We start from the raw sequence: 144179 nt of genomic DNA on the forward strand, positions 1-144179 counted from the left end.
CTGGACTGGTTTGATGATTCCTTGCTCTGCAGCCTTCAGATTTCTGCCATTACTTTTACCTTTAAAGCAAATGGCTCTGGGCAGGCCTTGCAGAACCGTGCAATTGCTGCCTGGTCAACATACGAGGAGACCTTGGCTCATTTGATAGTGTCTAGGTCGTTCTGAAAAACTTCTAGGTATTTAATTAGGACTTCACTCAGGCAGCCATTTTCTAATACAAAAATATTGAGCCAATCAAGGTGAATCTTTCCCAACCAATTTCACCCTATCAAGCTTGGGCCCGAGCTTTTTACAACCAACAGTAACTGAACCAGCTGCTTCTCATAAGAGACTGGAACCAAAGTTATACCCTTAATCTGTAAAGGTTCCCCTGTGAAGGTTCTCAGTCCAGCTGAGGTGTTGCACAAACTTGAGGTTGGAGTTAGAGTGAAGACTGGCTCTGCGATCAGTGAAACAGCTGCACTGGTATCGACCTCCATTAGAACTGGGTGACCATTTAAGCAGATGTTTATTTTGATTGGGTAAAAACAAGGACTGCAGATGCTGGAAACCATAGTCTAGATTAGAGTGGTGCTGGACAAGCACAACAGGTCAGGCAGCATCCGAGGAGCAGGAAAATTGACATTTCTGGCAAAAGCCCTTCATCAGGAATAGAGGCAGGGTGCCTGCAGGGTGGAGAGATAAAGGAGGTGGGGGTGGGGAGAAGGTAGCATAGAGTACAATAGGTGAATGGGGGTGGGGATGGAGGTGATATGATAGGTCAGAGAGGAGGGTGGGGAAGGTAGCAAAGAGTACAATGGGTGAATGGGGGTGGGGATGAAGCTGATGGGTCAGAGAGGAGGGTGGAGTGGATAGGTGGAAAGGCAATAGGCAGGTAGGGACAAGTCATGGGGACAGTGCTGAGCTGGAAAGTTGGAGCTGGGGTGAGGTGGGGGAAGGGGGAATGAGGAAACTGGTGAAGTCCACATTGATGCCCTGGGGTTGAAGTGTTCCAAGGTGGAAAATGAGGCATTCTTCCTCCAGGCGTCGGGTGGCGAGGGAGTGGCAGTGGAGGAGGCCCAGGACCTGCATGTCCTCGGCAGAGTGGGAGGGGGAGTTGAAATGTTGGGCCACAGGGTGGTGGGTTGGATTGGTGCGGGTGTCCCGGAAATGTTCCCTAAAGCGCTCTGCAAGGAGGCGTCCAGTCTCCCCAGTGTAGAGGAGACTGCATCGGGATTGGTTCTGATTTGGATGTTGCTAAGCAATGTAACTGTTGCAGACCAGATGTAGATGGACTTTACAGGGTTTGCACTCTCCTGGATACTGGCCTAGGAGTTCTCTGACTCCATCTAGATCTAATGTGACTCCTTTGCTCTCTCAAATCTGCACATCAGCAGCAACTACAATGGCTTACCAGCCCAGACCCTGAAGGAAATTTTAACTGTTTGGCCGGGGCTTGGCTTTGTTTTGGGATTTGATGTGGGCTGACCTAGAGTCCCTCTGTTCAGGATAGGTCCTAAGTGAGGCTGCACAATTGTCTTTATTCAAGTGGTATTCCCAGACTCACTCGGACTGGGGAGGGTTTCCACTTCCATTGGAATACCCTGCAATTCATCTGCTCCACTTGCCATATTTTCTAATCACAGTGAGTTTTAGTGACTGTTTGAAGTCCAGTTAGGCCTCAGCTGATAAGCGCTTTTGCATGGTTATTTCATTAATCCCACATATAGTCTTCAAAGTTTGTGAGAAGATTTGTAGCTCGGGTGCTTGTTGCTGTGGTTCTGTTCGCCGAGCTGGAAGTTTTTGTTGCAAACGTTTCGTCCCCTGTCTAGGTGACATCCTTAGTGCTTGGGAGCCTCCTGTGAAGCGCTTCTGTGGTGTTTCCTCCGGCATTTATAGTGGCCTATCCCTGCCGCTTCTGTGGTGTTTCCACATATAGTCTCTCAGCATCTCACTAAATCTGTCAACTCTTGAAAGGTTTTAATGTCTGGTGCCTCAGAGAAAGTTAGGTTCCTAATAACGGAAAAAGCTGTGGGTCCACAAACTGTCGGGAGAATTACTTGTTGTTTTTCATTTGCCCCAATGTTATTTGCCTGGAAATAAATACTGCATTGTTTCCACATACAGGGCCCAGACTTTGACAGCAGGACCAAATGAGACAAGCTTCCAAAATAACTGCATGATGCCAGAAATGTTTACCCCAACTAAAAATCACTGTTGTGTGCAATTTCTTCAGAAGCATATTTTTCTGTTGTCACCACCAAAGTAATTCCACAAATGTCAATATACTGTCATCAAGTCCCTGTTTATTTACACATGGAGAGTCCTCAACACTGATCTAGCTCCCTCAGAGACTCTGGCACTCCTGTATTTTTTTTACTGTGTTTTTAGCCAGCCTACTCAGAGCCAGTCCCTCGAGTCAGGAGACTGTCTGAGATTCATGTTTTTTTTTATCCTGCCTACACTACCATAACACCGAAAGGAGGCACAGCAATTGTGCTCATATTTTCCCCACATCACCCGTGGCTGTGTGTGCATGTGCAGGGACTCAGTAAAAAGACACCCTTGTGTAAAAACTTTATTCCATATTTTCCACCACCAGGAAAAGTACCCATGTGACCAGTGAAACATTAACAAGCAAAGCCTGAGAAGGGCAATGCTAACATGAAGAAAATGAAGGGGGAATTGCTCCTGTTTATTTATTTTTACTCCTTTCTTTCTCCTCCTACATTAATACTTCACAGCAGGAGTGCTTACATTTTCCCCACATGTGTTTGTGTGCATGTGCATTGATTCATTAAAGACACCATGTGTACAGAAAAAACTTTATTCAATATTTTCACCACCAGAAACACTTCTGTTTATTCTTTTTTCCACACACTATCGCCTAACAGCAGGAGTAACACTCCTTTTTTTTAAATCTCCTAGTTATTTTTTTTCTCTCTTTTTGCCCAGCCAGCACAAAGTCAGTTCCCTAAACTAAGGAGATTCTAAATCTCCTGATTATATTTTTCTATCTTCCCCCACACTACTGTCTAACTGCGGTGGTGCTAATTTTTCCCCAGCACCCATATTGTGTGTGTGCAGGTGTGAGACACAGTGAGAGACACAAGGTGCACAAACCTTTATTCAATTTCCACTACCAGGAAGAAAGGAAACACCCAAGTGGCCAGTGACAAGTAGTGCCCTTCTCAGAGGGCAATGCTGCTTGATCAAACAGTGAAGGGGAGGGCAGGGACTAAATCAAAATAGAGTTGGAGGGAGAAATGATGCACTCCACTCCCTGCGGCGCCCACCTCTCCCTGAACAACTCCAGGGTGTTGGTGGACACCGCGTGCTCCTTCTCCAAGGACACCCAGGCCCTAACGTAACCGCGGAAGAGGGGCAGGCAGTCGGCCCTAACGACCCCCTCCACGGCCCGCTGCCTCGACCTGTTTATGGCCTGTTTGGCCAAGCCCATGAGCAGACCCACGAGGAGGCCTTCAGACCTGCCCTCCCTCCTCCGTACCGGGTGCCCAAAGATCAGGAGCGTGGGACTGAAGTGCAACCAGAAACAGAGAAGAAGGTTTTTAAGGAAATCAAAAAGGGCCCTCCTGTTTATATCTGTTAGTCAGACTCTCTGAGTGAACCAACTTAACAGCCCAATCAGGAACCTCGTTACATTCACAGCAAATCACAACAATGTCTAATTTTCAATGTGCCTGTGGAGACCTGTTGGAAAGCTGCTGCTACAATTTCAGAGAGTTTGCATATCCACCTGGATTACTGCTGGAGGAAATCTGCAAAGGATTGGAGCAAGAAGGAGGTAAGATTAAGGAACCTTGGATGACGAGAACAGAGGAGCTTCTCGTCAAAAGGAAGAAGGCAGCTTACATAAGGTGGAGGAAGCAAGGATCTAGCACACCTTTAGAGGATTACAGGCTTGCTAGAAAGGAGCTCAGATTTGGACTGAGGAGAGCCAGGAGGGGGCACGAAAAAGGCTTGGCAAAAAGAATTAGGGAGAACCCAAAGGCGTTTTACTCATACGTGAGGAATAAGAGAATGATCAGGGAGAAGGTAGGGCCGATCAGGCATAGTGGAGGGAACATGTGTGTTCAGTCTGAGCAAATAGGGGAATCCCTAAATGAGTTTTTTGCTTCGGTTTTCACCAAGGAAAGGGAACTTGTTGTAAATGAAAACTTAGAGGAGCTGGGATACAGTCTTGACCAGATCAAGATTGATGAAGATAATATGCTAGAAATTTTGGAAAACATTAAGATTGATAAGTCCCTAGGGCCAGACCAGATTTATCCTAGGCTGCTCTGGGAAGCGAGAAAGGATGTTGCTTAAGCCGCTGGCAAGGATATTTTCCTTCTCATTCTCCATGGGAGTCGAATCGGAAGATTGGAAGGAGGCGAATGTTTTTCCTCTTTTCAAGAAGGGCAATAGGGAAATCCCTGGCAATTACAGACCAGTCAGTCTTACGTCTGTGGTCAGCAAAGGTTTGGAAAGAATTCGGAGGGATTGGATTTATTACTATTTGGCAAAGCATAGTGTGATTAAAGGCAGTCAGCATGGCTTTGTGAGGGGTAGGTTAAGCCTCACAAATCTTATTGAGTTCTTTGAAGAGGTGTCAAGACAGGTCGGTGATGGTAGAGCAGTGGATGTGGTGTATATGGACATTTGATAGGGTTTCCCATGGTAGGCTCATTCATAAAGTCAGGAAGTATGGGATACAGGGAAATTTGGCTATCTGGATTCAGAATTGGCTGGCTGACAGAAGGCAGAGAGTGGTTGTAAATGGAAAGTATTCTGCCTGGAGGTCAGTGTTGAGTGGGGTCCCACAATGCTCTGTTCTTGGGCCTCTGCTCTTTGTAGTTTTTATAAAAGACTTCGATGAGGAGGTTGAGGGGTGGGTTAGTAAATTTGCGGATGACACAAAGATTGGAGGTGTCATCGATAGTATAGAGGGCTACTGCAGGCTTCAGCGTGACATAGACAGGGTGCAGAGCTGGGCTGAGAAATGGCAGATGGAGTTTAACCTGGATAAATGTGAAGTGATGCATTTTGGAAGTGCAAACACGAATGCTGAATATAGGATTAAAGACAGAATTCTTGGCAGTGTGGAGGAACAGAGGGATCTGGGTGTGCAAGTACATGGATCCCTCAAAGTTGTCACCCAAGTGTATAGGGTTGTTAAGAAAGCATATAGTATTTTGGCTTTCATTAACAGGGGGATCGAGTTTAAGAGCCGCGAGGTTTTGCTGCAGCTCTACAAGTCCCTGGTGAGACCACACTTGGAATATTGTGTCTAGTTCTGGTCGCCCTACCATAGGAAAGATACAGAGGCTTTGGAGAGGGTGCAAAGAAGGTTTACCAGGATGCTGCCTGGACTGGAGGGCTTGCCTTATGAAGAAAGGTTGAAAAAGCTCTGACATTTCTCTCTGGAGAGAAGGAGGAAGAGAGGAGACCTGATCGAGGTGTACAAAATAATGAGAGGAATAGATAGAGTCAATAGCCAGAGACTTTTCCCCAGGGCAGGATTGACTGCTATGAGGAGTCATAGTTTGAAGTTATTAGGAGGAAGGTATAAAGGAGACATCAGAGGTAGGTTCTTTACGCAGAGAGTTGTGAATGCATGGAATGCATTGCCAGTTGAGGTGGTGGAAGCGAAGTCATTGGGGACATTTAAGTGACTGCTGGACATGCACATGGATAGCAGTGAGTTGAGGGGTGGGTAGGTTAAGTTATTATATTTTACATTAGGATTAAACCTCGGCACAACATTGTGGGCCAAAGGGCCTGTTCTGTGCTGTACTTTTCTATGTTCTATGTTCTAAAACAGCCTCATCAAAAACTCCCATCTTCACTCATCCTCGATGATTTAATACAGAAGCATACGTATAGGTGCATGCACGTACACACACACAAAATAAACACACAGATAGATACAAAGACAGACACAGTTACACACATAGAAACACGCACACACACAGAGACATGCACAAATACATGCAAATATGGACTTGAATCAAGTCCCACATGGTAAACTTCTTCAGAAAGTAGAAACAGACACGAATGTAGCCATTTGCAATGATGGATAACATATTAAAAAATAGAAGGCAAGAGATGAGCAGATGTCTTTCTGATCAGAGGGCAAGATGTGGATGCGTTAGCAGCAGGATCAATGCTTTGTTTGCTGATTTTACAATATCTCCATCCTGTAGTGAGCTCCCAGTGTAATGAGATCATCAAATTGGTATTTCCACATCTCACTCTCTTACAGTTAAGAACAAGAAAGCAACATCAGCACAGTCTGGATGATGATCTGCACTGTTAACTACAGTCTGAAAGAAGGTTTTTGTATTATCTCATGAGCTGTGATTGAATCTAGTAACTGAGTTGTAATAAACTTGGATTTAATATACTTTGTCACCAAATTTCCTGTTCATTCAGGAACAAATAAGTATCAGTCTACACCTTATTCAGAATACATAAACTGAAAAAAAACTAAATTATATTTACTTTCCAGATTACTTTACTTGAGCAGAAGGGCTGAACTTTTTAATGATAATTGTGTTTTATCCAAGCTTCAATAAAATTGTTGTCAGAATAATGAAAACAAAAAGTTACAGAAACAAATTATTAGACTGACTGGTTTTACACAAAATATAATAGTGAATTTTCAGTAAACCTGAGATGCATGTTTCAAAGATGACAGTGCTTGGAGAGAGAAGTGGGGATATGAAGGTGAGAAGGGAATGTGCTTGAGAGAAGGGGCTGAAGTATGGAGGGAGACGGAGCAGATTGCACAGAATCTATTATCTAGATCACAGAATCTATTATCTAGATCACAGAACCTATTATCCTTCAGTCATGGAGTAAATGGTGGAGGGGAGTTTGAAGACCCACTTTACTCAGTTTCTAGTTCGCTTCTTATATCCAAGATCGTCTCACACCAAGGCAGGGTTTTAGGCTCTTGGGTTAAAGGGCTTCTTATTTCAGGCTTGTCTAATGTAGTCAGACTGAGGGATATGGCCCTGGAGACAAGGTCTGACAGCCAGCCAACTCACTTCACCTTGTCTGGGAGAAACTGGTAATATTGATGATAAAAATGATAACTTTATTCACCAGTACTTCACAATTCAAGGAGAATTGATGGCTTGCTCAGTGTCCAGGAATACAACAATGGATTCAGCACACTATTAGCTTTGGGTTTTTTTTATTTGATTTGAGTTGATTTATTATTGTCACTTGTACGAGATACAGTGAAAAGAACTGTTTTGCGTGCTAACCAGAAAAATCAGATGTGACATAAGGACACCAGGGTAATAGAACATAATGCAGAATATAATGTTACAGCTACAGGGAAGGTTCAGAGAAAGATCATCTCTAATATATGAGAGGTTTGTTCACAAGTCTGATAACAGCGGGGAAGAAGCTGCTCTTGATTCTATTGGAACGTATTTTCAAACTTTTGTATCTTCCGCCTGATGGAAGAGTGACAGTGATTCTCTTCCATTCTCCTGTCAACCTGCTTATTTTAATAACCAGCCCAGCCTGATCTTAGCCAGAACTACAAAACCATTTAATGTTCAGTCAGGGCACAGCTGCCTGAACGATGTTATATCAGATCCACTCAGACAGTCCCTTTCCACATTGAAACAGAGCTGAGTTAACAGAATTGCTACCAAGTACATGCATGCATATGGCAGCTATAACAAAGCTATGGTTTTATGGTAAAATGTGTTTGATACTTTTGGAAAACTGCTTAGCTTGAAACAGTACATTACACTTTACCAATTCAACAGAATCTATTAGTCGATTGTAATTTATCAGAAGAGCAAAATATTACCATGGAAAGGTCAGAAAGTAAAGTATAATGTTACACAGCATTCAAGACTTGTGATATAGACAAACCACGCGAGTGAACCACAAGGTCTGTGCTACAGAACAGAGAACATAGAACAGTAAAGCACAGTACAGGCCCTTTGGCCTACAATGTTGTGCCGAGCATTTATCTGAATCTAAGATCAACCTAACCTACACACTCCTCAATTTACTGCTGTCCACATGCTTGTCCTGCAGTCGCTTAAATGTCTCTGACTCTACTACCACTACTGACAGTGTATTTCACGTACCCACCACTCTGTCTGTAAAGAACCTACCTCTGACATCTCCCCTATACCTTCCTCCAATTACCTTAAAATTATGCCCCCTTGTGACAGCCATTTCTGCCCTGGGGAAATGCCTCTGACTATCTACTCTATGTATGCCTGTCATTACCTTGTACACCTCTATCAAGTCACCTCTCTTCCTTCTCTCCAGTGTGAAAAGCCCAAGCTCACTCAACCCTCATAAGACAAACACTCCAATTCAGGCAGCATCCTGGTAAACCTCCTCTGCACACTCTCTAAAGCATCTACATCCTTCCTGTAATGAGCTGACCAGAACTGGTCACAATATTCCGAGTGTGATCTAACCAGGGATTTATAGAGCTGCAGCAAAACCTAGCAGCTCTTAAACTCAATCCCCCTGTTAATGAAAGCCAAAACACCACACACCTTCTTAACAAATCTATCAACTTGGGTGGCAACTTTGAGGGATCTACATACGTGGACCCCAAGATCCTGCTGTTCCTCTACACTGCCAAGAATCCTGTCTTTAACCTTGCATTCAGCATTCAAATTCGAACTTCCAAATTGAATCACTTTGCATTTGTCCAGGTTGAACTCCGTCTGCCACTTCTCAGCCCAGCTCTGTACCCTGTCAAGCCTATTAACCTGGTCCACGGTGTTCTCACTATCAACAAGGTACCTCTCTCTAGTGAATACTGAAGCAAAAAACTCAGTTAGGGCCTCACCTGCATTTTCAGACTCCAGGCACAAGTTCCCTCCACTATCCCTCATCAGCCCAACCCTCTCTCTGATCATTCTCTTATCCCTCACGTATGCATAGAACGCCTTTAGGTTTTCCATGATCCTTCCCATCAAGGCTTTTGCGTGCCCCCTTCTGGCTCTCCTCTGTCCATTTTTGAGTTCTTTCCTAGCTACCCTGTAATCCTCTAAAGCTGTGCCAGATCCTTCCTTCCTCAACCTTAAGTAAGCTTCAGTCTTCCTCTTGACGAGAAGCTCCTCTGCTCTTGTCATCCAAGGCTCCTTCACCTTCCCATTTCTTGCCTGTCTCAGTGGGACAAAGGTATCCAACACTCGCAATAAGTGCTCCTTAAACAGCCTCCACGTTCAGGTTGCACATTTCCTACAGAATACTTGTTCCCAATTTATACTCCACAGTTCCTCTGTTATAGCAGTATAATTTCCCCTCCCCCAATTAAATACCTTCCCATACTGTCTGTTCCTATCTCTCTCCATGGCAATGGTAAAGGTGAGGCAGTTGTGGTCACTGTCACCAATCTGTCTCCTGGCCTGGCTAGTTTCTGAGCACCAAATCCAATATGGCCTCCTCCCCCTAGTCGGCCTATCTACATATTGAGCCAGGAATCCTTCCTGGACACACCTGAAAAAACTGGCTCCATCCAGACCATCTGCACTAAGGAGGTTCCAATCAATATTGGGGAAGTTGAAGTCACCCTTAACAACAACTCTGTTGCATCTGCACCTTTCCAAGACCTGCTGTCCAATCTGTTCTTCCATCTCTCTGCTGCTATCGAGAGGTCTATAGAAAACACCCAGTAAAGTGACTGCACCTTTCCTGTTACTGACTTCCGCCCATACTGACTCAGTAGACAAACCCTCCTCAACAACCTTCTTTCCTGCAGCTGTGATGCATTCTTTAATTAACAATGCTACTCCCCCTCCTCTTTTACTCCCCTCACTGTTCTTTGTAAAATATCTAAACCCTGGAACGTCCAGCAATCGTTCCTGCCCCTGTGAAATCCATGTCTCCGTTATGGCCACAATATTGTAGTTCCAAGCTCTGATCCATGCTCTAAGTTCATCACTCTTATTCCTAACACTCCTTGCATTGAAACTGACACACTTTAACCCATCCCCTTGCCCTTTCAACTATGTATCCCTTCAGACAGACTCTCTGCATTCCATTTCTGCCCGTTTAACAACTACCCTCTCCTCTGATCTGTAGCTCTGGTTCCCATCCCTCTGCCAAACTAGTTTCAACCCTCCTGAAGTGCTCTAGCAAATCTCCTGCCCCGGACATTGGTGCCCGTCCAGTTTAAGTGCAACCTGTCCTTCATGTATAGGTCCCCCCTTCCCCAGAAGGTACCCCAATGATCTACGTATCTGAAGCCCTCCCTCCTACACCAGCCCTGGAGCCATGTGTTCATCTGCACTCGCTCTCTATTCCTAGCCTCACTAGCACGTGGCACTCGAATAATCCTGAGATTACTACGCTGCTCATCCTGCTTTTTAATTTCTGACCTAACTCCCTGAAGAAGCACTAGATTATAGGAAAGGTTATTGTTTAAAATTTCAAATTTTGTGATGGATTTCTTTCAGTTAATAACTGAATCTAAATTTCTTTTTCATAACAACTGGTCTACATTGAGATCATAATAACTTATGCAAAGCAGAAACGATTGTACTTATGGAACCATATCTTACAGACAATGTTCCAGACACCATTACCATCACTGGATGTCCTGTCCCAACGACAGGACAAGTCCAGCAGAGATGATGGCACAATGAGGTCCTGGGAGTCCTCAACATTGACTCCAGACCCCATAATATTTCATGTCATAAGGTCAAACACAGACAACGAAGCTTCCTACTGATTACCGTGTACCATCCTGCATTAATTTATGAATCCTTAACCCTTCATGTTCAATAACACTTGGAGGAGATACGGAGGTAGACAAAGGTGAAGAATATATGTTGGGTGTACCAACAGGAACCCCTGACCCAAGCAGAGTAAACCCACCCTGTCCTAAGCACAGTGACCCCATCCAATGCCACCAGTCTGACCCCTGACCTGAGCTAAATGACCCCATCCTGACCCCTGATCTAAGCACTGTGAATTCCTGGAAGTTTGGGCCCTAACCTCCCTTCACCCACAGATGCAGGCTGTTCAGTATATTTCTCCTTGAGATTATCTTGGTAAGATTTAATAGATGTTGATGCTATAACCAGCTCAGCAAATCTCCCAGTGATTTTCCTTTCTGCTATCTCCAGCAATTTTAGGTGATTATTGGTTGTTGCGAATGGTGTGTGATAAACCCTAGGTTGAGCTTGTTGCAAGTTGTTCCCCCACAGTTATATCTAGTTTGAATCCCATGTTCATCTTCCGATTGCTCAGACATGTGTAATCTGAGGTGTCCTTCATTACCCATTTGTGACTTTCTTGACAGATCACTTGCTCAGAAATTACTAAGTCAATAAACCATTATTCTACACACCGCTCAAGCAGCTTAAACTCACAGACAATGTCTGCTCCCTTGCATTGAAACAAGGTGGAGTTTGTGTCAAAGTTCCCAGAACTCCGAATTCGGAGCAATCATTCTGTACTTTGGTGTTGAAGATGCTGCAGATCTGACTATCTGTCATCCCACGCCACGTCCCTTTGCCACTGTCACCCTCTCTCTGTGCATTTTGTCAGGGCTTGCCTGAAAACTGGCTTCTTGACAAACACATCACAACGGCCCAAAAACAACGTCATGCCTGCAACAACTTTGTCAAGCCTTCCTGAGGCTGTCTTTTATTTGACCTTGCCTAGTATTTTCCAAGACAACAGATTGCCACCTTCACTCCTACCTGACAGACCCATTATTCATTATTGCTACTCAAGTAGTGCCTGGTGCAGTCTCTATTGAATGTAAGCTTGCTGTTGTGGGTCCCAGAAGAACTGGAAACAGTCCAAGGTCTGAGTGTTTTCAGAGAACTCAGCACAATGTGTTGATGCTTAAAGGGTCAATGGAGCTCCCAGTGTGCAGAATGATTGCTGATGATTTGTCTATATTAAGGCAAATCCCACAGGATTTCCAAACCTCACTGGCTGCCATGGTTTTATAGTTGATGTGCTTAAAGTTGGAAAAGCTTCAGAATCACAAGCTGCCACCATGTTGTGTTTCCTTTACTTACAGCACTCAAGTGGGAATGAAAAACTTAAATCTGAGTTATTTATTATTGAAGATTAAGTAAATCCTACAATTTTGGGGACTATTTGACAACAGATTTTGGTTGGATGACTCCACTTAGCCAACAATCTATTACCTTACATCATTCTGATCTGAGATTTATAAATCAGAGGTGTGTCTATGTCAAGATGTAAAACTAGTCAGACACCCCATGCAGCCACCTTAGACAGGAAGGTGAGCAGGAACATGAGGCTCAAAGAGTTAAAAAAAACTTTGGGCTTTGCATTACCTAGTAACAAAGGATTTCTTAGGGGTATTTGTCTTTCTCAGACCTTTGAGGCCCTTCAAAACAACTTCGCAAATTTAACTGCTAAGAATGAACAAATAAAAGGAAAGCATTTAATCATGGAATTGACAGCTTTCCTTTGATGGAATCATCTTCCATTTTAGTCACGAATGGTGCAACCTTCAGGCTACAGGGATGTGGAAGGCTGGATAAGTGCATTAATTATAACCAGAGTGACATACAGGCTTCTCTCACTCTGCAGGCTCCTGGAAATTGGAGTGAAACATCTACACAGTTTGTGAACTTTGATGCTCAGCAAATGGATCAAATAGGTCTTTTTTTGCCCTGTCTATCACTCTGTGCGTGAATGTGATGGTTCAGTTTGTGATTTTGTACAATTGTAAACCATCAAGTTATAAGTGACAGTGATTTTCCAAGTTTGACAGCAATCTGCCAGGTAAAAGGAAAATGTGACTGTCACCTTTGCAAGATTAAAGTCACCTTAATTCCAAAGGACCACAGGGCTGCTCTCCCATTAGAGGAGAGAGAGAGAGAGAGAGAGGGTTGTGGTGAGTTTAACCTGAGGGTCACTATGCCTCAGGCGAGGGGCAAGATTGAGAAGCAGATCCTTCATGGTGACCTCAGCCAGTGCCTGAGACATGGTGACTCTCAGGTTAAACTACCACCAATCATCTCTCTCTCTCTCTTTCAAACAAGGGAGCTGCCTCTGGAACTATAGTGACTTTATCCTTCACCTCCACAGGAACTGCACACTCTTTAAGTGTCTAGAGTTCAGTTCATGGCTTCCTTTAGTTTTTATTTCATTTGTTATTCTCTTAATATCATTTCAGAGAGTGACCTTGATTCTGGATGTGATAGAATCAGTGTGTCCAGGTAGAACATCTCAGGTAGAATCCTCTCTAATTCAACTTTCCCAAAATCTGGTCAGTAATCTTAGCATCACAGAAATTTGGGCCAGAGAGACATGGGCTTTGGTGAAATTTGTAGCAGAATCAGGTGAGAAGATCATTGAGGCCAATCTTGGCAGTGGAAGTATCTCACTCCATCTTTCTGGGGTTTCTGGGTAGGCAGCAGTGAAACACCAATTAAGGGCCCAACTCACCTCATTAATGTTCAGTTCCCATTTATCAATCATACCAAACAAGAAATCTCATCATGAAGTTAAAACGAGTACTTGGTGACTTTAGCTCAACACCAGATCCAAATGACCTCCATGTTGGACAACAGGCTTCTTGGGCAAACTCTGTGGGCACTGGTTGCACATCCCATATCCTTTGGGAAGGTCCTCATGGTACATCTCCAATCAAATCACAGTATCTTGGGCTGCACTTTGTCCCCTCAGTCAGAGATACCAGGCTCATAGGGCAGTGCAGACACAAAGCAGGAAGCAATCGCCAATTCAGTTGAGGGTAATGGCCTTTGCTCAAGGGGTCCTGGCACAGTACCTCAAGGGCAGTCTCTGATACGAGACCTGAGTTTTGATTAATAAGAGGATGAAGGGTTCCTGCTATAGATGGGGAAATGACCCAAGTGACTGAGTGGGTGGACAGTGCAGGGGGAAGCAGGTGTGAAAGGACTGAGACTGCACTGACCTATGGTGGCAACCTTGAATCAGGATGGCATGGGCTGGTGTTATGTCCTCCACTGTTGGTCCTGGTGGAGGGGGATATCCCCAGTTGGCACCACTCTGTCTAGTAGGAGCCAGGTCTTTTTCTGAAAAGCAGGAGTACCTTATCACCCCCACCCCCCCACACCGCCCGCCCTGTCTGTCATGTCTGGGGAAAATGTCAGGACAGTATAGGACAACTCCAGACTGACATTCAGCTGTACATCAAGCTTTTAACAATGATGCAGGCAATGCCATAAAACTATAACATAGAGGAATAGAATTTTGCTATTTGGTGGCCCATCAAGTCTGTTCCAAAATTCAGTCATGGTTGATATGTTTCTAACCCCATTCTCCTACCTTCTCTCTGCAATCCTTGATCCCCTTACTAATCAATAATGTACCTATCTCTGTCTTAAATACACTTAATGGCTTGGTCTTCACAACCCTCTGCAGCAATGAGTTCCTCAGTTCAGTCCTAAATGGTCATACCTTCACTCTGAGGTTGTGCCCTCGGGTCCTAATCTCTCCTACTAATGGAAACATCTTCTCCATGTCCACTCGATCCATGTTGCTCAGTATTCTGTAAGTTTCAGTCAGATCCCCCCATCATCCTTCTAAACTCCATTGAGTACAGACCCAGAGTCTTCAGCTGCTCCACATATGAGAATCTTTTCATTCCTGGGATCATTCTTGTAAACCTCCTCTGGACCCCCTCCAACACCAGCACATCCTTCCTTAGGTACTGCTCACAATGTTCCAAATGCAGTCTAACCAGAGCCTTATACAGCCTGAGCAGTACATCCCAGTTTGTGTATTCTAGCCCTCTCGAAACAAATACAGCCATTACATTTGCTTTCCTAACTGTTAGTGAATTCTAGAATCTCCAGTCAGTGAGTATTTCCCTAAACAGAGGGAGACAGTACTGGAATTAGACATGGAATAGCTGTTATAAAGATGTTGCTTTTATAAAACAACACTTCCTCGAAGTCAGAATGACATTTTTAATTGTAAATTTTAAAAGCTTTCAAATACACAGCTTTATTCTTCTTAAACCTTTTAAGAGACCATAAGACTGTAAGAATACAAATTGGGCCGTTCAGCCCATCAAGTCTGCTCCGTCATTCAATCATGGCTGAGAAGTTTCTCAACTCCATTCTTCCGCTTTCTCCCTGTAACTCCTGATCCCCTTGATACTCAAGAATACATCTATCTTAGCCTTAAATACACTCAATGACTTGGCCTCCACAGCCATCTGTGGCAGTGAATTCCATAGATTCACCTCTCTCTGGCTAAAGAACTTTCTCCCTATCTCCGTTATAAACGGTCTTCCCTTTACTTTAAGGCTGTGCTCTCAGGTCCCAGTCTCTCCAGCCAATGGAAACATCTTCCCAACATTTACTCTGTCCAGGCCATTCAGTATTCTGTATGTTTCAATTAGATCCACCCTCATCGTTCTAAACTGGAAAAAACAATTCTGTCCAGAAGCAGGAGAATGCAGCTGCTGAACATCTAAATGAATCTTATCTCTTTGCCATTATTACACCTGATTCCTTGTAATGTTTTTTATTCTTGAGAACAGAACCACAATCATTTGCCCATAAATTCAGGATGCAATCTATTAAGTTTGTGTTGCTTTCATTCATCAATCTCATTTCAAGACTTGATTTTCAAACAGTTAAACTATCATAACAAATTCTAACATTACCACAAATTATTATCTCAAACTTTTGCCACTTCCTTGAGAGACTTGGGCAACGATGCAAAAGATGGAAAAACCTGGTTGAAATGGAAAAATCAGATTCTTCAGTCAAGAAAAGTGTTTTAGTTTTCCTCTTTTCTGTGCAACACCAAATTTTCCCCTCCCTCTCCAAAATGTAGAAATGTAAATCAGAGCAGGAACCCCGTGCCATAGCTCACTGCCTGCTAGACACAACCAGCATTGACTCTGTCTTCACCACAATGTCCCTGCACACTCTGTAGATAGAATCCTCCTCAGCCCGTCATCCATACAGACCAAAATCAGCATCATGGCTGCTGTCAGACCAACTTACACACCTCTCCAACCTTTTAGGACCTGACTCTGGAGCTCAGAGACTTGATTGATTGATTGATTTATTGTCACGTGTACCTAAGTACAGTGAAAAGCTTTGTTTATGAGCAGTACAGGCAGATCATAGTAAAAAAGACATACAGGTCATAGGGTGAAAAAGAAACTTGGACAGAGGTATACAGGTTACATCACACAGGATGTTAGGCAAGATCAAAATTAACAAGGTCAGTATTATTTGAAGTTAGAGGCTCCAGTCATCAGTCTAATAACAGTTGAACAGAAGCTGTTCTTGAACCTGTTGGTACGTGTGTTCAGGCCTCTGTACCTTCTGCCTGATGGAAGAGGTTGTAGGAGAGCATTACTGGGGTACGATGGGTCTTTGATGATGTTGCCAGCCTTTCCATGGCAGCGGGCCTTATAAATGGAGTCCATAGTTGGAAGGTTGGCTTCCATGGTGGTCTGGACTGTGTATATCACCTTCTGTAGTTTCTTACATCTGTAACTTGTCTGTTTCTTCAGGTCAGAGAAAGTGAGGACTGCAGATGCTAGAGATCAGAGTCAAAGAGTGTGGCGCTGGAAAAGCACAACCGGTCAGGCAGCATCCGAGGAGCAGGAAAGATGTAGATTCTTCTGCTCCTCGGATGCTGCCTGACCAGCTGTGCTTTTCCAGCACTATACTCTTTGACTCTTTCTTCAGATCACTTGGTGTTCAGAGACACATAAGCACTTACACAGGATGCAGCTTATGGCTCTTAGCTTCCTTTCATACCACTCACTCACATTGTGTTCACACAGTCAGTGTCTGTGGATTGAAGAGAGAGGCAAGCAGCTTGTTGTGGTTGGAGCACTGAGCAGTCAAGAGGAATGGACGTATCTCTGCACTGCATTGTGTCATGTCAGAGTCACACTGACTGCAGTTTACGCCATAACACACTGCATGGGCTTCAAGCAAAAGGCCAAGTGTGAAATTCAAAGTGGAGCAATACTTATTGTGGTCAAAGGGGGAAGTACTTTCAGCCACAGTTAATGAAGGAGCTCATCTGGTTACATGAGAGGGGGCTTAGCCATGGTCATTTATCCTGCAATACAGGGGATAGATGTATGTGAAGGACCAGTTGATGGTGATGCAGGAGCAGGAGGAGGTGGTAGAGGTTCCTCCTGAGAGTGGGGAGGAAGCTTAGAGAGCAGGAACAGGCAGTGGATTGGGAGGATGAGGTGGGTGAATGGACATAATGTTGTAACAGTGTGAGTTATAGTAAGTGAGCCCTGGGGAGAGGCAAGTGGAATGGCAGAGTTCCATGAAGGGATTTACCTGTGAATATGAGGTAGCAGAGAGAAGATGGTCGCACTTACCCATGTGGAGCTCAGAGGATGATTGATCTTCTCCCAAGACACTGCCTTAACCATGGATGATCGTGCAGCTGAGGTTTCCTGGTGCTAGGAGGAATAAGGACACAGCAAATTCCAAGTAATGGTGAGCAGTTATCGCTCTCGCTGTATTATTGTATAAAGCTGGGACTGGGGAGGCTGGCTGCATAATCCATGAGTAGGAGATTGGGTGACATTTGTGTACACCCTGATGCACAAGACACCAAGAATCTCACTCAAAAAATACCCTGCCAAAAAAGAGGACCATTCGGCCCAATCTTTATCTTTGCATGTTAAACATTGAGCACAGCCCTGTGATATGAGCATATACATAAACTACACTTTTTTTCAAATTTAAATCAGAACCTAAGTTGTGTATGGGCTAGATTATAGGATACAGTATAATTTGGTATCTGATTGCTATTAGGAGGAATTGCTAAATTTCACATCCTGTATGAATGCACTCTCTGTAATAACCTAATTTCAAATGTGCGAGCAAAGAGAGATGTGAGCCTTGCATACTGAATTAGAAATACACGTTGTAAACTTCAGCCAAGAAACCAGCCAGGCCTCAGGCATGGCAGATAGTTAAATTATCCTGAACAGAACTCATGCTGTGGCCTGTGCCCCTGTAACAGCAATTACTTAGACATCATGTCTGACAACTAGGAACAACAGAAATGTGAAAGAGCTAAATATTCTGATTCTTATTGCACTGTCACCAGATCACAGTTCAGAACACACCTGCATTGAAAGAGGGAGAGTCTGCACATCTGTCAGAGCCACATGAATAGGAACCATGGTTTAATCCTTACAGAGTATCACAAAATATTTAGTCAATAATATTAAACCTTAACTTTTAAAATCTCTTACACATCTCTAAACATGTTTTGAAATACATCCGTGTAACATTAGGAAGTTTCTTAACGACAACTTTCTGCAGGGACGGGTTAAACACACACCTTTATCCATCAGTTAGAAACCAAAAGATCTGAGGATGCTGTAAACCAGAGACAAAAACAGAAATTGCTGGACAAGCTCAGCAGGTCGAGCAGCATCTGTGAAGGGAAATGAGAGTTAATGCTTTGGTTCAAGTGACTGTTCCTCAGACCTGCTGAGCTTTTCCAGCAATTTCTATTTTTGTCTCTTTGTTGGTCAGTTGCACATGCATTGCTGACATTAAGCATCTCCTTCCAAGTGAATTTTCATCAATAATGGGCTTGTATTTGTCTAATATGTCACATGGAAACTTTCCCACTCAGGCAACAACTGACCATCACCAACAAGAGAGAAGAGCTCCTCGGACAGCACCTTCCAAACCCATGACAACTTCCATCTAGAAGGACAATGGCAGCAGATACATGGGATCACCACCAACTTCAAGTTCTCCTCCAAGCCACACACCATCCTGATTTGGAAATGTACTTTCATTCCAACACTGTGGTTGGGTCAAAATCCTGGAATTCTCTCCCTAAGGGCAGGGACTGCAGCAGTTCATGAAGGCAGCTCACCACCACCTTCGTTCAAAACAGCATTATGTATTAACAAAGGCTTCTGGATTCCCAAACTAGTTCAACACGAATTGCCTCAGTAATAGTTGTAATTTTATGTGGAGGTAAGTCATGTCAGCTTCTCCCTTCCCCACACTCACAATGGTGGCCCTGCCTTAGCCCAGTGGTTCCACACATCACCCTGAAATTTCTACCTCTCCACTTCCCTCTGCTTCTTTAAAACTCTTCTTGCAATCCACTTTTTGACCCCAAATAGAAAAGATGTTCAAGGTTAATGCTGCAGGTGTGAAGGTAAAACTATCAGACAGTGAGAGGTTACTTTTCTGTTTGGTGCAGAAGATTCAACTTTAAAACATTTAGTGAGATTTTAAGGTGAATGTTTCCACCTGTGGAATAAAGCAAAACTAGGAAGAAGATAATCATCAAGGAATCAAATTGGGAATTGGGAAGAAATACTTTTATCCAGAGGGAGGTGAGGATGTGGAACCTGTTTCAGCAGGGAGTGGGTGAAGTGAATCATGTCGATATATTTAAGGGGAAGGTATACACATTTGTGAAGGACCTGGGAAGAGAGGGTTATGCAAATAGCTTTATCTGAGGCAGGGTGAGAGGAAGCTGGTTTGGGACATAGACATCTGCAAAGGAAAAAAAGGAGAAAGTGAGGACTGCAGATGCTGGGGATCAGACTCAAGAGTGTGGTGCTGGAAAAGCACAGCAGGCCAGGCAGCATCCGAGAAGCAGGAGAATCAACGTTTCAGGCACAAGCTCTTCATCAGGAATGAAGCTTGTGGGCCAGGAGGCTGAGAGATAAATGGGAGGGGGTGGAGCTGGGGAAAGGTAGCTGGGAATGTGATAGGTAGATGAAAGTGGGGGGGAAGGTGATAGGTCGGAGAGGAGGGTGGAGCGAATTGATGGGAACTGTGATGAGGGTGGTACCGAATTGGAGGCTTGGGACTGGGATAAGCTGGGGGGAGGGGAAATGATGAAACTGGTGAAACCCTTATTAATCCTGTGTGGTTGCAAGGTCGCAAGGTGGAAGATGAGGCGTCCAGGCGTCGGGTGGTTAGGGTGTGGCAATGGAGGAGGCCCAGGGCCTGCATGTCCTTGGTGGAGTGGGTTTAGGGGGGGTTAAAGTGTTCAGACACTGGGTGGTGGGGTTGGTTGGTGCGGGTGTCCCAGAGATATTCTCTGAAATGATCCACAAGATGGTGTCCTATCTCCCCGATGGAGAGGAGACCACATTGGGTGCAACAGATACAGTAGATGAGGTTTGTGGAGGTACAGGTAAATGTCTGTTGGATGTGGAAGGATCCTTTGGGCCTTGGACGGAGGTGAGTGGGGAGGAGTGGGGTGTGGGCTGGTGGTTGGGGGGTGTGGAACTGACAAGGGTGTCGCAAAAAGCTGATAGGGGTGGGGAGGGAAATATATCTCTTGTGGTGGGGTCTGTTTGTAGGTGGTGGAAGTGGTGGAGGATGGTGCGATATATCCAGAGATTGATGGGGTGGAAGGTGAAGACCAGGGGGTTCTGTCCTTGTTGTATTGGGAGTGGTGGGGTTCAAGGGCGGATGTGCAGGGAGTGGAGGAGATGCACTGAGCATGCCGGTCCTGGGCCTCCTCCATTGCCAAACCCTAACACCCGACTCTTGGAGGAAGAACGCCTCATCTTCCACCTTGGGATGCTGCAAACACACGGGATTAATGTGATTTCACCAGTTCCCTCATTTTCCCTCCCCCTATATTATCCCAGATCCAACCCTCCAACTCAGCACTGCCCTCTTGACCTGTCCATCATCTTTCCCATCTATCCGCTCCACTCTCCTTTCTGACCTATCACCTTCTCCCACCCCCCCCCCCCCCATCTATTTATTGCATTCTCAGCTACCTTCTTCCACAGCCCCACCCCACTCCCATTTATCTCTCAGCCCCTGGCCCATAAGCCTCATTCGGGATGAAGAGCTTTTGCCCAAAACATCGATTCTCCTGTTCTTCAGATGCTACCTGACCTGCTGTGCTTTTCCAGCACCACACTCTCGACACATACATCTGCAAAAGCTATTTGTCCTTAAATGGCCTCTTTCTGTGCATCTTTGAGAGAAAGTGAGGGCTGCAGATGCTGGAGATCAGAGCTGAAAATGTGTTGCTGGAAACTTGTGTTCCTGCTGCACTTTTCCAGCAACACATTTTCAGCTCTTTCTGTGCATGATGACTTATGTATTTCCTTTTAATTCAACATGATATCTCCACATTTGATTGGTGCCTGCTTTTAGCTTATTTCACTGAGGTTGATATAAACATAAGTTGTTGTTCGACAATCGTGGCTGATAATAACCTTTGTTTAAACCAGAAGGTCATCAAGGAAGAAATACAACAAAGTGCAAGTTTGAGAAGAAACCTGACTGCAGGGAGGGTATTGCTGTCCTGTACAATGTTGTGATGGCACTGCCTCACCAATGATGGATGAGGAGCAGGCACTTGCCTTTGCCGGACCTGAAGAACAGACCACTATCCACACCCATACCAGATAGAGAGTAAGGGTGAGATGTCACTGAGCAGCTCTCCCAATGAGCACTGTATTCTGGCAACATAACAATTGTAATAAAAACCAAAATACAAAGGTCCCTGAAATAAAAACAGAAAGTGCTGAAGAAACTCAACAGGTTTGGCAGCAGTGGAGAGAGAAACAGAGTTAACATTTTGAGCCCAGCATGACGCATTTTGAAAATATTAAGTCTGTTTCTCTTCGCTTATACTGCCAGACCAGCCAGGTTTCTCCAACATTCTGTTTGTTTCATAATATTCTTGATATTGTTATTTATTACGATCGTCATTGTTTATTACTGTTACAGATATTTCCGAATCAATCTGTTCAGAGTTGCTATTACTCACCGTGGGTCTATATGGGACTTGAACACAAGCTTCCAGGCTCAGACATGCATAATGCTCTATTATAATTGCTGAACTGCCATTTCATTTCACTTTTGGATTTAATGTAATGGTAGACTGGAGGAATATGCACATTTAATTCATTTAGTCCCATAGTTCTAAAATCTCTACATGTTTGTGTGCAGCTATCTCTTTTGACCATTATTTTTCAGGAATGTCTCTGTACAGAATATGCACATGCAGCAATGAAGGGAGAGTGCTAGCACTAATTTGTTAACTCTCCCAGTACCCAGCATCATCTACTCATGGAAACGGCTGGGCTAATCTTTCCTGTGCTAGCTGTGAGATCGTTACGCTCTCTGGGAAATGGCACTTATTGAAGAATACATGATGGCATGTACTATTGACATTTGTATCAAGCAATCCTGCACTATGTATGACACTGCTGGAGGGTACTGTGTATGGACCTGGGTAAATTCCATTCTACATTACACTTCACTTCCCATCATAACCTTTACTTCTACATTATTAACAATGTCTTACTCACATCTCTCAGTCTAGCACCTTCTGTTTATAAGGTTTACTATGGGACACATCTATAAGTTAATATTCCAATCATGTTTTTCTTTAAGGAATGAATATTAATATCATGGAATTTAAGGAATGAACCTTATTCCAGATTTCCAAATAGATCCCAGTGAGTAATTGACAGACTGTGAGTGATGTGTAGCTCAATTCATTGCCTTCTTCTTAGATTCTCCATTACTCATCAACCAAAAAAACTTTCTTCAATTGTCATTGAATCACCATCATATTAATGTACTAAATCCACACCTGAATTAATAGATGTTAGATTGTTGAGTGGCTCAAGAATAAATGTGGAAAGATTAAAAATTCATTGCTGTAAATAAATGATATTTTAAATACTGCCCTTAGAATTTCATTGTTAAGAAGCAAATGTCTCAAGTTCTCACATTTCTGTTAGCAAGTTCTGAACTTGTAGTGAAAATATCAATTTTGCCCCTAAAAATCTAACTCCACATTGCTACATCAGTCATGCAAGATTGAGTAACATTCATTAACTGTTTGAGGACTTGCATAAAAAAAAATTACAAATCAGTTACAGATTATTGAGTTACTAAATTCATCAGTAAAAGAATAGTCCAGTTACAAGAGAGAAAAATATTTTAAAATTCACTTCTTAAGGCTTCTTCTTTCCAGCTATTGATACTGTTAAATGTTGAGACGACAGCTGCAGAGAGAATCAGACTGTCATGTCACCTTACACAGCAGTGTGATTCAATATGTGCACGATTGATGGTGTTTGTTTTGAAATAATTGTTTTTGATCTAATTTAATCCACTTTTATTTTTCCACTTCTCCCTAGTTTCCAGGTAATATGAAGCAAGAAAAAGACTTATTATTTCTTTTGATTTGAAGATTTCAGAGTTTAGAATTTGCAGGGGCCAATTTTGTCTACAGCTGCAACATGTCTCTGTGGTATGTCATTCTAATCTTTCATGTTCACTATTGTCAACCCATTTGTCACGTGGCTGGGTAAGACACACTGAGAATGACACTTGACAGAACTCTACTGTTGTCTGTAGGCAATGTATAATAGCCTTCAATAATCTTCAGAAAGATTGATCTGATTACACTTGTTCGAAGGTGAATTGGTGGCTTTCTTATAACGTCAACATTGAATCCTTACTTCCCTGCCTTAAGGTAAGTGCTTTAGATAAAAGCATTTGTGGCAGCAAAGGAATGAATAAATTGTTCTTAAACCAATGACTGCGCTGTAACTGCAAACCCGTTTGTATGAGGTATTGCTTTTCACACTGCATTAATTACACTCTTCAGAGATGCAACCAATAGAGGTGACTATACATCATCAAATTTTAATGTATTAATTTACCTACTTTAATGACAGTTCAGCTCAGTTCCCTTAAGAGCAATGCAGTTAAAGCACTTTCTTCTAATGATGCCAGCTTAGCAGCAAGCAGCAGGTGGAAGAATCCAGAGTCGAACATGTGTTGAAGGATAGAGACTGGATACAGAGCCTCAGTCAAGGTGCCGGCATTCATTGTGTGTTTTCATGTTTAGACTGAGCCAACTAACAAGGAAAATCCATGGAGCATAATCACATTTTCAACACCGACAGTCCCCTACCCTCCCATGATGGGGAGCACGCTTGTGGTTTGGAATATGTACGTGTTGCCTACTACAGTCTTCTGCTGTGCTTAGGTTTACCAGGTGAGTGCACATTTTTATATAAGAGGAAAAGCTCAGTAAAAGACTTGCAATGTTAACACTGGCTTCACGTTTATTCAAATGATAGTTTGATGAAACTGTAAAGAAATGATAAACCCATTATCTTGGAATAAGAAACAGATCCGTGTTTCTCTAAAGATCTTAGTATATCTTAAAGAATTGTCTAGATCACATCTTTCAATTTCAATCAAATATTATATTGTGCATTTAAATTAAAAACCTTTAATTTGGAACATAATTAGCAAAATATTAGGACAAAAGAAATCTCCCTTTTTTACTTAATGCTAATCCAATTTTAAAAAACATAACTAACAAAAATTAAGTCGGAAATGAAACACTGTGAGGTCATTATGTTTCCTTTGTGAGCTCAAAATGAAAGGACCTTCTCCTCATTCAGAACCTCAAAATATCACATTCAATTTGTAAAGTTAAAAACAGAGCTGTAGCTGACAGCAGGACAAATAATTATCCTCTTTAATGTGCATATAATAAACTGCAGATATCATGATTTACATTTCTGTTGAGTGATGCACTTATTTTCTGCTATCAGAATGAATGTTTAACACTGAAATTAGAACATTGGCACAAAATGTTTTAAAATGTTAAACAAAGGAGAAATAGTGTTTATTTATATATGTAATATAGTTACAGATTAAAATAATAATTGCGAATGGAACCTATATGCATCAACGTTTCAGTTGTTTATTGAGAGGACAATCCCCATCTTCAGGCAGGAATAATAACAGATAGGAAGGTAATTTATGGCTTAGGTGACAACCAGAGAAAAACGCTTCATAATTCCAGTGTGCCTCAGCCTGGGAGCTGTGATACAGATTGCTGATCATAGCAATTCGAGTGGGATACAATCAATTCATCAAACCTTTTCACTGGTAAGTATACTAAAGTTATATTAGTATTATTCAAATATTTTATAGTCATTTTTCTCATAAATGTACTTATTTCATCACACAGAAAATCACAGAAAAACTGAATTGTCTTTAGTGTGAGGCTCAATAACAAAATGAAATAAATTAAATCAATGTCATGATGAATTGATTTTTCAGAAGATGTTGTTCACAAAATACTTTATTGCTAGATTGGAGATGGGGGAAGCAGTCTGAGGGAAACAATTCTAACTTCCAGGCAATCTCTGATGAAATATAAAAGACTGGGGAAGCTGGGCTTGTCCTGCTTTGAGTTGAGACAGCTGTGAGGAAATTGGACCAAAGTGTTTCAAATTGTGATGGGTTTAGAGTAAATTACAAGACTCTGTTTCCATGGTGAAATGAAGAGTCACCGTAGGGCACTGGTATAAGGTAATTGGGCAAGGAATCAGAACACAACCTGAGGCCAAACTTTTTCGCCCGATGATGGCTAGGATTTGGAATGTACTGCTGGATATGGTGATCGTTACAGATTCAACAGGCACTAGCAAAAAGGAATTCGATCAACTCTTGGGGAAAAATTTGCAGGGGCTGTGGGAAAGGGCTAGCAATGGGAGGAATGGAATGGCTTTATGAAAGTGCTAGTGCACACTTGATGGACTGTACAATCCTCAGCATTTTGCTTCGCTGTAATGTTATAATCCTGTAATTGTAGCCAGGTATATGGTCCAGATGGCTCTCAATCATGTTTTGATGTAAAATGTCTTTATTAAATAACATTAGATGATGGTAAGAGGAGTGAGACATTGTCCAGATTAGTAATGGTCAGATCAGATCAAAACCTTGGAATTCCCTCCTTAATGGCATTGTGAGTCAATCCACAGCATGTAGACTCCAGCAGTTCAAGAAGACAGCTCACCACCACATTCTCAAGGGGCAACTAGGGCAGGCAATAAATGCTGGGCCCAACCAGTGACACCCACGTCTTACAAAATGAATAAAAAGACATTATTCTTGTGGAGTCAGGAAAGACTCCTCTTGGATCTGAATGGACATCTCTCTTCATCTTGCTCACTTGGTTTTACTGAGTGTGGAGGGGTTATATTGAGCTCCTCACTGTGGGGGTGGGAGTGGGAATTTAAAGCTGCAACCAGCTCCTGTGTATGTCAGAGGACCCTGATTTGCTTGGATTACTGAGGCTTCCATCTCATTGTACATGAAAATGCAACAAGGAAGATGGAGCAGGTAGAGATTCAGAGCTGGGTAGAAATTACTGGGAGAGGAGCCTAGCAGGAAGGACAGTGGAACAGCAATGGCAGGAGTTTCTGGGAGTAATTCAGGAGACACAGCAGAGAGTCATCCTGAGGAAAAAGCAGCATGGTACAGGGAAGATGAGGCAACTATGGCTGACTAGGAAAGTCAGAGATAGCATAAACGCAAAAGAGAAAGCATATCGTGGCAAACAGCAGTGGGAAACCAGAGGATTGGAAAGACTACAAAGACTACAGAGGACAACAGCAAAAAAACAAGGAGGGAAAAGATGTGATGACCATGCCCTGTCATTTTGGTGCCACTCCAATTCAGACAGGAAATGGGATTACTAGGCAGTAGTCAGATCATTATTGACTGACACAGACACGATACACTGATTTGCCTCCTTCTGAGCTGTAAATATCCATGAGTCAATGAATTAAAATTGTCCATGAAGTTTTTAATACGAGTTCCTTGGAACAAATGAAAAACAAATTAGAATGAATTCCAAAATCAAACAGAAAATGCTGGGAATCCTCAGCAGCCCCAGCAGCGCCCCAGCTAGCAGCTCCAGCAATGATGTCTCCTTCCACAGTTGTTGCCAGAAGTCTGCGTTCCTGCAGCATTCTTGATTTTTAATTCAGATTTCCAGCATCTGCAGTATTTGTTGCGAGCATGAGTTCTATCAGTTTTAAAACAACAATCAACTCTAAAAAATAATAAATTATACACCCAAATTAACAGAAGCATTTCAAATGAAGCTCCTTCACATTTCTAATGATTTGTTGTTAAAGAATCATTTTTTATACAAATCCATCTGCAGGTGACAGGATGCTGAAAGACAGAAAGCAATTGGAACAAGAACTAACTTTGAATTTCATAAGAGCTAGAACTAGAAATTATTCTGATTTGTTAAAACGCTATCACAAGCAGTTTTACAGTTAATTTTGAACCATTGCACACAGCTACTTGAATTTAATTGGATTCGGTAACTGCATCTCCCTGAATGTTAACAGTTTGGTGTTTCTGCCAGATTATATAACTGATCTCATTTATAATTAACAGCTGATTACAATGAAAGGGCTTAATTTTTATCACACCAACACTTTCAGCAATATCAGCAATACGTATCTAATATGGAAATATATACATTTAAAAATAAGAATTGAAAATAAAATTTTGGCTATTCTGTACAGTTTTGGTTCTAGCTTTAAAGGAGGCTGTGCTTATGTTGGAGTTGGTACAATGGAGGTACTGGAATAGTCACTGGTTTGAAAGGTTTAAACTTTGATGAGATGATGAGGAAATTGGGTTTTTATTCCCTGGAGCTTTGAAGAATGAGAGGTGATCTCACACAACATTGAACAGTACAGCATGGGAAAGGGCCCTTTGGCCCACGATGTTATGCCAAACATAGAGCCAAATGAAACTAATCCCTTCCGCCTGCCCTTGATCCATACCCCTGCATTCCTTGCATATCTATGTGCTTACCTAAGTCTCTTTAACACCCCTATTGTATCTGTCTCCCCCACCACCCCTGGCAGCACGTTCCACACTCCTACCACTCAGTGTGTAAAAAAACCTGCCCCGTCACATCTCCTTTGAACTATCCTCCTCTCTCCTTAAATGCATGACCCCTAGTTTTAGACTTTGCAATGCTGGGAAAAAGATTCTATCAACCCGTAATTTTATAGACTTTGATCAAGTCTCCCCTTAGCCTCCGTCACTCCAGAGAAAACAACCTGAGTTTTTCTTGCCTGTCCTTATACCCCATACCCTGTAATCCAGGCGGCGTACTGGTAAACCTCTTCCATACCCTCTGCAAAGCCTCTACATCCTTTCTGTAATATGATGACCAGAATTGAACATAATACTCTAAGTGTGCCCTAACCAAAGTCTCATAAAGCTGCAACATGATATCCTGACTCTTATACTTTAGAGCTTAAAAATGTGTTGCTGGAAAAGCACAGCAGGTCAGGCAGCATCAAAACGTCAGGGAGAATCGACGTTTCGGGCATAAGCCCTTCTTCAGAAATGAGGAGGGTGTGCCAAGCAGGCTAAAATAAAAGGTAGGGGTGTTGGGAATGCGATAGGTGGAAGGAGGTTACGGTGAGGGTGATGGGCCGGAGCGGGGGTGGGGGCGGAGAGGTCGGGAAGAAGATTGCAGGTCAAGAAGGCGGTGCTGAGTCCGAGGGTTGGGACTGAGAAAAGGTGGAGGGAGGGGAAATGAGAAAGCTGGAGAAATCTGCATTCATCCCTTGTGGTTGGAGGGTTCCTAGGCGGAAGATGAGGCGCTCTTCCTCCGGGCGTCGTGTTGCCATGGTCTGGCGATGGAGGAGGCTAAGGACCTGCATGTCCTTGGAGGGGGAATTAAAGTGTTCAGCCACGGGGCGGTTGGGTTGGTTGGTGCGGGTGTCCCAGAGGTGTTCTCTGAAACATTCCGCAAGTAGGCGGCCTGTCTCCCCAACGTATAGGAGGCCGCATCGTGTGCAGTGGATGCAGTAAATGATGTGTGTGGAGGTGCAGGTGAATTTGTGACAGATGTGGAAGGATCCCTTGGGGCCTTGGAGGGAAGTGAGGGGGGAGATGTGGGCGCAAGTTTTGCATTTCTTGCGGTTGCAGGGGAAGGTGCCGGGAGTGGAGGTTGGGTTGGTGGGGGGTGTGGATCTGACGAGGGAGTCGCGGAGGGAGTGGTCTTTCCGGAACGCTGATAGGGGTAGGGAGGAAAATATATCCTTGGTGGTGGGTCTGTTTGGAGGTTCCTTCGTCATTTCCGCCACCTCCATTCCCCTACATTTACCCCTTCACCTAACACTACGGCCAATTTAGCATGGCCAATTCACCTAACCTGCACATCTTTGGACTGTGGGAGGAAACTGGAGCACCTGGAGGAAACCCACGCAGATATGGGGAGAATGTGCAAACTCCACACAGTTGCCTGAGGCGGGAAATGAACCCGGGTCTCTGGCCTGTGAGGCAGCAGTGCTAACCATTGTGCCACCGTGCCGCCCAAACTTACTAACCCACCCAGCTACATTTTCATCCAAGTCATTTATATATATGTATATAACAACAGAGGCCCCAGTATAGATCCCTGTGGAACATCACTAGTAACCTCCAGCCTGAGAAATACCCTTCCACCACAATCATCTACCCTCTGTGGGCAACCCAATTCTGAATCCATGCGGTCAAGTCACCATGGATCCCATGTATCTTAATGTTCTGGATGAGCCTACCATTAGGACCTTGTTGAAAGCCAAACTAAAGTCCATGTAGACAACATCTACTGCTCTACCTTTATCAATTACCTTCATCACATCCTCGAAAAATTCAGTCAAGTTAGTAAGACATGACCTGCTCTGCACAACACCAAGCTGACTGTCACTAATTAGGCCATGCTTTTTCAAATATGAGTAAATCCTATCCCTTAGAATTCTCACCAATAGCTTCCCAAACAGCGATGTGAGACTCACCGGTCTATAATTTCCTGGATTGACCCTATTTCCCTTCTCCATCAAAGGAACAACATTACCTACTCATTAAAATGCTCAGGAATTTGCAGAAGCCTGAGAGTGTCTACACTGAGAGGTTGTTCTCCCTGGTTGGGGAATCAAAAACAACAGGAAACAGTCTCAGGATAAGGGGGCAATCACTTAGGACTGCATTAGGAGAAATTTCTTCACCCAAATGTTGTGAATCTTGGAGTTGTGGAAACACCATCATCAAATCAGTTCAGGGTTGAGCTTGATGGAGTTTTGGAGTTTCAGTGAATTGATGGATGTGGGGGAAAGAGTCCGAAGGGGAATAGAAGTCAAGATCAGCTATTATATATAGGAACCAGCTCGATGGGCTGAATGGTCTACTCCATCTCTCTATTTTGAATTCTTATGAAATTATTGTTCATACAAAATTCGGTTCAAAAAGATTTAGATAAGTGCAGATGAATCAACACATTGATGTCACAATGGTCCAAGCCAGCATTTGGAAAATTCAAAAAGGTGTCATTTTCCAAATAGAATCTGTTTCTTTTCAGACAAATTTAGAACAAATAAGAGTGTGTAGCAGCAATAAGAGATGAGGTTCAGCTCAATGTCCTCCTCAAAATACAAAAAACCTGATCTTTAAAATGTTTCCAAGACCAAAGAGTGAAAACTGTTTATTTTAATGTCACACTGCTTTATTTTAAAATACAATAAAAGGGGTCAACATTCTGACAGAATTCAGATTGGTCATCCCGTGCTGAATAATACAATCATCAGTTTTTGAAAACAGGAACAATCATTTACATTTTTGTGATTTGACTGGATCATGAGGAAAAAACTGATTTGGCCATTAATGTCTCAGATCAATGACCTTTCATCAGAACTGGAGGATGTTATAAATGAACAGCTTTCCTGCAAGCGCACAGCTAGGAAAAAGAGAATATGAAAAATAGAAAATGGACAGGGCGGTGAGTTGGAGTGATTCAAGTACAAAAGTGATCATGGCAGGGCGCAGGAGATCACTTAGCAAGTGCAGGAACATAAGATGCCATGGGAGACTGATTAGCAAGGTGAGATCTCATGGAATACTGGGAGAACTCACCATTTGGATACAGAACTGGCTCAAAGGTAGAAGACAGAGGGTGGTGGTGGAGGGTTATTTTTCAGACTGGAGGCCTGTGGCCAGTGGAGTGCCACAAGGATCAGTGCTGGGCCCTCTACTTTTTGTCATTTAATGATTTGGATGTGAGCATAAGAGGTACAGTTAGCAAGTTTGCAGATGACACCAAAATTGGAGGTGTAGTGGACAGCGAAGAGGGTTACCTCAGATTACAACAGGATCTGGACCAGATGGGCCAATGGGCTGAGAAGTGGCAGATGGAGTTTAATTCAGATAAATGTGAGGTGCTGCATTTTGGGAAAGCAAATCTTAGCAGGACTTATGCACTTAATGGTAAGGTCCTAGGGAGTGTTGCCGAACAAAGAGACCTTGGAGTGCAGGTTCATAGCTCCTTGAAAGTGGAGTCGCAGGTAGATAGGATAGTGAAGAAGGCGTTTGGTATGCTTTCCTTTATTGGTCAGAGTATTGAGTACAGGAGTTGGGAGGTCATGTTGAGGCTGTACAGGACATTGGTTAGGCCACTGTTGGAATATTGCATGCAATTCTGGTCTCCTTCCTATTGGAAAGATGTTGTGAAACTTGAAAGGGTTCAGAAAAGATTTACAAGGATGTTGCCAGGGTTGGAGGGTTTGAGCTATAGGGAGAGGCTGAACAGGCTGGGGCTGTTTCCCCTGGAGCGTCGGAGGCTGAGAGGTGACCTTAGAGAGGCTTACAAAATTATGAGGGCTAAGATAAATACTCAAAGTCTTTTCCCTGGGGTTGGGGAGTCCAGAACTAGAAGGCATAGGTTTAGGGTGAGAGGGGAAAAATATAAAAGAGACCTAAGGGGCAGCTTTTTCACGCAGATGGAATGAGCTGCCAGAGGATGTGATGGAAGTTGGTACAATAGCAACATTTAAGAGGCACTTGGATGGGTATATGAATAGGAAGGGTTTGGAAGGCTATGGGCCAGGTGCTGGCAGGTGGGACTAGATTGGGTTGGGATATCTGGTCGGCATGGACAGGTTGGACCGAAGGGTCTGTTTCCATGCTGTACATCTCTATGACTCTATGACTTTATAAGATGGGTTCGGAGGAGGTGGAAATGATAACCCAGAAGAACAGAAGTTTGGAAAATATGGCAAATAGGAAAACATTCCCAGTTGAGGAATAGTAAGCAGACTACAAGGTACAACTCTCAAGCTGTTCAGTGTACCCAGTACAATTACCAGCTCACCTCTCCTCCACTTCCAATGGTGCTGATGCAACCATTCACCACTGAGTTAAGTTGGAAACCTACTCTATCATAGACCTTTCATAACATGACATGGGGAATTAGTAGTAGAGGATAAAGAGTTGACAGACAAATTAAACAAATATTTTTCCTTGGTCTTTACTGAAGAGGACATAAGTAACAGTTGGGAGGCAGCTGTAAATCAGGAAATAAAAGTGAAGGAAAAACATAAGAACATTACAATTACCAGTGAAATGATACTGAATATATAATTGGAACTGCCAGATCCTGATGGATGTCATCCTTGTATTACAAAAGAAGGAGCTAGTGACAAAATTGATGCATTAGTTTTAACTTACAAAAACTCAGAAAATATTCCTTCAGATTGGAGAATGGTTAATGTACCTCCTTTATTCAAAAAGAGAGAGAGGCAGAAAGCAAGAAACTACAGGCCAGTTAGTTTAACATGTGTCATTTTGTAAAATGTTAGAAGCTATTATTAAAGAAATTATAACAAAGTACTTGGAGAAGATGAAGATAATCAGACAGAGACAACGTGGTTTTGTCAAAGGGTAATTATGTCTAACTTATTTATTGGAACTCTTTAAAGAAGTAACTCATGCTGTTGATTAAAGGGAATCAGTGGATGTACTGTATTTAGACTTCCAGGAGGCATTTAATAAGATGCCATATCAAAAGTTATTATGGAAAATAAAACAATGTTGTAGAGGGTAATGTTTTGGCATGGATAGAAGGTTGGTTGGCTAACTGGGAGCTGAGGACAGAAATAAACATGCCTCTTTCAGGCTGGCAGGATGTCATGAGTGGGGTGTCACAGGGGACAGTGCTGGTGCCTCAACTCTTTACAATTTGCAGAAATGATCTGAATTAAGTGATCAAAGGTATGGAGCTTAATTTGCCAAAGACGTTAAAACAGACTGGAAAATGAGTTGTGAAGATGACATAAGGAGCCTACAAAGGAATATAGTGAGTCATCAAAGATCTGGCAAATGGAGAAAGTGTGAAATGGCTCATTTTGGCAGAAAAAAATCAAAAAGAAGCCTGATATCTGAATGTTTAGAGAGTATAGAGCTCTGAGATGCAGAGATGGATCTGGGTTTCCGAGTGCATGAATCTCAGAAGGTTGGTATCTAGGTACAGCAGGTAACCAGGAAGGCTCAGACGACAATATGGTTTATTGCAAGAGGAATTGAATGAAGGATTAGGGAGTTTATGTTTCAGTTACACATGGCATTGGTGAGACTGCATCTGGAGTACTGTGTACAGTACTAGTCACTGCATTTTATGTGAGGATGTTAATGTATTGGAAGTCATTCAGTGAAGATTTAGAACAAAGAACAATACAGCACAGGAACAGCCCCTTCGGCCCTCCAAGCCTGTGCCAACACACTTTGCCCTTCCTTGCTAAAACTGTCTTCCCTTACAGGGTCCCTATCCCTCTATTTCCTTCCTAATCACAAATTTGTCCAGGTGTTTCTTGAATGCTTCTCTTGTGTCTGCTTCCACTACCTCCTCTGGCAGCACGTTTCAGGCACTCACCACGCTTCGTGTGAAAGACTTGCCTCGCACATCTCTTTTAAACATCCCCCCCTCACATTTTGAGCTTGTGTCCTCGAGTAATTCACCCCTCAACATTGGGGAAAAGCCTCTTACTTTTTACTCTATCCATGCCATTCACAATGTTATGAACTTCTATCAGGTCGCCCCTGAACCTCCTGCATTCTAGTGAAAACAGACCCAGTCTATCCAACCTTTCTTCATAGCTAAAATCCCCCATACTAGGCAACATCCTGGTAAATCTTTTCTGAACCATCTCCAAAGCATCCACATCCTTCTGGTAGTGTGGTGACCAGAACTGTATACAATATTCCAAGTGTGGCCTAACTAAAGTTCTATAAGCTGCAACACAACTTGTTTATTCTTATACTCAATGCCCCTTCCAATGAAGGCAAGCATGCCATAGGCCTTTTTCACTACCTTATCTACCTGCGCTGTCACCTTTAGTGATCTGTGGACCTGCACCCAGATCCCTCTGCACATCAATACTCCTAAAGGGTTCTGCCATTCACTGTATAATTTCCACCTGTATTTGACCTTCCAAAATGAATCACCTCACATTTGTCTGGATTAAACTCCACTTGCCATTTCTCTGCCCATGCATCCAACTGATCTATACCCTGCTATACCCTCTGACAATCTTTCTCACTATCCACAATTCTGTGTATCGTCCACAAACTTACTAATTAGACCAGCTACATTTTGTTCCGAATTATTGATATAGACCATGTACAGCAGAGGTCCCAGCACTGATTCCTGTGAAACACCACTAGTAACAACCCTCCATTCTGAAAAGCATTCTTCCACAGCTGCACTGTCTCCTATGACTAAGCCAGTTCTGTATCCATCTTGCCAGTTCACCTGTGATACCATGTGATAACTTTTGTACCAGTCTGCCATGAGGGACCTTGTCAAAGGCTTTATTGAAGTTAATGTAGGCAAAATCAACTTCTTTTCCCTCATCAATCACCTTTGTCACCTCCTCAAAAAACTCGATCAAGTTAGTGAGGCACGATCTCTCCCGCACAAACCCTGCTGTCTATCGATAATAAGGCCATTTGCTTCTAAATGTGTATAGATCTTGTCCCTAAGAATCGTTTCTAATAATTTTCCTACCACTGACATGAGGTATACAGGCCTATAATTTCCTGGATTATCTATGCTACACTTCTTAAACAATGGAACTTTGGCAGTCTCCAGTCCCCTGGGACCTCACCTGTGGCCAAAGAGGATACAGCGGTGTCTGTCAATGTTCCAGCAATTTGTTCTCTCCCCTCTCAATACTCTGGGATAGATCCCATCAGGACCCTGGGACTTATTCACCTTAACACCGTAATGGTTTACTGGACTAATCCCTGAAATGAGTGGATTGCCTCATGAGGAAAAACTGGACAGGCTGGGCCTGTAACCTCTGGAGTTTAGAAGAGTCAGAAGTAATTTCATTGGAACATCTAAGATACTGAGGGGACTTGACAGGGTGGATGTTTTAAAGATGTTTCCGCTTGTGGGAGGATCTAGAACTTGGCATCACAGTTTAAAAATAAGGGGTGTTCTATTAAAACCAAATTGAGATAAAATTAAAATTTTGAAATTGTGCCAAATATGTACTTAGCTAGTGGAAGGTGATGAAACTGTGATATGAACCTTGATATCAAATACAAAGTGTACAAAAATTTTATTGTCAAGGTGAGAAATTGCACCTTCCCTGAAGATTGTCTCCAACTGTAAAGCAATTCATTGCTGGGCAGTATTTTCTACCATTGGTTAGATGTTTAACACAATCAATTTCTTCTTGTGTAAATAGAATACAAATTTATTTTCACTCAGCATATTTTATTCCTCATTTTCTGCAATATTTGCAGCTTGAACTCAGTCTAAAGGTCAGATAAGTGATTCTCAGTCCTTCTGTAACATCTGTGAATGTCATTTGGTTCCCAGCCAATAATGAGCACTCAACTGTGATCACACAATGATGCTGTTTTAATGGCTACATACCTTGCCCTCTGCTCAGAACTCCGTCAAATCACTCACCAGAAACTGATGATTCATCACTTAAACCTGCAGTTTTGTTCCAAAACATAAACATTACTCTCTCTTTGTTTCACATCAGTCTTTAATTAAAATAAAACTCATTTCACAATGATCAAACATTTATGGTCTATGGCAGTGGGATAGTTGTTGAAGTATTTTAAGGAAAGGTTCACAATGATTTTCATATCTTGCAGATAAATCTCTTCCTGAAAGTTTCTACTTTTGATTTAAACAGGGCAAAGTCAGCACAACTTTGTCAAGAGAAGGTCATACCTCAGAAATCTGTTAGAATTCTTTAAGGCGGTAACAAGAAATTTAGACAAAGGAGAACCAGTAGAAGTGATTTATTTGGATTTCCAGAAGGCCTTTGACAAGGTGCCACACAGAAGACTGCTAAACAAGACAAGAGCACTAGAGGGCATAGACTCAAGGTGAGAGGAGAAAGATTTAAAAGGGACCTGAGGGACAACCTTTTCATAAGAGGATGGTTTGTATTTGGAATGAACTGCCAGAGGAAGTGATAGTTGCAGGTACAGTTGCAACATTTAAAAGACATTTGGACAGGAACATGGATAGGGAAAGGTTTATAGAGAAATGGACCAAACTCAGGCAAATTTGACTAGTTTAGTTTGGGAAATTTGGTTGGCATGGAAGAGTTGGACCTAAGGGTATATTTCCAAGTTGTCTGACTCAATGATCCTATGTTGTAAAGAGGAAAGGTACTGGCATGCTTAGAGGATTGGCTGACTGGCAGAAGGCAGAGAGTGGGGATAAAGGGGTCTACTTCAGGATGGTGGCTGATGACTAGTGGAGATCCACAATGATCATTGTTGGGACCACAGCTATTCACTTTATACATTAACAATCTGGACTAAGAAACCGAGGGTATTCTGGCTAAGTTTGCAAATGACACAAAGATAGGTAGAGGGACAGATTGTGTTGAGGAAGCAGAGGCAGAAAGACTTGCTAGACTGGAAGAGTGGACAAAGAAGTGGCAGATGGAATACAATGTGGGAAAGTGTTAGGTTATGCATTTTGGCAGGAAGAACAGCTGCATGGACTATTTGTAACTGGGGAAAGGCTTTGGAAATCTGAAGCACAAAGGGATTTAGGAGTCTTAGTTCAGGATTCTCTTCAGGTTAACATATACGTTCAGATTGCAATTGAGAAGGCAAATGCAATGTTAGCATTCATTTCAACAGGGCCAGAATACAAGAGCAGGGATGTACTGCTGAGGCTGTACAAGGCTCTGGTCAGACTTATTTGGAATATTGTGAGCAGTTTTGAGCCCCATATCTAAGGAAGGATGTGTTAGCCTTGGAGGGGGTTTACAAGAATGATCCCAGGGAAGAAAGGCTTGTCATATGAGGAACGATTGAGGACTTTTGGTCTATAATCAATGGAGTTTAGAAGGATGAGGGAAAGATCTGATTGAAACTTACAGAACACTGCAAGTCAAAAGTGTTTTGCTGGGAATACTGAGAGACTTGGATAAAGTGGATGTAGAGAAGGTGTTTCCACTAGTCGGAGAGACCTAAGGGCACAGACTCATAGTGAAAGGATAACTCTTTAGAATTGAGATGAGGAAGAATTTCTTTAGCCACATTATGTTTAATTTGGAGAACTCATTGCCACAGAAGGCTACGGAGACCAAGTCATTGAGTGTATTTAAAACGTTCAGATTGTTTCTTGATTGGTAAGGGAATTAAGGGTTACAGGGTGAATGGGGTTAAGAAACATATCATCCATGAATGAATGGCAGAGCAAACTTAATGGGCTGAATGGCCTAATTCTGCTCCTATATCCTATGGTCTTGTGGTCTTGCATTAAGGTAAGGGTTGCACCTGAACCAGAAGGGCACCAATATCCTGGGGGGTAGGTTTGCTAGCACTCTTCGGGGGGGTTTAAACTAATTTGGCAGGGGGATGGGATCCGGACTTGTAGTACAGCAAGTAGGCTAGCTGTTTGTCAGGATGTCCAAGAATGTAGGGAGGCTGTGGAGAAGGTAGCACTGACAGGGAGTACTTGCGGACACAGAGGTGGGCTCAAGTGTGTATACTTCAATGCAAGGAGTATCAGAAATAAGGTGGGTGAACTTAAGGCGTGGATCGGTACCTGGGACTACGATGTTGTGGCCATCACGGAAACGTGGATAGAAGAGGGACAGGAATAGTTGTTGGAGGTTCCTGGTTACAGGTGTTTCAGTAAGATTAGGGAGGGTGGTAAAAAAGGAGGGGGGGCGGGGTGGCGTTGCTAATTAGAAATGGTATAACGGCTGCAGAAAGGCAGTTCAAGGGGGATCTGCCTTTAGAGGTAGTATGGGCTGAAGTCAGAAATAGGAAAGGTGCAGTCACCTTGTTGGGTGTTTACTATAGGCCCCCCAATAGCAGCAGAGATGTGGAGAAACAGATTGGGAAACAGATTTTGGAAAGATGCAGAAGCCACAGGGTTGTAGTCATGGGTGATTTCAACTTCCCAAACATTGATTGGAAGCTCTTTAGATCAAGTAGATTGGATGGGGCGGTGTTTGTGCAATGTGTACTGGAAGCTTTTCTAACGCAGTATGTAGATTGCCCGGCCAGAGGGGAGGCCATTTTGAATTTGGTACTTGGTAACGAACTGGGACAAGTGATGGGCTTGTTAGTGGGTGAACATTTTGGTGATGGTGACCACAATTCTGTGACTTTCACCTTGGTTATGGAGAGAGATAGGTGCGTGCAACAGGGTAGGTTTTACAATTGGGGGAAGGGTAAATGTGATACTGTAAAACAGGATCTGAGGAGCATAAGTTGGGAGCATAGGCTGTCAGGGAAGGATGTCGTGGAAATGTGGAACTTTTTCAAGGAACAGATACGACGTGTCCTTGGATATGTATGTACCTGTCAGGCAGGAAAGAGATGGTCGTGTGAGGAACCTTGGTTGACGAGGGAGGTTGAATGTCTTGTAAAGAGGAAGAAGGGGGCTTATATAAGGTTGAGGAAACAAGGTTCAGACAGAGCATTGGAGGGATACAGGATTGCCAGAAGGGAGCTGAAGAAAGGGATTAGGAGAGCTAAGAGAGGGCATGAAAAATCTTTGGCGGATAGGATCAAGGATAACCCCAAGACCTTTTATGCGTACGTGAGAAACATGAGAATGACGAGAACGAGGGTAGGTCCGATCAAGGACAGAAGTGGGAGACTGTGTATTGAGTCGGAAGAGATAAGTGAGGTCTTGAATGAGTACTTTTCTTAAGTATTTACAAACGAGAGGGACCGTATTGTTGAAGAGGAGAGTGTGAAATGGACTGGTAAGCTAGAGGAGATACTTGTTAGGAAGGAAAATGTGTTGGACATTTTGAACAACTTGAGGATAGACAGGTCCCCCGGGCCTGACGGGATATATCCTAAGATTATGTGGGAAGCAAGAGAGGAAATTGCAGAGGCATTGGCAATTATCTTTTCGTCTTCACTGTCAACGGGGGTGGTACCAGGGGACTGGAGAGTGGCGAATGTTGTGCCCCTGTTCAAAAAAGGGAATAGGGATAACCCCGGGAATTACAGGCCAGTTAGTCTTACTTCGGTGGTAGGCAAAGTAATGGAAAGGGTACTGAGGGATAGGATTTATGAGTATCTGGAAAGACACTGCTTGATTAGGGACAGCCAGCACGGATTTGTGAAGGGTAGGTCTTGCCTTACAAGTCTTATTGAATTCTTTGAGGAGGTGACCAAGCATGTGCATGAGGATAGAGCAGTGGATGTAGTATACATGGATTTTAGTAAGGCATTTGATAAGGTTCCCCATGGTAGGTTTATGCGGAAAGTCAGGAGGCATGGGATAGAGGGAAATTTGGCCAAGTGGATAGAAAACTGGCTAACCGGTCGAAGTCAGAGAGTGGTAAATGGTAAATATTCAGCCTGGAGCCCAGTTACAAGTGGAGTTCTGCAGGAATCAGTTCTGGGTCCTCTTTTGTTTGTAATTTTTATTAATGACTTGGAAGAGGGAGTCGAAGGGTGGGTCAGTAAATGTGCAGATGATACGAAGATTGGTGGAGTTGTGGATAGTGAGGAGGGCTGTTGTTGGCTGCAAAGGGACTTAGATATGATGCAGAGCTGGGCTAAGGAGTGGCAGATGGAGTTCAACCCTGCCAAGTGTGAGGTTGTCCATTTTGGAAAGACAAATAAGAATGCAGAATACAGGGTTAACGGTAGGGTTCTTAGTAAGGTGGAGGAGCAGAGGGATCTTGGGGTCTATGTTCATAGATCTTTGAAAGTTGCCACTCAGGTGGATAGAGCTTGTAAGAAGGCCTATGGTGTATTAGCGTTCATTAGCAGAGGGATTGAATTCAAGAGTCGTGAAGTCATGTTACAGCTGTATAGGACCTTGGTTAGGACACATTTGGAGCACTGTGTGCAGTTCTGGTCGCCTCACTTTAGGAAAGATGTGGAAGCTTTGGAGAGGGTGCAGAGAAGATTTACCAGGATGTTGCCTGGAATGGAGAATAGGTCGTACGAGGATAGGTTGAGCGTGCTAGGCCTTTTCTCATTGGAATGGAGAAGGATGAGGGGTGACTTGATAGAGGTTTATAAGATGATCAGGGGAATAGATAGAGTAGACAGTCAGAAACTTTTTCCCCGGGTACAACAGAGCGTTACAAGGGGACATAAATTTAAGGTGAAGGGTGGAAGGTATAGGGGAGATGTCAGGGGTGGGTTCTTTACCCAGAGAGTGGTGGGGGCATGGAATGCGCTGCCTGTGGGAGTGGTAGAGTCAGAATCATTGGCGAACTTTAAGTGGCAATTGGATAGGTACATGGATGGGTGCTTAAGCTAGGACAAATGTTCGGCACAACATCGTGGGTCGAAGGGCCTGTTCTGTGCTGTATTGTTCTATAATTGAATTTAACTAAAGGAATTGCATTCAAAAATCTTGGCTCTTTAAATGACCAGGAGAAAGTGAGGACTGCAGATGCTGGAGATCAGAGCTGAAAATGTGTTGCTGGAAAAGCGGAGCAGGTCAGGCAGCATCCAGGGAACAGGAGAATCGACGTTTCGGGCATGAGAGCCCTTCTTCAGGAATGAGGAAAGTGTGTCCAGCAGGCTAAGATAAAAGGTAGGGAGGAGGGACTTGGGGGAGGGGCGTTGGAAATGCAATAGGTGGAAGGAGGTCAAGGTGAGGATGATAGGCCGAAGTGGGGTGGGGGGCGGAGAGGTCAGGAAGAAGATTGCAGGTTAGGATGGCGGTGCTGAGTTTGAGGGATTTGACTGAGACAAGGTGGGGGGAGGGGAAATTAGGAAACTGGAGAAATCTGAGTTCATCCCTTGTGGTTGGAGGCTTCCTAGACGGAAGATGAGACGTTCTTCCTCCAACCGTCGTGTTGCTATGGTCTGGTGATGGAGGAGTCCAAGGACCTGCATGTCCTTGGTGGAGTGGGAGGGGGAGTTGAAGTGTTGAGCCACGGGGTGGTTGGGTTGGTTGGTCCGGGTGTCCCAGAGGTGTTCTCTGAAACGTTCCGCAAGTAGGCGGCCTGTCTCCCCAATATACAGGAGGCCACATCGGGTGCAGCGGATGCAATAGATGATGTGTGTGGAGGTGCAGGTGAATTTGTGGCGGATATGGAAGTATCCCTTGGGGCCTTGGAGGGAAGTAAGGCGGGAGGTGTGGGCGGAAGTTTTGCATTTCTTGCGGTTGCTGACCATATCATCATAGAATAGGCAGAAATAATGGAGTAAAGCGTAATAAATTGAATGAATCTGGACAGGGTATATTTTTATTCCTGTATTCAATATTTAGCCTTGTTTTTATAAATATATCATTTGCATTACACCAGATGTCTGATGGCCGAATATCAGTCTGCTGTCAGACAGTTAGTGGAAAATAAGGTCAAATGTACATTTACTGCACATGATGAACAGTCTCCAATCAAATGCAAATTCTAATCATGTAAATTAATCAATTTAGCAATTGAAATTACTTGATTCTTTCAAATGATTTATTGAAAGGGGAACTGTAAGGAAAATACCTCCTGCAAGAGATTGTGGTACAGGCCGAGAGATCTTGAGCTGTCAGTAACAATTATTTGGACAAAAATATTGATGATATGTCCATCCTCAAGAAGAAACAGGTGACTGTAACCAGTTCACAATGACCCAGGGTATGCCACAAGAAGGGAGATCTAATAAAGACTTGTACACAGAGAGCACATCTGGCAAAACATAAATGCTACCACCAGCAAGTGGAAATTGTGCAGCTATTCCATTATAAAAAGGAAAGAAATGATGAGAATCTGACCAAGGCAATTTTAAAAAATATCTGTCTGTACAACACCACAAAATGAATCCTATAATAACATAAATATCACATTGATGGAGGAGTATAGTATCTCCATTAACTTTTGTGAAATTATTTAGTTATTTTACCTAATTCTGCTGGTAAGCAAACCTGATTATATTTAATTGACTGAACCTCATAGTGAATACATCGCAGTCATTATGCTACACTCAAACTCAAGGGGCGGTATGGTGGTTCAATGTTAGCACTGCTACCTCACAGCACCAGGGACTTGGGTTTGATTCCAGCCTGGGGCGACTATCTGTGTGGAGTTTGCATGTTCTCCCCGTGTCTGCTTGGATTTCCTCTGGATTCTTCGGTTTCCTCCCAACATCCAGTGAGGTGCAGATCAGGTGAATTGGCCATGCTAAATTGTCCCATAGTGGTCAGAGATGGAAAATGAACGGTTACGGAGATGGGGTGGGATGTTCTCTGGAGGGTCAGTGTGGACTTGATGGGCCGAATGACTTGCTTCCGCACTGTAGGGATTCTATGATACAAAATGAAACATTTTAAGAGACACCCAGCAAGCTAGTATCTTAGAGTTAAACTAGAGGGAGATATTGTCGAGGGTGCACCATTGGAAAAGCACAGCAGATCAGGCAGAATCCGAGAAGCAGCAGAAACAACGTTTCAGGCAAAAGCCCTTCATCAGGAATGAGGTTGGGAGCTTCGGGGGTGGGGATATAAATGGGAGAGGGGTGGGGCTGGGGGAAGGTAGCTAAGAGTGCTATAAGTAGATGGAGGTGGGAGTAAAGGTGATAGGTCAGACAGGAGGGTGGAGCGGATAGATGGAAAGGAAGATGGACAGGTGGGACAGGTCACGAGGTCGGTGCCGAATTGGAAGGTTGAATCTGGGATAAGGTGGGGGAGGGGAAATGAAGAAACTGGTGAAATCCACGTTGATGCCTTGTGGTTAGAGGGTGCCCCAACCTTATCTGAGTTCCAATTTTACAACTCATCACCGCCCTCATGAACTGTCTTTCCTGTCCATCTTCCTTCCCACTTATCTGCTCCACCCTCCTCTCCGACCTATCACCTTCTCCCCCACCTTCATCTACCAATCAAATTCTCAGCAACCTTCCCTCAGCCCCACCCCTCCTCCCATTTATCTCTCAGATCCCCTGCCCACAAGCCTCATTCCTGTTGAAGGGCTTATGCCTGAAACATAGATTCTTCTGCTCCTCGGATGCTGCCTGACCAGCTGTGCTTTTCCAGTGCCACACTGTGACTCTGATCTCCAGCATCTGCAGTCCTCGCTTTCTCCTCGAGGCAGATATTGAAGATACTGTGATCTCCAATCTGCTTTCTGAGTGAACATCAAGACAAATGAGCACAGGCAATCTTCTAGATGATTCCAGAGCATTACCCATTTCAGAAGGAGAAGCTGGTAGCACCACATGAGAGATATATCAGGCCCCACCCCTACCCCACCTCAACTGTTTACATCACCCCACCTGACAAAGGAGCAGCGCTCTAAAAGCTCGTACATTCAAATAAACCTGTTGGACTATAACCTGGTATTGTGTGATTTCTGACCTTGAGAACCCAGCCCAACACCAGTACCTCCACATCATGGCTACATTACTCAGAGACAGCTGTTCAACATATTGCCATCATTCTGGATGTTCAAAATATGTTTCAATTTATAACGGCAAGAATGACCCTTTTCTGAACATTAAACAAGCTGCTGTGCAGACAAACTGGAAAACAGATCATTCCAACATTGTTGACAGAGACCTGCCAGCCATTGTTTAAACCTTGAGGATGTCAGTGTGAGATTTGAACAAGTTTGTTGAGGTGAGTTCACTGGAGGTCTCTGGAAATTCAAATGCAGATAGAATCATAGAATCATAGAGTCATAGAGTCCAACAGAACGGAGATGGGCCCCTTTGGTCCAAACTGCTCCATGCTGACCAAAATGTCCATCCTCACTACCTCCATTTCCCTGCACTTTGCCCATATTTTTCTAAACTTTTCCTTTCCAGGTAATTGTCAAAATGTCTTTTAAATTTTGTTGATGTACCAGCCTCAACCACTTCTGCTGGCAGCTCATTCAATATGCATACCACCTTCTGGGTAAGGAAGTTGCCCTTCAGGTGCCTTTTGTTCTTTCCCCTCTAATCTTTAACTGATGCCTCTAGTTCTTGATTCCCCAAATCTGAGAAAAAGACTGAGTGCATTCACCCTATCCATGCCTCTCATGATCTTATACACCTCTATAAGGTCTCCTCTCAGTCCCCTACGCTCTGAAGAGAAAGAACTAGTTTAGAACATAAGAATATATGAACTAGGAGCAGAAGTAGGCCGTCCGCTCCTTCGAGCCTGCTCTGCCATTCAATAAGATCATAGCTGATCTTTTCATGGACTCAGCTCCACTTACCCACATTTTCATTATATCCCTTAATTCCTTTATTTTTCAAAACAAAATCTACCTTAGCTTTAAAAGCGATTACTGAAGTAGCGTCAACTATTTGCCCAGGCAAAGAATTCCACAGATTAACAACCCTCTGGGTGAAGAACTTCCTTCTCAATTCAGTGTTAAACCTCCTTCCTCTAATCTTGAGGCTATTCCCTCTTGTCCTCGTCTCATCCACCAGTGGAAACATTCTCTCTATTTCTATTTTATCGATTCCCTTCATAATTTTATATGTTCCTGTAAGACCCTCCCTCATTCTTCTGAATTCCAATGAATATAATCCCAATCTACTCAGCCTCTTCTCATGAGCCAATCCTCTCAACTCCGGAATCAACCCAGTGAACCTCCTCTGCACCCCCTCCAGTGCCAGTACATCCTTTCTCAAATAAGGGGAACAAAACTGCACGCAGTACTCCAGGTGTGGCCTCACCAGCACCCTATACAGCTGCAACATGACCTCCCTGCTTTTACACTCAATGCCTTTTGCAATGAAGGATAAAATTCCATTTGCCTTCCTCATTACCTGTTGTACCTGCAGACCAACCCTCTGTGATTCATGCACAAGGATACCCAGGTCCCTCTGCAAATCAGCATGCTGTAACTTTTTACCATTCAAGTAATAATCTATTTTGCTGTTACTCCTACCAAAATGTATGACTTCACATTTACTAACACTGCATTCTGCCAGACCTTTGCCCACTCACTCAACGTATCTATGTTTCTCTGCAAAGTTTCACAGTCCTCTGCACACTTTGCTCTGCTGCTCATCTTAGTGTAATTGACACATTCGTACACATGGTTCCCTAAGCTTGTCCAACCTCTCCCTATAACTCAGTCCCTTGAGTCCTGGCAACATCCCTGTAAATTTCTTCTGCACTCTTTCCAGTTTAACAACATCCTTCCTACAGCAAGGTGACCAAAACTGAACATAATACTCCAGGTGTGGCTTCACCAACATCCTATACATCTGCAACATAACCACCCAACTTCTATACTCAGTACCCTGACTGATGAAGGCCAGTGTGCCAAAAGCCTTCTTCACTGCCCTGTCGACCTGTGACTCCACTCAGAGAACCATACACCTGAACTCCAAGGTCCCTCTGTTCCACTACATTCAAGGCTGTACTATTCACCATGAAACTTCTGCCTTGATTCAACTTGCCAAGATACAACACTGCAATTTGACTTTCCAAAATGCAACATCACACGCTGATCTATATTAAACTCCATTTGCCATTTCTCAGCCCAGTTCCCCAGCTGATCAAGATTCTGCTGCAATTTCTGATAACCTTCCTCACTGTCTACAATACTGCCTTTTTTAGTGTCATCTACAAACTTATTAATCATGCTTTGTGCATTCTCATCCAAAGGAGAAAGTGAGGACTGCAGATGCTGGAGATCAGAGCTAAAAAATGTGTTGCTGGGAAAACGCAGAGGTCAGGCAGCATCCAAGGAACAGGAGAATCGACGTTTTGGGCATAAGCCCTTCTTCAGGGATGAGGAGGGTGTGCCAAGCAGGCTAAGATAAAAGGTAGGGAAGAGGGACTTGGGGGAGAGGCGTTGGGAATGCGATAGGTGGAAGGAGGTTCAGGTGAGGGTGATAGGCCGGAGAGGGGGTGGGGGCGGAGAGGTCGGGAAGAAGATTGCAGGTCAAGAAGGCGGTGCTGAGTCCGAGGGTTGGGACTGAGCTGGCGTTTAGCCTCAGCAATGTAAAGATCAGTGCGCCAGACTACCACCACACCTCCCTTGTCTGCCAGTTTGATAGTGAGGTTAGGGTTGGAGCAGAGGGAGTGGAGGACTGCACGTTGCGAGGGTGAGAGGTTGGAGTGGGTGAGAGGGGTGGACAGGTTGAGGCGGTCAATGTCGCGGCGACTATCAAACCGGCAGACAAGGGAGGCGCAGTGGTAGTTTGGCGCACCAACCTTTACACCGCTGAGGCTAAACGCCAGGTCGCGGACCTCCTCCTACTGCCCCCTTGACCATGACCCCACCTCCCACCACCAAACCATCATCTCCAGACCATCAATAACCTCATCACCTCAGGAGATCTCCCATCCACCGCCTCCAACCTCATAGTCCCACAACCCTGCAACACCCATTTCTACCTCCTGCCCAAAATCCACAAACCTGACTGCCCCGGCCGACCCATTGTCTCAGCCTGCTCCTGCACAAACCGAACTCATCTCTGCATACCTCGACACGGTCCTGTCCCCCTTAGTCCAAGAACTCCCCATCTACGTTCGGGACACCACCCACGCCCTCCACCTCCTCCATGGGTTTCGCTTCCCCAGTCCCCAACGCCTTATCTTCACCATGGACATCCAGTCCCTGTACACCTCCATCCCCCATCACGAAGGACTCAAAGCCCTCAGCTTCTTCCTTTCCCGCCGTACCAACCAGTACCCTTCCACTGACACTCTCCTTCGACTGACTGAACTGGTCCTCACTCTGAACAACTTCTCTTTCCAATCCTCCACTTCCTCCAAACCAAAGGAGTAGCCCTGGGCACCCGCATGGGCCCCAGCTATGCCTGCCTCTTCCGCAGCTACACTGGCACCACCCCCACCTTTTCCTCTGCTACATCGATGACTGTATCGGCGCTACCTCGTGCTCCCACGAGGAGTTTGAACAGTTCATCCACTTTACTAACACCTTCCACCCCGACCTCAAATTTACCTGGATCGTCTCAGACTCCTCCCTCCCCTTCCTAGACCTCTCCACTTCTATCTCGGGCGGCCGACTCAACACGGACATTTACTATAAACCAACCGACTCCCACAGCTACCTAGACTACACCTCCTCCCACCCTGCCCCCTGTAAAAATGCCATCCCATATTCCCAATTCTTTCGCCTCCGCCGCATCTGCTCCCAGGAGGACCAATTCCAATACCGAACAACCCAGATGGCCTCCTTCTTCAAAGACCGCAATTTCCCCTCAGATATGGTTGACGATGCTCTCCACCGCATCTCCTTCACTTCCCACTCCTCCGCCCTTGAGCCTCGCCCCACCAATCGCCACCAGGACAGAACCCCACTAGTCCTCACCTACCACCCCACCAACCTCCAGATACATCGTATCATCCTCCGTCATTTCCGCTACCTCCAAACAGACCCCACCACCAGGCATATATTTCCCTCCCCTCCCCTATCAGCGTTCCAGAAAGACCACTCCCTCCGCGACTCCCTCGTCAGATCCACACCCCCCACCAACCCAACCTCCATTCCCGGCACCTTCCCCTGCAACCGCAAGAAATGCAAAACTTGCGCCCACACCTCCCCCCTCACTTCCCTCCAAGGCCCCAAGGGATCCTTCCACATCTGTCACAAATCCACCTGCACCTCCACACACATCATTTACTGCATCCGCTGCACCCGATGTGGCCTCCTCTATATTGGGGAGACAGGCCGCCTATTTGCGGAACGTTTCAGAGAACACCTCTGGGACACCCGCACCAACCAACCCAACCACCCCGTGGCTAAACACTTTAACTCCCCCTCCCACTCCGCCAAGGACATGCAGGTCCTTGGCCTCCTCCATCGCCAGACCATGGCAACATGATGCCTGGAGGAAGAGCGCCCATGAACATAGCCTTTCGATGCTCTGAAATTCTCCAATATTTAGAAATATTAAAATAACCCAGGCAGTAATGCAATGCTCTCCCTCAAACCGAAGCGCATATTATTAGAGCAATAACTGTCTCTAGCCCATGTGCCTTGTCATCACAATAAATATTGCTTCAATATTATGCAGGTTTCCACCTCTACCACCCTCACAGGCAGAGGGTTCCAGTTTCCCATCACCCTCTGGATGTAAAAACCTTTGATCTTTCCGTTGTCTAAACTTTAAAAATATATATTTAATTTCCTCATTGAATAATTTTTTTCCTTCGGCCAAACAAAGTCAGGATTTGCCTGGAATTTACATAAAGTCATTTGTCTTTTTTGCAACATAAGTTTGTAGTCACAAGTAGCGAGAGCTACTGAAGGTTCTGATTGAGAGAGGTTGGAAACCTCTTTGAGCTGAAAGCAAATGTAACTGGCCCTGTGCAAGGAGTGCTTTTAAAATTAAACAAGCCAGCTGCAAAATTAATTTAGTTAACTTAATTTGAAGGAATGGCAAGGGAAACTAAATGAATTTCCAAGTAAGTAGTCAATTAGAATCTTGTAGATAAGGAGGGTGATTGTGCAAATGAGAGATTAATGCAGTGTAACTAACAATCAGTTGTTGCTGAGAGAAAGTTGGGCTCTGAGTGTGACTTAAACAAGAGTTCAGCAAACGAATTATATGCCAGTTATGTTCATATACCCATCGTTCCCATTGATGATCTTGAATCATAGACTCTGGAACATATCAAGCACTTCCTACACCTCAGCATCCCCCTCTCTCCAAAGGCTACCATTGACAAGGAGATCCCTCATGGACTCAGTTGCTCCATCCCCACCTTCTACAATAGTCATGATTCGGAGATGCCGGTGTTGGACTGGGGTGTACAAAGTTAAAAATCACACAACACCAGGTTATAGTCCAACAGGTTAAATTGGAAGCACACTAACTTTCGGAGCGACGCTCCTTCATCACCTGATGAAGGAGCGTCGCTCCGAAAGCTAGTGTGCGTCCAATTAAATCTGTTGGACTATAACCTGGTGTTGTGTGATTTTTAACTTTGTACACCTTCTCCAAATTATTGTAGCCAGTAGTTAATTACAAAGACTCTCTCTGAAAGTTAAGAAAAGCCCTGTATAAAAAAACACTCTGTTGTCATCACACTGCTGCATTGCAGGGAGATTCAGACTGTGTGCCAGCAACACATCAGACCACTCGAGAAACTTCATCAGAAATGCCTCTACCACACCATCCAGATTAAATGGGAGGAGAATTGTCCTTTTTGGAGCCAGCTCCAAAAGTATTCAGATAAAATCCAAGAGTCGTGAAGTCAAGTTGCAACTGTACAGGACTTTGGTTAGGCCACATTTGGAGTACTGTGTGCAGTTCTGGTCGCCTCACTTTAGGAAAGATGTGGAAGCTTTGGAGAGGGTGCAGAGAAGATTTACCAGGATGTTGCCTGGAATGGAGAATAGGTCGTACGAGGATAGGTTGAGAGTGCTAGGCCTTTTCTCATTGGAATGGCGAAGGATGAGGGGTGACTTGATAGAGGTTTATAAGATGATCAGAGGAATAGATAGAGTAGACAGTCAGAAACTTTTTCCCCGGGTACAACAGAGTGTTACAAGGGGACATAAATTTAAGGTGAAGGGTGGAAGGTATAGGGGAGATGTCAGGGGTGGGTTCTTTACCCAGAGAGTGGTGGGGGCATGGAATGCGCTGCCTGTGGGAGTGGTAGAGTCAGAATCTTTGGTGACCGTTAAGCGGCAATTGGATAGGTACATGGATGAGTGCTTAAGCTAGGACAAATGTTCGGCACAACATCGTGGGCCGAAGGGCCTGTTCTGTGCTGAATTGTTCTATGTTCTATCTATGTTCTAAAACATGCAGAAGGCAGATGGGTTACCGTCAGGGATAGGACAGTGAACCTGCAGGCAGTGCAGGGATCTCCTGTGGAGGTTCCCCTCAACAACAAATATACCATTTTGGATACTGTTGGGGGGGGGGAATGACTTACCAGGGGTAAGCAATGGTGCACTGGTCTCTGGCACAGTGTCTGTCGCTACTGCTCAGAGGGGAAGGGGGAAGAGGAGCAGAGCTTTAATCATTGGGGACTCCATAGTTAGGGGAAACAGATAGGAGATTCTGTGGGAATGAGAGAGACTCACGATTGGTGTGTTGCCTCCCAGGCACCAGGGTTCGTGATGTCTTGATCGTGTTTTTGGGATCCTTGAGGGGGAGGGGAGAAGCCCCAAGTCATGTTTCACATAGGTACCAATGAGATAGGTAGGAAGAAAGGTGGGGATCTAAGGCAGAAATTCAGGGAGCTAGGGTAGAAGCTTAGAGCTAGAACAACTAGAGTTGTTATCTCCGGTTTTTTGCCCTGCCATGTGCTAGTAGAGTGAGGAACAGGGAGAGAGCGGAGCTGAACATGTGGCTGTAGGGATGGTGCAGAAGGGAGGGTTTTGGATTCTTGGATAGTTGGATCTCTTTCTGGGGTAGTTGGGACCTCTACAAACAGGATGTTCTTCACCTAAACCAGAGGGGTACCAATATCTTGGAGGGGAAATTTTCTAATGCTCTTCGGTTGGTGGCGGATGGGTTTAAACTAATGTAGCAGGGGGATGGGAACCTGAATTGTAGTTCCAGTGCACAGGAGGTTGAGGGTAGTGAGGTCAGAGATAGATTTACAAGGTCACGAGAGGGCACCGGCAATCAGGATGTTGGTTTGAAATGTGTGTACTTCAACGTCAGGAACATCCGGACTAAGGTGGGTGAACTTGCAGCATGGATTGGTACCTGGGATTTTGATGTTGTGGCCATTTCAGAGACATGGGTAGAGGAGGGACAGAAATGGTCGTTGCAGATTCTGGGGTTTAGATGTTTCAGCAAGAACAGAGATGAGGGAAAAGAGTGGTGGGGGCTGGTGACATTGTTAATCAAGGGTAGTATTACATGAGGTAACATTTGAGGAGTCATCCGCTGAGGTAATTTGGGCTGAGGTTAGAAAGAGGAAAGGAGAGTTCATCCTGTTGAGAGTTTTCTATAGGCCTCCGAATAGTTCCAGGGATGTAGAGGAAAGGATAATAAAAATGATTCTCTATAGGAGCGAAAGTAACAGGATGGTTTTTACGGGGAACTTTAACTTCCTCAATATTGACTGGGAATATTTTTGTTCAAGTAGTTTAGATGGGTCAGGTTTTGTTCAATGTGTGCAGGAGGGTTTTCTGACACAGTATATGGACAGGCCAATAAAGGGCAATGCCATATTGGATTTGATATGAGGGAATGCACCCAGCCAGGTGTTAGATTTGGAGATAGGTGAGCACCTTGGCGATACTGACTACAATTTAGTAATGTTTACAATAGCAATGGGCAGGGATGGATATATACCGAAGGGAAAGAGGCATAACTGGGGGAAAGACAATTATGATGCAATTGGGCAAGATTTAGGATGAATAGAATGGGGAAGGAAACGACAGGGGATAGATACACTTGAAATGTGGAGCTTATTCAAGGAACAGCTATCGGCAGGGAGGTAGTTGTCAAGAGAGGGAGCTATGGTTTACTAAAGAAGTTGAAGCTCTTGTCAAGAGGAAGAAGAAGGCTTATGTTAGGATGAGGCATGAAGGCTCAGTTAGAGGGCTTGAGAGTTATAAGTTAGCCAGAAAAGATCTAAAGTGAGGGCTAAGAAGAGCCAGGAGGGGACATGAGAAGTTGTTGGTGGATAGGATCAAGGAAAACCCTAAGGCCTTCTATAGGTATATCAGGAATAAAAGATTGATTAGAATAAGATTAGGGCCAATCAAAGAAGGTAGTGGGAAGTTGTGTGGAATCTGAGGGCATAAGGAAAGTGCTTAATGAGTATTTTTTGTCTGTATTCTGATTGGAAAAGGGTAATGTTAGTGAGAATACCAGATACAGGCTACAAGAATAGATGGAATTGTGGTTAACAAAGAGGAGGTTTTAACAATTTTGGAAGATCTGAAAATAGATAAGACCCCTGGGCCAGATGGGATTTATCCTCGGATTCTTTGGGAAGCCAGGGAGGAGATTGCAGAGCCTTTGGCTTTGAGCTTTATGTCATCATTATCGACAGTAGTGCCAGAAGACTGGAGGATAGCAAATGTTGTTTCCTTGTTCAAGAAGGGGAGTCAGGACAACTCCAGTAATTATAGACCAGGGAGCCTTATTTTGGTTGTGGGTAAGGTATTGGAAAATGTTATAAGTGATAGGATTTATAAATGTCTGGAAAGGAATAACTTGATTAGGGATAGTCAACACGGTTTTGTGAAGGGTAGGTTGTGCCTCCCTAACCTTATTGAGTTCTTCAAGAAGGTGACAAAACAAGTGGATAAAGGTTAAACGGTTGATGTGTTGTATATGGACATCAGTAAGGTGTTGATAAGGTTCCATACGGTAGGCTATTCCACAAAATATGGAGTATTGGGATTGAAGGTGATTTAACGATTTGGATCAGATATTGACTAGCTGAAAGAAGACAGAGGGTGGTGGTTGATGGGAAATGTTCATCCTGGAGCTCAGTTACCAGTGGTGTGCTGCAAGGTTCTGTTTTGGGACCACTGCCGTTTGTCATTTTTACAAATTTCAGTAAAGCGGTCGACAAGGTTCCCCATGGGAGACTGATTAACAAGGTTAGATCTCACGGAATACAGGGAGAACTAGCCATTTGGATACAGAACTGGCTCAAAGATAGAAGATTGAGGGTGTTGGTGGAGGGTTGTTTTTCAGACTGGAGGCCTGTGACCAGTGGAGTGCCACAAGGATCGGTGCTGAGTCCTCTACTTTTTGTCATTTACATAAATGATTTGGATGTGAGCATAAGAGGTACAGTTAGTAAGTTTGCAGGTGACACCAAAATTGGAGGTGTAGTGGACAGTGAAGAGGGTTACCTCAGATTACAACAGGATCTGGACCAGATGGGCCAATGGGCTGAGAAGTGGCAGATGGAATTTAATTCAGATAAATGCGAGGTGCTGCATTTTGGGAAAGCAAATCTTAGCAGGACTTATGCACTTAATGGTAAGGTCCTAGGGAGTGTTGCTGAACAAAGAGACCTTGGAGTGCAGGTTCATAGCTCCTTGAAAGTGGAGTCGCAGGTAGATAGGATAGTGAAGAAGGCGTTTGGTATGCTTTCCTTTATTGGTCAGAGTATTGAGTACAGGAGTTGGGAGGTCATGTTGCAGCTGTACAAGACATTGGTTAGGCCACTGTTGGATTATTGCATGCAATCCTGGTCTCCTTCCTATTGGAAAGATGTTGTGAAACTTGAAAGGGTTCAGAAAAGATTAACAAGGATATTGCCAGGGTTTGAGCTATAGGGGGAGGCTGAACAGGCTGGGGCTGTTTTCCCTGGAGGGTCAGAGGCTGAGGGATGACCTTATAGATGTTTACAAAATTATGAGGGGCATGGATAGGGTAAATAGACAAAGTCTTTTCCCTGGGGTCAGGGAGTCCAGAACTAGAGGGCATAGGTTTAGGGTGAGAGGGGAAAGATATAAAAGAGTATTAAGGAGGCAACATTTTCACACAGAGGGTGGTACGTGTATGGAATGAGCTGCCAGAGGAAGTGGTGGAAGCTGGTACAATTGCAACATTTAAGAGGCATTTGGATGGGTATATGAATAGGTAGGGTTTGGAGGGCTATGGGCCAGGCGCTGGCAGGTGGGACTAGATTGGGTTGGGATATCTGGTCTGCATGGACAGGTTGGACCGAAGGGTCTGTTTCCATGTTGTACATCTCTATGACTCTATGACTCTAAATGACTTAGAGGTGGGTGTCGAAGGATGGGTTAATAAATTTGCAAATGATACTTAGGTAGGCAGAGTTGTGGATAGTGCCGAAGGATGTTGTGGGTTACAGAGTGACATAGATAAGATGCAGAGCTGGGCTGAGAAGTGGCAAATGGAGTTTAATGCAGAAAAGTGTAAGGTGATTCACTTTGGAAGGAGTAACAGGATAAAGAATACTGGGCTAATGGTAAGATTCTTGGTAGTGTAGATGAACAGTGTTCATGTACATAGATCCCTGAAAGTTGCCACCCAGGTTCATAGGGTTGCTAAGATGGCATACGGTGTGTTAGATTTTATTGGAAGGGGGATTGAGTTTCGGAGCCACGAGATCAAGCTTCAGCTTTACAAGACACGGGTGCAGCTGCACCTGGAGTATTGTGTGCAGTTCTGGTCACTGCATTATGGGAAGGATGTGGAAGCTTTGGAAAGAGTTCAGAGGAAATTTACCAGGATGTTGACTGGTATGGAGGGAAGGTCTTACAAGGAAAGGGTAAGGTAACTGAAGCTGTTTTCATTGGAGAGAAGAAGGATGAGAGGTGACTTAATCGAAACATATAAGATAATCAGAGGGTTAGATAGGGTGGACAGTGAGAGCCTTTTTCCTTGAATGGTGAAGGCTAACATGAGGGGACATAGCTTTATATTGAGGGGTGATAGATTTAGAACAGATATCAGGGGTAATTTCTTCACTTGAAGAGTAGTAAGGGCGTGGAACGATCGACCTGCAATAATAGTAGACTCGCGATGTTTGGGGCATTAAAATGGGCATTGGACATACATATGAATAATAATGGAATGGTGTTGGTTAGATGGACATCAGATTAATTCTACAGGTCAGTGAAACATTGAGGGCTGAAGCACCTGTACTGCGCTGTAACGTTCTATGTTCTAAAATATTTGTCAAATCAACTTGGATTGAAAGGTCTGCCTTGCCATGTTCTGTTCTCTCTGGTAGCCATCAATTCAGGACAGGACTAGGAAAAAGCTTCAAAGACACACTGAAACAATCCTTGAGCATGGCAGCATTGACATCAGTGCCTAGGAGGAGATTGCTATTAGTTGTTCTCAAACCCCCCGCCCACAAGCCACATTCCTGATGAAGGGCTAATGCCTGAAACATTGATTTTCCTGCTCCTCAGATGCTGCCTTACCTGCTATGCTTTTCCAGCAACACACTCTCGACTCTGATCTCCAGCATCTGCAGTCCTTACATTCTGCTGATTGTACATACTGTATTGACTGTATATACACTGTGCATATTCTGATTGTACATATACTAACTGTATGTATACTGACTGTGCATATACTGCCTGTGGTATATTGACAGGTTCATATACTAATGGTTTATAATTAAAAACCATCTAATTGCTAACAGTGTGCATCAGTTGACAATGTTGAACATGAGGAATGCACATATACTGATGTTGTGCACTTGTCCATGTATACTGATTATTTGCACATACTAATGATGCATGTTTCCTGACAACTTGTGTATACTGGTCATGGCACAACATCATGGGCCAAAGGGCCTGTTCTGTGCTGTACTTTTCTATGTTCTATGTTAGTACTCTGGCAGAGTGCAAATTGCAATGAAATTCATGCATAGAGAATGTGTATATACCAGGGAGAAAGTGAGGACTGCAGATGCTGGAAGATCAGAGCTCAGAGTGTGGTACTGAAAAAGCACAGCAGGTCAGACAGCAACAGAGGAGCAGGAGAATCTACATTTTGGATATAAGCCCTTCATCAGGAATGTGTATATTCTGGTAGTGTATGTATACTGGTATTGTGGGCCAGCTGGAGGTGTGTGTACTCTGACATTGTGCCTGTACAGATGATGTATATACACTGACTGCTGAATCAGTGCTGTCCTACTCTGGACACTGTAGTCACTGCCTCATTTGCTGCAGGGGAAGATAAAGTCACCCTAGTCCTGGAGGACTGCTCTCTCATTAGAGTTGACTGGTGATGGTTTAATCCAAGGCATCAGGAAAGGGGAGAGAGTGAGAAGAGACTTCTTCATGGTAACATCAGTTAGTGCAAGAATTGAACCCATCATTCTGCATTACAAAACAGCCATCCAGTCAACTGAGCTAACCAACCACCTGCAGAGGAACACAATGGAATGAGAAGGTGCAGAATTTGCTGATTTCTGGCTTCCCTGGGCCCTCTGCTTGGTCTGCTGCCTGACCTGCTGTGCTTTTCCAGCAACACATTTTCACCTCTGCTTGGTCAGGCAAGTTTCTTTTTTAATTTTTAATGCTGTTCCAAACAGCCAGCATCCAGAAACCACATCCACTGGGAACTGTCTTCAAGTTGTCAGTTTCATTGTCTGCCATCTTCATATTACACTCCCTCTAACTGAGGTATTACCCCCAGCAGGAATGACTCCAGAAGGTCATGACCCTGGGACAAATGACCCTGACAGGTCATGACTCCAGGAAGTCATCACCCAATGGTCAAGTCACAATGGAGTAAATTTTTGGATAAATGGCCATTACTCATTAATGACTTTGGCTAACTCAATGCAGCAAATGAGGGTGTGCTGATGGAAATAATTTTAGAAAAGCACATTTGCTTCATCTAGATATTGGTGAAAATGTGCACCAACATCTTAATTTGAGGCACTAACACAGGAGGCGTTGTCTTTCTGCAGAGGTGTTAAATCAAGATGCTGTGTCAGTACTATCATTACCCTCTGCTAATTATCACAAAGCTGCCCACACCATCTATCTCCCTGTCTTTGGCAAGAGATGTTAACATCTTATTAGCTCTTATTGAACAGAAAACTTCAGTGAACTCTGTTATCACTATAGATCACAGACTGGAAGATGTGAAATATCTCCAGCTCCAGCCCAGAGAAAACCAGGCACAGAAAGCGATTGGGGTTAGATTAGATTAGATTCCCTACAGTGTGGAAACAGGCCCTTCAGCCCAACAAGTCCATAATGACCCTCTGAAGAGTAACCCACCCAGACCCATTTCCCTCTGACTAATACACCTAACACTACAGGCAATTTAGCATGGCCAATTCACCTGGCCTGCACATTTTTTGGACTGTGGGAGGAAACCAGAGCACCCGGAGGAAACCCACGCAGACACAGGGAGAATGTGCAAAACTCCATACAGACAGTCACCCAAGAATGGAATCGAACCTGAGTCCCTGGCACTGTGAGGCAGCAGTGCTAATCACTGAGCCAACATGCTGCCCCATTAACTTTGCATTATGATTTTCAGACGTTGTGCTGGTATCTGTAGGTGGCAGATTTCTGTATGTGAACTCATAAAAAGCACTCAGGTCCAATTATAGACTTGTAGCAATAGCCATAGAAAATTAAGCAACAACAAGTGTAGGTAGCTGATAATCTGTTTAAACAGCCCCAAGAGTGGAATCCTTCCTACTGCTTGATGCCTTTCTAATTGTCCACGTTTAGGACAAAACCGTGGCTGGACTTCTGAACTTCATACATAAGCAGCACGAGGAAGAACTAAAAATGAGGTGTTCACCTGGTGAAGACACAACTGGATGCTTATGTGCTATGTAGCAAGTGATAGACAGAGCTAAGCGATACCACAACCAACAGTCCTGGTACATCCAGACATGAATGGTGGTGGACAATTAAACAACTCACAGGAGAAGAAGGCTCCACACATTTCCAATGATGGAAGAGGCCAGCACCCAATGTAAAAGATAAGGCTAAAGCTTTGGCAGCAATCCTCAGCCAAAAGTGTCAAAAGGACAATCTATCCTCACCTCCTCCAGGGATCCCCCGCGTCTCAGCTACCAGCAAAACTGGAAGCAATCGGGGGCCAAACTCTCTGCTGGTTGATGTCACTCCATCCAAGATGGTGGCAGAGTAACATGGTTGCATGCAGTCTCTTGCCTTGAGAAAATCTGCTCCATCTGCTTTCCTTCTTTACTTTTGCTTCTTCTCTTTTCTTTCCCTTTATTTTACTTTTCTTTTCAATTTTCTTTTCTTTTTTGTGGTGGGTTGGTTGGAAACACTGCTGCAGCAGTGAGAACGGGCTACATGCAGACTGGTGGACGTAGCGATAGGAAGCGGCCGGCAGTGAGATCATTCCCCCATCATTTGGGGCCAGCAACAAAGATCCTCCAGTGATCAATGGGGGTGGCACCAGTACCTGTGGACTCAAAGTGGTGGCACCAAAAGGTGACATCTGCAGCTGAAACAGGACTTGTGGCCTGGTCTAACTGCAGAGCCACAGACTCTTGGTTGCAGGGCAAGTGTGTGTTCAGCAACATCAGTGAAGTGGACCCAGCAGTGAAGAGTTGGCACCTAAAAAATGCGACAAATCCTACTTTGGTGGGTCTGGCACAGGCAGCAGCACAGGTGGAGGTCGCCCCAGAGGCCAGTGCCGCATGTACTGGATCGGAAAGACCAATATTCTGAACTTTTCACTTCTTCATTTTTCTAATGTGTTGCTAATGACCTACAATGCTGGACTATTTATTTGTTTCCTAAGAATTTGACCTCTCATATCCATAACAGAGGTACCTTTGTACCCAAGATGGCGCTGTAAAGTAATATCTGTAAATGTTCCATAATAAAAGCTAAATCAATTCAATTTTAATTAATTCATACCTGGCACATAGGCAGATGGTTGTGGTTGTTGCAGGTCAGTCATCTCAGCTCCAGAACATCTCTGCAGGAGTTCCTCAGCATGGTATCCTCAGCCTAAACATCATCAGCTGCTTCATCAATGAACATTGGGATTGTTAGCTTCAATGATGTAGACGGGAGCATGTTGTCTTCCCTTCTTTCAGAAGTCAATGACCAGTTCTTTAGTTTTATCGTTGTTGAGAGAGAGGTTGTTTTCATTGCACCATAACACCAAGCCCACCAGCTCCTTTCTGTATTCTGACTCGTCGTCATTTGATGTCTGTCATGATGTTGTTGTCAGCGAAAGTGTAAGTGGTGTTTGTTTGGAACCTGGCTACACAACTGTGGGTGTTTGCCCTGAAAAGTGGCTTTCATGCCACATAAATACCAGGCAATAACCATCTCTAACAAGAAAGCCTAAACATCTCCCTTGATATTTAGTGGTGTTACCATCACTGAATCCCACACTATCAACATCATGGGGTTACATTGACTAGAAACTGAACTGAGTCAAAAAGTGTGGCGCTAGAAAAGCACAGCTTGTCAGGTAGCATCCAAAGTGCATAAACCCTTCATCAGGAATGTGGGCCGGTCCACGGGGCTGAGAGATAAATGGAGGGGGGAGTTGGGCTGGGGGGAAGTTAGCTGAGAGTGCAATAGATGGATGGAGGTGGGGGTAAAGGTGATAGGTCAGAGAGGAGGGTAGAGCAGATAGATGGGAAAGGAGATGGACAGGTCAAGAGGGCAGTGCCAAATTGGGAGGTTGGGACTGGGATAAGGTGGGCGGAGGGGAGATGAGGAAACTGGTGAAATCAACTGGTTGGAGGATCCCAAGGTGGAAGATGAGGCGTTCTTCCCCCAGGTGTCGGGTGGTTAGACTTTGGCAGTGGAGACAGCGGAGGACTTACATGCCCTTGGTGGAGTGGGAGGGGAAGTTGAAGTGGGGTTGTTTAGTGCATGTATCCTAGAGGTGTTCTCTGAAATGTTCTGCAAATTGGCATCCTGTCTCACCAATGTAGAGGACACCACATCGGGAGCAGCGCATACACTAGATTAGATAAGATTAGATTACTTACAGTGTGGAAACAGGCCCATTGGCCCAACAAGTCCACACTGACCCTCCAAAGACCAACCCACCCATACCCTTTCATTTATCCCTTCACCTAACATGACGGGCAATTTAGCATGGCCAATTCACCTGACCTCCACATTTTTGGACTGTGGGAGGAAACCGGAGCATCCCCACGCAGACACCTGCAAACTCCACACAGACAGTTGCCTGAGGTGGGAATTGAGCCTGGGTCTCTGGCGCTGTGAGGCAGCAATGCTAACCACTGTGCCATGTGTGGAGGTGCAGAATGTCTCTCCCGAGGTGGAAGGATCCTTTGGGGCCTTGGATGGAGGTGAATGGGGGATGAGGTGTGGGTGCAAGCTTTATACCACTTCAGGTGGCAAGGGAAGGTGCTGGGAGTGTGGGGTGGGTTGGTGAGGGGCATGGACTTGACATGGGAGTCGCAGAGCGAATGGTCTCTGTGGAATGCAGATGGGGTGGGGAAGGAAATATATCTCTGGTGGTGCCTGTTTGTAGTTGGCAGAAATAGCGGAGAATGGTGCATTGTATCCGGAGGTTGGTGGGGTGGAAGGAGAGGACTTGGGGGAGTGGGTGGGGGGGGGGGGGGGGTGTTCTGTCTTTGTTGCGATTGGAGGGGTGGAGTTCAAGGACAGAGGTGTAGGAAGTGGAAGAGATGTGCTGGAGGGCATTGTTGACCACGTGGGAGGGAAAATTGTGGTCTTTGAAGAAGGAGACCATCTGGGATGTTCTAAGGTAGAATTGGTCCTCCTGGGAACAGATGCGGTGGAGGTGGAGGAATTGGGAATAAGTAATAGGGTTTTTACAGCTTTTTTACAGGAGGTAGGGTGGGACGAGCTGTAGTCTAGATAGCTCTCCATTTCCATTTATGGTGACCAACTCAACAAGGACATCTACTTCAAACCCAGAGCTACCTGGACTACACTTCCTCCCATCCTGTCACTGTGATCTCTAGCATCTGCAGTCCTCACTTTCTCCCAGAACTAGATTAGCTGTGTAAATACTGCAGCTACCACCAATACACACTGGGGAAGAAAATATGAAGATGTTGTGCACAATGAAAACCTAACAGTGAAATAGGGAAGAATTGTCTGAGTTCCATTTTTCTGGGTCTGCAGCAATGTAATCAGCAATTCATAGAATTAGAAAAGATTTATCTTTTTACTTCATCTATCGTGGATCTAGGGGTCCCAGAGGGTTTGGTTCTGTCTCCAGATTAACTCTGTAACCTTTTCAGATTGGTCTCACCCACCTATTGATGACATTAACGATTGTGCATGTTCCTGAGGCCCACAGCCTGATTTTCAGTGAGTTTTTGGAATTCCACCTTCGCTAGATGACCCAGATAAGACATATTCCCCAGTTTAGTTGTACCAATGCAGTAGCGGAAGTAAGGCCATTCGGCCCATCGAGTCCACTCCGCCATTCAATCATGGCTGATGGGCATTTCAACTCCAGTTACCCGCATTCTCCCTGTAGCCCTTAATTCCTTGTGACATCAAGAATTTATCAATCTCTGCCTTGAAGACATTTAGCGTCCCAGCCTCCACTGCACTCTGTGGCAATGAATTCCACAGGCCCACCACTCTCTGGCTGAAGAAATGTCTCCGCATTTCTGTTCTGAATTTACCCCCTCTAATTCTAAGGCTGTGTCCACGGGTCCTAGTCTCCTCGCCTAACGGAAACAATTTCCTAGTGTCCACCCTCTCCAAGCCATGTATTATCTTGTAAGTTTCTATTAGATCTCCCCTTAATCTTCTAAACTCCAATGAATACAATCCCAGGATTCTCAGCCATTCCTCATATGTTAGACCTACCATTCCAGGGATCATCCGTGTGAATCTCCACTGGACACGCTCCAGTGCCAGTATGTCCTTCCTGAGGTGTGGGGACCAAAACTGGACACAGTACTCCAAGTGGGGCCTAACCAGAGCTTTATAAAGTCTCAGTAGCACAACGGTGCTTTTATATTTCAACCCTCTTGAGATAAATGACAACATTGCATTCGCTTTCTTAATCACGGACTCAACCTGCATGTTTACCTTTAGAGAATCCTCGACTAGCACTCCCAGATCCCTCTGTACTTTGGCTTTATGAATTTTCTCACCATTTAGAAAGTATTCCATGCTTGTATTCTTTTTTCCAAAGTGCAAGACCTCGCATTTGCACACATTGAATTTCATCAGCCATTTCCTGGACCACTCTCCCAAACTGTCTAGGTCCTTCTGCAGCCTCCCCACTTCCTCAGTACTACCTGCCTGTCCACCTAATTTTGTATCATCAGCAAACTTCGCCCCCAGAATGCCCCCAGTCCCTTCATCCAGATCATTAATATATAACGTGAACAGCTGCGGCCCCAACACTGAACCCTGCGGGACACCGCTTGTCACCGGCTGCCATTCTGAAAAAGAACCTCTTATCCCAACTCTCTGCCTTCTGTCAGACAGCCAATCCTCAAATCATACCAGTAGCTCATCCCGAACACCATGGGCCCTTATCTTGCTCAGCAGCCTCCTGTGTGGCACCTTATCAAAGGCCTTTTGGAAGTCTAGGTAGACCACATCCACTGGGTTTCCCTGGTCTAACCTACTTGTCACCTCTTCAAAGAATTAAGGGTGTTTGGTTTAATTGTATATTTATGGATCAGGTTTTTTTTAGATTAGATTAGATTCCCTACAGTATGGCAACAGGCCCTTTGGCCAACATTCCACACTGACCCTCTGAAGAGTAACGACCCAGACCCATTTCCCTCTGACTAATGCACCTAATACTATGGGGCAATTTAGCATGAGGAGAAAGTGAGGTCTGCAGACGCTGGAGATCAAAGTTGAAACTTTATTGCTGGAACAGCACAGCAGGTCAGGCAGCATCCAGGGAACAGGAGATTCGACGTTTCGGGCACATGCCCTTCTTCAGGAATCATTCCTGAAGAAGGGCATGTGCCCGAAACGTCGAATCTCCTGTTCCCTGGATGCTGCCTGACCTGCTGTGCTGTTCCAGCAATAAAGTTGCAATTTAGCATGGGCAGTCCACCTAACCTCCATCTTTGGATTGTGGGAGGAAACCGGAGCACCCAGAGGAAACCCACGCAGACATGGGAAAAATGTGCAAACTACACACAATAAGTTACCCAAGGCTGGAATTGAACCCAGGTCCCCGGCACTGTGAGACTGCAGTGCTAACCATTGAGCCCCTGTACCACCCTCTTATTATATTATTGTCCCTCCCTCCAATCTCAACAGCCATGGCCCTCAATTCTCTCTGTTTTCTGTTTCTTCCTCGATTAGATTAGATGAAGGTTATATTAAGAACATCCTGAGCAGTTTGTCCAGGTGACCTCTTGCAAAAGGTGTGAATTATTGAGGTAAGGGAAAATTGCAATGATATTTGGAAATGACAGTATTAGACCTTGAATTATTTCACCGAGCTCTAATAATGCGAAATTGTTTAGGTTAAACTCCTTCCTGTGCTATCCCAGTGAGTGCATTAACCTGTTGACACCTGGTTAAGATAGGAGAAAGTGAGGTCTGCAGATGCTGGAGATCAGAGCTGAAAATGTATTGCTGGAAAAGCGCAGCAGGTCGGGCAGCATCCAGGGATCAGGAGAATCGATGTTTCGGGCATAAGCCCAAAACTTTTAGAGAATGAGAGAGTTGAGGGCCATGGCTGTTGAGATTGGAGGGAGGGACAATAATATAATAAGAGGGTGGTACAGGGGCTCAATGGTTAGCACTGCAGTCTCACAGTGCCGGGGACCTGGATTCAATTCCAGCCTTGGGTAACTGGTTTCGGGCATGATTTCCTGAAGAAGGGCTTATGCCCGAAACGTCGATTCTCCTGTTCCCTGGATGCTGCCTGACCTGCTGCGCTTTTCCAGCAACACATTTTCAGACCTGGTTAAGATAATCAAGGAAGTAATTGTAAGTAGACATGTTTAACGTTTCTAAATTAAAATCTCACAAAATAATGTCTACGCTTAAACTATCATGACAAGGCCACAAAATTGAATTATTTTTCATGAGATGAAGATTGAGAGAAGATATAATTCAGATGACTTTTAAATAAATTATTATGCATACATAAAATATCACAGCTCCAAAAATATAATTCCAAATAAACTACAATAAGCAATAGCAGGACATGAATAAATGATTAGATACACTCAGAGAAATCAAGAGGGGGCACTGGCAATGGGAACAAAAGGTCAAATCTTAAAAGGTTTGATTGAAGTCTTTAAAAGGTTTGTATAATGCAGATGGAAGTAGGTTATTTGAGTTTAACTTTGATTGCAATGCTGAATAGACCGAATATAAAATTGGCAAATGTTAAAAGACTTCTCAAAGAGTGAGCTTTTTTTTCAGTGTGTAGTAAAAGATGAGTAGAACTGATGAGCTTAAAAGTAGTACAGTAGTTTAAAAAAATTCTTTAATGATTCAGGAAATGATTGAAGTGTATGGGGACAAACACACTCATAGCTGATCCTAAACTCTAGACCCAGAAACTATTAATGAAGAATGGAGCGTGTCAGATTTGAAGAATGATGATTGTCATCTCTCGTGTTTGAGGGGGACATCGGGGTAGATTGGAGAATGGCCTTCCAATTTTTGTGCAAGCATCTCCCTCAGGAACTTAATTATCTCAGGGTAAGAATACAAATTAGACCTGTAGTTATACTGATTGAACAGAAAATACTTTGAGGAAAGTAGTAACCTATTCCCTACCCATGATGCCTTAGGTGAGCTTTCATTTTCAACAAAACAATCTTTGTGCTTTCATATATTCTTAGTCTCCAGGAGAATGATGATAGATGTCAACTGGTTACAAGTTCAAACAGAAAAGGGAAATGTCCAGTAGTTGAGTTGTAGAAAAGCACATGATTTATCAATCAGACTAATCACAGCCAACATTGTCCTGAATGAAACATCTGAAATAAAACTTTCAGCTTTGGTGGTGAAATTACTCTTCAGAGGCCAGCATCCCATCACATCACCAATTGCCATTTATTCACATAGCCTTTAACAATAGCACTAGCTCTCACTGAGTCAGCCATTCAGGGGCTCAATATCATGGACACTCAACCATTTATGTCAGCCAGGTCTCCCTGATTGGACCAGATTAACAGTCCCATATCTTATGAGGTCCAGCTGGCTGATTGTTCACAAATCGTTCCCTGGCCCACTTTCACTCATGGCCAACCAACATTTTAAATTTAAAGTCCTCAACCTCACGTTCAGATCCCATTGTGGCTTCAACACTCCTTTCAATTTCCTGGAACTCTAAAATTCCAGCCTTCCCTAACCCAGGCCTGTTGTAAGGCTGCACTTGTTCCCCACCAACATGGAATCGCTATAGGGTGGAAGCAGGCCATTCAGCCTTTTGAGTCTACACTGACCCTTCAAAGGGCATCCCAAACCCACCCAACCTCATCCTAACTCTGCATTTCCCATGGCTGATTCACCTAACCTGCAGATCTTTGGACTGTGGGAGGAAACACACACAGACACAGGGACAATGTGAAAACTAAACAAAGTCACCCCACATTGGAATCAAACCCAGGTTCCTGGCTCTGTGAGGCAGCAGTACTAGCCACTATGCCACCCAGCATTGGCAGCTGTATCATCTGTGCCCTCATCTGTATAGCCATAAGCTCTTAAATTCTCTCCCAAAACTTCATTGCCTCTTCTTCTCATTCCATTTCTCAACAATTCTGCTCGAAAGCTGTTTCCTTAACCAAGTGTTTGGATAATTATCCTAATGTGTCCTTTTAGGCTTGGGGTCTATTTCTGATTATGATAAATAACGGTAAATAATTTTGTATTGCTTTCAGAGAAGAATTATCAAAATATTATGGTATCAAAAAGGCTATTTAGTTGAGCTGGCATGGTAATATCATTCAGCATCTTCATCTTTTGGTCTCTCTCCTCATAGGCTACAGATCTCTCAGGGTAATCCAAATACTTTTTAAATGTGATGTTCATTAAAGATGCTATGTAAATAAATGTTGTATTTGAAACTTCATTTTCCTGATGTATGGAAGAGCAAGCAACCTTTGTACTGGCTTCATGCTGGCCATAACGAGCTGTAAATGTCACATTCCTGTTATTTCACCCAATCTACCCTGATCTGGACGTATTGGCTATGAATGCTCAACCTGTCAGTTTACATGAATATCACTGAGGAATTTCAGAGCATCATTCATGGAATTCCCTCAATGTTGCTCACTGCAGAGTTACACCTTCTGGATCATTTCCCCAGGATTAGCCTCAAGAGGTCCCATTCTGTTCTGACCATCTCACATTCAGGGTGATCCTGGGTAGGAAGCAGGCATACCATTCTCTCTAGCCTCATGTGCTTCAATGTCTTATCTGAAAAGAAATACTTTACTGTTAATGTACATGAGAACTCTATGGATAACATCCATCCACTATTGCCATCATTGTTACCCTCTTCATTTTGTGGGTTATTGGTGAGAGAGAATGGGAAAATTGATGGGACAATTGAAAATGGCTCAGAGGGAAAAAGATAGAAACCAAATTTCCTTTGCAGCATCATCTTATTTCCTTCCAAAATCTGGGAGATTCACTCAGGAAAATGTGATTCTGACATTGAGATCATTCAGGGCAGAGCCTCCACTTCTCTAACCAAGTTTTCCTGGAGATGTTCCCACTGCACTGCCCTATTGCAAGACTGATACTCTGATTGTAAGACAGAAAATGGAGATGGGATAGTGGGAGGGGATGGGATGTACAGGTCAAGAAAGTGTCCAAATCTTTAAAAGGCAAGAAAAATATTAGGACTGGATCTCTTACAGTGATCAGCTTCCCAATACCCCTATCCTCCGTCTCCAGATACAGGGGATGTGCAGGTGTCTGAGATACATCTGTACTGATACAGACAACCTGTTAGGCCATGCCTCAGTTTATGGTAAAACAAAAAACGTCATGTCCTGGAGTGAAATATCTAGCATGATAGATTATACATTTTAACATTGCAGCTTGGTTACCGTGGCAGTCAATCTCTTGAACATAATCTCGAAGATGCTGCCAGTGTACTTTTATCAAAAGAACAATGAGGTTTATTACAAACAAAAATAAAGAAACATAAACAACTTTGTGTTATGTAATAATAAACTGAATCAGTCCTATTTCAGTTATAAAAATAAAGACTCTACCCACAACAACCTTACAGATATTTAAACCTCAGTGAAGAGTCACCCATTTCCACTTTAATGGGCACTGTTTTATCTGGTTTCTTTCACTCCATATTATTGTCTTTAATTAATGCCTCACCATGAAACCCTGAAACAAACTGGTAACATGGCTCACTTACTCCTTAACATGTCTTCCTAAAATTCATGCAGTCAGAAGTTTGGTTGGCTGTCCTCCTTTCTGAGACCTCTGTTTATGGAGATTTTCTCTTCCTAATTACCACGCCATTCAAGTATTCTTCTGCCCTGATTGCTTCAGGGACCTGCTAAAGTACACTGTTGCTCTTACAAGCCTTTTCTTTTGGAATGACCTACCTCTTTCTCCAAAACGAACCTGCACAGTTATTAACCTTCTGAATGGTTCGTTCTTTGTCTCTGTCTCTGCCTGACTGTTTCAGAGGACACAATGTTATTGGGAAACAGCCCAGTTCTATCCCTCTCTTTGTCATTTGTTCTCTAAAGCACTGAACTATTCGCCTCGACAGCTTTAAAAGAGTGCAAATAAATTCCCAGACAACCACGCATCGAATTCAAAAATAAAACTAAAACCATGCCATTTCTTCTTAATGTACACAATATAGACTATGAATCAAACCTAAAACTCTACATAGCTCTGTCCACTTTCAAACCCATGTTTCCAAAAAATGAAAATGTCAAGAGATTGATCATAATATGGGAGACACCATCATTGTTACTGCCAATTCCAGTAAGATGAAGTAGACATAATCCTTTAGAACATAAAACATTACAGCGCAGTACAACCCTTTGATCCTCAATGTTGCGCTGACCTGTGAAACCAATCTGAAGCCCATCTAATCTACACTATTCCATTTTAGTCCATAAGTCTTTCCAATGACCATTTAAATGCCCTTAAACTTGGCGAGGCTACTATTACACTACAGGCAGTGTGTTCCATGCCCCTACTACTCTCTGAGTAAAGAAACTACCTCTGACATCTGACCTGTATCTATCACCCCTCAATTTAAAGCTACGTCCCCTCGTGCTAGCCAACACTATCTGAGGAATAAAGTTCTCACAGTCCACCCTAACTAACCTTCTGATTATCTTATACATTTCAATTAAGTCGCCTCTCAACCTTCTTCTCTGTAACAAAAACAGCCTCAAGTCTCTCAACCTTTCCTCGTAAGACGTTCCTAGTAAATCTCCTTGGCACCCTTTCCAAAATTTCCACATCCTTCCTATAATGTGGTGACCAGGATTGTATGCAATACTCCAAGTGCAGCCAAGTGCTCCAGTATTCCAAATACAGTTGCTGCATGAACTCATGGTTCCGAAACTCAATCTCTCTACTAATAAAAGCTAACACACTGTATGCCTTCTTAACAACCCTAAACTTCCATGTTGTAGTCCATAAATTTTCAGATCCTCCAACTGGAACCTGATTATATTTGGTCACTTTACAATTTGGCAATCAATCCCCCAGAGAGGATGTGCATATGTCTCCCCATAGTTCCTCTACAGCACTTCAGCAATTAATTCAGGTTGACCCTTGAGTCCTACAAAAGTGGAGCCAATTGTTTCAGGTGAGGTGTTAAATCATTATTCGTCAGTTTAAGACAAGGGAACTCCTCGAAGGGCTGAATGGCCTATTCCTGCACCTATTGTCTATTGAATATTGACCTTAACACAGATGACCTCGTTATTTAATAATTCTCTGATTCCAGTCATCAGTTGTCATAGAATCATAGAATCACACAGTACAGAAGAGATCCTTCAGCCCATCTAGTCTGTACCACCTCATGTCATATTTTCCCACATAACTGTGACTTCATTTTGAAAGTTAAATTGGTTATTATGTACTTTCGATCAACAATAACTTGTAATTGTATTGTGCCTTTGATGTAATAAAACATTTCAAACTACTTCATGGGGTCATTTTGAAATGCAATTTGGTATTGTGACATTTGGGAGTATTGGGGCGAGTGACAAACCTATATCAAAGGTCAGTCTTAAAGGTGCACTTAAAAGAAGAGAAGAGAAATGAGAGACAGAAAAGTTTATGAGGAGCTCCAGAGTCTAGGGTATGAATAGCTAAACATACAACCACTAACATCAGACTGAATGAAATTGGATATTTTACTTGAGGCAGGTTAGGAGGATGAGGGGTGATCTGATAGAAACTTACAGAATACTGACAGGCCTAGGTAGGATGGATGTGGAGAAAATGTTTCCACTAGTAGGAGAAACTAGGACTTTGGGGCACAGACTCAGAGTGAAGGGATGACCTTTCATGAACTGAGATGAGAAGGAATTTCCTCAGCCGGAGGGTAGTGAATCTGTGGAACTCATTGCCATAGAGGGCTGTGAAAGCCACTTGCATTTTTAAGACAGAGATAGATTGCGAAATAACTCCACAGAGGCTGGTATCTCATCAGCAAGTCAACCTTCATTTATGTGAAAATTCCCTGACACTCATCCAGCTCCCTCAGAGCCAGCTCTCGGAGTGAACAGAAGTCCTGACTCTGCTGATTTTATCTGTCAGCCAGGGCTACCTGATTGGACCAGATTAACAGCCCCAATCAGGGAACTCTTACGCTCATTATAATCACTAGAGATAGGTTCTGGATTAACAAAGGGATCAGCAGTTACAGGGAGAATACAGAAGAATGAGGTTGAGAAACATATCAACCAAGATTGAATGACAGACCAGTCTTGATGGGCAGAATGGCGTAATTCTGCTTCCAAATCTTATGGTTTTAGGAAATGCTGAAGTGGTCAGGATTAGAGGATTGCAGAATATTAAAGATTGTGAGGCCCTATATAAATTCATCTTCCTTCTTTGTAGAAGAGTTATTAAGCAGCGAACACTTTTCAGATAATGTAAAGTCACTGGCACTAACTTTCTAGAATGAAACAACACAGGTAATTCTGCCCATCGTGCCTCTTTGTTTCCCAAAAACTTTGTTGCTCTTTCCCCGAACACTGCAATTTTTCTTTTTTCATAACTGTAGTCTTAAAACTTCATTAGCAACTACAAGCCTTGGTTTGTTTGTGCATTGGCTAATAGTCTATTTCAGATCTTATTCAGATCTTATTCTCTGCCATTTCTTTGATAACAAGAAACCTGTCTCCTTCCCCAGAGATAAATCTTCACATCTCTTTGCCAATTTCACTGGATTTGCTTCTAAGATTTTACATTTCTAACTGTAATTTATAATTCTTGAGCAAGTGGTGATAATTTGTAGGAAAACTGATTCTCAGACAATAATAATATAGTGAGGCAAATACCTTTACCACAACATTCCATTTATGCCACATTAACAAACAATCTTTCAAGACAGAGAGCTGTCATCACCCACTTTGAGCTTTCCAACATGGGCATTAAGGACATTACTGATTCCATTCAGCTAAAATGCTGTCCATTCTCATTTTTAAATAACATGCATCTCTTTTATTCTTCTTGCCAAACTGCATTACCTAACATTCTCTCATATTGCCTTGATCGGCCATGTTTGTGTCACTCAGTAAACTGTCTTTTTCTCTCCATGTTCTACAGAATCCATTTGTAGACAGCTTGTGTCAGCTTCACCACTTGCCTTCCAACCTAATTTTGTATCATTCACAATGTTGGCTTTAGTACATTCCATCATCTAAGTTATCAATACAAATTGCAAATAATTCTGTCTCCAATACTGTTCCCTGTGATGCTCCACTAGTTACAGGTTCCCATCCTGAAAATACACCTCTTATTCCAATGCTCTGTCTTTTATTAGTTGGTCAATCCTTTATCCATGCTAATAGACTACTTCAAATACCATGGGCTATTATGTTGTTAGTAGTCTAATATGTGATACCATGTCATATGCCTTCTGAAAGTCCAAATAAATTATATAGACTGCTTTCCCTCTATCTATCCCATTTGTTCCTGCCTAGCAAACTACATTAAATTTATCAGGCATAATTTCCCCTTCAGAAAGCCATGCTGACTCTGCTTGATCTTTTGATGTCTTTCTAAATGTTCTGCTATTGCACTCTTTATAACTGACTCTAACTCTTTCCCAGTAATTGGTATTAAGCCAACTGGTCAATGGTTAGTGCTTTCTTGAGTCCAGCCCTTTGTGAATGAGAATGTTTCTTTGGCAATTTTCCAATCCTCCAACATGTTTCCAGAAGCTACAAATATTCCTTTCCTGTTTCTTTCCAGGAATTCTTTGAAAATGTACAGAATTGCTGGGATTAGTTTTAGGAGAAAACTTGATGGCAATTGTCAGAAGACAGGAAACTATAGGCCAGTTAGCCTGACCTCGGTCACGGATTAGATTTTAGGGTCCATTACTGAGGATGAGATTGTGGAGTATTTGGAAGTGCAGCATAAAATACAGCTAAGTCAGCACAACTTCATCAAGGGAAGATCATGCCTGACCAATCTGTTAGAATTTTTTGAGGAGATAATGAGCAATTTAGACAAAGGAGAGCCCATGGATGTCATAGAGTCATAGAGCTGTACTACACAGAAACAGAATAGACAATAGACAATAGACAATAGGTGCAGGAGTAGGCCATTCTGCCCTTCGAGCCTGCACCACCATTCATTATGATCATGGCTGATCATCCTCAATCAGTATCCTGTTCCTGCCTTATCTCCATAACCCTTGATTCCACTATCCTTGAGAGCTCTATCTTAAACGAATCCAGATACTGGGCCTCCACTGCCTTTTGGGGCAGAGCATTCCACACAGCCACCACTCTCTGGGTGAAGAAGTTTCTCCTCATCTCTGTCCTAAATGGCCTACTCCTTATTTTTAAGCTGTGTCCTCTGGTTCAGCACTCACCCATCAACGGAAACATGTTTCCTGCCTCCAGAGTGTCCATTCCTTTAATAATCTTATATGTCTCAATCAGATCCCCTCTTAATCTTCTAAACTCAAGGGTATACAAGCCCAGTCGCTCTAATCTTTCAACATAAGATAGTCCCACCATTCCAGGAATTGATCTTGTGAACCTACACTGCACTCCCTCAATAGCCAGAATGTCTTTCCTCAAATTTGGAGACCAGAACTGCACACAATATTCCAGGTGCGGTCTCACCAGTGCCCTGTACAGCTGCAGAAGAACCTCTTTGCTTCTATACTCAATCCCTCTTGTTATGAAGGCCACTACCTGCTGTACCTGCATGCTTGCCTTCATTGACTGATGTACAAGAACACCCAGATCTCTTTGTACTGCCCCTTTACTAACTTGACTCCATTTAGGTAGTAATCTGCCTTCCTGTTCTTGCCACCAAAGTGGATATCCATACATTTATCCACATTAAACTGCATCTGCCATGCATCTGTCCACTCACCTAACCTGTCCAGGTCACCCTGTAATCTCCTAACATCCTCCTCACATTTAACCCTGCCACCCAGCTTTGTATCATCAGCAAATTTGCTAATGTTACTATTAATACCATCTTCTATATTATTAATATATATTGTAAAAAGCTGCGGTCCCAGCACTGATCCCTGCAGTACCCCACTGGTCACCACCTGTCATTCCGAAAGGGAGCCGTTTATCACTACTCTTTGTTTCCTGTCAGCCAACCAATTTTCAATCCAAGTCAGTACTTTGCCCCCAATACCATGTGCCCTAATTTTGCTCACTAACCTCCTATGTGGGACTTTATCAAAGGCTTTCTGAAAGTCCAGGTACACTACATCCACTGGATCTCCCTTGTCCATCTTCAGAGTTACATCCTTCAGTCCAACTCGTCCTTACCGACCTGATATCCTAAATTAATCTAGTCCCATTTGCCAGCATTGGCCCATATCCCTCTAAATCCTGCCTAATCATGAATCTATCCAGATGTGTTTTAAAATATGTGACCTATTTGGATTTTGATAAGGCCTTTGACAAGATGGCACACAGGAGGCTGTTAAGTAAGATAAGTGCCCATGGTGTTGGGGCCAAGGTACTGGCATGGAGAGAAGATTGGGGGAAGATAGCAAGTGGGGATGAAGGGGTCTTTTTCAGGATGACAGTCAGTGACTTGTGGAGTTACACAGGGGTCAGTGTTGGGACTATTACTATTCACTTTACACATTAATAACCTGGACGATGGAACTGAGGTCATTGTTGCTATGTTTGCAGATGATGCAAAGCCAGGTAGAGGGTCTAGTAGTGTTGATAAAGCGGGGAGGCTGCAGAAGGACGTGGACAGGTTGGGAGTGTGGGCAAAGAAGTGGCAGATAGAATACAATGTGGGAAAGCATAAGGTCATGCAGTTTGAATAGATATGTAGACTATCTTCTAAATGTAGAAATGCTTTGGAAATCTGGAGCACAGAGACTTTGGAGGCCTAGTTCAGGATTCTCTTCAGGTTAACATGCAGGTTCACTTGGCAGTTAGAAAGACAAATGCAATGTTAGCATTTATTTCAAGAGGGTTAGAATACAAGAGCAGAGATATACTGCTGAGGCTGTATAAGGCTCTGGTCAGACTGCATTTGGAATATTGTGACTAGCTTTGGGCCCATATCAAAGGAAGGACGTGTTGGCTTGGAGGGGTCCAGAGGTTTACAAGAAAGATCCCCGGAGTGAAGGGCTTGTCCTTTGGGGAGCAGTTGAGGACTCTGGGTCTGTACTCAATGGAGTTTATAAGGGTGAGCAGATCTGATTGAAACTTACAGAATACTGGAGGGCCTGGATAGAGTGGACATAGAGAAGATGTTTTCAATAGTAGGAGAGACTAGGGTCCATGAGCATAGCCTCAGAGTGAAGGAATGAGCCTTTAGAACTGAGATGAGGAGAAATTTCTTCAGCCAGAGGGTGGTGAATCTGTGGAACTCATTACTGCAGAAGGCTATGGAGGCGAGGTCATTGAGTCTATTTAAGACAGAAATAACATTACAGGGAGAAGGCAGGAGAATGGGGTTGAGAAACACATCAGCCATGATCAAAAGGCAGACTAGATTAAATGGGCCAAATAGCCTAATTCTGCCGCTATAACTCATGGTCTTATGGTTTCAACTGCTTATATAATACTCAGAAACATATGGCAATAAACATATTCATAACATTAAAAAAAGTTTAAATTTTAGCCAAGCATATGTTTTGGAAGCTATTCATCTCTCTCCAGCACCAGCTGTAAATTCATATCATGTGGAAATGCCAGGGTAGATAACAGGATTGCTAAATGTCAGTGTTGGCAACTGCTATGATTTATCATTAATTTAGTGATATTATTTAAATAGTGAAGGATTGTCAAAAGTGTCAGGACTCACTGGAGAGACTGCCCCAACATTGAGCTCCACCCTTGCTGGAGCCACCACAAATATGAACATTTGGTTAAACAACAAAATGCTCAATTTCCCTGACTCTGATTCAGTTCAAAAGAACTGTATTTCTTTAACTAGAACATAACTATTTATTGTTTTTCTTAAATAATTGCAGAAAAATATGTAAAAATGAATGGTTAATTTATGACTGTGAAATTTAAACCTTACTAGGCGGCACAGTGGCTCAGTGGTTAGTGCAGTAGCCTCACAGCACCAGGGACCCAGGTTCGATTCCAGCCTTGGGCAATTGTCTGTGTGGAGCTTGTATCCTCTCCCGGTGTCTGTGTGGGTTTCCTCCGGGTGCTCCAATTTCCTCAAACAGTCCAAAGATGTGCAGGTTAGCTGAATTGGCCATGTTAAATTTGGCCACAGTGTTCAGGGATGTGTAGGCTAGGTGCATTAGTTAGGAGTAAATGTAGAGGAATGGGTCTAGGAGGTTACTCTTTGGAGGGTCAGTGTGGACTTGTTGGGCCAAATATTTAGATTAGAGTGGTGCTGGAAAAACACAGCAGGTCAGGCATCTTCCAAGGAGCAGGAAAATTGATGTTTCGGGCAAAAGCCCTTCATCAGGAATAGAGGCAGGGAGCCTCCAGGGTGGAGAGATAAATGTGAGGGGGTGGGGGTGGGGAGAAAGTAGCATAGAGCACAATAGGTGAATGGGGGTGGGGATGGAGGTGATAGGTCAGAGAGTAGGGTGGAGCGGATGGGTGGGAAGGGAGATTGTCAGGTAGGACAGGTCATGGGGACAGTGCTGAGCTGGAAGTTTGGAACTGAGGTAAGGTGGGGGGAGGGGAAATGAGGAAACTGGTGAAGTCCACATTGATGCCCTGGGGTTGAAGTGTTCCGAGGCGGAAGATGGGGCGTTCTTCCTCCAGGCATCGGGTGGTGAGGGAGCGGCGGTGGAGGAGGCCCAGGACCTGCATGTCCTTGGCAGAGGGGGAGTTGAAATGTTGGGCCACAGGACGGTGTGGTTGATTGGTGCAGGTGTCCCAGAGATGTTCCCTAAAGCGCTCTGCGAGGAGGTGTCCAGTCTCCCCAATGTTATGGAGAACACATCGGGAGCAACGGATATAATAAATGATATTGGTGGGTGTGCAGGTAAAACTTTGATGGATGGGGAAGGCTCCTCTGGGGTCTTGGATGGAGGTGAGGGAGGAGGTGTGGGCGCAGGTTTTGCAATTCCTGCGGTGGCAGGGGAAGGTGCCAGGATGGGAGGGTGGTTTGTTGGGGGGCATGAGTCCTCACTTTGCCAAGGTCCTGGGTCTCCTCCACCACTGCTCCCTCACCACCCGACGCCTGGAGGAAGAACGCCCCATCTTCTGCCTCGGAACACTTCAACCCCAGGGCATCAATGTGGACTTCACCAGTTTCCTCATTTCCCCTTCCCCCACCTCACCCCAGTTCCAAACTTCCAGCTCAGCACTGTCCCCATGAGTTGTCCTACCTGCCAATCTCCCATTCCACCTATCCACTCCACCCCCTTCTCTGGTCTATCACCTCCATCCCCACCCCCATTCACCTATTGTGCTCTTTGCTACTTTCTCTGATTTTTAAAACCAAAAGCTGCCAAACTACTCAGATCTCTTAACATCATGGTAGCCCACAAACCCACCAACACACTAAAACAGCAGCTAATGAACTTAAAAGACCCTATACAGACAACAAGCAAAACTAATGTCATTTACAAAATACTGAGCAAGACCTGTAACAAACATTACATTGGACAAACAGGCAGAAAACTAGCCACCAGGATACATGAACATCAACTAACCACAAAAAACATGACCTTACATATAGATGAGGAAGGACACCACTTTGACTGGGACAACACATCCATCCGAGCACAAGCCAAACAGAGACACACACCATAATTCCCAGATGCATGGAGCCAGACCTGCCAAGTCTCTGCAGCACTTGCTGTTTGTATTCCTTTATTCAAGAACTCGATTCAGAGCTCAAGGATTCTATTTGTAGTTGGTTGTTGCTTCTTTCATAACTCTGACTGCACTTTAAAAAATTTTTGTTTGTGAGATACTGCTGAGCAACCTGAAAACTAGAAATAAAACAGTACAGGCCCTTCGGCTTCGATATTGTTCCACCTTTTATCCTACTCTAGGGTCAGACGAACTACATACCCTTCATTATAATATCATCCAATGTGCCTATCCAAGAGTCGCTTAAATGTCCCTAATGTATATTCTTCTACTCCCCCGCTGGCAGTGCATTCCACAAACCCACCACTCTCTGTGTAAAGAACCTACCTCTGACATCTCCCCTAAACCTTTCTCCAAGCACCTGAAAATTATGTCCCTTCGTGATAGACATTTCCGTCCTGGGAAAAAGTCTCTGGCTATCCACTCTATCTATGCCTCCCAACACCTTGTACACCGCTATCAAGTCACCTCTCATCCTTCTTCACTCCAATGAGAAAAGCTCAAGCTCCCTCAACCTTTCTTCATAACACATACCCTCCAGTACAGGCAGGTAGGGCTGTAGCCCTAGGTAATGAAACGTCTGGATATCAAACCTACAGCTCAGCGAGCAAACCTACACCCTAATCCTTCCTATAATGAAGTGACCAGAACTAACACAATATTCCTGGTCTAATCAGGGCTCAATAGAGCTGCAGCATAACCTATGGCTCTTAAACTCAATCCCTCTGCTAATGAAAGTCAACACACCATATACCTTCTTCAGAACCCTGTCAACTTGGGTGGCAACTTTGAGGGATCTATAGACGTAGACTCCAAGATCCCTCTGTTCCTCCACGCTGCCAAGAATCCTGCCTTTAACCCTATATTCTGTATTCAAATTCGATCTTCCAAAGTGAATCACTTCACACTTGTTCAGGTTGAAGTCCACCTGCCACTTATCAGCCCAGCTCTGCATCCTGTCAATGTCTTACTGCAACCTATGACAGTCCTCCACACTATTCACAACTCCACCAACCTTAGTGTCATCAGCAAAATTACTAACCCCTCCCAACTTCCTCATGCAAGTCATATATAAAAATCACAAAGAGCAGAGGTCCCAGAACCGATCCCTGTCAAACACCAGTGGTCACCAAGCTCCAGGCTGAATGCTTTCCACCTACCACCACCCTCTGTCTTCTATGGGCAAGCCAATTCTGTATCCAGACTGACAAGTTTCCCTGTATCCCATGCCTCCTTACTTTCTGAATGAGCCTACCTTGGGAAACTTATCAAACGCCTTGCTAAAATCCATGCATACCATATCTACATTCATCAACATGACCTGCCCCTCACAAAGCCATGCTGACTATTTCTAATCAAACTATGGTTTTCCAAGTAATCATAAATTTGATCTCTCAGAATCCTCTCCAATACTTTGCCACCCACTGACATAAGACTGACTTGTCTAATTATCAGAATTATCCCTATTCCCTTTCTTGAACAAGAGAATGACATTTTCTACCTTCCAGTCATCTGGCACTACTCCAGTGGACAGTAAGTTTAGATTAGATTCCTTACAGTGTGGAAACAGGCCCTTCAGCTCAACAAGTCCACACCCAAACCCATTCCCATACATTTACCCCTGACTAATGCACCTAACACTATGGGCAATTTAGCACGGCCAATTCACCTAGCCTGCACATCTTTGGACTATGGGAGGAAACTAGAGCACCTGGAGGAAACCCATGCAGACACAGGGAGGATGTGCAAACTCCACACAGACAGTTACCCAAGATGGAAATTAAACCCGGGTCCCTGGCGCTGTGAGGCAGCAGTGTTAACCACTGAGCCACTGTGCTGCAAAGATCATCGCCAAAGGCACAGCAATCTCTTCCTTCACTTCCTGTAGTAACCTGGGGTCTATCCTCATGGTTTATCTATCCTCATGGTTTTTCAAAATTTTCAGCACATCCTCCTTCCTAACATCAACCTGTTCCAGTATATCAGTCTGTTTCACGCTGTCCTCAGAAACGTCAAGGTCCCTCTCAGTAGTCAATATTGAAGCAAAGTATTCATTAAAGACCTCCCCTACTTCCTCCGACTCCAGGCGCAAGTTCCCTCCACTACCCCTGATCGTCCCTACCCTCACTCAAGCCATCCTCTTGTTCTTCACATAAGTTAGAATACCTTAGGGTTTTCCTTAATCCTACCCGCTAAGGCTATCTCATGTCCCCTTCTAGCTCTCCTAAGTCCATTCTTCAGTTCTTTCCTGGCTACCTTGTAGCCCTCTAAAATCCTGTCTGATCCTTGCCTCCTCAACCTTAAGTAAGCTTCCTTCTTGCTCTTGACTAGATGCTCAACATCCCTTGTCACCAAGGTTCATTCACCCTACCATCCTTTCCTTGCATCAGTGAGACAAACCTGTCCAACACCATCAGCAGGTGCTTCCTAAACAACCTCCACATTTCCATCATGCATTTCCCTGAGAACATCTGTTCCCAATTTAGGTGCCCCAGTTCCTGCCTAATAGCATTGTATTTCCCCCTCCTTTACTGTCTGTTCCTATCCCTCTCTATGATTATAGTAAAGGTCATGGAGCTGTGATCACTATCACCGAAATGCTCTCTCACCGAGAGTTCTGACACTTGGTCTGGTTTGTTGCCTAGCACCAAATCCAATATGGCCTCCTCTCCCCTATCTACATATTGTATCAGGAACCCTTCCTGTACACACCTGACAAAAACTGCTTCATCCAAACTATTTGAACTAAGGAGGTTCTAATCAATATTAGGGAAATTAAAGTCACCCATGACAACAATCCTGTTACTGCTGCACCTTTCCAAAATCTGCCTCCCAAATACTCCTCTTTGTTTCTGTTGCTATTGGTGGTGCCTGAAGAAAATGTCCAATAAAGTGACTGCTCCTTTCCTACATCTCACTTCCACCTATACTGACTCTGTAGACCCTGAAACATCCAACAACCATTCCTGCCCCTGTGATATCTGATGGCCATAACATCATATTTCAAGTTCTGATCCATGTCCTGAGTTCGTCACCCTTATTCCTGATTCTACTTGTATTAAAATAGACACACTTCAACCCACCACACTGACTGCAGCTTTGCTCTATCAAGTGCCTATCCCTCCTCGCAGACTGTCTGCATGCTGCATCTGGTTGTTCACCACCTACTCCATCATCTGATCTGTAGTTCAGGTTCCCATATCTCCTCCCCCAAACCCCCCACTAATCTAGTTTAAACCCTCCCGAAGAGCTCTAGCAAACCTTCCACCCAGGATATTGGTGCCCCTCCAGTTCAGGTGCAACCCGTCCTTCTTGTACAGGTCTCACTTTCCCCAGAAGATATCCCAATGATCCATATATATGAAGGCCTGTCTCCTAAACCAGCCCTGCAGCCACGTGATCATCTGCACTCGCTCTCTATTCCTAGCATCACTAGCACGTGGCACCAGTAGCAATCCTGAGATTACTACTCCACTTGTCCTGCCTTCTAGATTCCAACCAAACTCCCTGCATTCTCTTTTCAGGTCCTCCTCCCTTTCCCTAGCTATGTCATTGGTAGCAATGTGCACCATGACTTCTGGCTGCTCTCCCTCCCACTTAAGAATCCTGTAGACTTGATCCAAGCCCTGGCACCCGAGAGGCAACACACCATCCGGCAGTCTGGCTCACAACCAAAGAAATTCCTTCTGTTCCTGTAACCATTGAATATACAAGATTGTTCTCTGAACTCTCTCTCTCAGGTAACAACTGCTAACTGCATTTGTATAATACAGATATTCTGTATCTCGAATACAGAATAGAAAGCACCCACAGACATGATATTTTAGTGAAAGAAGATATCCAGATGGGTGACCAAAAACATGGATGGGATGTGGCTGGAGGCAGATCGTTTGAATAAGATTCCCTGACTATGGAGCTTAGATAGAATATAACATCATTGATGAGTCAAGGGGAAGGTATAATGCACAGACTATGAAGAATAGAGAGCGTTTAAAGTTTTTGTGAAGATCTGTAGCTCAGGAGCAGGTTGGATTCATTGTTGGTCTGTTCACTGAGCTGGGACATTTTGTCCCCCTTCTAGGTGACATCATTAGTAGGGTGTTGCCTGTTGTGAAGCACTGCTGTTCTGTTCAGTAGAGAGTGCTGTAAAATTGGAGTGAGAAGGTAGACAGTGGCTTGGGTTAGAGTTTCGGCAGAGTTGGGCTGTGACATCATGAGTGATGGAGTAAATTTGATAGAGAGGACATGGAATTGAAATCTTAGTTGCACTGGGTAGAAAACCAAGATCATGAATACTCTGGGTCAACCTCAGAGAATGGTCAGGTAATAGAATGGAATTGTGGGGCTGCAATACGCAGCTGAGACTGAATTTCAACATTTTTGATGACAGGATGATAAATTGTATAACGATTTGGAGATGCCAGTGTTGGACTGGAGTGAACAAAGTTAAAAATCACACAACACCAGGTTATAGTCATCAGCTTCTTCATCAGCAGCGCTCTGAAAGCTAGTGCTTTCATTTAAACCTGTTGGACCATAACTTGGTGTTGTGTGATTTTTAACTAATGGTGTATAACATTTCATTTTTTTCCTTATTGGGGTAGCTACATCTTATTTCCATTTATAGTTAAGCTTCCATTTAGAAATAACCTCCTATTTGATTAAGTTTGTTTATGTAGTTTTATATCAATGAATGATCAATAATTACAAACAAATCCTAATCTTTTCCCAATATAGGGTGAGAATATATGCCCCTAGGGTTAGGTACCTAGATGGTTACAGATCTCCCTCACAAACTAATAGGTATAATTCAGAAGCAGAGAGTGCTGGAATATTGAATTCTCATCTTTCACATGCAAGAATCACCCCAATCACATCAGCTGGATATTTGCTTACAGCTGGTCACAATACCTTCACTGGATCAGTTTCTTAGAATTTAAACCAGACTCAGACTAACTCAAATAATTCTGACCAGCGGATTTTTGAAAAGGTTGCATCAGTTCCCAGTCCTGCAGCTGATGATATTTTCTGTGAAAGTTTATTTAAACAATTACTAACTTATTGAGAACTGTAACAGAAGTATTTCTTTGAACTTTGCCTCCAGTAATTGTACGGAAACTGGTCGCTGAGAATTCCTGACATGAACATCCGAGTGGGTATCTGGTGACTCAAGATTACCACTTGTTGCTCCACTTTGGAGATCAGTTTCTGATGTTTCAGGGCACACTCCACCAGTACCTGGTCACACACAACTCACATGTACAGTACTGAAAAATGTGTTGCTGGAAAAGCGCAAGGGCTTATGCCCGAAACATCGATTCTCCTACTCCTTGGATGCTGCCTGATCTGCTGCGCTTTTTCCAGTAACACATTTTTCAGCTCTGATCTCCAGCATTTGCAGTCCTCACTTTCTCCTCACATGTACAGCGCCTTGGCATCTGATATGTGCCAGACTCACCAACATTATTGGGGTCTATCTGTACTTCACTTACAATAGGGTTCAATGCTACACTCCAGCACTCCAGCAACTCTCACTGAAAGGCTGCAGCAAGGACACTGCCCTTTGGGGTTCCCAGACTGGACCAGGCTGAATCCCCAGGCTCAGGCTTGCTTTTTATTGTTCGCTTACTTTGCATTAACCTACAAGCTCACAGTGTCCCTGCTTCAGCCCTTCAGCCAGATGTGAAATATTCACAGTATTTCTGCCTCATGGTGCTGTTTATCACAGACAGGAAGACAGGAAAGCTTGTCATGGCTGGCGCATGATCACGGAGGGGTGTAGACCTGTTGCTGCACAATTACCACATCAAAGTTACATTGTCACATACATACCAATACACCGCGTGTGTATCAGGCAACTCATCCGTGGCTCAAAGCATATTGGAATAATCTTTCATCAAATCCAAGGAGGCAGTCATGAGTAAATGCTGGGGTTTAGGTCAGAGTGGTGCTGGAAAAGCACAGCAGGTCAGGCAGCATCCGAGGAGCAGGAAAATTGACGTTTCGGGCAAAAGCCCTTCATAAGTAAATGTTGTTTGTTTTGGTCGCAAGATAAATACCAAGACCAATGAGGATGCAAATGGCTGTGACCACACCCAGAGTGGGCAGGGTAAGGGTTTCATTCTGTAAGGGAGTGCCTTCATGTTCAATGTTACAGTGTTACACACAGTGGCCTGTACCGTGAGGGTGGAGGGAGAAGCACACGTGTGGGGTGAGTGTGAACAGGTGGCAGGAACCTCCTGTGTAAGTCTGACTTATCGCCCTGAGCAATGTGACCAGATGGTGTTACAACACGAGACAGTCCCACTTCTGGCTGTGATGTAGGAGCAATGATTTGCTTCCCAGAAAGATTGACTTCTGTTTCCAAAGTAACAGTCACCTGGCATTTCCCCACAGCAGCACAGAGTGCAGACTTCAAACTGTGGGCCATTGACGAGGACCAGGCATGGGTAGCACTCATGATGCTGGGCTGCGTACCTTCAGTGCTATGTTGTGGATTGACAGACCTGAAAAGTGAACTTCCATTAACATGGATCTCTCAGCTGTGTCATCAATGTGGCCTCGGGCTTTCTTCATTCTTTCCCTCCCATGGCATCTTGGTGCAGTCCTTGGGATAGGGTGGAGGGCGTCTGTTCTACATTGGACCCTGTTGGCCTTGGAGGATTGCTCACATTAGCCCAGAGGCATGTGTAAACACAGAGACAGCTGTCACCTCTCTCACCTTCAACTTCCACTGGACTGAGTGGGCAGGTAGGCTGGAGATGGAGGGACTAGTAACATTTGGAGGGTCCTGAGGAGACAGCTGGGAGAACAGTCAGTGGCTCCTTCTCCAACTGGATGCTTCTTGGCATTAGTCTCTTTCCTTGTGAGGGAAGGGCACCTAGAATGAGCTCAAGGTCCTGCATCCCACTATCACCTTGTTGTTTGTGCTGTCTATAGCGATGGAGAGCGGATCCGTGTGAATATCCAGCAGACACTAAGAACTCTGGAACTCGCTGTCCGTGGCCTCTCCAGGGGGTTGCTGCTGTCATATTGCCCATGCCCCCAACAAACACAGTGTGTGTGTGTGTGTGTGTGTGTGTGTGTGTGTGTGTGTGTGTGTGTGTGTGTGTGTGTGTGTGTGTGTGTGTGTGTGTGTGTGTGTGTGTGTGTGTGTGTGTGTGTGTCTCACTGCGTGTTTCTGTCGCTGTGGTTGTGTGCGTGCGTGTGTGTGTCACTGAGTCTGTGTGTGTCACTGAGTATTTCTGTGTGTGCGTGTCTGTTTGTATGTGTGTGTTTCTGTGTGTGCGTGTCTGTTTGTATGTGTGTGTGCGTGCGTGCACGCATGTGTCTGTGTGTATGTGTGCAATGTACCTGATGCCAACACCACAGGGTCATCTCCTGGCTAGGCCTGAACAAGTTCCCAGTTTCCGATAGTTCTCTGAGTGCCAGTAACCTGGGGCATTTCTTCTTCAGCCATGGAGATGTGGCAGTGAGATGTTCCTAACTCTAATCTGACTAAATACCCACCTGGGGTGTGGGGGTGGCGGGGTACATTTCTGGGGCTGGTGGGGTTGCAGGAGGTGGACTTGTCAGAGCTTTCTCTGAGGTCTCTCTGTTCTTTCCCTCAGAGCTGGGGTATAGGGGGTAGTCCACTTGAGCGGAGAGATTGTGCTAATCCTGCTGGTACCTGCAGGAAACAAAAGCGAGAATGAATGATAGACAAAGAGTCGAGCTTCTGGAATGTTCCTAAACTTCACAGTGGGGACAATGTGGGGGGAGTCCTGATGAAGGGTCCGGCCTGAAACCTGGACTTTGCTGCTCCTCAGTTGCTGCTTGACCTGCTCCACATTTTATCATCTGCAGTCGTCACTATCTCCATAATAGGCAAGGAGCACAGTAATGGACTCTGCTTCTTGCAAACATGACATCTCCACCAGACCACTCACTGAAAGAAGACCCTGCCTTCATGTGGGTGAGGAACCTGCCACCCTCCCTAGAGTCATAGAGTCATAGAGATGTACAACATGGAAACAGACCCTTCGGTCCAACCCGTCCATGGCGACCAGATATCCCAACCCAATCTAATCCCACCTGCCAGCACCCGGCCCATATCCCTTCAAACCCTTCCTACTCATATACCCATCCAAATGCCTCTTAAATGTTGCAATTGTACCAGCCTCCATCACATCCTCTGGCAACTCATTCCATACACATACCATCTTCTGCGTGAAAAAGTTGCACCATAGGTCTCTTTTATATCTTTCCTCTCTCACCCTAAACCTATGCCCTCTAGTTCTGGACTCCCCGAACCCAGGGAAATGACTTTGCCTATTTATCCTAACCATACCCCTCACAATTTTGTAAACCTCTATAAGGTCACCCCTCAGCCTCCGACGCTCCAGGGAAAACAGCCCCAGCATGTTCAGCCTCTCCCTATAGCTCAAATCCTCCAACCCTGGCAACATCCTTGTAAATCTTTTCTGAATCCTTTCAAGTATTGTAACATCTTTCCAATAGGAAGGAGACCAGAATTGCACATGATATTCCAACAGTGGCCTAACCAATGTCCTGTACAGCCGCAACATGACCTCCCAACTCCTGTACTCAATACTCTGACCAATAAAGGAAAGCATTCCAAACGCCTTCTTCACTATCCTATCTACCTGCGACTCCACTTTCAAGGAGCTATGAACCTGCACTCCAAGGTCTCTTTGTTCAGCAACACTCCTCAGGACCTTACCATTAAGTGCATAAGTCCTGCTAAGATTTGCTTTCCCAAAATGCAGCACCTCGCATTTATCTGAATTAAACTCCACTTCTCAACCCATTGGCCCATCTGGTCCAGATCCTGTTGTAATCTGAGGTAACCCTCTTCGCTGTCCACTACACCTCCAATTTTGGTGTCATCTGAAAACTTACTAACTGTACCTCTTATGCTCACATCCAAATCATTTATGTAAATGACAAAAAGTAGAGGACCCAGCACCGATCCTTGTCGCACTCCACTGGCACTCCCTATCTCTTTCTGCCCAGGAACCCATTAGAGAAGCAACACCTCATTCATAATCATAATGGCACTGAGGGCAGCTCCTGGTGGTCCGAGGCAACAGTGGAACATTACTCTTCATGGTGACTGCAGGCAGCAGCAGCAGCAGGCATTCAAGATGGCGGCACCTGCAAGGCTGTCCAAGCTTGCTCCTTCAAAAATATGGCAAAATGTGTCAGTGCAAGCATGGACGGCAGAAGGGCCTGTTCTATCTCAGAGGAGGGCGGCTAGAATGGGAGCCTTGGTGAGATGGTAGAGGCAATGGCCTGGTGGGGCAGGGGAGCCAGGACGCCTGGTTACAGGTGGAGCGTGGGTTCAGGACAGGACCCAGCATCAGTGGCCATGTTGATGAGGTGGGCCCAGCGATGAAGAGATGGCACTAAAGAGAGGTGACTCCTACATTGATGTGTCCAGTGTGGGCAGCGGTGAGGTGGTGGAGGAGGGGTGACAGTGCAGGTATCAGGACACTCTTTCAGTTATATCTTTTCTCCTTTTTATTCTTAAGCTATTCCAAATGGCACTGGGTTGTGGCGACAGTTAAAGCCTCTCACTTTATTATTTACTGTAAAATGCAAGCGACAATAAATAAATCATTTATCATTCATTCAATCAGTCTGCTCAGTGAGACCCACTGGATCCCCCCTGGCCTTGGGTAAATTCCCAGCAGGTATGGGTGGGTAGGGGTGAGATCCTGAAGTGGCTTTTAATCGGTACAACAAATGGAAAGGTCCTAGGGAAAATTGATGTACAGAGAGATCTGGGTGTTGAGGTCCATTGTACCCTGAAGGTGGCAGTGCAGGTCAGTAGAGTGGTCAAGAAGGCACACGTCACGCTTTCCTTCATCGGACGGGGTATTGAGCACAAGAGGAGGCAGCTCATGTTACAGTTGTATAAGACTTTGGTTTGGCCCCATTTGGAATACTGTGTACATTTCTGGTCACCACATTACCAAAAGGATGTGGAGAGGGTGCAGAAGAGGTTCACCAGGATGTTGCCTGGTATGAAGGGTGCTAGCTATGAAGAGAGGTTGAGTAGATTTGGATTATTTCATTAGAAAGAAGGAGGTTGAGGGGGGACTTGATTGAGGTCTACAAAATCATGAGAGGTGTGGACAGGGTGGATAGCAAGAAGCTTTTTCCCAGAGTGGGGGACTTAATTACGAGGGGTCACAAAGTTCAAGGTGAGAGGGGAAAAGTTTAGGGGAGATATGTGTGGAACACTCTTTACACAGAGGGTGATGGGTGCACGTTGCCAGCGGAGGTGGTAGAGGCAGGCATGATCACATCATTTAAGATGTATCTAGACAGATACATGAATGGACAGGGAGCAGAGGGATACAGACCCTTAGAAAATAGGTGACAGGTTAGATAGAGGATCTGGATCAGCACAGGCTTGAAGGGCCAAAGGACCTGTTCCTGTTCTGTAATTTTCCTTGTTCATTGGTCTACAGGCCTTCCAGTTGGTCAAACTGGGATGGGGGTGGGGGGTGGGTTTGGTCCTGACCTCCTCTGGGGGAGAATGTAAAATAGACTCTCACTTTTTCCATCCAGCCTACAGCACTGTATACACCCAGCACTAAACTATAAGCAGAATCTCCGAATACTGCGGTTGTAATACTTTGTTTGAATTTATAATCCTCAACTTTAAATACTTAAAAAAAACCACAACAAATTCAGCAAGAAATTGAAACTGTTGTATAGATTATCATCAATTAAACTGATCACCATTCCCATTCCACCCAATTCACTCTCATAAAACAAATCACACAAAAAAAAATATATTTTTGCCCACAATTAGTTAAGCTATTTTTGTACAGTTCCTTCATGATCCTGTTATTCATTGGATGCCTAATACATGATTGCTAATTATGTAAAATCCTTTACTTCCCTAATAAGTCAGCACAATGTAATTCTTTGCAAATCTTTGTCATGAACACAGCATACCAATGCATCACTGCAAAACTGAAAAAGACTGAGACATGATCATGTTTTGCTTTGGCTTCAAAACTGAACTTGATTTCCGAAAGGCTTCGATTTACACTTTCCTTCATTAGCTATTCACCTGTTCAATGTAAAAACGTGGTTGTTTATCACAGTTTTCAGTGCAGCTCAAATTAACTTAATACTTAACCCTGTTCCGCTAAAATCTTCATAAGCTGCAGCTATTGAAGTGATTGAATTAAACTTGAGTTTTTACATTCCTTGGAGTTTTAACCCTCCAGGAAAATGCAGTCTTGCTGAAAGCAGGGTTTAATCCTTCACTCTTCTGTTACACTCGGATTTATTTTGGATGTACTGAGATGTCCTTAAATCACTTCTCATGAGAAATAGGGTGATGCTGATATGTGTTCAGATTTATCAGGAAAACCTGCAGCACTTCAAGAAGACATCTCACATTCTTAATTAGGGGTAGCCAATAAATGTGACATTCACAACCAACAAATGAATAAAATGGACAGCAATGTGAGAATGACAAACTTGTTGTGTTCTTATTATAATATCATTGATAGACAGAGGCTGACCAATCATGAGAGGACAACCAGGCAGACTGCTGATTCTGAAAGGTCAGCAGGTCAGGCAGCATCTAGGGAACAGGAGAATCGACGTTTCGGGCATTAGCCCTTCTTCAGGAAAGGCTAATGCCCGAAACGTCGATTCTCCTGTTCCCTAGATGCTGCCTGACCTGCTGCGCTTCTCCAGCAACACATTTCCATCTCTGATCTCCAGCATCTGCAGACCTCATTTTCTCTTCAAAGATTCTGAAAGGTCAACCATGCATCCTTTAAGGTGAATGATACCACTTTCAAAACTAAAATTAGTCACATTTTAAACAATAGAAGTATGGAACTATACAGTACAAAAGAGGCCTTTCAGCCCATCAAGTCTGTACTGTCAAACAATTGTGACTACACACACTAGTCCCACTATCCCTCACTTGGCTGACAGCCTTAAAGTTATGACACATCAAGTACTCATCCCAGAACCTTTTAAATGCAGTGAGGTTTCTCACCTCAACTTCCCCCCCACCCCCTTCCCCACCCCCTCCTCCACCCCTCCCAGGCAGTGTCTAACTCTCAGCCCCACCAACTTCATTAAAAGGCTTTTGCCAAATCTCATCGACACCTCTTGTCTTTCACTTTAATATGGTATGTCCTTGTGATTGTTAGTCTCCTCTGTATCCTCTACAGTGCAATCACGTCCTCCCGATAGCACAGTGACCTAAGTTCTGTACAGCTCCAACATATCCTGCCTGCTCTTATAATCTATGCCTTGTCTGATTTCTTAATGACCCTATTAATCTGTCCTGCCATCTTAAGGGACCTATGGACAAGTTTCCCAAGAACCCCTGAACCTCTGAGCTTCCTAGCATCCTGCTTTCATTGAGTACTCCCTTGTGTTGCTCCTTTTTCCAAAGTGCATCATCTCACACCTTTCAGGCTTAAATTCCATCTGCCACCAATCTACTCATCTGACTAGTCTGTTTGTATCCTCCTGTAATATAACACCTTCTTTCTCAATGTCATCCACTCAGCAAATATTTGTGTCATCCACAAGTACTTATCATCCCTCCCGCATCCTCACCCAAACACTAAAGACCCAGCATTCCTCCCTGTGGTACATCACTGCACACAAACAGCCTTCTCCTACTACCCTCTGTCTTCTGTAACTCAACCAGTTTTGAATGCATCATACCAAGTTATTCTGAATCCCATATGCTTTCTACCTCCTTTCTCAGTATCCTACATGGGACTTTGTCAAAGGATTTGCTGAAGTCCATGTACCTACATGAACTCTACTATCCTCATCTAGTCAGCTCCTCGAAAAATTCAATCAAATTTATTAGGCATGACCTCCTTTTGACAAAGCCATCCCCGATCAAACATTGCCTCTCCAAATGGAGATTAATTCTCTTGTTCAGAATTTTCTCCAATAGTTTCCCTACCACTGATGTGAGACTAACTGGTCTATAATTCCCTCACTGGTTTATCTCTACCACCCTTCTAGTAAAGTGGAACAGGTGTGTTTTGAATCCCAGAGTTGTCCTTTCCCATTTGCCCTGTAAAGTATACTTCCCACCTGCAGCCATCTGCAGGAGTTGACCAAACATTGTATTTTGAGAATTCTACACTCTCAAAAAAGTGCCACAAAAACTGAATCCTCTCTTCACTTTACTTCCTCAGTTGTGGATATTATAGGTGGCACATTGGCTCAGGGATTAACATTGCTGCCTCACAGCATCAGTGACCTGGGTTTGATTCCACCCTCAGGCAACTGTCTGTGTGGAACATTCTCCCTGTCTCTGCATGAGTTTCCTCTGGTTTCCTCCCACAGTCCAAAGGTTTGCAGCTTAGGTGGATTGGTGATGGGAAATGCAGGGACAGTGTGGATCTGGGTGTGGTGCTCTTTGGAGGGTTGGTGCAGACCCCTTGGGCCAAACACTGTAGGGATTATATCTTCACTCAGTGAATAATGATCAAAGTCTCATGTTTCCCCTCTCTCTAACCCGACAATGATTCAGCACAGGCCTGCAATCTGACCTTGAATTGTGCTTATTCTGAAAAGATTAAACTGAATTCGTCAGATGTATCTTTCGGAGTGTTGACGAACGGAGTTTAGTTGAGAACAGGATGATGTTTTAAACATTGTTGCAGCAAATTGTGAAAAGACCATTTTGAACTTTTCAACAACTAATGTAAGACCTTTGATTGATCAAATACCTGTTAATGGTTTACAAAACCAGAATGTTCAAGCCTGTGATTTCTTAAAAAGTATTTTAATAACACTTATTCCAAGTGTCTTCTACTGTTTCAAAGGGTCAGCCCACAGCAATTTCATTGCTTTTAGCAACGTTTTAACGATTACCTTTAGATAATACTGCAGACTGCTCAGAAATGACTTTATTAATTTAGAATGCAATATTTAATAAAATTGCCTCCTATACGGGTGCCATGGTGGCTCAGTGGTTAGCACTGCTGCCTCATAGTGCCAGGGCCGAACGTTTGATTCCAGCTTCGAGTGACTGTCTGTGTAGATTCGATTAGATTCCCTACAATGTGGAAACAGGCCATTTGGCCCAACAAGTCCACACCAACCCTCTGAAGAGTACGCCACTCAGACCCATGTCCTGACATTGATCTCCAACTAATGCACCCAACCTTATGGGCAATTTAACATGCCCAATTTACCTGACCTGCACATCTTTGGATTATGGGAGGAAACCACAGCACTCAGAGAAAACTCATGCAGACACAGGGAAATGAACAAACTCTAAACAGACAGTCACCCGAGGCTGGAATCAAACCCGGGTCCCTGGCGCTGTGAGGCAGCAGTGCCAACCACTGAGCCACCGTGCCACCCTGGAGTCTGCGCATTCTCTCCGTGTCTGCGTGGATTTGCTCAGTTTCCTCCCACAGTCCAAATATGTGCAGGTTAAGTGAATTGGCCATGCTAAATTGCCTATAGAGTTCAGTGATGTGTAGGTTAGGTGCATTAGTTAGGGGAAATGTAGAGTAAGAGGGTAGGGGAATGGGTCTGGGAAGGTTACTGTCCAGAGGGTTGGTGTGGACTTGTTGGGCCAAATGGTCTGTTTTCACACTATAGGGATTCTATGATAAAAAGAGTAAACTGCTTTTTACTAAAATGCATTCAAAATCTCAAACAAGTTTTTAATATGACACTGATAACAACAGTGATGTTTGGGCAAAAAGCCATGATCACCAACTCATGACAGAATTAGACATTGGTGAATGAACAATTAACTCTTTTTGTTTAAAGAGAGTCAGTACAGGTTCCAATATTTCCAGGAGGGTATGAAATGGACCACTAACCTGAGGAGAACCTTCCAAACCAAATGTTTTTTCCTTTTCACAGCCAGCTGTTGGTTAAATTACTTTTTGGTCATTGGATAAACCAGCACTAAGGCCATGGCTGAAGCCATTGGGCACTGCTTCTGGCCATTGAAGATCTGGAATGGGCATGCATTTGTTGAGCTGGAGCAGGACTCCATCATGGTCTGTTCCATGGAGAAAGAGGCAACAAAGCACAGGAGCAGGAGACCAGCTGTTCAGGGAATAGAGGTCAGTGACCAGCAGAATGGACACAGGGCATTTCCTCAATCAGCTAGGAGGAGCATTCCCATTCCTCCTGCTCCATGAATAACATTGTTCAAAATGGATCTTGTGCAACTGGGAGGTCTCATCTCCCTTTCCTGCTCAGCTTTCCTGGATCAATGTATTTGCAAAGTGACCCTCAACCTCCCAGCACCTTTTCCACTGTGGGACTCTGAGACTTCATAAATTCCACACCTGTCCAAATGGTCTGAGGGAGATCCTCAGAGTAGATATGGAAAATTTTCCCTTGTTTCATAGTCAAAACCCAATCTTCGTCCACCTACTAATGAGCTGGACCTGGGGGTAGGGTTTAACCAAGAACAAAACATCAGGTGATCAGTGGGGGAAGTCATTCATGTTGAACTCTGTCCAGCGCTGGCCATCTACAACAACAAAAGGATTTAAACTAGGCATTGATCTAGGCATCAGAAACAACAATATAAAACCCAGCACTGAGGTAGGGGAGCTGTCTCACAAACACAGTCATACTCACACAGTCACATCTTCCAGACAATGTTCCACACACCATCACCATTTCTGGATGGGTCATTCCCACTGGCAGAGGTTGTAGCACATGGGTACACATTAACAGGGGGTTGTTCAAGGAGTCCTCATTGTTCAGTCCAGGTCCTTTTCGGACTGGCAGGCAGTGGTGAGTGGGATGCTGCAGGGTGCAGTGCTGGCTCCTCCGCTGTTCACAATATACACTAACTATTTGGATGAAGGAATTGAATGCAATATCTCCAAATGTGCAGATGACACTAAGCTGGCAATGTGTGCTGTGAGGAGGATGCTAAGAGGCTGCAGGGTGACTTGGATGGGCTGGATGAGTGGGCATGTACTTGGCAATAAAATATAATGCGGATAAGTGTGAGATTATCCACTTTGGTGGCAAAAACAGGATGACAGATTATTGTCTGAATGGGTGCAGTTTAGGAGAAGGTGAGGTGCAACCAGACCTGGGTGTCATGGTGGAACAGTTGCTGAAGGTTGGCGCAGAGGTGCAGCAGGCAGTGAGGAAAGCTAATTGTGTACTGGCCTTCATAGCGAAAGGATTTGAGTATCGGAGTAAGGATGTATTGCTGCTGTTATACAGGGCCTTGCTGAGGCCACACCAGGAGTATGGTGCATAGTTTTGGTCTCCTAGTCTGAGGAAGGACATTCTCGTTATTGAGGGAGTCCAGTGAAGGATCCTGGGATTCCTGGGATGGCAGAACTGACATATGAGGAAAGTCTGGATCAATCGGGCTTTTCCTCGCTGGAATTTAGAAGGATGAGGATGGAATCTCATAGAAACATGTAAAATCCTGATGGGACTGGACAGTGTTATAGACCAGGCCAGACTCCTCAAAATATGTTAAGAAGGTAGTCCAGACCCTAACTTTGCCAGTTGTTTTAAGCAAGTGTAGAGCGGATATTCCAGGGGAGATTCAGCTGGTCAAACCACTTAGTTTTAAACAAAACAGTTTATTTAGAAGATTACTGAATCAAACACAAACAACAGAAAACAGAACACCAAATAACTTATCTTCTCTGAAAATCCAACAGATCAACCCAACTTAATGATACTGTTCCAAATACTTGCAACAATCCCCATAAACACACATTGGCACAAAAGGTAAAATCAAACACAAGTTCTTACAGGATAGGAGTCAGAGAGAGAGAGAGAAAGAGAGAGAACAAGCACCAGTCTGCACCTGCTTTTTTTGGGTTCAGCAGCTTTTTCCAAATTACTGCTAAAAACCAAACCAAACCAGTGAAAAGCTGAGCTGGGAGATCTGGCCATTCCCCTTTTATTGTACAAGTACTTTTGTTTAAACTTGAAAGCCTTCTGCCTGAGTCAGTATGTGTTAGTTGTAATCAAATTGGCCCCAAAACCCTTCAACCCCCCAGACTTTTTGGAGTCTGTGTCATTATAACCTCTCTGAAACAAAAGCCAAGGACTGCATAATCTTGTTAAAGGAGCAACTTCGTCACAACAGACTAGATTTGGGAAGAATGTTCCTGATGTTGGGGAAGTTCAGAATTGGGGTCACAATTTAAGAATAAGGGGAAGCTATTCAGGACTGCGATGAGGAAGAATGTCTTCACTCACAGAGTGATGAACCAGTGAAAGTCTCTCCCACAGGAAGCTGTTGGGGCCAGTTCATTAGATAGATTCCAGAGGGAGCTGGTCAGAGTCTAGCAGTTAAAGGATCAAGGGCGAGAATGGGATACTGAGATTGCATGATCAGCCATGATCATATTGGATGGTGGTACAGGCTTGAAGGGCCAAATGGCCTATTCCTGCATCTATTTCTATGTTTCTACAAGTCTCCTGGCATTAAGTCAAATATAGAATTATAAAATTTGACAGTACAAATGAGGCTGTTCAACCTAGCATGTCTGTACCAACTCCCAAAAGAGTTACCCATCTAGTCCCCACTCTCCAGCCCTATCTCTGTAGCCCTCTAAATTCACCCCTTTCTTATATATATCCAGCTCTTTTCTGAAACCTCCGATGGAATCTGCCTCCCCCATACTCCCAGGCAGTGCATTCCAAATCCTAACGACTCTCTGAGAAAAGAAGTTTCTCTTCCTCTCACTCCTAGCTCTCTTGTTTTGAAATTCTGATATATCAACTAATGGAAACAGGATCTCCTTCTTCACCTGTCAAAATTGTTCCTAACTTTGAACACGTGATTAAGGTCACCTCTTAATCTTCTCTGCTCCAAGAAAATAAACCCAGTCTCTCTAATCTTTCCTTGTTTCTAAAATCCCTTATTCCTGCCATCATTCTAATAAATCTCCGTTGCACTCTCTCCAGGGCTTTAACATCCTTCCTTAAATAAGATGCCTAGGACTGAACACAATGCTCCAAATATGGACTGACCAGTGATTTGTAGAGGTGTAGCATCACTTAGAGTCATAGAGATGTACAGCATGGAAACAGACTCTTCAGTCCAACTTGTCCATACAGACCAGATATCCTAACACAGGTCACAGGCCTCCAGACTGAAAAGCAACCCTCCACCACCACCCTCTGACTTCTACTTTCCAGCCAGTTCTGTATCCAAATGGCTAATTCTCACTATATTCCAAGAGATCTAATCTTGTTAACCATTCTCCCATTGGGAACCTTGTTGAATGTCTTACTAAATTCCATATAGATGATGTCCACTGCTCTGCTCTCATCAATCCTCTTTGTTACTGCTTCAAAAAACTCAATCAAGTTCGTGAAACATGATTCCCCACACACAAACCATACTTCCTCTTGCCTTTATGATCTATGCCTCTGTTTATAAATCCAAGAATCATATAAACCTTGTTACCAACCGTTTCAACTTGCCTGGCCACCTTCAGAGAATCATGCACATGAACCCAGAGGTCCCACTGCTCCTGTACTCCCCTCAAGGCTGTACCATTCACCTGTATTGTGTCTCTGTGTTTCTGCTACCAAAAAGCATTGCCTCACATTTCTCTGAATTGACATTACTCTGCCATGTGTCTGTCCATTGACCAATTTGTCAATGTCCCTCTGAAATCACTCAGCATCATCTTCATAATTCACTATTTTCCCTAGTCTAGTATCATCTGCAAATTTAGAGTTTTTGCCTTCAACACCCACCTCCAAATCATTTTTATAAATCAGAAAAAGCAAAAATCCCAACACTGATCCTTGGGACACACTACTTTCAACTTGTCTCCAATCTGAGAAATGCCCATCTATATCTACCCTCTGCTTTCTATATTTTAGCTAATTTTTAATTCATCCATCCAAGGATCCATCAGTCCAGAACATTTCTAATTGGTTAACCAGCCTGTCATGTGGCACTGTATCAAATACATTCTGAAAGTCCAAATATACATCATCCAGAGCCTTACCCTCATCCACTGCCTGCGTCACTTCATGAAAGAACTCAACTAAATTAGTCAGACATGACCTGCCCTTGACTTAGCCATGTTGACTGGTATTCACTTATTTTTCTCTAAGTGTAGATTTAATTTATGCCATGTTATGGTCTCCAATAGTTTTCCCACTATTGATGTCAAACTGACAGGTCTGTACAAAACTTGTGAGAAGATTTGTAGCTCGGGTGCTCATTGTTGTGGTTCTGTTCACCGAGCTGGGAATTTGTGTTGCAGACGTTTCGTCCCCTGTCTAGGTGACATCCTCAGTGCTTGGGAGCCTCCTGTGAAGCGCTTCTGTGATGTTTCCTCCGGCATTTATAGTGATTTGTATCTGCCGCTTCCAGTTGTCAGTTCCAGCTGTCCGTTGCAGTGGCCGGTATATTGGGTCCAGGTCGATGTGTTTGTTGATAGAATCTGTGGATGAGTGCCATGCCTCTAGGAATTCCCTGGCTGTTCTCTGTTTGGCTTGTCCTATAATAGTAGTCTTGTCCCAGTCGAACTCATGTTGCTTGTCATCTGTGTGTGTGGCTACTAAGGATAGCTGGTCATGTTGTTTTGTGGCTAGTTGGTGTTCATGGATGCAGATCGTTAGCTGTCTTCCTGTTTGTCCTATGTAGTGTTTTGTGCAGTCCTTGCATGGGATTTTGTACACTACTCTGGTTTTGTTCATGCTGGGTATCGAGTCCTTTGTCCTGGTGAGATGTTGTCTGAGAGTGGCTGTTGGTTTGTGTGCTGTTATGAGTCCTTCTGCATAGCAGAAGCTGTAATGCAAAGATTAGAACAAACAGTCTTACCGCAAATTCAACCCAAACTCTGGGTCAGATATGTGGATGACACCTTTGTAATAATTAAAAACACAGAAATAGAGAACACATACCGGATCATCAACGCCACACTCACAGGAATCAGATTCACTAGAGAGGAAGAAAAGGACAACCAACTCCCATTCCTAGACATGATCGTACAGAGAACACCTAACGGAGAATTCACCACAAAGGTATACAGGAAAGCTACACACACAGACCAAGTCCTAAACTACAAAAGCAACCACCCCAACACACACAAAAGAAGTTGCATCAAATGGGCCACAACACACTGCAGTACACCAGAACTGCAAAAAGAGGAAGAAGAACACCTATACAATGTATTCGCCAAAAACGGATACCCTCGCAATTTCATCAACAGATGCCTAAGGGAAAGACAACAGAATGAGGACATGCCACAACCCAAAGGACTAGCCACACTACCATACATCAAGAACATTTCTAACTGACAGCCAGACTACTACGACCACTAGGACTCATCACAGCACACAAACCAACAGCCACTCTCAGACAACAACTCACCAGGACGAAGGACCCGATACCCAGCATGAGCAAAACCAATGTAGTGTACAAAATCCCATGCAAAGACTGCTCAAAACACTACATAGGACAAACAGGAAGACAGCTAACGATCTGTATCCATGAACACCAACTAGCCATGAAACGACACAACCAGCTATCCTTAGTAGCCACACACGCAGATGATAAGCAACATGAGTTTGACTGGGACAAGACTACTATTATAGGACAAGCCAAACAGAGAACAGCCAGGGAATTCCTAGAGGCATGGCACTCATCCACAGATTCTATCAACAAACACATCGACCTGAACCCAATATACCGGTCACTGCAGTGGACAGCTGGAACTGACAACCGGAAGCGGCAGAGACAAACCATTATAAATGCCGGAGGAAACATCACAGAAGCGCTTCACAGGAGGCTCCCAAGCACTGAGGATGTCACATAGACAGGGGACGAAACGTCTGCAACACAAATTCCCAGCTCGGCGAACAGACCCACAACAACGACAGGTCTGTAGTTTCCTGGGTTATCCTTTGTTCCTTTCTTAAACAACAGTGTCACATTTGCAATCATCCAATCCGCTAGATTAGTCCTGTGTTCAGATATGCTTGGAATATTTCTGACAATGGCTCCATGATTTGCTCTAACTCTCAGTATTCTATAATGCATTCCATTGGGCTCTGAGGACTTATCGACTTGGAGTGCTGCCTTTTTAACACCTCTTCTTTATCTGTCACTATACTTCTGTCGAGTTCTTAACATCCACATTTTCAAATGGGTCTTTGTCACCATTTTCTAACTTGGCAAATGTGAGCAAGTAAACCTGGCTGGGTGGTTGGAAGATCATTTGGAGCCTTTGTACAGTTGAGTGTATTTGGAGTTAGAGTCACATCTTCAGTAGTTACTGTGGTGAATTTTCATTTGCATTGTAGTCATATGAAGAACTATTGGTGAGGAATAGGAGAACAGTTTGCTTCTCTTGATCTGGAAGAATATCAGAAGGCTCTCAACACATCATCAAGAACAGGAGAGTGAGGTCTTACAAGGTGAGATCCCAAAACTGGGCATGACAGCGTTACATTATCCAGATCACCACGGAGTGTTTCTCATGGCCAGGAGCTATGAAAGAGATCAGCGCATTATCACCAAACCCAATGGGACGTCCCCATGAAGCTGATCAAACTCTTTGAAAAATTGTGATGTCTCTTGATAGAGAATCATCTGATCATCTTGGTACAGAAGCTAATGCTCCTGGAGCGCAAGACCCTGAGGCAATTCCTCACCTTGTGAAATATGGTCTTCATCTCAGCACAAAGCATCGAGTACCAGCTACAGGAGACCTCACTTCTGAGGCTGGAACCCAACATCTCGTCATTCTGAAATAAAATGCTGGATAATTACAGCAGGTCAGGCATTACCTGTGGAGAGGGATCTGTTCTGATTCCATAAGATGCAAATATATTCAATAGTGAAGTTATTAAAAGATGCAAAATGATTGTTAACTGAAGTATTTTTGCCTCTGAGAAGCTGACTCCTGATGTCTGATTTTTCTTTCTCAGTCTCACTGACTGGCCAGTATTTATTGCTCCCTATTACCCATCTGCCCCTGACCTGAGTAGTTTGCTCAGCCATTTCAGAGGGCAGTTAAGAATGAGGCACATTGGCAGAGATCTGGAGTCACAGGGAGGCCAGACTGGGTAAAGGTGGTAGATTACCTTCCCTGAAGGGCATTTGTGAATAGGATGGGCTTTGATGACAATTATTATGTGGCTGCACAAGGCTAGCTTTCATGACAGATTTTGTTGAAGTTTTGATGACCTGCAGCTGTATGAAGGCTAGTGTGACACCACCTCAGCTGACAAAAATGAAATACATTGATCAGTCACAATCACCTGGGAAGGAAATAACATATGACTAAATACAATCTGTACTTCTGTGACTGTTTCTCCCACAGCAAATCTGATTACAAACTGTGTAAGTTTTTTTTAAATCTGGTAAGGAATGTTTTATGGATTCTATTAACTTTACAACTTAAACTATGATACAAATGCCTTAGATATTGTCTCATCTTAACATCACCTTATGTTGACCTCAAATCAAAAATTTACTTTGCCTCCTACAAGTTGCTTGAAGACATATCCTGGGTTGTAGATATTTTTAAACTGTTCAGAGATATTATAGAGTAGGTGGGATTTAGTCCCAGGCCTCCTGACTGAGAAGTAGAGACACTACTACAACACCACAAGTGCCCTCAGTGCCTGGGTTGTAAATCAGTGTATTATTCTCCTCCCTGATAATAAGAGCAGGATTTTATGATGTTCACACCTGCCTTCATGTATGCTCCTCTAATCTTCCAAAGGGAAGCAGTAAATACCACGTCATTGAATCAAAGCCAGGAACCAATCATTGAACAGTTTAATGTCACAGTCCAAAAAAGAAAGGATAAAGTAACAAGTGGAACAAATCTGCCTTCACGTCCTTTTCATTTTCCATCCCTCCTCACCACAAAGAAAATAATTACAATACATCAGTGCACGGTCCCAGCTGTGTAGATAACATTCTTATTTTTATCCAGCTTATCACTGAATTAGACTCGAGGGGAGTTAAATTAGTGACAATGTAAGAACAGACAGTGAGGGTTGTACTGATGAAATACACCTGTTTAAAGGCTGGTTTGAGGTCACAGTTTTGTGCTTAATTGCTGATTACCTTAATTTGAGATGACCTGAAGTTATTAAATCTGATATTTGCAGGTTTATCAATCAATGGCTGATCAGGGACAATTTTCATGCATTGTAAATGCGAATCTCGCACCAGGCAGGAACACAGTGTAGGATAACACAAGCACACAACTTCCTGGACATGGTGAAGAACAGATGGTTACCCACAGGAGAGGGTTTGGGGGAGGGACGGACCTTCCTCACTCCCCTCTCCTGTCCCTTGCAGCAGCCTGTGTTACACTGACAGTCTGTGACCCTCAGCCTGTGATACACTGTCTGTCTCTGACCCTCAGCCTGTGTTACACTGACAGTCTGTGACCCTCAGTCTGTGATACTCTATCTGTCTCTGACCCTCAGCCTGTGATACTCTGTCTGTCTCTGACCCTCAGCCTGTGATTCACTATCAGTCTCTGACGCTCAACCTGTTATACACTGTCTGTCTGTGACCCTCAGCCTGTTATACACTGACAATCTCTGACCCTCAGCCTGTGACACACTGTCAGTCTCTGACCCTCAGCCTGTGATACACTGTCAGTCTCTGACCCTCAATCTGTGATACACTGTCAGTCTCTGACGCTCAGCCTGTTATACACTGACAATCTCTGACCCTCAGCCTGTGATTCACTGAAAGTCTCAGACCCTCAGCGATTAGATTAGATTACTTACAGTGTGGAAACAGGCCCTTCGGCCCAACAAGTCTACACCGACCCGCCGAAGCGTATACCACCCAGACCCATACTCCTACACTTACTGCTTCACCTAACACTACGGACAATTTAGCATGTTCAATTCACCTAACCTGCACATTTTTGGATTGTGGGAGGAAACCGGAGCACCCGGAGGAAACCCACGCAGACACGGGGAGAATGTGCAAACTCCACACAGAGAGTCGTCTGAGGCGGGAATTGAACCCGGGTCTCTGGGGCTGTGAGGCTGCAGTGCTAACCACTGTGCCACCGTGCCGCCCATATACTGTCTGTCTCTGACACTCAGCCTGTGATATATTTCTGTCTGTGACCCTCAGCCTGTGATAAACTGTCAGTCTCTGACCCTCAGTCTGTTATACACTGTCAGTCTCAGACACTGCTCTTGTAGAAAAGAGACTGAGTGCAGGAAGGAAACCAGTGATGAATGCATTCTCTTTCTCCTGGTTACTCTTTAAAGTTAAATAGGACTGCACTTTCTATTTAAGGTGAATTCTTTTAGAGCTTCTGGAGTGAAGCTCGGAGAGGTATTGGGTAACATCTAGATAAATGGCTCCAGAAAATCTCAATCTGTTTGAAAAGTCCCCTTCACATTTCCTGAAGTCAGTGAAGCTGTGAATAATAATTGAAATGATTAACAATGACCTGTTTCATCCTGTTCAGCTCATTGCTGTGAAGAGAGGTTATTAAATAAAATGTTCTCCACCAAAATGACGAATAGCCTTTTTAAAGAGCATGTGCAGGTAATTTATTTGTCATTTGAACCCTTAATAATGACGTCTGTAACGGTTACTACCACAGGTTTCGACTCCATTGCCACAGTAGCATCAAACCCTGGGTGAAAGGTGCAGTGGTTTGGGCACCTCTTTACCTGCAGTGAAACATGCCAGCCTTGCCTCCTTTGCCCAGACATACCATTTCCCCACCACCCTTACCCCAACTTCTCAATTGGATAGACCCTCCACCAACTCCAGCCTCCTTGACCTGGGCCCTTTACCCTTCAGACTCCCTGCCATCCATTGTCACAAGCAGCTGAGACCTGACCTCAGCCATTGTTTGGCACAGAGACTTCCCACTGAGATCATGGCAGTGAGGGCTCACAGGTCTAGCATGCACACCTCTTACTGCAGTCAGGAATCCAAAGAATCATATTGCTGGTATAATTAAGAAGCTGATTCTGATGAGCTGGCCTTTTAGTGAGCTTGCATAAGACCAAAAGAAATAAGAACAGGAGGAGGCTGTTCACCCCCTCGAGCAAGGTCCACCATGCAATAGGATCATGGCTGCTCCAAAATTGCTCACTTCCACTTTCCTGCCCCTTCCCCCTTGCCATTGATTTCCCGACTGATCAAGCATCAACCTCAGCCTTAAGTATAATCAAGAACTCTGCCCCCACAGCTCTCTGTGGCAAAGAGTTCCAAAGACTCTGAAGAAATTCCTCCTTATCTCAGTGTTCAATTGCCATCCCTTTATTCCGACACTGTGCCTCTGATCCTGGATTCTCCCATTAGGGGAAACATCCATTTGTTCGACGGCAATCTCTGAACCATGGGCAATGGGTGGCTACTGGGAATTCACCTCTTTCCCCTGTATCCAATCACTCTGTGCCTGTCTCCCCACAATCTCCAACTCAGACCAGGCCAGTACTTACCTTTGTCCTGGGCCCTCACTGTAACTGGGCGTCCAGGAAGGCCGGGGGTGTGGGGGCGATCTCCTGACAGTAGTTGAGGGGGTCCTCCATGATACTTGCTGAACAAAAGCCTCTTGCCCCCAACAGTGTTTCCACACCAGGGTCTAGATCAGGGTCAGGCAATATTACCCAGACCTTAGATGAAGGCAGGATCTCTGCTTTAAATATCAACATGAGTCACATTTTATGAAGCCATAGAACCACAGAAATGGTACAGCACAAGATGGCCATTCAGCTCATTTTGCCCATGCCAACCTTACAGATACCCCAGCTGCCCTTTCTAATCCCATCTTCCTGCAAACTGCCCATTGCCCTGCAGCTTACAACACTGAAGGTGCAAACCCAGGTACTTTTTAAAATGAGTTTAGACTGTCTGACTCCACCACCAACTCAGGCAGTGAATTCCATAGAACATGGAAATAACAGAAGATTGTTGAAACTCTTCTAAAATTACAATATTGCAGCAGTTATGTCACACTAACTCTCCACAAGAAGCTGAGTAAATGAGTATCAAGCTGGGAATGAGTCAAAGGCAGTAATTTACTGACCTGACAATTTTATAAACTGTCCGACCTTCACTCAGCTCTTTGAGGGCATGTTAACAATTCAATCAAATTGCCTTCAGCTCCACCAGATATCTATCATTATTTATATCCTGCTGTAAATAATGCAGATTATTCAGATCTAGGACCATGATGAGCTATTTTAAGGCAATTTGCAGTTAAGCATTTTTGGCAGTTTACACGTGGTGTTTACAGTCTGAGATAATTTGCAGGTAATTTGTAAATTGAACATAATTCCAGTGTTTAGCTTAATATGTTGAAGTGGCAGTGCAGCGTCTAAACTAAAGGGTATGTCTTGGATCTTGTTGCAACTCTAAAGACCCTCTGTAAGGTTGGCCTTGAGAGGGAGACCTGAACACAGTGCGTTTTCTGATATCAGTGATATTAATTATTCAGGCTTTCTCCAGGGTTGGGCAGGTGGCCACAAGGATATGTGGCCTTGATGGCGCTGGGGCTGGAGATTGACTCACATTCAGCATTCCCATTGCTTTCAGTGTTTGTGCTCCTCCTTGCTCCATGCAGTGAAGTCAAATCCTTAAATAAACCAAAGAACAGTGGAGGCTGGAAATCTGAAACAAAAACAGAAATTACTGGAGAAGCTCAGCAGGTCTGGCAGCATCTGCGGAGAGAGAAACAGAGTTAATGTTTCAGGTACAGTGAACTTCTGTTAGAATTGTTTCAATCAAATACATAAACTGCCACATCCCAATTTTTTGTTTTGATGGAGAGTCACTGGTCTCAAAATGCTAATTCTATTTCACTCTCCACACTTGCTGTCAAGTCTGCTGAGTTTCTCTAGTAATTTTTGTTTGGAATTTCCAACATCTGTGGTTTTTGGTTTTATTTACATCCCAGTTTTTATCTGACCTGCCTCAATGTTGCTGCAATGCCACTCCAGCCAGATACTCTTGGTATTGGACCACAATCTGCAGTTTAAAGAGGAGCCCTCTAACCTCAGTGACCTCCACCCTGTATGTAGCTTCAGGTGACTGTTTGGATATCAGCTGCTTAGAAGAACAGTTTAAAAACAAGGTGTCATGTCCTAAATGGGAAGAGGGGGCTGGTAAGTTAGCCACTTGATTGAAGAGTTTAGGATCCTGAATGGTCTTGACAAAACGGACATGGATCAGGATGTTTCCTTCTGTGGGCCATTCCAGAATGAGGGGACTGAGAATTTGATTTTCTCTCAGTGTTGGAATTCTGTACCTCAGAAGGTATTCAATGTGGAGTTTTAAAGGTGGAGGTAGGTAAATTCCTGTTAGACAGGAAAATAGAAGGTCATTGGGGATGATGGGAATGTGGAATTTGAAACACGAACAGATTAGTCACAATGTAGAGGACTCAAGGGGCAGACTAAGCTATCCCATTTTTTGATAAGGCCTTTTGTGGATTTTCCTCTGGACAGTTTGGGTCAATTTCATCCTCCCACCCTGAGCCCTTGTGCCAATGTGACATTTGTAAATTTTATCGCCATGGTGACAGCTTATTTTAAACCAATGGTCTTATCTGCCCTGCCATCTTCCTCAGTCCTAACCAGTATTTATATTGTCTGGTTGAGTGAGTTTAAAGAAATGGGTTGATGCACAGTTCTGCTAACAGGTGATACATTTGGAAAGGTCTAATAAGGGAAGGATATTCCCTTGGTAATAAACGAGAAATAGTTTTCAAGGCAAAACATTTTTGAAACACTGATCAAATTCAGAGAATCAAGCTGTTAGATGAAAGAACTGAAAATTCTGATCAAAACTTAATTGATAATTCTATTTTGCAGTTAATACTTCCATCTGTAGTGGGGTAGGGGAGATTGGTGATTATAAAGGATCCCTCTCTTTAACTGGTGTGCACTTTAAAATGTGTTGCTGATTTGGAGACCATGTCATAGCAGGGTTCTGGGGCAGATATCAAAGACAGCAATAATGGATCACAGTTTATTTGTACAACCATACAGCATAGAAACAGACGTTTCAGCTCGCCATGTCTACGTTGACCAACAAACACCAAACCACTCTAATCCCATTTATCTATACTTGGTCCATAGACTATTATGCCCTGGCATTTTAAGTGCTCATCCAGATACATCATAAATGTTGTGAGAGTACCTACCTCCACCACCCTTTCAGGCAGCATCTTCCGTATTTCTGCCACCCTCAGGGTGAGAAAATGTTTTCTCAGAACTCCTCAAAACCACTTACTCCTCACCTTAAATTTGTATCCTCTGGTCTTAGACATGTTTGCCGTAAGGGAGAAATACTCAAGATCTGCACTGACTACGCATCTCATAACCTTGTATCCCTCAATCAGATCCCCCTCAGCCTCCTCTGCTCCAGGAAAAACAAACCCAGCCTATCCAGTCTCTCTTCATAATGGAGATTTCCATCCAAGGCAACATCCCGGTGAATTTCCTTTGCACCCTTCCCTGTGCAATCTCATCCTTCCGATAGTGTGGCGACCAGAACTGCAAGCAGCATTTCAAATATAGCCTAACCAATGTTTTATAAAGTTGTAATAAGACTTCCTTGCTCCTATATTCCATGCCTTGGCTAATAAAAGCAAGCATCTCATTTACTACCTTCACCATCCTATCAGCATGTAGCTGACACCTTCAGGGCTCTATGGATTTGTATATTGAGGTCCTTTTGTTCCTTTGTACTCCCTAGGGACTTACAACTCAGACATTCATTGTGAATGTCCCTCCCTTATTAGACCTTTCCAAATATATCACCTGTCAAGGAAAAGATCAAAACTGATGGATGTAGGTTTGCTCGCTGAGCTGCAAAGTTCATTTTCAGAAGTTTCATCACCATAATAGGTAACATCTTCAGTGAGCCTCTGGACAAAGACTTCGTCTGGACACTTACTGAAGATAAAATGAGGTCTGCAGATGCTGGAGATCAGAGATGGAAATGTGTTGCTGGAAAAGCGCAGCAGGTCAGGCAGCATCTAGGGAACAGGAGAATCGACGTTTCGGGCATTAGCCCTTCTTCAGCTAATGCCCGAAACGTCGATTCCCCTGTTCCCTAGATGCTGCCTGACCTGCTGACCTGCTGCGCTTTTCCAGCAACACATTTCCATCACTTACTGAAGATGTTACCTAGTATGGTGACGAAACGTCTAAAAATGAACCTTCCAGTTCAGCGAGCAAATCTATATCCAGAACCTCAACCTAAGCTACAAATCTTCTCAAAACTCACGATCAAAATTGATATTATTTTCAAATGTAGTAGCACAAAATTAAAATTTATGTGAAGGAATAATTTGAATGAAAGTAGGAGTGTTTTGCCTGAAACAAATGAGAGATTACTTTGATTTAGTTTAGCTAAATGTAGTGACCAAATGCACAAGAAAATTTCATGACTGCCTGAATTAATTTTTCTTTGTTTCCTAGCTAACATCCTGACCGTAATCATCCTCTCGCGATTGGTGGCTCGGAGACAGAAGTCCTCCTACAATTATCTCCTGGCACTAGCTGCTGCTGATATACTTGTCCTTTTCTTCATTGTTTTTCTCGATTTTCTGCTCGAAGACTTCATGCTGGGTCGTCAGCTCCCTCACATACTGGACAAAATAATTGGAGTCCTAGAATTCTCTTCCAATCACACATCGATTTGGATAACTGTCCCTTTGACCATTGATAGATACATTGCTGTATGTCACCCACTGAAGTACCATACTGTGTCATATCCTGCACGTACTCGGAAGGTGATATTGAGTGTGTACATCATTTGCTTCTTGACCAGTGTACCATATTACTGGTGGCCCAACATCTGGAGTGAAAGTTATACAAGTACTTCCATGCATCAGATCCTGATCTGGGTCCACTGTTTTACTGTATACTTGGTGCCATGTTCCATTTTCTTTGTTCTGAATTCAATTATTATTCACAAACTTAAGAGGAAAAGTCATTTTCGCATGAGGGGCTACTCTACAGGGAAGACAACAGCTATTTTGCTCACAATTACCACCATATTTGCAATACTCTGGGCACCAAGAATGGTGATGATCCTCTATTATGTCTATGTTTCACCAATAAATAATGGCTGGTTAGTGCACCTAGTGTCAGACATCGCTAATATGCTTGCTTTACTCAACACTGCCATTAACTTCTTCCTTTATTGCTTTATCAGTAAACGGTTCCGTACTATGGCAGCTGGGACATTGAAGGCTTTCATTAAGTGTCAGAAACAGCCAGTGCACTTTTATACAAACCATAACTTTTCCATCACCAGCAGCCCATGGATCTCTCCAGCCAATTCCCATTGCATCAAGATGCTTGTGTATCAATATGATAAGGATGGCAAACCACTAAAGATATCGCCATGAACTGGAAATCTATTACCTAAGTGGGGAAACATTATTTGAAGGTCACAATGTCTGATCTGTTAATGTTCAAACAATTGTATATTAGTTAATGCCTACTTTGTCCATCAATTTATGGTGATGTTACTCACCAGTCAGATGGTACTTAGCAGATTGACAGTGATGTGCAAGTTTCAGTGGGATCTTTCAATGTAAAATGGAACAAAGCCTGATATGTGGATGGGGTGGTGAAAACTCACCCACAAGGATGACAAATTGCAAAAAAAATTGCAGTGCTTGATTTACAATCACTTATACCAAAACATTGTATACTAATTGATCTAGTCAATCAATTAGATTGATTCTCTAATCAATAATATTCCTTAAGAGTCCTGAAGAATTTTCTAATATAAATTCTGTTGAGTGGAAGAACAATATTTGCATTTTAGTATCTAATTCAGTAGGATTCTGTGCTACAAATATATAGGTGAGTGTTTTCTGCAATGATACATGGGTCTATTTAATTTATCCTGATTGTGAATCATTTAAAGATATATTCAGGTGAAACATTGGAATACATTTAACCTCTTTGTTGCTTGGTATGTTATAATCAGAATTTTGAAAAACATTTTTCCCACAAATTCAGAGGAATTAGAATTTGAATTTCCATTTAAAGGTTTATAATTATAAAATGAGTGGCCATAAATGGAATGTATTATTGTTTCTGTTCCAAAAGGTAAAGCTAATTAAAAGATACAGTCCACAAGCTCTTCATTGTGCACATTGCTATAAGTTATGAAATCTTTGTTTCGCCAAGAGAAACATCGTCAGTTCCACAGAATGTATGCAATAATTGTATGGACCTTATTACTAGAAACAAAGAGATTGCTAATGTTCGGGGTTCCTGAATATATGAACTTATTGAACTTTGCAAAGCAACCACTAAGAAACAATTTGCCCACAAACTCAAATTACTTTTGGAGGTCTTGAAACATGTTTGTTCTATGAATGGCACTTCAGATGTCTGCTGTGTAATTGTGTGCTACTAACAACATTGTTAAGAATGATAGTACAACACATTTTTTAAAGTCGACAACAAAAGAATTTCACAGTAGTTCCAGCCCATGCTCCAACAGGTTTATCTCTCCTCATTTATATGTCTGTTCAGTAATCACAGTTTTCTAAAGTTGAAATCGTGCAGGAGAAGTTTGTTTTTCACGACTATAGCTGACATTAGGTTCATATTCTGTTATTCCTCATTTGAAACAGCCAGCTGATAGAATTAGAATTTTAAAGAAACTTGTTTGTTACAAAGTAAGTAATGGTTGTATTGTGAATGCACTGTGATTGTTAAATAATATTATTCATGCTTCTAATACTTTGCACAATAAAGTTTTAAAAATGCTAGCTGACAGATTTTGTATATCAAGGAATTGTTAAATTTTCACTCATGGGCTAATATTAGATTAAATGTTTCTTACTGCCTTCAAATCATCAGGGTTACTTTGGTCTATGCCAACAATGCCAAGTGGTCTCATAGGATCATAGAAATTTACATTTCAACTCACTGTATCTTTACAGGCTCCAGAAAGAGTTACACAGCTAGTCCTACTCCCCAACCCTATCTCTGTAGCCCTCTAAATTCACCCCTTTCAAATATATCTCCAGCTCTCTTCTGAAACATCCGATGGAATCTGCCTCCCCCACACTCCCAGGCAGCACATTCCAAATCCTAACAACTCTCTGAGTAAAGATGTTTCTCCTCAGCTCACTCCTAGCTCTCTTGCTGACAATCTTGAATTTGTGACTCCTAGTTACTGACATACTAACTTTTGGAAACAGAATCTCTTTCTTTACCCTGTTAAAATTGTTCATAATTATGAACATCTCAGTAAGGTCACCTCTTAATCTTCTTTTCTCAAAGGACACTAATCCCAGTCTCTCTCATCTTTCCTTGTATCTAAAATCCCTCATTCCTGGTATAATTCTAATAAATCTTCTTCGCACTCTCTCCAGGGCTTTAACATCCTTCCTTTAATAAGGAGACCCGAACTGAACACAATTCTCCAAACGTGGTCTGAACAATGATTTGTAGAGGTGTAGTATCACTTCCTTGTCTTTTTGCTCTATGCCTCTGTTTGTAAACCCAAGGATTCTATTAACCTTCTTAACAACTGTTTCAACTTCAATTCCTGATGAAGGGCTTTTGCCCAAAACATTGATTTTCCTGCTTCTCGGATGCTGCCTGACCTGCTGTGCTTTTCCAGTACCACACTCTTGATTCTAATTTCCAGCATCTGCAGTCCTCACTTTCGCCTAACTGTTTCAACTTGCCTGGTCACCTTCAAGTGAACCCCGAGATCCCTCTGCTCCTGTACTCCCCTCAGAGTTGTACCATTGTGTCTCTGTGTTTCTGCTATCAAAAGCATTCCCTCACATTTCTCTGCCCATTGGACAACTCATCAATGTCCCTTTGAAATCACTCAGCATCATCATCATCATTCATCATTTTCCCTAGCTTAGTATCCCCTGCAAATTTAGATATTTTGTCCTCAACACCCATCTTCAAATCATTTTTATAAATCAGAAAAAGCAAGGGTCCCAACACTGATCACTGGGGAACACTACTTTCAACTTGTCTCCAATCTGAGAAATGCCCATCTATACCTACTCTCTCATTCTTTTAGCTAACGTCTAATCCAAGCTGCCAAGGATCCAACAATCCTGAATATTTCTCATTTGTTAATCAACCTGCCATGTGGCACTGTATAAAATATGTTCTGAAAATCCAAATATACAACATCTAGAGCCCTACCCTCATCCATTGCCCATGTCACTTCATGAAAGAACTGAAGTAAATTAGTCAGACGTGACCTACCCTTGACAAAGCCATGGTGACTGCCAAGTATTAACCTATTTTTTTCTCAGCTTATATTTACTTTGTCTATATTATAGCCTCCACTGTTTTTCCCACTATTGATGCCAATCTGACAAGTCTAGATTCTTGGGTTATCCTTAGCCCCTTAAACAACAATATCACATTTGCAAACCTCCAGTCCCCTGGGATTACTTCAGAGATGCCTGGAGAATTTCTGTCAATGGCTCCACCATTTGCTCCATTACCTCTCTCAGCAATCTAAGTTGCATCCCATCTAGGCCTGGAGACTTCTCTACCTAGAGTACTGCCAGCCTTCTCAGCCTCTCTTCTTTATCTTCTCATGATGAATCTGCAGTTCATCTCTCACAAAGTCCTGTCTCCTTTCCATTGAAGTTCACAGATTTAGAACTCAAACTCTGTTTGAAATATATTGCCTAGTCTCACTTTCACATTTATTTAGCTTTAAATTGAAGACAATGGCAATATTTTCTGAGCCAATGGAAAATAAAAGTTTGCCCAGTGAATAATCAGCTGCTGATTCACCACAAATCCTTCCCAAACTACACCTGTCAATTACGTTATCCTCCATGTGAGAGGTAAAGGCACTCAGAAATATCGTAGAGTCACAGGGATGTACAGCACAGAAACAGACTCTTTGGTCCAACTCGTCCATGCCGACCAGAATATCCTCAATTAATCTAGTCCCATTTGCCAGCACTTCGCCCATATGCCTCTGGACCCTTCCTATTCATATGTTCATATGTTTTAAACATTGCAATTGTACCAGCCTCCACCACTTCCTCTGGGAGCTCATTCCATACACGCACCACCCTCTGTGTGAAAACGTTGCCTCTTAGGTCCCCTTTAAATCTATCCGTTCTCACCCTAAACCTATGCCTTTTAGTTTTGGATTCCCCCACCCCAGAGAAAAGTTCTTATCCATTTACCCTACCCATGCCCCTCATGATTTTATAAACCTCTATAAGGTCACCCCTCAGTCTCCGACGCGCCAGAGAAAACAGCCCCAACCTGTTCAGCCTCTCCCTATAGCTCAAACTCTCCGACCCTGGCAACATCCTTGTAAATCTTTTCTGAACCCTTTCATGTTTCACAACATCTTTCCTATAGCTGAGAGATCAGAATTGAACACAGTATTCCAAAAGTGGCCTAACTAATCTCCTGTACAGCTGCAACATGACCTCCCAACTCCTGTACTCAATGCACTGACCAATAAAGGCAAGCATTATTTCCATTCTATTCCTTCATTTTTGTTTCTAAAACTGATGCTTATATATACTAGAAACAGGCATTTATAGAAACTAGACTTTGAATTAAATAATTCAGTTACTGTATTTCATTGTGTTATGAAGAAAAATACACAAAAAATGTATTTATTAAAAATTCATTAACACTATTTAAGACCTGAGACTTCTGAAAAGAATAAAATAAATATTTAATACTGAATTGATTCAAAATATAAATACAATATATTTGACAGTTGTATATGTCTGAATGTTTTTGTTAAATACAGACTGTAATGCTTCTGTATTTTACAATGTAGAAAATATACATATTGATTTTTCTAAAAATAAAATGATGAAATGAATGAATTTGCATTTATATAGCATCCTCCATAACCTCAGGACATCCTAAAGCAATCTGCAGTCCATTTGAATAGATGTTACTGTTGCAATGCAGATAAATGTAGCATTTATTATACACTCTGCAAGAAGCCTCCCATCAGCAGCAATGAGATCATCACCAGATCTTCTTACATTTGTTGTTTTCCTGAAAGGTCTTTCTCAGAAACATTTAACTGTCCCATGTTCTGTCTGACCTGCTGTGTGTCTCCAGCAGTTACTGCTTTTGTTTATGAGTTTAGTGTCCCTGAGATTTTGCATCTTGTTCACATTGCATCAGGAACGTAGCTTCAGACTGATCGACGTGTGCAGCAAAAAGGAAAATATGTCAAAAACTTCACTGTCGTTTTTTTTCCAAATAAAAAATATAAGCCTGCACATATATACCATTTTTGACAGATCTGCCTTTTCACATGTCTTCTTGTTAAAGTGTTGATAGAAACATAGAAATATAGAAAATAGGAGATGCAGCAGGCCAATCAGCCCTTTGATCCTGCTCCACAATTCATTCTGATCATGGCTGACCATCCAACTCAGTCTCCTGCTCCCATTTTCATACAATCATAGAGTCATAGAGTTCTACAGCACGGAAAAAGGCCCATCAGCCCATCGTATTCAGACTGTCAAAAACAATCACCTAACTATTTGATTGCCATTCTCCAGCACTTGGCCTATAGCTTTGTATGCTTTGGCTTTGCAAGTGTACATCTAAATATTGCTTAAACATTGAGGATTTCTGTGTCTAACACTTTTACAGGCAGTGAGTTCCAGATTCCCACTACCGTCTGGATGAAAATGTTTGTTCTCACAACTTCTCTAAACCTTCTGGTCCTTACCTTTGATCTGTGTCCCTTGGTTATTTATCCCTCCATCAAGGGCAAATATCTGTCCTTTCTGCTGTATGCATGCTCCTCATAATTGTAAAAATCTCAACCATGCCCCCCCCCCCCCCCCAGACTCCTCAGCTATAAGGGAAACAACCCCAGTGTGTCCAGTCTCCTTGACTTTCTGGTAAATCTCCTTGGCATCCTCACTAGTGGATCGTCTCCATCACATCCCAGAGCAGAGTAGCAAAGGTAATAATCCCAGGGTTACTACCTCAGCTGTGTGCAAACTAGTGTAGAGAAAATGAAGATGTTAATGTGTGACTCAGAGACAGGGGTGGGAGAAATGGGTTTCCAATCAAAGGCTGCTTGCAGCTCCTGGGGAAAGAGAGAGCTGTTCCACTGGGCCCAGCTTCATGTGAACAATGCTGGGATCAGTGACCTGAGGAATCATATACTGAGGGTTTCAGCAAAGACTTCAAATTCATTAGTGGTGGGGGGGGGGAATGGGTTCAATTGAAGGGAAGTTCAAAATATCAAAAAGAAACAAGACAGCAGAAATGTACGTTAGTGACAGGCAAACAAATATCAAAGTGTGATCGTTGAGGGTAGAACATATACACAGAGTGCATCAGAAATTAGAAGCTGATGAATTAATCATGGTAAAATGTGAATGCATGCAGAATTTATAATAATAGAGATGAGTTGTAATAAAAAAGATGAGTTCACAGCACAAATAGAAGTAAATTAAAATAACTTGACAATAATTACAGGGTGACCAAGGCTGGAAGCTCAATATTCAGGGTTTTGGAAATTCTACAAAAATAGAGGGAAAGAGGAATGGAGTTGAGGTAACTTTGTTAATAAAGGATGGCATCCATGCAGTGGTGAGGAATTGATTGAGGTGCAATCAGTTTGGGTAGAAATAAAAAAATGGCAAGAGAAGGTAGTCATGGGTGTAAATGGTTTTGGTCACACTGCGGGGCAGAGTATAAATGGGACAGAACAAAGGTATGTAAGAAAGGCACTGCAATTGTCAGGGTGGTTTTAATCAAATCACTCTTGATCAACAATTAAGTGATAGAAGGTGTCATCAACAGTGCTAGCAAATAGCACCTGCTCAATGACACCCAGCTTGGGTTCTGCCAGAGCCACTCAGCTCCTGATCTCATTGCAGCCTTGGTTTAACATGGGCAAATCAGCTATATTCCAGAGGTTAGGTAAGAGTGATAGCCCTTGACATCATGGCCACATTCGACCAAGTATGGCATCAAGGAGCCCTAGCAAAACTGAATCAATGGATATTGGGGGTAAATTCTCTGCTGGTTGGAATCATACCTGGCATATAGGAAGATGGTTGTGTTTGTTGGAGGTCAGAGTCAAAGTATGGGGTGCTGGAAAAGCACAGCTGGTCAGGCAGCGTCCGAGGAGCAGAAGAATTAATGTTTTGAGCATAAGCCCTTCATTATGGGCAGTAAATGGAGTTGTTGTTTTGCTCACTGAGCTGGTGGGTTGTCATGCAGATGTTTCGTCACCGTGCTTGGTAACATTATCAGTGCGATTTCTGTGAAGTGTTGCTGTTCTACTCTCCTTGATATTTATATGATCCAGTCTGTTAAGGTGGATGTGTCATTTCCGGTTATGCTCTGCAGTGATTTGTATTTGGGGTCTATTTCTACATGCTTGTTGATGGCATTCCAGGTTGAAAACCAGGCCTCTAGGATTTTCCATGTGTCTCTGGTAACCTAGGATGGTTACGTTGTCCTAGTCAAATTGATGGCTCTGCTTGTCTGTGCATACTGAGATGCAGGAGAATTGGTCGTGCCGTTTTGCTGCTAATTGGTGTTCATGTATCTGGATTGCTAGTCTTCTGCCAGTCTGTCAAAGTAGTGTTTATGGTAGTCGTTACACGGGATTTTGTATATTACGTTGGTCCTGCATATTGTGGGTATAAAGGGTCTTTCATCTTTGTAGGTAGTTGGTACATTGGAGACAATGATCAAAATATTTCTGAACTCACAGGATTCCAGCAGGTTGAAAAATCATTTGTTTGACGTTCTTGTTCAAGAAAGGAGGGAAACAGGAAACATAGGCCAATAAGCCTAACATCTGCCATTGGGAAAATGCTCGAGTCCATTAATAAGGAAAGAATAGCAAGACATTCAGAAAAGCTTAACACAATCAAACAAAGTCAACATGGCTTTGTGAAAGGGAAATCATGTTTAACAAGCTTGCCAGAATTCTTTGAGGGTATAACAAGCAGAGATGATAAAGGGAAAACTGGTGAATATGAATTTTCAGAAAATATTTGATAAGGTGCAACACAAAAGGTAGGCTATCACACAAAATAGGAGTTCATGGTATTGGGAGTAATGCATGAGAATGGACTGAGGATTGGTTAAAATGCAGAAGACAGAGAATTGGAATTAATGAATTCTTTTCAGGTGAAAAAGATATAACAAGTAGAGTGTCACAAGGATCAGTACCAATGCCTCAATCATTTGTTATGTATATTAATGACTTGGGGGGAGGGGGCAGTGTGTAATGTAATCTGACTTCCTGATGATAAAACAAAAGATGGGAGAACTTGTTGTGATAAAGGCACAAGGAATCTGCAAGGGAATATTGGTTGAGTGGATGGGCAAAGGTTTGGTATCTGGAATATCATGTAAAAACATGTGAGGTCATGCATTTTGGTAGGAAGATTTGAAAGGCAGAGTGTTATTTAAATGGAAAGACACTAAAAATCTAACAGAGCAACAGGATCTGGGTGTTCTTGCGAATGATATATTAAACATTAACATGCAGGTGCGGCAAGTAATTTAGGAGGCAAATGAAATGTATTCTTTATTGTTGGGGGATGGGGTTTCAAAATAGGGAAGACTTGTCACAACTGTACACCTGGGTGTTGGGGAAGCTGGAGAACTGTGCAGAGTGTTGGTCCCTATATTGAAGAAAGGATATACAGCCATTAGAGGCAGATTTCAAAAACTGAAGCGTTTCTGCATTCTCCTCAGTTCAACACCCCTCTCCCTCCAGATTCACACAATCTATGAATTTGGAAATATTACATTTAGTTCCTTCATCAAAATAATTAATATACATTGTGAATAGCTGAACCCAAGCACTGATTCCTACTTTATCAGTCACTGCTTGCCACTCAGAAAAAAACCCATTTATTCTCTATTCCATTTGGTTCCTATCTGCCAAACAATTCCTACTTATGTCAGTACATTACACCCAATCCATTATGTGGGACCTTATCTGAAAGTCCAAATATTCATTGGTTTCCCCCTTATCAACTCAATTAGTTACCTCCTCAGGACTTTCCAGTAGTTTGGTCAAACAGGATTTCCCTTTCCATATAATCCCTGCAGTGAAAACAGGCCTTTCAGCTCAACAAGTCCATGCTGACCCTCTGAAGGATAACCCACCCAGACCCATTTCCCTACCCTATTATCCTATATTTATTCCTGACTAATGCACCTAAACCAGGGCAGCACAGCGTTAGGTACATTAGTCAGAGGGAAATGGGTCTGGGTGGGTTACCCTTTGGAGGGTCGGTGTGGACTTATTGGACCAAATGGGCTGTTTCCACATTGTAGGGAATTTAATTTAATCTAAACTGCACATCCCTGAACACTATGGGCAATTTATCATAGCCAATTCACCTAATCTGCACATCTTTAGACAGTGGGAGGAAACCCACACAGACACAGGGAGAATGTGCAAACTCCACACAGACATTCGCCTAAGGCTGGAATTGAACCCAGGTCTCTGGTGCTGTGAGATAGCAGTGCTAACCACTGAGCCACCATATTGATTTTTGTCCCATTGTTTTCCAAGTGTTCAGCTTTTATAATGAATGCTAGCATTTTTTCCATTGCTGAAGTCAAGCTGACAGGAATATAATTCTCTGTTTTGTCTCTACCTCCTTTTTTTAAAAAAATGGAGGGTATCATATGGGATTAGGGGTAATTTTTTAGCTTGGATAGGTGGCTGGCTGCTGGACAGAAGACAGAGAGTCAGGCTAAATGGGTGTTTTTCTGAATGACAAGATGTAACTAGTGGGTCCTTGGACCCCAGCTATTTACAATATCTCCAAGAGAAAGCGGTCAATAACTAATTTAATCTACGTTTATTGTTCATTGATGCATTCAAGGTAATGACACCCGAGGCACTCCCATTCCCATTTGATGCTGTGTCACTTTTTCCCCAGCGAATGGACCATCACATTAATGATCACACTGTCTGATTCAGGAACTCTGGAGAAACCTTATTGACCATTTGCTTAAGGGAAGATATTTTTGTTACATCATTAAAACAGAGATCAAACATCACTGTGAGGTTTCAAGCATTACGAAGTTCTGCTTGTTTGTTCTTTTGAAAAAAAACACACAAGTTTCTCAAAAGTAAATTGCTTGATGATGTTTAATGTTTCTTTCTTTTAAAATTCTTGCAATTTCAAACAGACTTGAAAGTTTCTTTCATCTACAGCCCCAACAGTGTTGAATTGATAGACTTCCTGTGTGGCTAATTATTTTCTTCCCCTTTTTTTGATACAAATTAAAAGCACTTAGGCTCTTTCCACTGGCTCTTGTTTTAAAGTTAAATTTTAAAAGGTGAAATTCATTTGTCTCTTTAAACTGCAATTAAATTTCCCATTGCGTATTTAAACTAACAACCCGTATCAAGTTATTTTCTCAATCCCAATTTCAGAAATTCATTCCAAATCCTGAGTCTAAACGGGATGTTTCCAAAATGCAGCCAATACTTTTCCACAACAAAAATGATCTTTTTTAGAGCACTTTAAAAAGTCATTTTTTAACACAGGATCATGCTACTTAGAAAAAATTATTTTCTAAATTATTTTGATCAATTTGAATTAATGATGCTTTCAGACTGCTCCCTGTTTTAGTGCATGTCAGGAAAGCTCTCATTGTAATGTCCATTGGAACTCTCTTTGAATCTGTTTAGTTTGTTTGCCAAGACTTGTCAGGTTGAAAGATGAACATTAATGAGACAATTAGGGCCATCAACAAGATGTTTGATAAGCAACAATCTCCCTTAATTGGCAGCTTGTAACTACCCAACAAGAAACTCTCCACACCGTTTGTGAAAAGCATCAAAAATGGAGCAAGATACCCCTACTATTGAGATTTCTCCTCTGATTCTGCCATGAACAAGACCATGGCACTCAAGCATGTTTGAGTATCTGCCTTGTGTTTCTGTAACATTCTTCCTGTAAGAATGTTCTAGTGACAGTCTCCTGGTAACAGTGCTTATGTACCAGTGTTCCCATAACAGTCTCCATGTAACAGAGCTGCTCTAACAGTGTTCCCGTAACAGTCTCCACGTAACAGAGCTGCTCTAACAGTGTTCCCGTAACAGTCTCCCTGTGACAGTGTTACTGAAACAGGCTCCCATTGAGAAGCCATGGCCTAGTGACATTATTGCTAGACTAGTAATTGAGAAACTCAGCTAACGTTCTGGAAACTGGGTTCGAAATTTGCCTCAGCTGATGTGGTGGAGGCTGGTACAATTGCAACATTTAAGAGGCATTTGGATGGGTATATGAATAGGAAGGGTTTGGAGAGATATGGGCCGGATGCTGGCAGGTGGGACTAGTTTGGGTTGGGATATCTGGCTGGCATGGACGGGTTGGACCGAAGGGTCTGTTTCCATGCTGTACACCTCTATGACTCTATGATTCTAATCACTGCAAAGTCTCAAAGAAATGAAACAGGATGGATCACCTGGTGTCAACGTAGGCACCGGAAAAGACAATAGCATAAACAGCCCTGTCAACCCTGCAAAATCCTCCTGATTAACATCTGGGGGCTAGTGCCAACATTGGGAGAGCTGTCTCACAGACTAGTCAAGCAACAGCCTGACACAGTCATACTCATGGAATCATACCTTACAGGCAATGTCCCAGACACAACCATCACCATCCCTGTTCTGTCCCATGGCAGGAGAGACCAGCCAGAGGTGGTGGCTCAGTGGGATACTGTCGGGGTGGAGTTGCCCTGGGAGTCCTCAACATTAACTCCGGACCCCGTGAAGTCTCGTGGCTTCAGGTTAAATGTGGGCAAGGAAACCTCCTGCTGATTACCACATACTGCCCTCTCTCAGCAGAGGGACCAGTACTCCTCCATGTTGAACATCACTTATTGGCAAGGACACAAAACTTACTCTGGGTGGGGGATTTCAATATCCAACACCAAGAGGGGGCTGAGCAGCATCATTACTGATCGAGCTGTTCGGGTCCTAAAGGACATAGCTGCTGGGTCTGCAGCAGATGGTGAGGAAACCAACAAGAGGGAAAAACATACCAGACCGCATCCTCACTAATCTGCTAGCTGTCGATGCATCTGTACATGACAGTATAAGTAAGAATGACCACCACACAGTCCTTGTGGAGACAAAGGCCCACCCTCACATTGAGAATACCCTCCATCATGTTGTGTGGCACTATCACGGTGCTAAATGGGACAGACTTCAAACAAATCTAGCAACTCCAGACTGGTCATCCATGAGGTGCTGTGGGCCATTCACAGCAGAACTGTACTCCAGCACAATCTGCAACCTCACAGCCTGACAAATCCCCCACTTAACCATTAACATTAAGCCAGGGCATCAACATTGGTTCAATGGAGAGTGCAGGAGGGCATGCCAGGAGCAGCATCAGGCATAACTAAAAATGAGGTGTCAACCTGGTGAACTACTAAACAGGGCTACTTGCATGCCAAATGGCATAAACAGCAAGATAGACAAAGCTAAGCGATCACACAACCAATGGATCAGGTCTAAGCTCTACAGTCCTGCCACATCCAGTCGTGAATGGTGGTGGTCAATCAAACAACTCACTGGAGGAGGAGGCTCCACAAATATCCCCATCCCGAATGATGGAGGATCCCAGCACATCAGTGTAAATGATAAGGCTGAAGCATTCGCAGCAATCTTCAGCCAGAAGTGCTGAGTGGATGATCCATCTCCACCTCCCCCAGTGGTCCCCCCAGTATTACAGAGACCAGTCTTCAGCCAATTTTATTCACTCCATGTGATATCAAGAAACGGTTGGAGACACTGGATACCGCAAAGTCTATGGGCCCTGACAACATCCTGGCAATGGTACTGAAGACTTGTGCTCCAGAACTTGCCACTCCCCTAGCCAAGCTGTTCCAGAACAGTTAAACAGTGGCATCTACCTGACAATGTGGAAAATTGCCCAGGGATGTCCGGTCCACAAAAAGCAGGACAAATCCAACCCAATCAATTACCGCCCAATCAGTCTACTCTTGAACATCAGTAAGGTAATGGAGGATGTCATTAAAAGTGCTATCAAGCAGCACCTGCGCAGTGACGCCCAGTCTGGGTTCTGCCAGGACCACTCAGCATTTCAGTAACAGTCTGCCCATAACAGTGCTTTTGTAATAGTGTTATTGTAACATTCATGTTCCTGTAACTCTCTCCATAATATCATTTCTGTAACAATCTCCCTGCAACAATCCGCCTGTAAAATGGTTGAGCACTGACCTCACACAAGGACCTTGCCATCATCATCATGGTGTATCTCTGATCCACTTACAGGACACTGCTACACTTCAATATTTATTGTATGGTCATTCTTACAAAATGTGAACAAACTGGGCCACAGGATAAAATTCATCATTTATCACCCTCAAGAATTGAAATGACATTGTCCTGTAACAATAACTGGCTTTGATTGAGCAGCTCCTTCTAATCTAATTCACCTGGAAAATATTCAGTCACAATTAATTACAGTAACAATCAGCTTAAATTATCATGCAAGTCTAACAAAATACCAATTTAATGCACAAGCTACGTGACCAAGCTGCTGTTACAGTGACATGAAGCATCTCTGCAAGACACCTTGGTGCCAGGACAATACTTAGAAATCTTCCTCGTCGACATAATCTCATTAAGAGAAACATTGGACAGCTGGCAAGCCTTTGAAAACAAATGTGCGGGTCTGCAAACTCTCAGCCAAAATAGAGGATAAATGGGTAAGGACGACTTGGTTCAGAGGAGTGCTGTGTTCCATTGAACTATGCATTAAAGAGCCAGCTGTGTAATATTAAACTAATGGCTTAATTCTCATGCGAGAAGTGAAGAGGGATTGGGTCCCAGTGGTAAATGTTAATAATTCGACTCCTAATTTCAAATTATACTTCATCTTTTGAGCACCATCTCCTCAATGTGAGGAATCTGATACTCTGGTAAGAAGTCTGGGGGAATTGTGGGAGAGATGAGTGATTTAACATCAGGAACAATTCACTGTATTTTCCATTGAGTTCCAAATGTTGAGACAAGATTCACTGGGAAATGGTGAATTACCCGCGAGGGGCGTTGTCACTTGTTGATGATTTTATTAACTGCAGCTCTCACCTCACTAATACGCAGCTTCCTATCCTACTTCTTGCTGTGGGGAAACTTGGAATCAGGAATTCCCAACATGGAACCCAAAGCAGGTTCACCAACACACACACTGGGTGACTGCTTTGTGGAATACCTATGTCCCATCTGTAAAAAAGACCCTGAGCTTCCTGTTGCCTGCCACTTTAACACACTGCCCTGTTCCCTGTCTCAGGCTTGCTGCAGTGCTCCAGCAAAGCTCAGCACAAACTGAAAGAACAATGTCTCATTTTCCACTTAGAGACCCTGTAGCCTTCAGGACTTAATACACAATAATACCTTTACCCTAGCCTCCTGAGGAAGAAATGTCCATAAGGACTCTTACTAACTTTTATAGATGCATCATAAAAAACATTTTATCCAGGTGCATCATGGCCTGGTACGGCAACTGCTCTGCCTAGGACTGTAAGAAACTACAGAGAGTTCTGAACACAGCCCAGTCCATCACACAAGCCAACCTTCCATTCACTGACTCCATCTACACTTCTCACTGCCTCAGAAAGGCAGCCAACATTATCAAAGACCCCTCCAATCCCAGTTATAATCTCTTCCAACCTCTTCCATTGGGCAGAAGATACAAAAGCTAAAACACATGTACCAACAGGTTCAAGAACAGCTTCTTCCTGCTGTTATTAGACTCCTGAATGGACCTTTCAAATTTCAAACTTAATGTTGATCTCGCTCTCTGTGCACCTTCTCCACAGCTGGAACATTGTATTCCTCGCTCCGTTCTATTACCCCGATGCACTTTGTATGGTATGGTTTGCCTGTACTGCACACAAAACAAAACATTTCACTGTCCCTCGGTAATTGTGACAATAATAAACCAAATCAAATTAATGCTGAGTTCAATCAGTTTAATACCACCTTTTGAACACCTCCTTCCATGTCCTTTACCCATCCCCAAACCACAGGCCCTACCATCACATGGGCTACTTTCAACAAAGCCACTTGTAATCCACACTCTCCAAGATGGCAGCCATGGCATGGTAGGGAGTGCTGGGGCTCCTGAGTCCAAATGCTCCAGACCAGCTGTATCCTTCACTCTCTCTCTCCTTTTCCATCTTCTTCTTTCTCTTTTCTTTCACCTTCTGACCTTCATCACTGAGTGAAGCTGGAGTGATGGTGGCGGACTGATGGCTATGGCAGAGCTTAGTGCCTTGGGGATGGGGGTCGGAGTTAGGTACAGGCTGGAGGTGAGTCCCAGAGCAGACTAAGGGCACCCTGGATTAGGCTGGGCATGGGCTGGTGCTGGTCCTGGTGGGTAGTGGGCATCCCACCCAGTTCACACCCCCGCCCAGCAGGTCACTGGCTGCAGAGCACCATATCCATACCATTCCCAGAGCCAGGGTCAGGTATCTAGCAGAGCAGCTCCAAACTAACAGTGTTGTCCAGGGCCACGAGCAATGTTTGTCCAGTCTAGGAGATCCCAGCGATGGCATGGCTTGCTGGATACAGCAAGTGGTAGATTCAGATGAGGGGGCACCATAGGGGTAGGGCAGGAGTTAATGAGGTAAGTTTGGGATGGTAGCAGGAGCTAGCTAGGCCTTGCAGAAGGAACCCCTCCATGAAACTTAATAAAATTGACCCATGCAACAAAAATGTCAAATACAGCCACAAATGTTACTGAAAATGTCCAGCATTATTCATAGAGCAATATAGAGCAATGTAAAGCACAGAGGGAAACCATTTCATTATCAGATTCATGCTGCCTGTCTGCAGAGTAATCTGGTTAATGCCATTCTCTCATTCAGACCTTGTAGCAGTCTACAGGTTCAGTTCCTCAAGTTCACATCCAATTACATTTTGGAATGATGGGTTTGTTGCTGCATTCACTCTCTCATGGGCAGTAAGATCCTGGTCAATAATTTGTTTTAATTCTTCCATCTAATAGAACATAGAACATAGAACATAGAACAATACAGCACAGAACAGGCCCTTCGGCCCACGATGTTGTGCCGAACATTTGTCCTAGCTTGAGCACCCATCCATGTACCTATCCAATTGCCGCTTAAAGGTCACCAAAGATTCTGACTCTACCACTCCCACAGGCAGCGCATCCCATGCCCCCACCACTCTCTGGGTAAAGAACCCACCCCTGACATCTCCCCTATACCTTCCACCCTTCACCTTAAATTTATGTCCCCTTGTAACACTCTGTTGCATGCGGGGAAAAAGTTTCTGACTGTCTACTCTATCTATTCCTCTGATCATCTTATAAACCTCTATCAAGTCACCCCTCATCCTTCGCCGTACGAGAAAAGGCCAAGCACTCTCAACCTATCCTCGTACGACCTATTCTCCATTCCAGGCAACATCCTGGTAAATTTTCTCTGCACCCTCTCCAAAGCTTCCGCATCTTTCCTAAAGTGAGGCGACCAGAACTGCACACAGTCCTCCAAATGTGGCCTAACCAAAGACCTGTACAGCTGCAACATCACTTCACGACTCTTGAATTCAATCCCTCTGCTAATGAACGCTAATACACCATAGGCCTTCTTACAAACTCTATCCACCTGAGTGGCAACTTTCAAAGATCTATGAACATAGACCCCAAGATCCCTCTGTTCCTCCACCTCACTAAGAACCCTACCGTTAACCCCGTATTCCGCATTCTTATTTGTCTTTCCAAAATGGACAACCTCACACTTGGCAGGTTGAACTCCAACTGCCACTCCTCAGCCCAGCTCTGCATCATATCTAAGTCCCTTTGCAGCCGACAACAGCCCTACTCACTATCCACAACTCCACCAATCTTCGTATCATCTGCAAATTTACTGACCCACCCTTCGACTCCCTCATCCAAGTCATTAATAAAAATTACAAACAGCAGAGGACCCAGAACTGATCCCTGCGGAACTCCACTTGTAACTGGGCTCCAGGCTGAATATTTACCATCTACCACCACTCTCTGACTTCGACCGCTTAGCCAGTTTTCTATCCAATTGGCCAAACTTCCCTCTATCCCATGCCTCCTGACTTTCCGCATAAGCCTACCATGGGGAAACTTATCAAATGCCTTACTAAAATCCATGTATACTACATCCACGGCTCTACCCTCATCCACATGCTTGGTCACCTCCTCAAAGAATTCAATAAGACTTGTAAGGCAAGACCTACCCTTCGCAAATCCGTGCTGGCTGTCCCTAATCAAGCAGTGCCTTTCCAGATACTCATAAATCCTATCCCTCAGTACTCTTTCCATTACTTTGCCTACCACCGAAGTAAGACTAACTGGCCTGTAATTCCCAGGGTGATCCCTATTCCCTTTTTTGAACAAGGGCACAACATTCGCCACTCTCCAGTCCCCTGGTACCACCCCCGTTGACAGTGAAGACGAAAAGATCATTGCTAACGGTTCTGCAATTTCCTCTCTTGCTTCCCACATAATCCTAGGATATATCCCATCAGGCCCGGGGGACTTGTCTATCCTCAAGTTGTTCAAAATGTCCAACACATCTTCCTTCCTAACAAGTATCTCCTCTAGCTTACCAGTCCATTTCACACTCTCCTCTTCAACAATACGGTCCCTCTCATTCGTAAATACTGAAGAAAAGTACTCATTCAAGACCTCTCCTATCTCTTCCGACTCAATACACAGTCTCCCAGTACTAACCTTGATCGGACCTAGCCTCGTTCTCGTCATTCTCATGTTTCTCACATACGCATAAAATGCCTTTGGGTTATCCTTGATCCTATCCGCAAAAGATTTTTCATGCCCTCTCTTAGCTCTCCTAATCCCTTTCTTCAGGTCCCTTCTGGCTATCCTGTATCCCTCCACTGCTCTGTCTGAACCCTGTTTCCTCAACCTTATGTAAGCCTCCTTCTTCCTCTTTACAAGACATTCAACCTCCCTCGTTAACCAAGGTTCCCTCACACAACCATTTCTTTCCTGCCTGACAGGTACATACATATCAAGGACACGTCGTATCTGTTCCTTGAAAAAGTTCCACATTTCCACGACATCCTTCCCTGACAGCCTATGCTCCCAACTTATGCTCCTCAGATCCTGTCTTACAGCATCGTAATTACCCTTCCCCCAATTGTAAAACCTACCCTGTTGCACGCACCTATCTCTCTCCATAACCAAGGTGAAAGTCACAGAATTGTGGTCACCATCACCAAAATGTTCACCCACTAACAAGCCCATCACTTGTCCCGGTTCATTACCGAGTACCAAATCCAATATGGCCTCCCCTCTGGTCGGACAATCTACATACTGGGTTAGAAAAGCTTCCTGGACACACTGCGCAAACACCGCCCCATCCAATCTACTTGATCTAAAGAGCTTCCAATCAATATTTGGGAAGTTGAAATCGCCCATGACTACTATCCTGTGGCTTCTGCACCTTTCCAAAATCTGTTTCCCAATCTGTTTCTCCACATCTCTGCTGCTATTGGGGGGCCTATAGTAAACACCCAACAAGGTGACTGCTCCTTTCCTATTTCTGACTTCAGCCCATACTACCTCCAAAGGCAGATCCCCCTCGAACTGCCTTTCTGCAGCCGTTATACCATTTCTAATTAGCAACGCCCCCCCCTCTCCTTTTTTACCACCCTCCCTAATCTTACTGAAACGGTGACAACGGCATCAGTGACAAGTCCAATTGCTCTGAGCCTGGAGTCACATGTGGGCCAGACCAGGTAAGGATGGAAAGATTTCCTTCCTTAAACAACAACAACAAACATAAGAACAAGGAGCAGAGGGAGACACGTCAGCCTTAACTCCACTTCCAATCTCATCTCACACTCGATGATGGCCCTGACCATGGTGCTCAGTTTTATAATTGAATCGTGAACTTCATGTTGTGTTCACATTACAGACTGACATCCAAGTTCTGACAATATTTGGAGATGTAATGAACAACGTGATAATCAAGTAGCCTGTCACTTGTATTGTTGTCTTAGGGATATACCTATTTTAATGCCATACTCCCATACTCTCTCCATTCCCTTGATACTCTGAATTTCTAGAAATCTATCTAAGTCTACAATGTATTCAGTGACTTGGTCTCCACAGTTTTGTGGTAGAGAATTCCACAGGTTCACTATCCTCTGAATGAAGACATTTCCTCTTAGCTCTGTCCAAAATGGCCTACCATATATCCTGAGACTGCGACCCTTTGTTTTGGAATCCCCCAGCCAGGGGAAACATCCTCCCTGCACCCAGTCTGTCTAGCCCTGTCAGAAGTTTATACATTTAAATGAGATTCCCTCTCATTCTTCTAAATACCACTGAATACCATTTGACCCTATCTCTCTTCATACGACAAAGATATCACTGTGCTCCCTCTATGGCAAGTCTATCCTTCCTCAAATAAGGAGACCAAAACAACACTAAGGCCCCATAGAACTGCAGTGAGACATCCCTGCTTTTGGACTTATATCCTCTTACAATGAAGGTGAGTAAACCATTTGCCTTCCACTTGCTTCCTGCAGCTGCCTGACTACTTTCATTGACTGGTGTACAAGGATACCAAGATCCCTTTGCACATCCGTACTTACCAACATATCTCCATTTAAATAGCACCCTTCCATTCGGTTTCTTCTACTGAAGTGGATAATGTCATATTTATCCACATGGGACTGCATTCACTGTGTGTTTGGCCATCTATCCAAATTATCCTGATGCCTTTTTACATCCTCCTCATAGCTCACACTTACCCATACTGTGTGACTCAGAGGAAAGAACATCATTAACCAAAATGAGCTGATTAAACTGAACCCACTTGGCAGAAATGGAATGGATTCAAATCTGGCACCAGTTTACACCCCAGCTCAGTTTCAGTGACTGAAATTCCCTGACAATTTATATAACCTCATGTTTGCGAGACTCTGTTCCTCCCGTTTATATTTATGCTTATGCAGGGCACCATCTGGATTCCCATTCTGAATGTGCAAGATGCACAGGCTTATTGTTCCCATCAGCACAAATTGGAGCAGTCTGTACATCAGCCAAACATGTTGGACATAAATGATTCGGAAATGTAATTTAAATATATCCTAATGATGCATGATTCAAGGATGACATAGAATCAAAAAGAGGCTTCATCAGAATCAGAATATGTTCAAATATCTGACAGAAGCAATTGGATGAAGGTACAAGGATAATGAATGTTCAGCACACTGTCACTAACCTCCAATTCTCTCTGAATAGCTGTAAAATACAACACTAATTTGGAGTGACGGTCACATTTTAGTTTAAAATGCTGACTTCTAATGATGCAGTTTACTCCTAAAAATAAGCACATTCCCAATTTTTCAAATAAATTTGCTGTTTATAAATAGAGAGCTATTAACATTAGGTATATATCAGTATCAGGAATTTTCAATGGAGTTCTCCTGATCGCGTATCATATTGTTTTGGTAGGACCTCCAGATAAATATCTTTGTAGAGTCTTTGACAGTCTTGTGTTAAAGGAACTCATTAGGAGAACCCTGAGGAAACCTACAAAGATTTTACAGTTGGTGCCAAAATCAACCATGTTGTAAACAGCAACTTATTAATTATTCCAAGTCAAATGGCAAGACGAATTGATGCATAATCCTTTGTTCAAGCTGCCAGTTTTACAGGTGCAATTCCTGGCAGCCACTACAGTTCTCTAGCATCATTGGAACATGACCTGGGTAATGCACAAACCATTTCAATCAGCTGGATTTGTCCTAGCAAAAAGAGCACTGGCTGTGGCAAAGCTCTTACAATGGAAGTAGGTTTTAAAGTTTGGCCAAACTCTGGTGGTTTGCTTTACCATAATTCACATTCTAATTGTTTGAATTTTGTTTCGGTTACCAAATACCAACATGCAGTGCTCTGAACCAAACAATCTAGATTGCCTCCATGTGTCCGGTCTTGAACACTATTTATTTATTAAAAGCTGATGCCGAGAAACAAGTTAACCCAGCCATTGTTAGCGCTCACAACCCCTGGGCCTGGGTTAGAGTCATAGAGTCATACAGCACAGAAACAGATCCTTCAGTCCAACTTGTCTGAGTCCTAATGAATAATAACTAAGAATATCAATAAATATAATTTTGTTGTCTAGCAAGTGGGAAGAATCCAAGTCTTTCTGATCACTTTAATTCCTTTGTGGTTCCACTGTGAGCTGGAGATCTGGAGGTGTGAGCACTTCACCTTGCATTTGTATGATCATTACAGGTGATATCATTAGCATCTTAATCCAAGAGCTCCCTCTAAACATCGCTCATCCCCACTTCTCAAGTCACTCTGTCATCACTTCCCCTTTGGCCAACAACAGCAAACCCTGTGACTTGCTTTTGGAAAGCACCTTGAACTTCACAAAATGCCCCATTGCGTTTTACAGGAATAATTAAACACCAAGGTTGACAACTGATGAAGGTAGCTGCTCAGAAGAACAGAAAATGCTGAAGATGCTCAGCAGATCTAGCAGTGTCTGTGAAGACAGAAACACAGTTTGACCTAGCGTGAGCTAGACTGAGAGGTCATAAATGATACTAGGATTAACTTTGGATGTTTCAACCAATCCTGTGGATCTCATATCCCCCTCAGCTTCTGACAGTTAGATGGTGAAGATGATCAAATTTTAGTTTGATTTTTCTTTGAATGTGCTTGAATTAAGTGAGGTAACACCACCAGCAGCCAAGATGCTTTCTTTTGTTACAAACCAAAAGAATCACACTATAAGATCTTTACAATAAATTGTAATTCTTTTGCAGCTTTCTCGTATTCCCACTGTTTTTCCTTCTTAATAATCTTTTATCCTCAAATGACAAAAAGACTCTGCTGTCTTCCCCTTTCACTAAGAATCACATTGACAATGTGTCTTTTTCTCCTTCAATAATCCAAGCCAATCATTAATGTGGCTTTTATTGATTTGATGGAAAAGAAAAGTAACTTCTCTGACTGTTAATATAGGACAGAACCTTTCAGGCCCTGATGAGGTGAGCACTGATGAGAATGCTGGGAGATTGGAGAGAGAGAGAGGGCCAGGGAAGATCTCCCCACTGTCAATAGCAACACCTCCCATTGTCCAACCAAGGGCTGAATCTTACATCTTTCAGGTCAAGTTGAAGTTGCCAGAAATATTTTGACAGGCTTTTTGGTATGAGTCATAGTGAGTGTATTCACCCTGTCTTACCAAGCACACTGTTTTAATGATCAATGCTGTGGCATTGTTCACGTCCAGTTCTATCCCCATTTTGACATGTGCCATTCCAGAACAATTTGCCTCTCAACAAAAAACCAACATCTTCAAAAACCCATTAAGCATCTGGATGAGCCTGTCAGCCTGGAGCTGGCTGCACAGTTCTGGACATTTGCCCTGGATGACGGGTGAGGTCTAAGGTTTAGAGCTGGCTTGGTGCATAGATAATGAGGGCAATTTGGGAAGTAAACACAAGAAACCTCACTACGCCTCTCAGAGAGATGCCTTCCTTAAAGCTCACCAAACATGGTCCTCAGTCAATTCCTGGTGAAATTCAGCACAATGTTCCTGACTCTTGTACATTGCCTGTTTCCTGTCTTATTGTAGCTCATTAACCTTCATGCACAGTAAACATCACCTCTCTTGCCTCCATTATTTAACTTGCAGTTTGCAGCTTGAATTTGGGACATTTGCCCTGACAATTTATTTTAGTAGAGAAATTTGTATTTTTCCAATACCTTTCATATGTGAGAACATCAAGATGTCAAGCAATAATAAAGGCAGTGAACACATGGGAGGATGGATGGTGCAGTGGGTAATATCACTCGACCTAGATTAGAGTGATGCTGCAAAAGCACAGCAGTTCAGGCAGCATCCGTGGAGCAGTAAAATTGACGTTTCGGGCTCTCTGGCTGTATTCCTGATGAAGGGCTTTTGCCCGAAACGTCGATTTTCCTGCTCCTCGGATGCTGCCTGAACTGCTGTGATTTTCCAGCACCACTCTAATCTAGACTCTGGTTTCCAGCATCTGCAGCCATTGTTTTTACCTAATATCACTGGATCTGGTAATCCAGAGGCCCAAGCTAATATCCTGGGAACACCGTTTCAAACCTCACCATAACAGCTGCTGCAATTGTGATTCAAGGAAAACACTAAAAAATAGTGTCAGTACTGGTGACCATGACAACATCACCAATGATTCATATCTGATTCATCAATGCCCTTTTGGAAATGAAATCTGCCAATGGGGGTAATTTGAACTGTCCTTGTTCAGTTCATGGGAAATTCAAGAGGGCACTGGATGATTATTGGAAAATATATGGCACGGCATGGTGGCTCAGCAGTTAGCACTGCTGCCTCACAGCACCAGGGACCTGGGTTTGATTCCAGCCTCAGGCAACTGTCTGTGTGGAGTTTGCACGTTCTCCCTGTGTCTGCGTGGGTTTCCTCCAGGTGCTCCAGTTTCCTCCCACATTCCAAAGATGTGCAGGTCAGGTGGATTGACCATGAAATGTGGAGTTACATGAATAGGGTAAGAAGGTGGGTCTGGGTAGGATACTCTTTGGAGGGTCAGTGTGGACTCAATGGGCCGAATAGCCCGTTTCCATTTGGTAGCAATTCTATGAAAAATGAGCACGCGTCAAAGTGGGAGATTGGCCCTGGGTGACGATGCTTGTTTAACAAGCCAGAGAGGGCACTTGGGCCCAAATGGACTGTACTATTTCTGCGATTTTGTGAATTAGGGATGAGTAACAAATGCTGGTGTCACCAACAATAAAGTTGGTAATAAAGGGGGGAAAATAGAGCAGGAAGAGGAGAATGGGGATGAGGAAACCAGCCATCAGTAATCGAGTCAGACCTGTGATGGTGTGTCCTGGTGTAACTGGAGTCAGATGCTCAGGTGGGATTGCAAAGCCATGAGACACTTGAAGACAAACCTATGAACTGAGAGGAGTAGGCCATTCTGCCCCTTGAGGTCAGTTCACCATTCAATGAGATCATAGTTAACTTGTTCATGGCACCAAAATCACATTCCCACCTCACTCAATAGCCTTTGACTTCTTTGTAACTCAAAAATATATATCCACCCCGGCCTTAAAAATATCCAAAGGCCTCGTCTCTATCATTCTATGGGGAAGAGATTTATAAAGACTCTCAAACCTCTGAGAGAAACAGTTTCTGCTCCGTCTCAACTGGGAGGCCATTTTTTTTTAATCGTGCTAATTCTAGTTTAAACAGTTCTAGTCTTCCCCCAGAAGAGGAAGTGGCCTTTTAGCAGCAAGCATTCCAAGTACCTTCAATAAGAATACTGCTCATTCTCCTGAACTCAAATGGACAGAGGACAAGCCTATCCAACCCTTCCTCATGAGACAATGCCTCCTCCCCACAGCCCTTCCCAGTTTTCAGTCAAGTGACCTTCCTCGAAACTGCTTCCAACCTATTGGCATCATTTTTAAAGTAAGGATATGAACATTATACAGAGTTGTCCAGATGTCATCCCATCAAAGCCATGTGCAACTTTAGCAAATCATAAGAACTAATATTGTCTATTCCCCCTGTAATAAATGACAAAACTCCACATGCCTTTTTATTCATTTTCTGTTCCTGTAAACTAATATACTTTGCTTTATGTACTTGGCCATGCAGATCCCTCTGCACTGAAGAGTTCTACACTAGGTGATGATGTTGTCATTTTGGTACAGGGTTAGTGACCCAGGTAATGTTCTGGGGACCCAGGTTCGAATCTCACCATGGTAGATTCAATAAAATATGTGGAATTAAAAGTCTAACAATGACCATGAAACCATTGTCAATTGTCATAAAAACCCCAAATGATTCATTAAAGTTCTTTAGGGAAGGAAATTTGCCATCCTTACCTGGTCTGGTCTACAGCAATGTGATTAACTCTTAATTGCTCTCTGAAATGGCTCCAGTGAGTCACTCAGTTGTATGAATCACGAGAAAGAGGGAAAAAAATGGAATTGGACAGGCCACTTGGCATCAACCTAGGCACCAGAAAATAAAATGGCAGAAAAAAGCCCTGTTAACTTTGGAACGTCCTCCTCACTAACATCTGGGGGCTCTGCCAACATTGGGAGAGCTGTCCCACAGACTAGTCAAGCAACAGCCTGACACAGTCATACTCACAGAATCATACCTTACCAACAATGTCCCAGACACAACCATCACCAGCCCTGGATCTGTTCTGTCCCACCAGCAGAACAGATGAAGGAGAGGTGGCAGCACAATTGATACAGTTGGGAGTTGCTCTGGGAGTCCTCAACATTGACTTTGGACCCCATGAAGTCTTGTGGCTTCAGGTTAAACATGGGCAAGGAAACCTCCTGCTGATTACCAGTAGCACAATTTGTGTGTTCCCTGCCATTGTTATTAATTGCCAGACAAACCTCACAGTCAGATACAATCCAGGACAGGTCATATGGTCCCTTTTACTTATCATAAATTTAAAGATACAGTCCCAGACTCATAAATAAAAAGCTACAATCCTAAACAATAATAATCAGATTCACTGTAACAACATTATTAGCAACTTTTATAAATGGATGTTCTATTCAATTACAATATGGCATAAAATATGTCTTACCTGCATGGTGACATTTTCCTGGGCAGTGAGGTGAAGGAGGGGCATGTGTTGCCAATGGGAGGGGGGGGGGGTAGGTGGAAGAGGGAGGCTGTGAGGAGTTGGAGGATAAAGAGAGTGAAGTGAGAAAAGGAGCCTCAGGGCTGGGGGTGGGAGGTCAAGGAGAAAACAAGAAAAAGGTGCAAAGAAAAATAACAAAGGAGCATTTAACAATTGGGAAAACCTGTAATTACTGAGGTGCTGAATTACTTACAAAAAATACACAATTTTAGCTTAAGGCTTTGTTACCATTTCTGGGAAATGCCACGGATGCTATTTTAGTAAACACTGACAGGTATCAAATTTAAATCGGATACTGAGTTCCATGTTTCAGTAAAAAAGTAAAACCAAACCTTCAGCTTTGTACATATCCAACTGAAATATGTTAGCTGTGATCTCAGCAGTCTGTGAGAGGTGTGTTTAGGGTGAAGTCTTTTTAAAGTTAAGAAGTGTGTGATAGTTAGTTTGAAAATAAGCGTTGTTGCCAAATTCTGCTTATTTTTCTGTTTTGAATATTAGCAAGTTTTGAAAAGATTTGTAGCTCAGGTTGAGGTTCTGGATGTAGGTTTGCTCGCTGAGCTGGAAGGTTTATTTCCAGATGTTTCATCACCATACTAGGTAACATCTTCAGTGGGCCTCTGGGCCTCTTCAGCACTGCACATATAAATAAAGAGCAGGAATTATCAGCAGTGCATCCAGACAAACCTACATCCAGAAATTAATATTTTCCATGTGGCTTTAAATTTAATGAAGGGATGGTGAGAATTGAGAATGTTGCTGACTTCCTCAATTCTGCTGCTGTGCTGGTTCAAATACACCACACAACACAAATAATAAATAATGTGTAACTATAAGACTGAATGACCTAATAAAGGAGATAGCATGAATGAAAAAGAGCAGGAAAATCAACATTTCAGGCTAACGCCCTTCATCAGGAATCCTGAAGAAGGGCTCTTGCCTGAAACGTTGATTCTCCTGCTCCTTGGATGCTGCCTGACCTGCTGTGCTTTTTCAGCTCCATACTCTTGGCTCTCATCTCCAGTTTCTGCAGTCCTCACTTTCACCTCGCTGAATTGAAAAAGAACCCTGCAAATCCAAAGCAGCTCCCAAAAGTCAAAAAGCAGACATCAAGAAAATCCTCAAGAGAAGCCCTTAACAGATATTTTGCACTTTCTGTCCAACAGCTGCAGTATTTTTCTCTCCCTTTATTATTTGCTTCATGCTGGGTGTTTGTAACTGTGATCAATTCCAATTTAAAATGAGAAAATACTTACCATTAAGTTTGAAAGTTCTTTTTTCTGTTATCAATGCCCACTGGTATGCTACAAATATAATATTATCCAGCTAAATAGATTGGCATCAATTTACTGGAAAGTTTTCGCTACTTTTAAACCAGAAGTGAAACCAGAAGTCAATACAATATTCAACCATCGTATTCTCATTAGTACATGGGACTGTTATTTTTGGAGTTTGAGGTGAGTTTCAAATTTTGAAGTTGTTACTGACCAGGTATCACACAGGAAAAGGTTCAGAAAAGTTTAGCTGATTACGTAATACGAACAACCAGGCTGTGTGTAACTGTCTGACACAAGCAGTGTGTGTAAAGTGCATCATATTGAAACCTGAGCTTTCAAAGAACTTTTGAAATAGAGGAAAGAATACACAAACCAAGAAGCTTTGCTAAAATATATTTGCTAAACATAGAATCCCTACAGTTTGGAAATAGGCCATTTTGGCCCAATAAGTCCACACGGACTCTCTGAAGTGTGACCCACCCAGACCCATTCCCCTACCCTATCACCCCTGACCAAAGCACCTAGCCTACACATCTCTGGTCACTAGGGGCAATTTAGCATGGACAATTCATTTAACATGGACATGTTTGGACTTTTTGAGGAAACTGGAACATCCGGAGGAAACCCACACAGACACAGGGAGAATGTGTAACCTCCACACAGACAGTCACCCGAGGCTGGAATCAACCCCGGGTCCCTGGCGCTGTGAGGCAGCAGTACTAACCACTGAGCCACTGTGCCTTCCCATTTCAACCTCAATGTGATTCCCAATTCTGGGCACCTACCAGAAGTGAAGGACAGGGTTAGATGTTGCAATAAGGAATGCAGAAACAGGGAAAGCACACATGACTTCTCTCCTTGGCCCTCAAGTATGCAACATGTCTCATGTAAATTGTAATATTCACGGCCAGAATATTTTCTCAGAACTAGTGATTTATCGAGTTCAGATTTCCTCACTTGCACATTGTTAATAACCAACAGATGAAAATTTTCACACAAATGCTTGGCAGTGAACTGCCCATTTCTTTCTGGCTGGCATTAAGTTTAAGGAGCCAACAGATGGTGAGCTATAGCAGTACTGCCTGAGTATTCCATTACACAGCTCAATTGGACCCTCCTGACAATAGGATACAAGCTCTGTTCAAGTGCAGAAAGTCTTTTAAAATAAACATCAATGAGTTAGTGTATTGTCCCTTTGTTTGTCAGGCCCAGTTGCAAATTCCAATCCAAACGTGTTTCCTCTGGCTATTGGCTGCAGGAACTTTCCAAGAACCAAAGCTCTCAATCCAATCAGCTACATAGAACTAGAACATAGAATGTTCTAGCGCAGTACAGGCCCTTCCACCCTTGATGTTGCACTGACCTGTGAACTTAACCTGATGCCCATCTAACCTACACCGTTCCATTATTATCCATATGTATGTCCTATGTCCATTTAAATGCCCCTACTACTCTCCGAGTAAAGAAACTAATCCTGATATCTGTCCTAAATCTATTACCTCTCAATTTAAAGCTATGTCTCTTCATATTATCCTTCAACCTTCCAAGGAAAAAGGCTCTCACTGTCCACCTTATCTAATCCTCTGATTATCTTATACGTCTTGATTAAATCCCCTCTCAATCTTCTTCTCTCCGATGTAAACAGCCTCACGTCCCTCAGCCTTTCCTCATAAGACCTTCCCTCTATACCAGGCAACATCCTAGTAAATCTCCTCTGAACCCTTTCCAAAGATTCCACATTCTTCCTATAATGCGGTGACCAGACTGTACACAATATCCCAGGTGGCGGCAACACCAGTGTCTTGTACAGCTGAAGCTCCGAAACTCAATCCCCCAAACAATAAATGCCAATACACCATATGTCTTCTTAACAACCCTACCAACCTGGGTAACAACTTTCAGGGATTTATGCACCTGAACACAGAGATCTTTCTGTTCATCTACATTGTCAAGAATTTTACCATTTGCCCATTATTCTGTATTCCTGTTACTTCTTCCAAAATGAATTACCTCACACTTTTCTGCACTTTTGCCACTTCTCAGCCCAGCTCTGCATCTTATCTATGTCCCTCTGTAACCCGCACGATCCTTTGGCACTGTCCACAACTCGGTAAAAACAATGACTGCAGATGCTAGAAACCAGAGTCTGGATTAGTGGTGCTGGAAGAGCACAGCAGTTCAGGCAGAATCCAAGGAGCTTTGAAATCAACGTTTCGGGCAAAAGCCCTTCATCAGGAATAAAGGCAGTGAGCCTGGAGCGTGGAGAGATAAGCTAGAGGAGGGTGGGGGTGGGGAGAAAGTAGCATAGAGTACAATGGGTGAGTGGGGGAGGGGATGAAGGTGATAGGTCAGGGAGGAGAGGGTGGAGTGGATAGGTGGAAAAGGAGATAGGCAGGTAGGACAAGTCCAGACAAGTCCTGGGGACAGTGCTGAGCTGGAAGTTTAGAACAAGGGTGAGGTGGGGGAAGGGGAAATGAAGAAACTGTTGAAGTCCACATTGATGCCCTGGGGTTGAAGTGTTCCGAGGCGGAAGATGAGGCGTTCTTCCTCCAGGCGTCTGGTGGTGAGGGAGCAGCGGTGAAGGAGGTCCAGGACCTCCATGTCCTCGGCAGAGTGGGAGGGGGAGTTGAAATGTTGAGCCACGGGGCGGTGTGGTTGATTGGTGCGGGTGTCCAGGAGATGTTTCCTAAAGCGCTCTGCTAGGAGGCGCCCAGTCTCCCCAATGTAGAGGAGACCCCATCGGGAACAACGGATACAATAAATGATATTAGTGGATGTGCAAGTAAAACTTTGATGGATGTGGAAGGCTCCTTTAGGGCCTTGGATAGAGGTGAGGGAGGAGGTGTGGGCGCAGGTTTTACAGTTCCTGCGGTGGCAGGGGAAAGTGCCAGGATGGGTTGTAGGGGGGCGTGGACCTGACCAGGTAGTCAAGGAGGGAACGGTCTTTGCGGAAGGTGGAAAGGGGTGGGGAGGGAAATATATCCCTGGTGGTGGGGTCTGTTTGGAGGTGGCGGAAATGTCGACGGATGATTTGGTTCATGCCAAGGTTGGTAGGGTGGAAGGTGAGCACCAGGGGCGTTCTGTCCTTGTTGCGGTTGGAGGGGTGGGGTCTGAGGGTGGAGGTGCGGGATGTAGACGAGATGAGATGGAGGGAATCTTTAACTACGTGGGAAGGGAAATTGAGGTCTCTAAAGAAGGAGGATATCTGGTGTGTTCTGTGGTGGAACTGGTCCTCCTGGGAGTAGATATGGCAGACGCGGAGGAATTGGGAATACGGGATGGCATTTTTGCAAGAGGTAGGTTGGGATAAAGTGTAATCCAGGTAGCTGTGGGAGTCGGTGGGTTTGTAAAAAATGTCAGTGTCAAATCGGTCGTCATTAATGCAGATGGAGAGGTCCAGGAAGGGGAGGGAGGTGTCAGAAATGGTCCAGGTAAATTTAAGGTCAGGGTGGAATGTGTTGGTGAAGTTGATGAATTGCTCAACCTCCTCGCTGGAGCACATTGGCGCCACCTCGTGCTCCCGCGAGGAGGTTGAGCAATTCATCAACTTCACCAACATATTCCACCCTGACCTTAAATTTACCTGGACCATCTCTGACACCTCCCTCCCCTTCCTGGACCTCTCCATCTGCATTAATGACGACCGATTTGACACTGACATTTTTTACAAACCCACCGACTCCCACAGCTACCTGGATTACACTTTATCCCAACCTACCTCTTGCAAAAATGCCATCCCGTATTCCCAATTCCTCCGCGTCTGCCATATCTGCTCCCAGGAGGACCAGTTCCACCACAGAACACACCAGATGGCCTCCTTCTTTAGAGACCGAAATTTCCCTTCCCACGTAGTTAAAGATGCCCTCCAACGCATCTCGTCCACATCCCGCACCTCCGCCCTCAGACCCCACCCCTCCATCCGTAACAAGGACAGAACGCCCCTAGTGCTCACCTTCCACCCTACCAACCTTCGCACAAACCAAAGCATCCGCCGACATTTCCGCCACCTCCAAACAGACCCTACCACCAGGGATATATTTCCCTCCCCACCCCTTTCCGCCTTCCGCAAAGACCGTTCCCTCCGTGACTACCTGGTCAGGTCCACGCCCCTCTACAACCCACCTTCCCATCCTGGCACTTTCCCCTGCCACCGCAGGAACTGTAAAACCTGCGCCCACACCTCCTCCCTCACCTCTATCCAAGGCCCTAAAGGAGCCTTCCACATCCATCAAAGTTTTACTTGCACATCCACTAATATCATTTATTGTATCCGTTGCTCCCAATGGGGTCTCCTCTACATTGGGGAGACTGGGCGCCTCCTAGCAGAGCATTTTAGGGAACATCTCCGGGACACCCGCACCAATCAACCACACCACCCTGTGGCCCAACATTTCAACACCCCCTCCCACTCTGCCGAGGACATGGAGGTCCTGGGCCTCCTTCACCGCCGCTCCCTCACCACCAGACACCTGGAGGAAGAACGCCTCATCTTCCGCCTCGGAACACTTCAACCCCAGAGCATCAATGTGGACTTCAACAGTTTCCTCATTTCCCCTTCCCCCACCTCACCCTTGTTCTAAACTTCCAGCTCAGCACTGTCCCCATGACTTGTCTGGACTTGTCCTACCTGCCTATCTCCTTTTCCACCTATCCACTCCACCCTCTCCTCCCTGACCTATCACCTTCATCCCCTCCTCCACTTAACCATTGTACTCTATGCTACTTTCTCCCCACCCCCACCCTCCTCTAGCTTATCTCTCTACGCTTCAGGCTCACTGCCTTTATTCCTGATGAAGGGCTTTTGCCCGAAACGTTGATTTCAAAGCTCCTTGGATGCTGCCTGAACTGCTGTGCTCTTCCAGCACCACTAATCCAAAATCTGGTTTCCAGCATCTGCAGTCATTGTTTTTACTATCCACAACTCTGCCTACCTTAGTGTCTTCCACAAATTTACTAACCCATCCTTCTATGCCCACCTCCAGATCATTTATAAAAATCACAAATAGCAGTGGCCCCAAAACATCCTTGCAGTACACCACTGGTAACGACGTTCCAGGATGAATATTTCCCTTCAACCCCCATCCTCTGTCTTCTTTCAACTAACCAATTTCTGATCCAAACCGCTAAATCACCTTCAATCCTGAAAGTCCGTATTTTGTGCAATAGCCGACCGTGTGTAACCTTATCAAACGCCTTACTGAAGTCCATATACACCACATCAACCGCTTTACCTTCATCCACCTGTTTTGTCACTTGCTCTGAGGTGTGATCTCACTAAAAGAAGTACATGGTGAATGAAAACATTTAGATCAATGCAGTCAGGGATGGTCCACTGAGGTCAGCATAGAACATGACCCCAAAGAAAGTGACACAGAAACCAATGTATGATGCGGCAAATTTGGAAAATAATTTCTTCCAAAATCACGATATTAGTCAATAGTGTTGGCAACGTTATTCTGGAAAAATAATTCAAGCACATTTGGCTTTATTTGCTGTAATGTTAAAAGCCGAGGAATACGGTTAATGAGAGGAAAATACTAATTACTGACTTAGCAGAGCCATGTCTCATTCTTACTTTCTGGTTTCAGCTATTAGTCAAGCTCTATGTTTGGTGAGAGTTAAACCACTGATGATGCCATTCATTAGGCCTCTGGAGTATCACTGACCTCACCCCATCTTTAGTTCATAAGATGTAGGAGCGGAATTAGGCCATTCAGTCTAATCGAGTCTGCTCTGCCATTCGATCATGGCTGATACACTCCTCACACCCCTTTTCCTGACTTCTCCCCATATCCCTTCAACCCACTACCAATCATACCTGTCGAACACCCCCTTAACTTTAATCACTGTCCCAGCATTCACCATACTTTGGGGGCAGCAAATTCCATGGATTCACAGGGGAGAAGTAGTTCCTCCCCGACTTTGTTTTAAATTCACTAGTCTTATCGTAAGACTATAACCTCTCATCCTAGAATGTCCCACAAGAGGAAACAGCACACAATGTCCATTTTAGCCACACCTTTTATCATCTTGAAAACCTCAATTTGATCTTCCCTCATTCATCTAAATTCCACAGAGTGTAGGCCTAAACTGTTTAATCTCTCCGAGAACATAGAACATAGAACATAGAACAATACAGCACAGAACAGGCCCTTCGACCCACGATGTTGTGCCGAACATTTGTCCTAGCTTAAGCACCCATCCATGTACCTATCCAATTGCCGCTTAAAGGTCACCAAAGATTCTGACTCTACCACTCCCACAGGCAGCGCATTCCATGCCCCCACCACTCTCTGAGTAAAGAACCCACCTCTGACATCTCCCCTATACCTTCCACCCTTCACCTTAAATTTATGTCCCCTTGTAACACTCTGTTGCACCCGGGGAAAAAGTTTCTGACTGTCTACTCTATCTATTCCTCTGATCATCTTATAAACCTCTATCAAGTCACCCCTCATCCTTCGCCGTTCCAATGAGAAAAGGCCTAGCACTCTCAACCTATCCTCGTACGACCTATTCTCCATTCCAGGCAACATCCTGGTAAATCTTCTCTGGACCCTCTCCAAAGCTTCCACATCTTCCCTGAAGTGAGGCGACCAGAACTGCACAAAGTACTCCAAATGTGGCCTAACCAAAGTCCTGTACAGCTGTAACATCACTTCACGACTCTTGAATTCAATCCCTCTGCTAATGAATGCTAATACACCATAGGTCTTCTTACAAGCTCTATCCACCTGAGTGGCAACTTTCAAAGAACTATGAACATAGACCCCAAGATCCCTCTGTTCCTCCACCACACTAAGAACCCTACCGTTAACCCTGTATTCCACATTCTTATTTATCTTTCCAAAATTGACAACCTCACACTTGGCAGGGTTGAACTCCATCTGCCACTCCTCAGCCCAGCTCTGCATCATATCGAAGTCCCTTTGCAGCCCACAAGAGCCCTCCTCACTATCCACACCTCCACCAATCTTCGTATCATCTGCAAATTTACTGACCCACCCTTCGACTCCCTCATCCAAGTCATTAATAAAAATTACAAACAGCAGAGGACCCAGAACTGATCCCTGCGGAACTCCACTTGGAACTGGGCTCCAGGCTGAATATTTACCATCTACCACCACTCTCTGACTTCGACCGGTTAGCCAGTTTTCTATCCACTTGGCCAAATTTCCCTCTATCCCATGCCTCCTGACTTTCCGCATAAGCCTACCATGGGGAACCTTATCAAATGCCTTACTTAAATCCATGTATACTACATCCACTGCTCTACCCTCATCCACCAGCTTGGTCACCTCCTCAAAGAATTCAATCAGACTTGTAAGGCAAGACCTACCCTTTACAAATCCGTGCTGGCTGTCCCTAATCAAGCAGTGCCTTTCCAGATACTCATAAATCCTATCCCTCAGTACCCTTTCCATTACTTTACCTACCACCGAAGTAAGACTAACTGGCCTGTAATTCCCGGGGTTATCCCTATTCCCTTTTTTGAACAAGGGCACAACATTCGCCACTCTCCAGTCCCCTGGTACCACCCCCGTTGACAGTGAAGATGAAAAGATCATTGCCAACGGTACTGCAATTTCCTCTCTTGTTTCCCACATAATCCTAGGATATATCCAGTCAGGCCCCGGGGACTTGTCTATCCTCAAGTTGTTCAAAATGTCCAACACATCTTCCTTCCTAACATGTATCTCCTCTAGCTTACCAGTCCGTTTCACACTCACCTCTTCAACAATACGGTTCCTCTCATTCGTAAATACTGAAGAAAAGTACTCATTCAAGACCTCTCCTATCTCTTCCGACTCAATACACAGTCTCCCACTACTGTCCTTGATTGGACCTACCCTCGTTCTCGTCATTCTCATGTTTCTCACATACGCATAAAATGCCTTTGGGTTATCCTTGATCCTATCCACCAAAGATTTTTCATGCCCTCTCTTGGCTCTCCTAATCCCTTTCTTCAGGTCCCTTCTGGCTATCCTATATCCCTCCACTGCTCTGTCTGAACCCTGTTTCCTCAACCTTATGTAAGCCTCCTTCTTCCTCTTTACAAGTCATTCAACCTCCCTCGTCAACCAAGGTTCCCTCACACGACCATTTCTTTCCTGTCTGACCGGTACATACATATCAAGGACACGTCGTATCTGTTCCTTGAAAAAGTTCCACATTTCCACGACATCCTTCCCCGACAGCCTATGCTCCCAACTTATGCTCCTCAGATCCTGTCTTACAGCATCGTAATTACCCTTCCCCCAATTGTAAAACCTACCCTGTTGCACGCACCTATCTCTCTCCATAACCAAGGTGAAAGTCACAGAATTGTGGTCACCATCACCAAAATGTTCACCCACTAACAAGCCCATCACTTGTCCCGGTTCATTACTGAGTACCAAATCCAAAATGGCCTCCCCTCTGGTCGGGCAATCTACATACTGTGTTAGAAAAGCTTCCTGGACACACTGCACAAACACTGCCCCATCCAATCTACTTGATCTAAAGAGCTTCCAATCAATGTTTGGGAAGTTGAAATCGCCCATGACTACTACCCTGTAGCTTTTGCACCTTTCCAAAATCTGTTTCCCAATCTGTTTCTCCACATCTCTGCTGCTATTGGGGGGCCTATAGTAAACACCCAACAAGGTGACTGCACCTTTCCTATTTCTGACTTCAGCCCATACTACCTCTAAAGGCAGATCCCCCTCGAATTGCCTTTCTGCAGCTGTTATACCATTTCTAATTAGCAACGCCACGCCCCCCTCCTTTTTTACCACCCTCCCTAATCCTACTGAAACATCTGTAACCAGGAACCTCCAACAACCATTCCTGTCCCTCTTCTATCCACGTTTCCGTGATGGCCACAACTTCGTAGTCCCAGGTACCTATCCACGCCTTAAGTTCACCGACCTTATTTCTGATACTCCTTGCGTTGAAGTATACGCACTTGAACCCATCTCTGTGTCCGCAAGTATTCCCTGTCAGTGCTACCTCCTCATACGACAAACCTCTCATCTCTGGGATCCATCTAGTGAACCTCTTCTGAACTGTCTCCAATGCCATTACATCTTTCCTCAAATAAATGGATCAAAATTATGCACAATATTTCAGGTGCGGTCTCACCAATATCTTGTACAGTTGCAACAATGCATCCTTATCTTTATTATTCTATTCCTTTAGCTATAAAAGCTAACTTTCCATTCACTATCTTTATTACTGCCGTACCTGCATGCTAGTTTTCTGTGATTCATGAACGAGGACACCCAGATCCCTTTGCAACGCAGCACCCCAGAGTGTCTCCCCCTTCAGATAATAGGTCGCCTTCCCATTTAATAAACCCAAATGTATGACCTCACACTTATCCACATTTTGGCTCACTCTCCTAAACTATCTATATTCAGTTATAAGGTTCTGATTTCCTCATTGCAATTTTACCATTCTGCCTATTTTTGTGTTGTTCACAAATTTGGCTCTGGAGCCTTCTATCCAAGTCATTAATGTCAATTGTAAATAGATGCGCTCCAAGGACTGAATCCCCTGACATCCCACTAGTTACAATCACCTGATGAAGGAGCGTCACTCCGAAAGCTAGTGTGCTTCCAATTAAACCTGTTGGACTATAACCTGGTGTTGTGTGATTTTTAACCCCATATGATACAACTTTGTGAATTAACTTTTTGTGTGGCACTTTATCAAATGCCTTCTGGAAGTTCAGGTATATTACATCAGCAGCATTCCCAATATCCACTTTGCTTGTTACAACTTCAAAGAATTCTAGAAAATTGGTCAAACAGGATTTACCCTGTATAAAACCAAACTGGCTCTGATGGATAGCATTTTGACTTTCCAAATGTCCTGTTATTGCTTCCTTGATAATTGATTCTAACATTTTCCAAACAACAGATATTAAACTAACTGGTCTGTAATTTCCCACATTTTGCCTCGCTTCCTTTTTGAATAAGGGCATTACTTTAGCATTTTTCCCAATACACTGGGACCTTTCCTGTGTCCAGGGAATTTTGGAATATTGTAACTAATGGATCCATTATCTCCACTGCTACTTCCTTTAATAGCCTAGGATGTAGGCCATCACATGCAGCGGACTTGTCCATCCTCAATCTTAATAGTTTGTTGAGTACCTTTTCCCTATTGATATTGAGTGTACTGAGTTCTATCCTTTCTATAGCCTCTGACTTGTCCGTTCCAATAGGAATGGTACTATTGTCCTCCACTGTGAAAACTCAGGCAAAGTATTGATTCAGCATCTCTACCATCTCAGTGTTCCCCAACATTAACTCTCCAGTTTCATCTTCCAAGGGACCAACATTCACAACTTCCCTTTTATATACGTCCAGAAGCTTTTGCTATCCTTTCTGATATTTTGTGCTAGTTTTCATTTGTAATTTAACTTAGCTCTTTTTATTATTTTTTTAGTATCCCTTTGTTTTGTTTGAAAGTTTTCCAATCTTCCAGCCTACCACTGGCCTTTGCCATACATATGGTATATCTTAGTTTTGCCTTTATATTGTCCTTGATCTCCTTGTTTAGCCAAGGATGTTTTTTACACACCTCCCCCCACCCCCCACTCCCCCCCCCCCCCCCCACCACCACCACTATCTTTCTTCCTCACTGCGATATTGTTTAGTTGTGAGGAAATGAGTAGATCCTTAAATATCTGCCACTGCTTACTATCTTACTATTTAACTTTCCTGCCCAATGTACTCTGGCCAAATCTGTCCTATGCCTATGGAATTTCCTTTGTTTAATTCCAGAACACCACCGTGGGACTCCACTTTTTCACCCTCAAACTGAATTTTGAATTCACTAGGATCACTACTCCCTCGAGGATCCTTCACTATGATGTCAACAATAATCTCTCCTCATTACACAATACCAAATCCAGAGTAGCCTGCTCCCTGGTTGATTCCACAACATACTGCTCCAAGAAACAAACTTGTCAGAAATATTGTGCTTTATGAACGAAGAGCTAAAAGTCTAGTAAAGATCTGCAAGTTGCAGACAGTTCTTGGATAATTGCCAGTTTTCTGGATTTCTGTTTTTCTTTTGGCCTCAGCCTGTACTCACTGGAACTCTCCATTTTCACTAGAAAGTAGGAATTATCTGCAGGCTTTATTCATCAGTAATAGCTTCTCCACAGCATCAGGAAACCAAGGGCTGTTCCAGCCTCACTCTGCCATCTAAACTGCACATCAGTGGCAGCAGCCAAAACTTTCTCCCTCAGGCAATGGCATAGATCAATACTTTGCCACCCCCTCATTTGGCAGCTCACCATATTGACAGGCTGATGGGAACCTGAGAGGGAGCTCAGACTGGAGATTAAAGAGGAAGCAGAAAGATAGCAAGCAAAGTAG

At 43.6% G+C, this 144179-nt stretch overlaps 1 protein-coding gene across 1 annotated transcript; it reads left to right on the forward strand.

Annotated features, from left to right (window-relative positions):
* The first annotated feature begins 23325 nt into the window (after window positions 1-23325).
* gpr139 (G protein-coupled receptor 139) lies at window positions 23326-110642 on the forward strand. The gene is made up of 3 exons (XM_043712185.2): window positions 23326-23460; window positions 23839-23988; window positions 105277-110642. The coding sequence occupies exons 2-3, from the start codon at window positions 23865-23867 to the stop codon at window positions 106209-106211; spliced, it is 1059 nt and encodes a 352-aa protein (XP_043568120.1). The 5' UTR covers window positions 23326-23460; window positions 23839-23864; the 3' UTR covers window positions 106212-110642.
* The last annotated feature ends 33537 nt before the right edge of the window (window positions 110643-144179 follow it).

The sequence above is a fragment of the Chiloscyllium plagiosum genome, unplaced genomic scaffold (genome assembly GCF_037043375.1).
Source record: "Chiloscyllium plagiosum isolate Xiang-an unplaced genomic scaffold, Cpla_swu_hap1 HiC_scaffold_20, whole genome shotgun sequence".
Classification (NCBI taxonomy): Eukaryota; Metazoa; Chordata; class Chondrichthyes; order Orectolobiformes; family Hemiscylliidae; genus Chiloscyllium; species Chiloscyllium plagiosum.

Coding starts and splice junctions, on each gene's coding strand:
- gpr139 (XM_043712185.2), top strand. CDS start 23,865: ATGGAGCATAATCACATTTTCAACACCGACAGTCCCCTACCCTCCCAT. Junction 23,989..105,276: donor GCTGTGCTTAGGTTTACCAG/GTGAGTGCACAT, acceptor TTTGTTTCCTAG/CTAACATCCTGACCGTAATC.